This window comes from Saccopteryx leptura, chromosome 2, assembly GCF_036850995.1.
Source record: "Saccopteryx leptura isolate mSacLep1 chromosome 2, mSacLep1_pri_phased_curated, whole genome shotgun sequence".
Lineage (NCBI taxonomy): Eukaryota > Metazoa > Chordata > Mammalia > Chiroptera > Emballonuridae > Saccopteryx > Saccopteryx leptura.
In genome coordinates this window covers 36,679,608-36,823,786 of record NC_089504.1, presented here as the reverse complement: position 1 = coordinate 36,823,786, position 144,179 = coordinate 36,679,608, and the positions used below count along the sequence as shown (strand labels likewise).

General features: G+C 41.7%; 1 protein-coding gene, 2 long non-coding RNA genes and 1 other non-coding gene across 5 annotated transcripts; 1 reads left to right on the top strand and 3 right to left on the bottom strand.

Moving 5' to 3' along the window:
• Window positions 1-30,813: 30,813 nt before the first annotated feature.
• LOC136394474 (uncharacterized) lies at window positions 30,814-35,011 on the bottom strand. The gene is made up of 2 exons (XR_010749196.1): window positions 32,792-35,011; window positions 30,814-32,425 (listed from the first exon to the last, which is right to left on the bottom strand). It is a non-coding gene; the product is annotated as an uncharacterized lncRNA (long non-coding RNA).
• Window positions 35,012-37,640: 2,629 nt separating this feature from the next.
• On the bottom strand, window positions 37,641-42,194 carry LOC136394473 (uncharacterized). Its single transcript, XR_010749195.1, has 3 exons — window positions 42,118-42,194; window positions 38,680-39,086; window positions 37,641-37,862 (listed from the first exon to the last, which is right to left on the bottom strand). It is a non-coding gene; the product is annotated as an uncharacterized lncRNA (long non-coding RNA).
• Window positions 42,195-42,332: 138 nt separating this feature from the next.
• Window positions 42,333-128,877, top strand: MELK (maternal embryonic leucine zipper kinase). Of its 2 annotated transcripts, XM_066365649.1 has the most exons (19): window positions 42,346-42,439; window positions 46,651-46,764; window positions 50,107-50,202; window positions 52,489-52,574; window positions 54,618-54,734; window positions 59,829-59,972; window positions 61,083-61,151; window positions 62,892-62,984; window positions 66,434-66,532; window positions 87,863-87,931; window positions 89,401-89,499; window positions 94,944-95,030; window positions 104,863-104,994; window positions 110,202-110,324; window positions 114,266-114,497; window positions 118,157-118,253; window positions 119,633-119,801; window positions 125,385-125,488; window positions 128,409-128,877. In XM_066365649.1, exons 3-19 carry the CDS (start codon window positions 50,145-50,147, stop codon window positions 128,584-128,586), a joined length of 1,956 nt encoding a protein of 651 aa, XP_066221746.1. In that variant the 5' UTR covers window positions 42,346-42,439; window positions 46,651-46,764; window positions 50,107-50,144; the 3' UTR covers window positions 128,587-128,877. The 2 variants fall into 2 exon arrangements, with proteins under 2 accessions (XP_066221745.1, XP_066221746.1); XM_066365648.1 differs by lacking the exon at window positions 46,651-46,764 and having other exon boundaries at window positions 42,333-42,439.
• Window positions 107,766-107,841, bottom strand: TRNAI-GAU (transfer RNA isoleucine (anticodon GAU)). Its single transcript has one exon. It is a non-coding gene; the product is annotated as a tRNA-Ile (tRNA).
• Window positions 128,878-144,179: the final 15,302 nt, after the last annotated feature.

The window sequence follows — 144,179 nt, the reverse complement described above, 5'->3', positions numbered from 1 at the left end:
TATCTTTTATTTTATTTATTTATTTATATTTTTTACAGAGACAGAGAGTCAGAGAGAGGGATAGATAGGGACAGACAGGAACGGAGAGAGATGAGAAGCATCAATCATCAGTTTTTTGTTGCAACATCTTAGTTGTTCATTGATTGCTTTCTCATATGTGCCTTGACCAGGGGCTATAGCAGACCAAGTAACCCCTTGCTCGAGCCAGTGACCTTGGGGCCAAGCTGGTGAGCTTTGCTCAAACCAGATGAGCCTGTGCTCAAGCTGGTGACCTCGGGGTCTCGAACCTGGGTCCTCCGCATCCCAGTCCAATGCTCTATCCACTGTGTCACTGCCCGGTCAGGCAATATTGTATATTTTGATCTATGTTGTGGTTACATGGGTAGGTGTATATGTTTATAAAATACATAAAGGCAGAGTTAATCAGAGAATCCAGAAGTATAGGCTGGATCCAAGGGTGTGTGGGGTGCTTAATAGGCGATCAGGCACATTAGAAGCCTTGGACTGGAGTTTGCATCCTCTAGAAAAGCTCTCACTGGCTCTGTAGGGTAAAAGCGAGAGCCCTGTGGTATGCTATGTGGATAGTGTTTCAATCAGAGAGACCCAAAGCTTTGAGGAAAAAACAAACAGAGATACAGGACCTGAATGTTCAACTCCCAAGGGAGCAGAGATGCAAAGCCTGGGTCTGCCACCCAAAGGCCAAGCTTACTATGCCAGAGGCTATTAACACAAACCACAGGGAGGTAGCATTTTGTAAATATCAGATGAAAGCATTTGAGATGGCATTTATTTTTCATGTATCTCTCTTCTCCCCCTCTTTTCTGCAAGAGTTTTAACATCGGGGAGATATAATAAACTAATTTATAAGGCCTTTTTTAGTCATTTTGGAGCTAAGACAGCACCTGAAATTAGATCTTGACTATGGTTGAAATGGACTCATTCATTCCTGACTTCTGGCTGGGACAAAACTTCTGTCACAAAATCAAATTGAAAAGAAGAATCCAGGAGTTATGTCTTATGAGAAATGGCTGAGAGGATGAAGGTCATGGTCCTGAAGAAGCAATGATCTAGGGGAAGAGGATACCACATGAGAAATGTCTCCCAAGAGCTTCAGCTTTGTCATGTAAGAAAGAGGCAGATGATTAAAATCATAGCCAAGAAAAAAGAAAGAAAGAAAGAGGCAGAACTTTCCCAGGGACTTCAGAAAAGAAAAAGGGCCAGTGAGTGGAAATTCTGGGAAATAGAGTACAATAAGGAGAATCCTTCATGAGGAATCAGAGACATTATAATTTTCCTAAAATTCAATTTATTTGTGCATGCTTTCATTTGCTGCATTAGGCTCTGGGATGCAGAGAACATGAGACATACAGAAAACCAGAAGGTCCCTCACAGAGTTTATTAACTGTGGAAGAGACTATAGGTTGTTTATTCAATATTTATTCTCTGCTTTTATACTGATTTTCTTTTTTTATTTTTATTTTTATTTTGTATTTTTCTGAAGCTGGAAACGGGGAGAGACAGTCAGACAGACTCCCGCATGCGCCCGACCGGGATCCACCTGGCACGCCCACCAGGGGGTGACGCTCTGCCCACCAGGGGGCGATGCTCTGTCCCTCCGGGGCGTCGCTCTGTTGCGACCAGAGCCACTCTAGTGCCTGGGGCAGAGGCCAAGGAGCCATCCCCAGCACCCAGGCCATCTTTGCTCCAATGGAGCCTCGCTGCGGGAGGAGAAGAGAGAGACAGAGAGGAAGGAGAGGGGGAGGGGTGGAGAAGCAGATGGGCGCTTCTCCTGTGTGCCCTGGCCAGGAATCGAACCCGGGACTTCTGCACGCCAGGCCGACGCTCTACCACTGAGCCAACCGGCCAGGGCCGTCCAGTTAAAATATTACATTGCCCAGCCTGACTACTGGTGACACAGTGGATAGAGTGTCAACCTGGGACACTGAGGTCCCAGGTTAGAAACCCTGAGGTCGCCAGCTTGGGCACAGGCTTGCCAGCTTGAGAGTGGGATTATAGGCATGATCCCATGGTTGCTGACTTGAGTCCCAACCCAACTCATAAAGGCACATATGAGAAACAATCAATGAACAACTAAAGTGATGCAACTATGAGTTGATGCTTTTCATCTCTTTCTCAAAAAAAAAAAAAAAAAAATCACATTGCCTAATATTTCTTATAGCTAGGTAGCTAGGGGTGACAAGTGAGGTTTTTTTTGTTTGTTTTGTTTTGTCTTTTTGAGGGAGAGAGGCAGGAAGGAAGAGAGATGAGAAGCATCAATTCATAGTTGCAGCACTTTAGTTGTTCATTGGTTGCTTCTCATATGTGCCTTGATTAGGAGGCTCAAGCTGAGCCAGTGACCCTTTGCTCAAGCCAGCGACCATGGGATCATGTCTATGATCTCATGTCAAACTGGCAATCTCGGAGTTTCAAACCTGAGACCTCAGTGTCCCAGGTCAATGCTCTATCCACTCTGTCATCACTGGTCAGACATGATGTTAATGAAAGTTGTAAGGTGGGCCGTCCAAGACATCTCCTTAAAAGAGGCTGACTTAGGCCCTGGCCGGTTGGCTCAGCGGTAGAGCGTCGGCCTGGCGTGCGGGGGACCCGGGTTCGATTCCCGGCCAGGGCACATAGGAGAAGCGCCCATTTGCTTCTCCACCCCCCACTCCTTCCTCTCTGTCTCTCTCTTCCCCTCCCGCAGCCAAGGCTCCATTGGAGCAAGGATGGCCTGGGTGCTGGGGATGGCTCCTTGGCCTCTGCTCCAGGTGCTAGAGTGGCTCTGGTCGCGGCAGAGCGACGCCCCGGAGGGGCAGAGCATCGCCCCCTGGTGGGCAGAGCGTCGCCCCTGGTGGGCGTGCCGGGTGGATCCCGGTCGGGCGCATGCGGGAGTCTGTCTGACTGTCTCTCCCCGTTTCCAGCTTCAGAAAAAAAAAAAAAAAAAAGAGGCTGACTTAGCCTGACCAGGTGGTGGCGCAGTGGATAGAGCATCAGACTGGGATGCAGAGGACCCAGATTCGAGACCCCGAGGTCGCCAGCTTGAACCCAAGGTCGCTGGCTCCAGCAAGGGGTTACTCGGTCTGCTGAAGGCCCGCGGTCAAGGCACATATGAGAAAGCAATCAATGAACGACTAAGGTGTTGCAATGAAAAACTGATGATTGATGCTTCTCATCTCTCTCTGTTCCTGTCTGACTCTCTCTCTCTGTCTCTGAAAAAAAAAAAAAAAAAAAGAGGCTGACTTAGATAATAGAATTACCATTATTGCTGTCTCCTTATTTCTGCTTAGAATATAGATGTATGCTAAAGTTTGAGCTGCCAGTTTAGACAATGAACTATCTTTCAGAATTGAATTCACTAAGGATAGTGGAAGAGAAAGATATAAGAATCTTGGGTCTCCGGTGACTATAAAGTCTCCATATCAGCTCTATATTGACTGTCTTTGGACTTCTTTTATTTATTCATTTTTGAGAGAGAGAGAGAAAGTAGGGGAGGAGCAGGAAGCATCAACTCCCATATGTGCTTTGACCAGGCAAGCCCAAGGTTTTGAACCGGTGACCTCAGTGTTCCAGGTCAATGCTTTATCCACTGGCCGCCATAGGTCAGGCCTCTTTGGACTTCTTTTATGTGAGAGAAACAAACCTTTATCTTGTTTTTAAAGTTATTTATTTAGGTTTTTCATTATATGCAGCCAATTCTAATCCTGACACACTAAGCATAACCTTTTTCAAACTAAAATTGTATAAAATGACAACTGAGACCCCTTTTAACTTAAAAAGCTGAATACTATGACTATTATTCTTTGAGGGCCAGTATAGTGTCACCTTCTATATGAAACTTTTCCAGATTCTTTGGAAAGATTTAATCTTTCCCTCCTCGGTTTTCTTATAGCACTTTGTTTATTCTGCTAGAATAACACTTAACAATTTAAGTATTTTTTAAATTCATTTTAGAGAGGAGAGAGAAAGGGAGAGAGAGAGACAGAGAGGGAGAGAGAGGAGAGAGAGACAGAGAGAAAAGGTGGGGAGGAGTTGGAAGCATCAACTCTCATATGTGCCTTGACCAGGCAAGCCCAGGGTTTTGAACCAGCAACCTCAGCATTTCCAGGTCGACGCTTTATCCATTGTGCCACCACAGGTTAGGCCTTAAGTATTTTTTTTTTTTAAGTGAGAGGAGGAGAGAGAGTGAGACAGAATCCTACATGTGTCTTGACCAGTATCCTCCTGGCAACCCCCTGTCTGGGGCCAATGCTCGAATCAACTGAGTTACTTTTAGTACCTGAGGCCATCACTTGGACCAACTGAACCATCCTTAGCTCCTGCAACTGACACTTGAACTAAGCCACTGGCTGCGGGAGGGGCAGAGAGAGAGAGAGAAGGGGGAGAGGGAGAAGAGAAGCAGGTGGCTTCTCCTATGTGCCCTGACCAGGAATTGAATCTGGGACATCCATATGCCAAGCCCATGCTCTATCCACTGAGCAAACTGGCCAGGGCCAATTTGAGTCTTATCGCAGATCCCCAACACACACCTTTATGATTACTGTTCATTATTGGTTGCATATGCATAGCACAATTAGAGTGTTTAAAGGGGGAGGGCACTCGTGTTGCTGTCCAAGGTTCTGAACCTTCAAACGCACTAAGATACAGTTGTTTTCTCCAGTCTCTGAGACACTAAATCCACCTGAGTATTTTCACCAACCAATTTTGCTAAGGCAGAGAGAGCCAAAAGAGAGACAAATAAACAAAAAAAGGAGAACATCGCCACTAAAAGGAGGCCAGGGAGTAAAAATGTAAAAAGGGAAAAAGTTTTCTTTTGACAATTTCAAATAATGTCATCAGACTTAATGAGGATTGACAGCTAAAAACGAGTCATAAATTTGTGTTGTATGTGATGCAAAGCTGCACAAGTATTGATATGAACAACCAGATTTGTGCAGGCAGGAAAGCAGAACGTCCTCCAGGTGGAGATGGCAGGAGGAGTGATTGTCACTGGATTTACAGCAGTGTGCTCATGCTTCCTCTTTTTTGTGAGTTTTAAAAAATAGTGCCACATGAACTTGGGCTGTGACATAGATTTTATAATTCATGCAGTGAATTTCATGTATTTTTTTCATGGTCTACTGTATTTGTATTGGTTACAGGAAATGTTTTCCTTCCCCCAAAATTGGAAAATGGGAGACACTGCTCATATTTCCCTCCTTCTTGCAACCCATCCCAGTTGCTCAGTATGTGTTTGGCTTGGCTAGCCAAGTGAGTCTTCCTGTGTTCTTGATCCAAATTCATGTTCGGTGTTTAAAAATGCATTATCTCAGTTAATCCTCTCAACAGCTCACAATATCAGTATAATTATTCTCATTGCAATTAAATTCATGTCATGGATCTTTGAGGCTGTTTGTGAATTGAGAAGCTGAAACATGAATAAGTAATTCACAAATGTCAAGGGTCTATTCTAATTTACTTGTCAGTCTCCCAAAGTAGCCTATAAACACTTTGAAGTCATGAACCATATCCACATATCGTTATATTTTCAATAATATCTAACTAGAATCTATGTAAACACAATAAATTAAAATAAATTTTATGTTTAAAAAAACCCCCAAAACCCCAAACAATATCTAGCATGGTTGCTGACACATAGTAGGGGCTCAAAAGTATTCTTAGAATAAATAAATGAATTAATGGAAATATATAACAATTAGCATTGCATTTAAATCATTTAAATAGGATGAATTTATGAATAATAAATCAAAGATACATGAGGAAAGTCTCAACATAGTTTAAACTGTGATGAAAGGATTAGAAAAACATCTTATATGCCATTTCTACTACATAAAATAATGCACTCTTGAAAATTCAGACAGGGAACAAAAATAGTGAAATAATACCCCTTCATATCCAAGTGTCACTCCTGTGATGAACCAAAATGATTTAGATTATCTAAGGAATAGAAGGATAAGCCCTCCATTCCAGTCTCTTTCTCTTCCCTTGTTTTTCTCCTCTTTCTCCCTTTTCCTTTTCTTTTCCCTTCTGTTCCCATTTTCAAACATGAACTGAGACTCTACTACATTAATACACGATGACATTTTCAGCCCCTACCTTCAAAGAGTTTACTCTCTGAGCAAAAGGGGTGAAGAGTTCACAAATACTAATATCTATAATCATAGTGATAACATCTGACTTTGTACAATGACATCAAACCCACAATTTTGCCTAGAGCTGCCCTCTTGCCCAACATGAACCCCATCTTGGAAAACTTTGCCTGATCTTACCTCCTAAGCACAGGAACAAAGAAAATTCTTTTTCTCAGTTTATAAGTCTCCATTGTATCTGACTGAATTATAATAACAATAAGGTTTTTGATCCCATAGGATTAAAAGCTGAAAGAAGGCCCTGGCCAGTTAGCTTGGTCAGTCATTTAGAGCATTGTCTGGAAATACTAAGGTTGTGGGTTTGATCCTTGGTCAGGGCACATACAGGAAGCGATCAATAAACAAGTGAATGCTTCTCTCTCTCTCTCTCTCTCTCTAAAAGCAATCAATAAAACATAAAATAAATCACCTGACCTGTGGTGGTGCAATGGATAGAGCTTTGGCCTGGAATGCTGAGGTCATGGTTCAAAATCCGGAACTTGCCCAGTGAAGGCACATAGGAGAAGCAACTACTATGAGTTGATGCTTCCTGCTTCTCCCCCTTTCTCTCTCCTTCCCCTCTTTCTTAAATCAATAAATAAAATATTTTTTAAAAAATTAAATAAATAAAAGCTAGGGTAACACACTGGCCGGTTGGCTCAGTGGTAGAGTGTCGGCCTGGCGTGCAGAAGTCCCGAGTTCGATTCCTGGCCAGGGCACACAGGAGAAGCGCCCATCTGCTTCTCCACCCCTCCCCCTCTCCTTCCTTTCTGTATCTCTCTTCCCCTCCCGCAGCCGAGGCTCCATTGCAGCAAAGATGGCCCGGGCGCTGGGGATGGCTTCTTGGCCTCTGCCCCAGGCGCTGGAGTGGCTCTGGTCACAACAGAGTGACGCCCCGGAGGGGCAGAGCATCGCCCACTGGTGGGCAGAGCATCGCCCCCTGGTGGGCGTGCCGGGTGGATCCCGGTAGGGCGCATGCGGGAGTCTGTCTGACTGTCTCTCCCCGTTTCCAGCTTCAGAAAAATACAAAAATAAATAAATAAATAAATAAATAAGCTAGGGTAAGCCTCAAAATTATATCTCAAGTGACTAGAGCTCTTCAAAAGGAGGATTATAACAACTGAAAAGATCTCTATAGCTCTTCCAATCCAACCTCCTCATTTTTCAGATCTGGAAGCTGGGGACTAGATAGAAGGAAGGATTTGCCTGTGGTCACCCAGCAAATCAGTGACAGTGCCAGGGCTAGAGCACAGGTTTACAGACTCCCACTAAGTACTCTTTCTAGTTTCCACTGTTTCTTAAAGTTTCAGTGTTTACTCAGGGCTAATGTGTACAACCCTAGGCTGTGCCCTGAACAGCTCTGACATGAGCACAATGCAAATGGCACCCTTAGAGGTTTTTTGTTTTGTTTTGTTTTTTGTATTTTTCTGAAGCTGGAAACGGGGAGAGACAGTCAGGCAGACTCCCGCATGCGCCCGACCGGGATCAACCCGGCACGCCCACCAGGGGGCGACGCTCTGTCGCGACCAGAGCCACTCCAGCGCCTGGGGCAGAGGCCAAGGAGCCATCCCCAGCGCCCGGGCCATCTTTGCTCCAATGGAGCCTCGGCTGCGGGAGGGGAAGAGAGAGACAGAGAGGAAGGAGAGGGGGAGGGGTGGAGAAGCAGATGGGCGCTTCTCCTGTGTGCCCTGGCCGGGAATCGAACTCGGGACTTCTGCGCGCCAGGCCAACGCTCTACCACTGAGCCAACCGGCCAGGGCCTGGCACCCTTAGAGTTTTGCATGGAGCATCCCTGGTTTCACGGATGCTCTCCTGCAATTATTTTCAGTAGTTCAAGACAAACATTTAAAGATACTAGTAATTATGCATTTTTTTAATGTTTAGGAAACATAAAAATCACATCACCCTTTAATTTTATGGGTAAAGATATTATATAGCGATCTAAAGTTCCTTTTAAAATTTAACTTAAAAAGGTGAATGAATTAAATTTAAAATATTTGGCCTGATCTGTGGTGGCACAGTGGATAAAATGTCAACCTGGAAACACTGAGGTTGCCAGTTCGAAACCCTGGAGCTGCCTGGTTAAGGCACATGTGGGAGTTGATGCTTCCTGCTCCTCCCCCCTTCTCTCTCTCTCTCTCCCTCTCTAAAATAAATAAATAAATAAAAAGTAAAATTTTTTTTGTCCTAGCCTGGTAGCTCAGTTAGAATATCCTCCTGATAAGCCAAGGTTTGATCCCCAGTCAGGGCACATACAAAAATCAACCAAAAAATGAATGCATAAGTAAGTGGGACAATAAATAGATCTCACTCTCTTTCTTTCTCTCCCCCTTTTCTCTTGCTCTGTAAAACCAATAAATAAAAAATATTTAAAAAATTAAAAACATTTTAAAGTAGTGTGACTGGTATAAGAATGTAGTAAATATCATAAAAGTAATACGCAAATTACTGAAGTTTAAGAAACATTGTGTTTATTATATCTTGCTGCATCCCTCCAAGATAAGATAAAGGACTGACAAATTTATCTGCTCAGTACAGTATGACAAGACAATTGTTCAGTGTGAAAGTGTTGATGAATAGCTGGATGTCGTACATTTAGCAGGAACAGGTTAAAAGCCATTAGGAGAGCTCATTTTATTTAGGAAGGATAGAGACAACTAAATGGGAGAGTTAGGCCTGATGTGTCATAGAAATGATTGTTTTCAAATATACACTTTGAAATTCGCAAAGGGTCAGGTAGAAACTCTCTTACCTCTTTTCCTGTAATTGTGTGTGAATACTGGAACAGCTAGGTTCAAATCCTGTTCGGGCCACTTTCCAGCTATGCCTTCTGCCAAGTTCATGAACCCCTTGGAAGTTATTTTTAAAAGCTGTGCTGTGAGGAATAACTATGAAAATGTAAACATGCCTTGAGTGGAGGAGTGAGAGAAAGACTAAAAGAGAGAAGAAGAAAAAGAGAAGAATGATAAAAGAGAGGAAGCCAGTTTGGAGGGACTGTAAGAAGAATGGGATCTGGTGAAATTATCTCAGACTTCATGTGCTGAAATAGTAATTCTTGTCACAAGCTGCTAGATTTTCTTCTTATAAAAACATTTCTAAGGTGGCAGATGAATATATTTTAAAAAGTTTTTCTGAAACATAACACTCCAACAGGATGTGTTAGAGAAATGCCAAGGAAAGAAGGAGGTAAAGTCCTTGGATGAAGAGAAAGATAAAGTGATTTATGGAAAATGTCTCACCACCTCCAAGAAGCCTTCCTGACTGAACTCCTGAGTGAAACTGACTGTCTTTGGACTCTCCCTTTACAGGGGGTCCTCAGGTTACAATAGCCTCGACATAGGACGTTTCAAGTTTACAACTCTCACTCCTATAAAAACTTTAAAAAATTGAGATGTGATTGTTTCAGTTTATGCCGATAGCACTGTACTTATGGAATACACAAATGAACTACGTAGTTTGGTTGCGTGTGTCAGAAGAATACACAGAAATGCAGCATATGAGTGAGGGAGTTGGTGTCCTCCAGTATGCTCACCTACACCATTTTGGACTGTTAAAAGTGTTAGGCTAGTGTGTGTTTCGATTTACACCAAAATTCGGGTTATCTCACTTTTGTAGGAATAGAACTGTGTCATAACCCAAGGACCCCCTGTACTTACACATCTTCTACTAGGGTTGGTGCAATGGTTTAGGAGCTTCTGTTTGTCTGCCATTCCTATTCAGTAACAAACCCTTTGAGTGTTGGAACTCTGTCTTTTTTTTTTTTTTTTTACAGAGACAGAGAGAGAGTCAGAGAGAGGGATAGACAGGGACAGACAGACAGGAACGGAGAGATGAGAAGCATCAATCATTAGTTTTTCGTTGCGTGTTGCGACTTCTTAGTTGTTCATTGATTGCTTTCTCATATGTGCCTTGACCGTGGGCCTTCAGCAGACTGAGTAACCCCTTGCTGGAGCCAGTGACCCTGGGTCCAAGCTGGTGAGCTTTTGCTCAAGCCAGATGAGTCTGCGCTCAAGCTGAGCTGGCGACCTCGGGGTCTCGAACCTGGATCCTTCCACATCCCAGTCCAATGCTCTATCCACTGCGCCACCGCCTGGTCAGGCGGAACTCTGTCTTATTCACCTCTGTATTCCCAGTTACTCCCACAGAACCTGGCGCATATGATATGGTTGATTACTCTTTGTTGAATGAATAAGCCTGAGTCAAGGAACTTGAAGCCATGTCCTTTGAAAGATGAATGGCAGTCCAGAGTATTTTTAGTTTGGAAACAGATAACTCTGGAGACATACACTCACTATTTCCTAATACTTGAAGAACTATCTTGGGGAAGTGTATTTGAAATGGGCTCTATGGTTCCCATGGTACAGCTAGAACCAAGAAAACAAGCCTTGACTCACTACAAGGAATTCTAACCATCAGAACTGGCCAACAACATCATGGCCTATTTCATCAGGGTAAGGGCTCATTTCAGCTGAGACTAGATACTACTTTTCAGTGTTTTATATACTTGATTAAATTATCTCTAGCCTGCCTGTCTTCTGTTCTTCATTTGATTCTCTTTTCTTTTGCTTGTTAGGTTTCTGGCTGAATTTATTTATTGTATTTTTCTGAAGTAAGAAGCAGGGAGGCAGACAGACCTCCGCATATGCCCTACTGGGATCCACCCAGCATACTCACCAGAGGGTGATGCCCTGCCCAACTGGGGCATTGCTTGGTTGCAATGGGAGCCATTCTAGCACCTGAGGCAGAGGCCATGGAGCCATCCTCAGTGCCTTGGCCAACTTTGCTCCAATGGAGCCATGGCTGTGGGAGGGGAAGAGAAAGTTAGAGAGAATGGTGAGGGGGAAGGGTGGAGAAGCAGATGGACGCTTCTCCTACCTCTTTTTTTTTTTTTTTTAACATTATTCAGTTTTTTTAGAGAGAAAGACAGAGAAGGGAGAGGAGCAGAAAGCATCAACTCTCATATGTGCCTTGGCCAGGCAAGCCCAGGGTTTTGAATTGGCGACCTCAGCGTTCCCAGGTCGACACTTTATCCACTGCGCCACCACAGGTCAGGCCATGGACGCTTCTCCTGTGTGCCCTTGCTGGGAATCAAACCCGAGACTTCCACAGGCTGGGCCGATGCTCTACTGCTGAGCCACTGGCTTAAACGCTGAGAAGTGACCATCAGCTTCTTTCCCCCTCCCCCTCTCCCTTCTCTCTCTCTTCTCCTCCCACAGCCAGTGATTTAGTTGGTTCCAGGGCCAAGGTTTCTGGCTGATCTTAAAATGTGTCCTTACTGGGCACTTCTATCCATTCTTGGAACCATAGACTTTAGAGCTGAAAAGAATCTCAGATTCACTTGGTCCAATCTCTTCTTCGTGCCACTTTACAAATAAGAAAAGCAAAATCAAGTCAAATAGATAGATTACAGTGGAAGATATTCATAGAACCAAATTTTCAGGGTTTTCTTTTTTCTTTCTTTCTCTCCCTTTCTTTCTTTCTTTCTTTCTTTCTTTCTTTCTTTCTTTCTTTCTTTCTTTCTTTCTTTCTTTCTTTCTTTCTTTCTTTCTTTCTTTCTTTCTTTCTTTCTTTCTTTCTTTCTTTCTTTCTTTCTTTCTTTCTTTATTTCTTTCTTTCTTTCTTTCTTTCTTTCTTTCTTTCTTTCTTTCTTTCTTTCTTTCTTTCTTTCTTTCTTTCTTTCTTTCTTTCTTTCTTTCTTTCTTTCTTTCTTTCTTTCTTTCTTTCTTTCTTTCTTTCTTTCTTTCTTTCTTTCTTTCTTTGTATTTTTCTGAAGTTGGAAACGGGGAGGCAGTCAGACAGTCCCGCATGCACTTGACCGGGATCCACCCGGCATGCCCACCAGGGGGCGATGCTCTGCCCATCTGGGCGCTGCTCTGTTGTGACCAGAGCCATTCTAGCGCCTGAGGCAGAGGCCACAGAGCCATCCTCAGCACCCGGGCCAACTTTGCTCCAATGGAGTCTTGGCTGCGGGAGGGGAAGAGAGAGACAGAGAGGAAGGAGAGGGAGAGGGGTGGAGAAGCAGATGGGTGCTTCTCCTGTGTGCCCTGGCTGGGAATCGAACCCGGGACTCCTACACACCAGGCCGATGCTCTACCACTGAGCCAACCGGCCAGGGCCTTCCAGGGTTTTCTTTATTGCTGACCAAGACAGAGTGTCATTGTGTTTAAGGAGTATAACTCTTCCCTTTCTTGTTTTTGAGTCTTACAGTATCTCAGCAGATACTGAATCTCTATTCCCCATTCTCTCACTTCAGAATAAAAATTGAAAAAGAGGCCCTGGCTGGTTTGCTCAGTGGATAGAGTGTTGGCTCAGCATGTGGAAGTCTCAGATTTGATTCCCGGTTAGGACACACATGAGAAGCTACCATCAGCTTCTTTCCCCTTCCCTCTCTCCCTTCTCTCTCTCTTCTCCTCCCACAGCCAGTGATTTAGTTGGTTCTAGTGTTGGCCCTGGATGCTGAGGATAGCTCGGTTGATTCAAGCACCTGCCCCAGATGGGGGTTGCTGGGTGGATCTTGGTCGGGGTCTGTCTCTCTATCTCCCCTCCTTTACTTAAAAAAAAAAATTCGCAGAATTACTATACATTCATCATAATAAAAATAACATCATATTTTCTTCTTTTTTAAAATTTATTTTTAATGATTCAAGAGAGAGAGGAAGGAAGAAAAAGAGAGAGAAACATTGAATTGTTGTTCCACTTATTTATGCATTCATTGGGTGACTCTTGTATGTGCCCTGACCAGGGTTCAAACTCATACACTCTAACCAACTGAGTTACCCAGCCAGGGCTAATAATTTTTTGATAAACCATATTGTATACTGATTAAGGGCCATGAGCTTGATGCAGAATGCAGAGCCAATGCACAGCAGAGTGTACCCTATATCCATGAGCCCTGGTGCAGGGCTTCATGTGCTCAGAAGCTGAGGCACCTGTTTTTAATTTACACAGGTGACATATGGGATTAGAATTTGAGGATCAGAGAAACCTGGTTTCTAGGCACTCTAGTTTTCTAGCAGATGGCATTGGGCAAATTAATTAGCCCTCTGACCCCCAGTTTCCTCATTTCTAACATTAGAATAAACATACCTTTTTCCCAGGGTTAAATTTAAAAAAGCATATAAAACTCTGAGCACAGTATCATAATAAACCCTCAATATATATTTTAAAGACAGCTCTAGTCTTTTTGTTCTTCTTCCTAGTCTCAGACATTAAAATAGATAATTGAATAAACTTTCTCATCAACATTCCAGCTTCTTTTCTTTCTGTGGGAAACAATCCTATCCAATCCCAGTGTCTGTCTCCATGAAAACTTCCCCTGCATTCTAACTAGATGACATTGCCTAGTGCTAGTCACTTCCCTCCATGAGCATGTTTCTCCATCTGTAAGTGAAGGCAGGAGAGGAAGGAATGTCTCTTTCTATTTATAGCAATCCATTACCACAAGTATATCTTAATTTTGTAACGTAAAGAAATAGGATTTTTTAAAAATGGGGAGAATGTTATCTAAGGTCCCTCCCTGCTCTGATATTATTTGACCCTGAGGATATAGAGCCCTCCTCTCTTACCCCCACTCCCATTATCTTCTTTTATCCTTACTTTCTCCCTAACCTTAAAAGTCAGAACTCAGCAAAAGTGTATCAGCCCTGGCTGGTTGGCTCAGCAGTAGGCCCAGCATACGGATATCCTGGGTTTGATTCCCAGTTAGGGCACACAGGAGAAGTGACCATCTGTTTTTTTATCCCTCTCACTTTTACTTCCCTCTCTCTCTCTCTCTCTCTTTCTCTCTCTCTCCTCCTCCTCCTCCTCTCCTACAGCCATGGCTCGATTGGAGCAACTTGGCCCTGGGTCCTGAGGATGATTCCATGGCCTCTACCTTAGGTGCTAAGAAGAGCTCGTTTGCTGACAAGCCCCAGATGGGTAGAGCATCGCCCCCTAGTGGGCTTGCCGAGTATATCCTGATCAGGGTTCATGCAGGAGTCTGTCTCTCTGCCTCCCCTCCTCTCACTGAATTAAAAAAAAAAAAAAAAAGAGTGTATCGGGCAGGATTGTAAGAAAAGGACTTGTCCTCTTGACCGAGAGTAGGGAGCAGCCCCAGAAATTGCTATAGCTGAAAATGTAGAGAAGCCCAGAACAGATCTGGTTGCCTCATTTGCCTAGAACACAGCCTATATTTTAAATCGGAGCACTTTTCTCTGTGTTATTTCATTCCTATCTAGTATCCACTTTTCTTTAGGAAAACCCAGCAGCTGAGTTAGAGAAACACAGACCTCAAAGTGTGCAACTAATAAAGAAACCAAGTTTCTACAAAAATCCTTCAACAAATCCTGTCCTCATTCTAGTCTCTCTGTCTCCCTTTTCTTCTCAAGAACCAAGTGACTTAAGCTCTTCTGACCAAATTATATTAATTTTATCTCTTTTTTCTTTGGCCTATTTTAATAGAGAGAAGCTGCAAGCTAGTCACCCTAAAGATCTATATTTAACAATTTTTCAAGGAGGGTGCAAAACTTAAAAATTAGAAATATATAGAAAGGCATTTCTGACTTTTCTGGGAAAAATTACAGAAGGTCCAGTAACAATGAGGCAACATCTCCTCAGGGCAAAGATTGGCTGGGGCTAAGTAGCAGCTGCCTCCTTGGGGCATGGACTCTCCAGCTGACCAGCTTCTATTCCTCCCTTATATCACCTGACCCCATGATCACTATCAATTTTACACTGTTAATTACATCCCACTTCACTAGAGCCTGATTCCTGCAGTCAAATGAGTTTGTGATTTCGCAATAGATTTTAAATGCAATTGTCTATGAATCAACAATCATATGAAATTATTTATAGTCCAAAAATTTTTCAATGCAATGAATGAAATTACAAAAATAGTCTGGACCTGGCATATTATAGGCACGCAATAAAGAGTATTTGCTATTAGTAGCAGTAGTATTAAAATTATTACTTAATTGGAATGTATCTCGTCACTTTAAGGGCAAAATTAGGTTAATGTTGTATCCAAGAGAAACACAAATTAGACTCTAAAAAGCATTGAAAAGCAGTATAAATCTTTACTGAATGCCCTTGAAAACAGAGGGGAATTATATCATAAAACATACACTTATTTCATGAAAATCCTCATTACCAAGCTCTGTCCCCAGAGTTCCCCTCTTCAGTTGACAGCACATTTGATTGCCTGCTTCTCTTCCCGTCTCCAACCTCCAGCAACCTCCCTCCTCCCCCTTTCCTGCTCCCATTCTTTCTCCTGAAGAGCAGTCTGGTTTACTCTCAGTCTCTGTTACTCTCTTGGTGAGAGCAGACAGAAGTATTTTTAAATACTTACATTTATGTTCTCTTCCTTTATCCTTCCCTCAATTAATATTTACAGGATGATTCCTGAGAAACTACAGAAACTATTCATTGATTGTCAAATATCCCATAAAGTAGTTCATATAATTTAGACAGAGTGAGTTAAGACCCATCATTGAGGACTGTATAAAGCACATTAGGAATATAAGAGTTTGGGGCACAAATGGATGTAAATTGGTAAAATCAAGACAATGCCTTTCTCCCTTCTACCACTCTGCTTCCACAATACATCACTCCACATTCATAATGAGCTCAGCAAAAATGAGTGGCAATTCAGGCTCGGAGCAGTCATCCCTAGCCTGGCTTCTGAGAGGAGGAAGGGGCCCAAATGACCTTCAGCAGATTCTGCAGTCCAGAGGCTTACCTGGTGTGCAGCCACTGGCGTTTAAACTAATAAAGATGAGGAGGAAAGAGGGTCCCATATGTATACTAGATAGAAGTCAAGTATGCATTTAAGTCAAGTGGGTGCAACATATGAATGAGCAGAAACATTAAATACAACCTTTAGGAAAAGACAACAGGCAAGAGCAAACAAAAAGAAAGCAGGATATGCATTATTCATATTACAAAATAAACTCAAGGAAAGTAAAATCTATTTAGATATTTACCAAAGGGAGAGTACTGCCTAACAAAGTTTATGGGAAGGGACTAAATCTCTACTTATAAGAAGATTAACAAACTTAAATTTCTTTATTATAGAAATAAGAATAAAAATGCCTTAGTTGAGCAGTCAAATTAAGAAATGCGACAAAGAGAAGGGAGCAGACAGAATAAGGTGATTGACTGCAGTCAGGCTGATGGGGGTGGGACAGGGTGAGGGAGAAGGGCCTCTCAAATGCACAAATCGTATGTCCAGAGAGGTTCAAAGACAACCAAAGGAAACAAAATTTTAATGAAGAAGTAACGAGTTGTAGAAAGAAGGGAATAATCAACAGCGTCAAATGCGAAAGAGAGATCTAACACAAAAATTATTTAAATTTCTACAGCCCTGGCTGGGTACTCAGTTGGTTAGAGTGTCATCCCAATACACCAAGGCTGTGAGTTTAGTCCCCCACCAGGTCACATTCAGGAATCAACCAATGAATGCATGAATAGGTGGAACAAGAAATCAATGCCTCTCTCTCTCTCCAAAAAAATCAATAAATAAAAAATTTAAAAAATTTTCTACAGAATTTGGCAATTACCAGTAAGAGGGCACTAGAGTTTCTTCAAAGGTTTCCACAGAAAGAAAAGACTTTAGCAGAATGAGAAGGACATTGAGGTGGTGGTTATTTCTTATGTATGCCATCTTGCATCTCCTTAGCTATCTTATGAGAAGTGCATTCTAATTTTGGTACGAAGGAGGCACCCCTTCTTACTCTCAGCCATGTGGTTCAGCTGAAACAGGCACATTTGCATGCCCAGAGGTTGATGTGGCAGATTGTGGGTTGAATAACCTAATGCCATTGCCAGCCCTTTTGTCCTTTGCCTACTTCACTTGTACCCACTTTCCCAATCACTTTACAGAAAGAAGTGGCAATGTGATGTAGGGTACAAAGGAGACATAATGTCTAGACAGACACGATGACAAGAATGGGAGCATCCATTTTGTAAGAAAAAGTAAAAAGATCAAGAGAATAACAGCTCCACCCACCCCAAATCATTGAACCACTGGATGGACACAAGTAGCTATGTGACTTTAGACTTTTTTTGTGATGTAAGAAATAAAAACCTCACTCTTTCGTGGGAGGAGTATCAGTCATGTTGCAAAAGAGCAGGTGCAATGGAATAAATACATTGATCCAAAGGCATCTTTGGAAAATACCATCTTCCACAGACTCTTTTGGGTTCATGTTACAGAAAGCCTAAGACTAACAGGCTTAACCAAAGAGGAAATTTATTGACTCACATATGTGAAAGCTACAGGGGTAGGGCTGAATTGATCTGTTGCAGAAGACTTAAGACTTACGGGATACTGACTTTGCCCCAGCTTCAAAGTTGGATATGTGACTCAGCCCTGAGCCAATGCACTCAGAACATTTCCTTGATGACAGTGAATTGCTCAGGAACGGGCACAAGAGCCAAGTCAGGACACTTAGAGCCAAAGAAACTCAGTCTCCAGGATGTTTGTGTGAATCAAAAAAACAGAGCTCTCTTTTTTTGAAGTAATTGAACAAGAGCAGATATGGGGTTGAAGCTATGGTAGCATCTAGACACTACAAGGGGAAAATCTGAGATGCAAGCCATCACAGAAGAAGCTGAGCTCAGAGACGAAGACAGAGAAACTGGGATCTGCTGACACAGCTTAAGATTTATTCAAGCAGCCCTACCCCTGGGGTTTTCACATATGTGAGTCAATAAATTTCTTTTTTGTTTAAGCCAGTTAGTCTTGTGATTTTTGTAACATGAAACCAAAAGAGTCTGTAACAGATTGAATTTTCCAAAGATGACTTTGGATCAATATATTTATCCCATTGCACCTGCTCTTTTGCAGTGTGACTGTTGCTCCTCTAACTGAGGGGTGAGGTCTGTGTTCCTACCCCTTGAGTTTGGATGGGGCTCATGACTGCCCTACTCAGTGGAGTGTGCTATAGTGATTCTATGTGAAATCCGAGGCTAAGGTACAAAAAGTGATTCTCTCTCTCTCCTTGCCTTTGTAATTTGCCACTACGTTGTGAGGAAACATAAGCCACTTGGAAAGGCCACATGTAGGTATTCAAGCCAGCAATCCCTGCTAAGTCTCCGCTGACAGCCAGAATCAATCACTAGGGGTGAGTGCATGAGCCTTCACATGATTCCAGCCTCTAGTCTTCAAGTCTTCCAGCTGACATCTGAGACATCAAGGGAGCAGAAACAAGCATTCTGGTGGTGCCCAATCTGGTACCCTGATACACAAAAAGTTGTGAAAGACAATAAATGATTATCATTGGTTTAATGCAACTAGGTTTTGGGGTAACTTGTTTCACAGTGATAGATAAACTAATGTAGAGCCCTAATGAATAGAGTTGGAGTGCTATGTGAGAGTAGTTTAAGAAGAATAGTGGTATGGGAAATAAGATTATAGAGTGTGAGGAGAGAATTGGAGATGACATAAATGAAGGCAGCAAGTAAGCTTCTCTGGAAATTTTCCAAGAAGCATCTTTCTGGTATTAGGAAAAGGAAAAATAAGTATGACCCCGAAGCAAACATTAGCCTCCATGCTTCTGCTCATTATCAGAAGACTAAGATTATGAGTTTGATAGAATCCAGGAGGAGGAACATCAGCTAGTAGCTTTCATGAATTCCTCTGAATTCCAAAGGGCATTGAGAAGAAACCAAAGGTGAATGAGTGAAACCCTTAAGAAGAAGGCAGTTACAGTATCTGAGAAGCAGTTTCTGCTCACAGCCTCCTGTCTAGTGGACATTTGTTGCCTTTGGTAAGAATCAAGCTCTTTGGCCTGGCACTTAAGGGTCTCCTTGGCATTTGTTTCTCAACCTACCCTATACATACCTCACACTTCAGCAGAACTGCAGTGCTGAAGAACAGCACCAGCTATGTTTTCTAAACTCTTCTGTACTTTGACACCTTTGGGGAGGAAGCTCTGGGAGCCTGTGCCCATCCTCATCTCAGCCAAGGTCAAGAAGCCTCTCGGGCCTGACCAGGCGGTGGCGCAGTGGATAGAGCGTTGGACTGGGATGCAGAAGGATCCAGGTTTGAGACCCAAGGTCGCCAGCTTGAGTGCGGGCTCATCTGGTTTGAGCAAAAAAAAGCTCACCGGCTTGGACCAAGGTCGCTGGCTCCAGCAAGGGGTTTCTCAGTCTGCTGAAGGCCCACGGTCAAGGCACATATGAGAAAGCAATCAATGAACAACTAAGAAGTCGCAACGCGCAACAATAAACAATGATTGATGCTTCTCATCTCTCTCCGTTCCTGTCTGTCCCTTTCTATCTCTGCCTCTGTAAAAATAAATAAATAAATAAATAAAAATAAAAAAGTTCCCTTTAAAAAAAAAAAAAAAAGAAGCCTCCCGGAGAAAGGGAGCAATGATGTGTGGTCTTATGTGGTGGTGCAGTGGATAAAGCATCGACCTAGAACACTGAAGTTGCTGGTTTGAAACCCTGGGCTTGCTCGGTCAAGAAAGATACAGGAAGCAACTACTATGAGTTGATGCTTCCCACTTCTCTCTCCCTTTCTCTCTCTCTCTCCCTTCTCTCAAAAATCAATAAAGTAAAATCTTAAAAAAAATGATGTGTGGTCCTAGATCCTCCAGCCTTCTTCTTATATGATTTTTAAATTAAAGTATAACTCATATACAATAAAATGTATAGATCTTTTCTCATATTTTTAGCATGTGCATGTGTGTGTGTGTGTGTGTGTGTGTGTGTGAGAGAGAGAGAGAGAGAGAGAGAGAGAGAGAGAGACAAGAGATAGAGAAGAAAGAGAGATGAGAAGTATCAATTTATAGTTGTAGCACTTTAGCTGTTTATTGCTTCTCATACGTGCCTTGACAGTAATAGGGAGGCTCCAGCCAAGCCAGTGACCCTTTGCTCAAGCCAGCGACCTTGGGTTTCAATCCAGTGTCCTTTGGGCTCAAGCCACTGACTACGAGATCATTTTGATGACCCACACTGAAGTCCTATGTTCGAACTTGGGGTTTCGAACATAGGACTTCAGTGTCCCAGGTCGATCGATGCTCTATCCACTGTGCCACCACTAGTCAGGCTAAAATGCATAGATCTTAAGTGTATAGTTCTATAAATTTTGACAATTGTATTCACCTGGGTCACTATCAGTTGAATTATGCTTTAGAATATTTATTCACCCCCAAAAGTTCTGTCATTCCCTTGCCCCTTTTCAGTCAATCTCTGTGTACCCCTCCTCCCCAATTCTCAGAAACCTACTTTAATTGCTACACTCTAGTTTTGTTTCTCTCTGAACCTCATATAAGTGGAATCACATAGCATGCATTCTGTGTCATGCTTCTTTCACTCAATGTGTTTCTGAGATTCCTCTGTGTTTTTTGTGTGCATTAATTGTTCATTCCTTCTTATTGCTAATATTCCATTGTATGGCTATAATACATTGTTTAGCCATTTCCCTATTGATGGACACTGGAGTTGTTTGGAGTTTTAAACCATTATGAATAAAGCAATGAACATTCTTGAACATTACTAGTGGACATTTGTTTTTATTTCCTAGGAGTGGAATTGCTGGTCTTTGGATAACTGAGTGTTTAACTCAATAAAAAAATAGCTTGTTTATCTAAGTAGTTGTGCTATTTTATGCTCTCATCAGCACTGTATGAGTTCCAGTTGCTCTCTCTTTGCCACTATTTGGTATTGTTAATATTTAGGTATTGTCAGTGCATGTGAAATTGTATCTCGTTATGTCTTTAAAAAAATTTTTTTTTTACAGGGACAGAGAGAGAGAGTCAGATAGAGGGATAGATAGGGACAGACAGACAGGAACAGAAAGAGATGAGAAGCACCAATCATCAGTTTTTCGTTGCAACACCGTTGTTCATTGACTGCTCTCCCATATGGGCCATGACCGCGGGCCTTCAGCAGACTGAGTAACCCTCCATTCGAGCCAGTGACCTTGGGTCCATGCTAATGAGCTTTTTTGCTCAAGCCAGATGAGCCCGCACTCAAGCTGGCAACCCCAGGGTCTCGAACCTGGGTCCTTCCGCATCCCAGATCCAACGCTCTATCCACTGCATCACCGCCTGGTCAGGCTCGTTATGTCTTTAATATGCATTCCCTTGATTACTAAAGATATTGAGAACCTTTTCATGTGCTTATTCACATATCTTCTATGAAATGTATGTTCAGGTCTTTTGCTATTTTTAAACTGATTTGTACCTGTAGCACTTTTTGCCAAGGTTACAGACATGAAATTCAAGAGCCCACCTAGAATTCACTTGGCCCTGGCACACAGGTTCAAGGCACAAAGAAAGACCAGGTGTCTATAATCAAAGGGTCTGAATCTACTTAGGAGTTAAGCTATGCAGAATCATGCAAGTGTTGTAAGTTGTGTCTTTTTTTTTTTTTTTTTTTTTTACAGAGACAGAGTCAGAGAGGAATAGACAGGGACAGACAGACAGGAATGGAGAGAGATGAGAAGCATCAATCAGTTTTTCGTTGTGACACCTTAGTTGTTCATTGATTGCTTTCTCATATGTGCCTTGACCATGGGCCTTCAGCAGACTGAGTAACCCCTTGCTCGAGCCAGCGACCTTGGGTCCAAGCTGGTGAGCTTTTGCTCAAACCAGATGAGCCCGCGCTCAAGCTGGCGACCTCAGGGTCTCAAACCTGGGTCCTCTGCATCCCAGTCTGACGCTCTATCCACTGCGCCACTGCCTGGTCAGGCATAAGTTGTGTCTTTTGACATTGGGCATAACACACTGCACCTGCACAAGGAGCAGAACTTCTGAACATTATAGTATAGTAGTGGTTCTCAGCCTTGGATACAAATTAGAATCACCTGGGGAGTTCTCTTCCCCAGAGATTTGGCTAACTGTTGGAGGAATGGCAGAGGCATTTGGAGTTGTAAAAGTTTCCAGGTGATTTCAATATATAGTCACGATTGAGAGTCACTTTTCAAAAAGGAAAGACCTTCACTCATTGCTGAGCATCTGCTATGCTATTTTGCTAAACTGTCAAGCTAATTTAAACAATATTAGGTGTCTTTTATTTTGTGACAGAGACAGAGAGAGTCTGAGAGGGACAGATAGGGACAGACAGGAGAGAGAGAGATAAGCATCAATTCTTTGTTGCGGCACCTTAGTTGTTCATTGCTTTCTCATATGTGCCTTGACTGGGGGGCTACAACAGACTGAGTGACCCCTTGCTCAAGCCAGCAACCTTGGGCTCAAGCTGGTGAGCTTTTGCTCAAACCAGATGAGCCTGCGCCCAAGCTGGCGACCTCGGGGTCTCGAACCTGAGTCCTCAGCATCCCAGTCCGACGCTCTATCCACTGTGCTACCTCCTGGTCAGGCAGGTGTCTTTTTCACATAAGTTGTTTGGAGAAGCTGGAAATTTTCATTTATCAATACCAAGTATCAAACTGCAGAGTTCATGAACCATGATCAATTACTTTTCTTTCCTGGTTTCAAAATTTTCTCAAGACCTCATTTCATCTATAAAAATCATGTTTGAAATAAAGTGAGACTTTAGACCTCATAATTCTAGGCACTGTCACCCAGGCAGTTAAAATGAGATGTAACAGTCATCTTTATTTCTTGTCTTATGCTGGTGTGGGGATATTACATGCATTTATAACTTACTTCCATCCCCCAACAAACCAGATTTCAAATTCGGAAATAGTTGTGCAGAAGTTTTTCTTTTCTTTTTTAAAAAAAAATTTTAAAAGGCATTTTATTCTTTTTTTGTGTGACAGAAACAGAGAAAGGGACAGAGAGAGGGACAGATAGGGACAGACAGGTAGGAAAGGGGAGAGATGAGAAGCATCAATTCTTTTTTTTTTTTCTTCTTTCTTTTTTTTTCCTGAAGTTGGAAACGGGGAGGCAGTCAGACAGACTCTCACATGCGCCCGACTGGGATCCACCCGGCATGCCCACCAGGGGGCGATGCTCTGCCCATCTGGGCATCGTTCTGTTGCATCCAGAGCCATTCTAGCACCTGAGGCAGAGGCCACAGAGCCATCCTCAGCGCCCGGGCAAACTTTGCTCCAATGGAGCCTTGGCTGCGGGAGGGGAAGAGAGAGACAGAGAAGAAGGAGAGGGGGAGGGGTGGAGAAGCAGATGGGTGCTTCTCCTGTGTGCCCTGGCCGGGAATCGAACCCGGGACTCCTGCACGCCAGGCCAACGCTCTACCACTGAGCTAACCGGCCAGGGCGAGAAGCATCAATTCTTCGTTGCGGCTCCTTAGTCTTTTTAAGTTGTTCTATTGCTTTCTCATATGTGCCCTGACCAGGGGTGGAGGGGCTGAAGCAAAGCGAGTGACCCCTTGCTCAAGCCAGCGACCTTGGGCTCAAGTCAGCGACCTCGCACTCAAGCTGGTGAGCCCATGCTCAGGCTGGATGAGCCCATGCTCAAGCCAGTAACCTCGGGGTTTCAAACCTGGACCCTCTGCATCCCAGTTTGATGCTCTATCCACTGCACCACTGGCTGGTCAGTTCTGTGCAGAACTTTTGATTTAGAGCAAGGGTCAGCAAACTTTGGCCAATAGGCTAAATAAATCCTTCCCATGGGCTAAATCCAGTCTACCGCCTAATTTTGTAAAGCCTGTGAGCTAACAATGGTATTTACATTTTTAAATGGTTGGGAAAATGTCAAATGAGAATAATAAGACTTATATGAAAATCAAATTTCAAGGTCAATAAAGTTTTATTGAAACATGATAATTAATTTACATATTGTTTATGGCTGCTTCTGCACTTCAGTGGCAGAAGTGAGTGGTGTCAACAGAAACTGTATAACCTGCAAAGCCTAAAATCCTACAGATTAAAAGAGACTTAAGGAACATAGCAACCAATTGCAAAATATAGATTTTATTTGATTCCTGATTTGAACAAACTGGAAAAGAATGAGATAATTGAGAAAATGTGCACTTTGGGTATTTGATTATATTAAAGAAGTTTTATTAAGTTTTTACATGTGAGGATGGCATTGTGGTTATTATTATTATTATTTTTTACAGGGACAGAGAGAGAGTCAGATAGAGGGATAGATAGGGACAGACAGACAGGAATGGAGAGAGATGAGTAGCATCAATCATTAGTTTATCGTTGCGACACCATAGTTGTTCATTGATTGCTTTCTCATATGTGCCATGACCGCGGGCCTTCAGCAGACTGAGTAACCCCCCGCTCAAGCCAGTGACCTTGGGTCCAAGCTGGTGAGCTTTTTGCTCAAGTCAGATGAGCCCGTGCTCAAGCTGGCAACCCCGGGGTCCTTCCACATCCTTGTCCGACGCTCTATCCACTGTGTCACTGCCTGGTCAGGCTGTGGTTATGTTTTTATAATAGTTCTTATTTTTTAGTCATGCATTGTAAAATATTCATATGAAAAGATAAAATATCAAGGGCTTTCTTCCAAATAATATGGGCAGGAGGGTAGTAGGCAGGGGTATAGATGAAACCAGACTGTCCATTAGTTAAATGTTGTGATGATTTACAGTTCATTACACTATTTTGTTCACTGTTGTATGTTTCAGGTCTTCCAATATAAAAAGGTCCTGTTCTGTTTTTTTAAAATGCTTTTTAGCTCTGGCTGGTTGGCTCAGCGGTAGAGCATCAGCATGGCCTGTGGAAGTCCTGAGTTCGATTCCCAGCCAGGGCACACAAGAGAAGCGTCTATCTGCTTCTCCACCCTTCCCCCTCTCCTTTCTCTTGGTCTCCCTCTTCCCCTTTGCAGCCAAGGCTCCAGTGGAGCAAAGTTGGACTGGGTGCTAAGGATGGTTCCATAGCCTCTGCGTCAGGTGCTAGAATGGCTCTGGTTGTAAAGGAGCAACGCCCCAGATGGGCAGAGCATTGCCCCCTGGTGGGCATGCTGGGTGGATCCCAGTTGGGCACATGCGGGAGTCTGTCTCTCTGCCTCCCGGCTTCTCACTTCAGAAAAGTACAAAAAAAAAGTCTTTATAAAAGAGTAACAATAATGTGTATTTGAAAGAAGTCACAGTTATTTGTCCAATAATATATTTAGGATCCTTATAAAAAGCATGACAAAATTTGTGCAGGTGAGTAAAACATTGAAAGTATTTTTTATGACTGAGATTTTGCCTGCATGACATTTTCCAGTGTTTTATTATGTAGTAGTGCTTTCCTTGTTATAGTCTCCCATCTTGGAATAGACTACTCCACATATTCATACTTACATGTTCATTGGGTTGTGAATATGCCTTTCTAGAGATAATTGTTATCATCACTACATGACAGAGAAAGTGAGTGGGGGGAAGGAAGGAAGATATTCCTGGTAGGCAGTAGCAAGCCATGATTGCAAGCAAGATAAAAACTGCAAGAAATGCTACAGGCAGGATTCACTCTGAGGTTTCCTGGTTCAGAGAGTTAGTCCTGGGGTTATTCATCCTGTATATCTCTGTAATTTTTTTTTTTTTTTTTTTTTACAGAGACAGAGAGAGAGTCAGAGAGAGGGATAGACAGGGACAGACAGACAGGAATAAAGAGAGATGAGAAGCATCAATCATTAGTTTTTCATTGTGCATTGCAACACCTTAGTTGTTCATTGATTGCTTTCTCATATGTGCCTTGACCGCGGGCCTTCAGCAGACCAGGTAGCCCCTTGTTGGAGCCAGCGATCTTGGGTTCAAGTTGGTGGGCTTTTGCTCAAACCAGATGAGCCTGTGCTCAAGCTGGTGACCTCGGGGTCTCGAACCTGGGTCCTCTGAATCCCAGTCCGACGTTCTTTCCACTGCGCCACCGCCTGGTCAGGCTCTCTGTAATTTTTTTTAAGAACTGAGGGCATCTCTTTGTTATAGATGCCACTTCTCTCTGCAGGAGAAAGCCACTATAGAGCAGGAAAATCTTAAGGGTTCCCTTTCAGGCTATCATGATCCTAAATGGTACTGGTAATTTGCAAAGGACTCAGAGATATTTAGTTTTCAATGCTTTTGATGTGGCTGTGGCTTGTCTCCAGTCTCCGGATAGGCTTGTAATGAGATGTGTGTATCCACATGGGTGGTCTGGTACAAAGTACATCCATGGGAGTGAGTGGCCAAAAGAATTTCATAAGGTTGAACAAATAGGCTTGGTTGGACTTTATCCTGAATTCCATTTTTTGTACTCAGTTCTCCCAACTGGAATGGGTGTGTTGACATGGAGTCCAATCTTGGCCTGGGAACCGGCTGAGGCTCATGGTCTTTTAAATTACAGTTTGCATGTACATTGTGATAACTGAAAATGGCTCATCTATTTAAAGCTGTCTTTTTCCAAAATGTACTCAGTTCTTGCTTTGTAGTCTATTTGTCAGAGTTTTGAGGGTGATACACACATAGTTACATGGTTAAAATTTGATGTTTAAGTTTTTATATACATGTTGAAAATCTTGTGCTATAAAATGAAAACCTTGCTCTGAATCTAAATTAAGAAAACTTTCCCAGGGAGGAATTATAATCTTTGCAATCAAAGCTAATAGTATTTGCTTTTCTGCATGGGAATGCCTTGAGCCATTCAGGTGATACTTATTTCTTTTTATTTATTTATTTATTTATTATTTTTATTTATTTATTCATTTTTAGAGAGGAGAGGGAGAGACAGGAGAGATAGAGAGAGAGAGAAGGGGGGGAGGAGCTGGAAGCATCAACTCCCATATGTGCCTTGACCAGGCAAGCCCAGGGTTTCGAACCGGCGACCTCAGCATTTCCTTGTAGACGCTTTATCCACTGCGCCACCACAGGTCAGGCTGATAATTATTTTTTGCTGCCTAAAAATATGACCCCAAAACTCAGTGGCTTAACACAACAATATCTTTTTTTTTTAAGAGACATAGAGCAGAGACAGAGAGAGTCAGAGAGAGGGATAGATAGACAGGAATGGAGAGAGATGAAAAGCATCATCCATTTTCATTGTGACACCTTAATTGTTCATTGATTTCCCATATGTGCCTTGACCAGGGGGCTACAGCAGACCAAGTGACCCCTTGCTCGAGCCAGCGACCTTGGGTCCAAGCTGGTGAGCTTTGCTCAAACCAGATAAGCCCGTGCTCAAGCTGGCGACCTCGGGGTCTTGAACCTGGGTCCTTCTGCATCCCAGTCCGACGCTCTATTCGCTGCGCCACCGCCTGGTCAGGCCACAACAATATCTTATTCTCATGAATCTGTGGGTTAGGAAGCCCAGGCTGGACTGGGTGGAGCTTTTGTTCCACATGACAGTGGCTGGGTCAGTCGGTGCACTCAGCTGCAGCTGGGCAGCTGAAGGTGCCTTGGTGCTCTCCCATATTGTCTTTTTCTCCACAGGGTACCTTAGGCTTCCTCACAACATGGTGATCTCAGGTTAGTCTCATTGTTACACGGTGACTGGCTTGTAAGAGGGCATCAAGCCAGTTCTGTTCAAGGCTAGGCCTCATACTGACCCAGGGACACTTTTGCCATATTCTTCCTGCCAAAATGAGTCCCAAGTCTAGCCCAAATTCAAAGGGTGGAGAAGTAGATTTTATGTCTTGGTAGAGGAACGGCATGTGTGTACAGGGATGAAAGGAATCGACAAAAACCATGTTTGGTGACCCTCTACTACAGTCAGTCCTCTCGCCATCACAATTCACAGCTCTCCACATACAAAATATGCTCGTTCAAAAGTCTCATTCTATTAAGGCTCTGGTTTGAGGTCTAGGAGCTTATCATCTAAATCAGGTCTAGCTCTGAAGGAGGCACCTCAGGTACAGATCTTCAGATGCAGAGGGCCGTGAATAACAAGTTATCTTTCCTCCACACATTTAATGTGCAAGGTTGAGGCAGGAGTAAGAGAACTACATTAGACACTATCCTTTACAGAGCCAGGGAACAGCACATAGCAGTTACTGGTTCATGACGATCCTAAAATCCAGCTGGGCACATGTCTCTAGTTTCCCTTTGAATATATATAATACACACATATCTATACTTTGAATATATATAATACACACACATCTATACTTATATTTAGAGACATGTAGATGTATGTATGTATATATATAGAGACAGGCAGACAGATAGAGACAGAAAGAGATTATGAAGAATTGGCTCATGCAATTATGCTGGCCAAGAAGTCCCACTATCTGCCATCTGCAAACTGGAGACCCAGGAAAGCCAGTGGTGTAATTCAGAGTCCCCACACCTGAGAATCACGGGAGCAGGGGAGCGGATGGTGTAAATCCTAGCCCAGGGGCAGAAGATGAGAGGAGGTATCCCAGCTGCTCAAGCAGTATGGCAGGAAAAAGGATAAATCCTCCCACCCTTAGTCTTTTGTTCTGTTCAGGCCTCAATGGATTGCAATATGCCCACCTACATTGGGGGGGGGGGGACAATCTACTCTGAGTCCTCCAATTCAAATGCTAATCTCATTCAGATATACCCAGAAATAAAATTTAATTTTTGCATTCTGTGGCTAGTCAAGTTGACACAAAATTAACCATTACACATGGTATAGAAGTTCCATATGTATACCTAAATCTAATATAATATTGTATGTCAACTGTAATTGAAAAATTTTTTTAAATAAAATAAATTCAAGGAACTAAAAAGGAAAATGACGTGGTTGTTTCTGGCTTTTGACTATTATGAATAAAGATACTGTGACTTTATGAACATATTACTGTGTGAAAAATATATTGTCACTTCTCTGGAATCAATGCCCAAGGGTGACTGCTAGTCACGTTAAGTCCATTTTGGGTTTTAAAGAAACTGCCCAACTATTTCTCAGAGCAGCTGTACCATTTTACATTCTCACCAGCAATGTATGAGTGATCCAGTTTCTCTGCATCTTCACCAGCACTAGGTGTTATCACTTTATTTTTCAGGCATTCTTAATATTTTTGGCAATTAAAATTACCCCATAAATTTCCAAAATGTTCCCTAAGTGGTAGCACTGTTTCCTCTGAGAATAGCTAGATCACTGGTTCTCAAACTAGACTGCATATTGGAATTCCTGGGGAACCCATGCCTGGTTCTTCCCTCACAGGGTCTAGGGCCTTGGTTGGCAAACTGCAGCTTGCGAGCCACATGCGGCTCTTAGACCCCTTGAGTGTGGCTCTTCCACAAAATACCACGTGTGGGCGCTACCTCGATAAGGAATGTACCTACCTATACAGTTTAAGTTTTAAAAATTTGGCTCTCAAAAGAAATTTCAATAGTTGCACTGTTGATATTTGGCTCTGTTGACTAATGAGTTTGCCGACCACTGGCTAGGATATGAGATGACCATCAGGAATTTTTAGGGTTGCCAAAGTGATTTCAGCCTACAAACAAATTCATGAAACACTGATGCCATTCTCATGACTCAATCATTTAGTCCTAAAGTTTCAAGATCCTGTGAATGAGATAAATTTAAGGGTTGAGATAATTATCTCTTGAGTAATATAAAATTTAAAAGCCAAAGTTGCATTATTTTCCCAGCAGAATGTCAGTGGAGCTTAAAGGAGGAAGTAAAAGTAACTATGGAACAACAAGCCATGTTTTGAGAAACTTTTAAAATAGACATATAAAGGACTAAAACCCAATCCAAATTATGTAAATACAAACCACAGATGCCTGGGACACATTTCAATTCCTAGAATTATGGCATAGTGGTAGAACAGAGAACAGATTCTAGAGTTTGAAGTCCTGGTTTAGAGTTCTGGTTTTTCCACTTAAAAGTTATGGGATCTTCTTGGATGAGTCATTTGGCTTCTAAAAACTTTAGTTTTCTCATTCCTGATATCTGTGACAGGGGTTATGTTAGTAGCTTTTTGCAAAGATTAAATATGTTGATATGGGTTGTATTTTAATCCTAACACACTGTAATTATGATTTAATAATTAGAAATAATAGAAATATTTTCTATCTGGGCAGCATCCAACTCACTCCAACCAATATATATTTTTTTTTTCCATTTTTTTCTGAAGCTGGAAACAGGGAGAGACAGTCAGACAGACTCCCGCATGCGCCCGACTGGGATCCACCCGGCACGCCCACCATGGGGCGAAGCTCTGCCCACCAGGGGGCGATGCTCTGCCCATCCTGGGCGTCGCCATGTTGCGACCAGAGCCACTCTAGCGCCTGGGGCAGAGGCCACAGAGCCAACCCCAGCGCCCGGGCCATGTTTGCTCCAATGGAGCCTTGGCTGCGGGAGGGGAAGAGAGAGACAGAGAGGAAAGCGCGGTGGAGGGGTGGAGAAGCAAATGGGCGCTTCTCCTGTGTGCCTTGGCCGGGAATCGAACCTGGGTCCTCCGCACGCTAGGCCGACGCTCTACCGCTGAGCCAACCGGCCAGGGCCACTCCAACCAATATTTAATGAGCTTCTCTTATGTAATATTTGTTATATGTTATCAATTTTATTTTTATAATTTCTCAGTTTTTTTATATGTTTACAGTGGAAGTTTCAAACACACAAGTAGAAAGAACAGTGTAATCTGATACTTCTCAAGCTTTAGTGTTCCTGTGATTCACCTGGGGACCTTGTTAAACTGCAGATTCTGACTCAGTAGGTCTGGGGTGGGGTCTGAGACTCTGAATTTCTAAAAAAGTTTCACTGTGAAACTCATGATGCTGGTTTCCTGACAAAAACTACCATATACAAGAGATGGTGAAAGTAGGCTTACAGTTGTGAGTACATGAAACACAGAGCTTATTCTTGTATTATTATTTATTATATTATTTTCCATATGAACTCTAAACCTAGTTCTGCCCACCCCTGTACTTGTGTGGCTATAACAAGATACCACAGTCTGAGTGGCTTAAGCAACACATTTATTTCATTTATTTCTCATAGTTCTGGAGGCTTGGAAGCCTGAGATCAGGGTGCCAAACATGGCCAAGTTTTGTTGAAAGCCTTCTTCCTGGTTTGCAGATGGCCATCTTATTCTCACATGGCAGAGAGAAGAAGCTCTGGTGTCTCTTCCTGTTCTAATACAGTCACTAATCCCATCATGGGGCGCCCTGCTATGATCATCTAAACTTAACCATCTCCCTGAGGTCCCACCCCCTAATACCATCACACTGGGCTTCAGGGTTTTAACATACGAGTGTTGGGGCGACACAAACATACATTCCATAACACAATTGCATAATGACTTTCCAAGTATTATTACTCAACTGCAACCATTATTAATTCATGGCCAATTTTGTTTCCACCTTTACTTATCTATCTTCCCTTTCCTTTATCCTCTCTCTTCCAGGATTATTCTGAAGTAAATCTCAAACATTTTATCATTATACCTATATTTCAATATGTATCTCTTTTAATTTTTTTTTTTTTTTTTTTACAGGGACAGAGAGAGGGACAGACAGACAAGAACGAAGAGAGATGAGAAGCATTAATCATCAGTTTTTCCTTGTGACACCTTAGTTGTTCATTGACTGCCTTCTCATATGTGTCTTGACTGCGGGCCTTTAGCAGACTGAGTAACCCCTTGCTCAAGCCAGTGACCTTGGATCCACGCTGGTGAGCTTTGCTCAAACCAGATGAGCCTGCGCTCAAACTGGTGACCTTGGGGTCTCGAACCTGGGTCCTTCCACATCCCAGTCCGATGCTCTATCCACTGTGCAACCGCCTGGTCAGGCAATATGTATCTCTTTTAAAAGAAAATTAAAGTACTTTCTTTGAAAAACTGTAACCATAGTCCTGGCTGGATAGCTTGGTTGGTTAGAGAGTTGTTCTATGTGCAAAAGTTGTTGGTTCAATCCCTGGTCAGGGCACATAAAGGGACAGATCGATGTTTCCGTCTGTCTCTCTCTTTCTCCCTCCCTCTCTCTAAAATCAATAAAATTTGAAAAATAAAAAGTATAACTGCAAGACCAATGTTACACCCCAAATGTAACAATGCTTCCTTAATATCATTCAATACTTACCGTGTTTCCCCATGTATAAGACGCACCTTAATTTTGGGGCCCAATATTTGAAAAAAAATGTATTACATAAAGTTATTGAACTCACGTGTACTCATCATAAAATTCATACAACTCATCACTGTCAAAACTCCCATCCATTAGCTTGTCCTCATCTGTGTCTGATGACAAATCATTGTCTTTAACAATGAGTGCAAAAACAAGCATGAAAAAGCGGGAAATGCAAGTAAAAAAACCTACAACCACTGTATAAGAAGCACCCAGTTTTTAGACCCCAAATTTTTCCCAAAAAGTGTGTCTTATATATGGGGAAATACGGTAGTCTACATTTACTTTTTTTTTTTACATTTACTTTTCCATCAATGCTTTTTTAATGTGATATGTTAATCTTTCAGCTTTTTTCTTCTCTCTCTCTCTCTCTCTCTCTCTCTCTCGTTATCTCTCTCCCTCCCCTCCTTTCTTTCTCTTTGGAAAAAGAAGAAACTAAGGTGTTTGTCCTGTTGAGATTTCTTTTTTTTTTTTTAACTTTAATTTTTTTTTTTTTTTACAGAGACAGAGAGAGAGTCAGAGAGAGGGATAGACAGGAACAGAGAGATGAGAAGCATCAATCACTAGTTTCTCATTGCTCATTGCGACACCTTAGTTGTTCATTGATTGCTTTCTCATATGTGCCTTGACCATGGGCCTTCACCAGACTGAGTAACTCCTTGCTGGAGCCAGCGACCTTGGGTCCAAGCTGGAGAGCTTTTGCTCAAACCAGATGAGCCCGCACTCAAGCTGGCAAGCTCGGGGTCTCGAACCTGGGTTCTTCCGCATCCCAGTCCGACGCTCTATCCACTGCGCCACCGCCTGGTCAGGCTGGCCTGTTGAGATTTCTATACTCTGGTTTTGCTCCTCACATCCTCCTGAGGTAGTTTAACATGTCTCTTTCTTTCCTGTGTTTCCTATAAACTGGTAGTTGGATCCAGAGCCTTAATTGGATTCAGGTTTGATTTTTTGGCAAGGCTACTTCGAAGGTGCTGCTGGGCGCTTCAGCAGGAGGTCTGGTTGTCTTCCTGGTCCATAAACTTGTTGAAGAAGTCCCCTCCAATAATGGAACCCATGCTTGGGATATGCTGCCATCAGGTGGTGACAGTACATATAGCCACACGTTCCAAGAGAAACACTTTTCATTTGAGATCCCACAAAGTTGGACTAGTTTTCCTCATTGAGCCTAGATTAAATCACCATGATTCCTAGACACCAAAGCTTTTAAAATAAACCAATAGCACATAATAATAGCTATAATTCCTGGAGCCCAAGAACCTTATATCCATCATCTCATTTAATTCTCAAAACACTCAGGAATATATAATCATGGTGTTCATGGTAAAAGAGTGGTGAGGCTGGGGTGTGATGTCTGCACTCATTCTCTAAACATTTCTGTGCCTCGCGATCTTCCCTTTTCATCTACGTGAGAGTCACCTGTACTTGTCCTCTCCCTCCCCTAGCTTACAGCTGAGGTGATGTTTTTCCTGCTCCCCTCCATTCTCCTGTCCATTCTCCTCACATCCCTCCTCTGGGAAACTGGCTTCTGTGGATTTTATTTCCAGGCTGCCTTATGTACTGGCTCCCAACAGAATTTAGCCAATTTATTCTTCATGCTTCTTCCCTACTTTGCTGCATTTCTGAGTGCTACTTCCCTTAACTACAACTTCTCTTCCAGATGACCCTTTCAGTGGCCCTTCACCCAACTTCAGTTAATACAATTTTCTCCTCTTGCTCCTCATGCCTAAGGGTTTTAACACTTCTCACTATTCTATTCCCTGGCAGTCTCAACTTCCTCTTTAGTTTCCGACTCCATCTACCTCAGTGAAGAGTATCTTCATTAAGATGTCTCTTACAAAATGCCGGCTGAGGGGTTCCTGTGGGGTTCTCTCAGATTCTTCACTCATTTCCTCAGCTTGCACTTTCTCCTCAGTCCACTGCAGTGGGGCAAGTTCCCTAGCACTTCGCTGGGAGTTTATCACAGTCTCCACCTTTTTTAGACAATAGTTAATTCTCAAGTCTCATCTTACTTTTAATTTACCAGTAGCTTATGATGCAGTCCTTGAAGCACTTCCTCTCCAGGCTTCTCAGTTACTTTGTGGCTGTCCTTGTACCTCCTTAGCCACTCCTTCTCTTCCTGACCACATCATTGTGGCATGTCCTGGTGCACAACTCACAAACCTCTTCTACATCTCTACTCTGTTCCCAATTGTCTCATCTAATCCTGGAGATTAAATGCCACTTCTACACAGGTGTCTCCGCTGTCTGTCTCTAGTCTCAACCTATCTCCAGGATTCCAGAGTCACATATCTAGTCGCCTACTTGTCATTGCAAAATGAGTAAGTCTCAAATAGAATTCTTGAATCCAGACTTCTGCCCACCTCCACTTCTATATACAACCATCTCAGTTGATGGCATCACCATTCACCCAGTGGCTTAGCTCAAAAACCTTGCTGTTGGCCCTGGCTGGTTAGTTCAGTTGGCTGGAGTGTTATTCTAATATGCCAAGGTTATGGGTTTGATCCTTGGTCAGGGCACATATAAGAATCAACCAATGAATATATAAATAAGTGGAAAAACAAACCAATGCTTCTCTCTCCCTCTCAAGTCAATAAAAAATGTTAAAAAAAAACAACTGTGGCATTATCCTCTTCTCTTTTCTTCAATTCCCCCCTCCTCAAGAGCCAATCCATCAGCAAATCTTATAGGTTCTTCCTTCAAAATACATCCAGCATCCCAACAATTCTTCATCATCCACTATCGTCAACTAAATCCAAGCCACCATCAGCCACTTGAACAGCAATAGCTTTCTCGACTGGTCTGGTTAAACCTTTCCCTTTTCTAGTCAGTTCTCCACATAGCTGCCTTATAGTCTTTAATAAATGTAAATCAGGCCCTGGCTGTGTGAGTCAGTTGGATGGAGCATCATCTTGACATGCCAGGGCTGCAGGTTTGATTCCTGGTCAGGGCATATACAAGAATCAACCAATGAATACATGAGTGGGTGGAGCAACAAATCAACATCTCTCTTTCCCTTCCTCTCATTCTAAAATCAATTTAAATTCTAAGGCTCTCCACTAAGCAAACTTATACCAAATGTTTACTGTGTGTAGAGACCAAGATGGAAGTGGTACTACTCACTCATCAACCCACCCAACAAATACTTACTGCATAGCAGCAAGTCCCTGCTCCCATAAAGCTTCTAGTGGGCAAGACAACCAACATGTAAACAAATAAGTGATTTCATTGCAGACCATGACACTTAATAAAAAAAAACTAAGCACAGACAGGGGATAGAAAGTGAGGTGGGGAGAGAGTTGCTACTTAAAGTAAGGTACTCTGGAAAGGCATCTCTGAGGAGGTAACAAGAAAGCAGGGGTGTGAAGGGTGAAAAATAGAGAGCCCCCTAGAGGGCTTGCTGGGTAGATCCCAGTCCCAGCACATGTGGGAGTCTGTCTCTGCCTCCCTCCTCTCACTAAATTAAAAAAAAACCATCAAAAAATGTAAATCAGCCTGACCTGTGGTGGCACCATGGATAAAGTGTTGACCTGGAGTGCTGAGGCCACAGGTTTGAAACCTTGGGCTTGCCTGGTCAAGGTACATATGGGAGTTGACACTTCCTGTTCTTCCCACCTTCTCTCTCTCTTTCTCTCTCTTGCTTCTCTCTCTAATATGAATAAAATCCTTTAAAAAAAATCTTTAAAAAAATGTAAATCAGGTCACGTCATTCCCCAAGTGTGACTTTACATCACACTTGGAGTGAAATTCGCAATGAGTCTTCCCTGAGCTGCGGGGCCTATACAATCCCGTGGCTCCCACCTCTCCGCCTAACTGCCAGCTCCTCTGGCTCCCTCACTCCAGCCACACAGGCCTTTGAACATGCCGAGCTTGGGCCTGCTCAGAATGTCTCTGAGGTTCCCTCTGTGGGAACAGAAAAGAGGGATGCTCTGGCTGGTTGGCGCAGCAGTAGAGTGTCAGCCCGGTGTGTGGATGTCACAGGTTCAATTCCTGGTCAGGGAACACAAGAGAAGCACCCATCTGCTCCCTCATCCTTCCCTTGCTTGCTTCTCTCTCTGTTTCTTTTCCTCCCCTCCTACAGCCATGGCTCAACTGGAGTGAGTTGGCCCCAGGCACTGAAGATGGCTCCATGGCCTCCACCTCAGGTGCTAAAAAATGGCTCCAGTTGCAACAGAGCAAGGGCCCCAGATGGGCATTGCCCCCTAGAGGGCTTGCTGGGTAGATCCCAGTCCCAGCACATGTGGGAGTCTGTCTCTGCCTCCCTCCTCTCACTAAATTAAAAAAAAAACCATCAAAAAATGTAAATCAGCCTGACCTGTGGTGGCACCATGGATAAAGTGTTGACCTGGAGTGCTGAGGCCACAGGTTTGAAACCTTGGGCTTGCCTGGTCAAGGTACATATGGGAGTTGACACTTCCTGTTCTTCCCACCTTCTCTCTCTCTTTCTCTCTCTTGCTTCTCTCTCTAATATGAATAAAATCCTTTAAAAAAAATCTTTAAAAAAATGTAAATCAGGTCACGTCATTCCCCAAGTGTGACTTTACATCACACTTGGAGTGAAATTCGCAATGAGTCTTCCCTGAGCTGCGGGGCCTATACAATCCCGTGGCTCCCACCTCTCCGCCTAACTGCCAGCTCCTCTGGCTCCCTCACTCCAGCCACACAGGCCTTTGAACATGCCGAGCTTGGGCCTGCTCAGAATGTCTCTGAGGTTCCCTCTGTGGAGGGATGCTCTTTTCTCAGGCTCTCTATTTTTCACCCTTCACACCCCTGCTTTCTTGTTACCTCCTCAGAGATGCCTTTCCAGAGTACCTTACTTTAAGTAGCAACTCTCTCCCCACCTCACTTTCTATCCCCTGTCTGTGCTTAGTTTTTTTTTATTAAGTGTCATGGTCTGCAATGAAATCACTTATTTGTTTACATGTTGGTTGTCTTGCCCACTAGAAGCTTTATGGGAGCAGGGACTTGCTGCTATGCAGTAAGTATTTGTTGGGTGGGTTGATGAGTGAGTAGTACCACTTCCATCTTGGTCTCTACACACAGTAAACATTTGGTATAAGTTTGCTTAGTGGAGAGCCTTAGAATCCAGGCCCTGACTCTGAAAATTTCAGATCTGGTACAGGGACCTCTGGTCTTGGGGGTGTAAGGTGTGTGAACTCACTGGGATTTCCTGAGGGCATAGCATAGTGATAACACAGCTATGGGGTTGCCAGTTTTAGAGGACTGTCAGTAAGTCTTACTGGTGCCAGGTCCGTTTCTTCGGCTGAACCCTCCTGTTTGTTCTCCAGTTCAGTTCTACACACATTCCAGAATCCTCTGCCAGCCCTGCTATGGGGGAGGCGGAGTCAAGGAAGTTTTGCTGGGATGAAATCAAGGCAAGAAGGGGGTCCATAACAGCTGTCACAGGAGGGAAGAGGACTGAGTGCAAAACAGAGGCCAGGCAGCCAGGCCTACAGCTGCCTGATCAGCAGCGCATCTGGTCCCAAAGTATGGCCTGAGTTTTTCTGACCTTGGACCTGCTGTCTTGCCTTAATCTAGAAGTACTTCTCAGATTATTTCAAAAAGTAAAATTTTAAGCTCCTATTGTGTACCAGGCTGGGCTCAGCTACACAGATACCACGGTCTCTGGCCAGGCCTGGGACCTCCTGTGCTGAACAGAGTGGCTTCTCTGGGCTTTCTCTGAAATGCATCTGTTCATCTCCTCTTCCCAGTGAGCACCTCTCTCTATTTCAGCCTGGCACACAGGCCCTTCACAATGGGCCCCCTGCTTACTTGCTCTTTTTTTCTTGCCACACTGAGTCTTCGTTGCTCTACCCAAAGTGCCTTTCTCCCAGGAAACTTGTGTTTTCTTGCCTCTGTGCTTCTTCCCCTGTCTGGGGAATTTTCATCCTATGTCAAAAAAAAATTTTTTTTTTAAAGGCCTAACATCAGTACAAAATGCTTCAATCCCCTGGTCAGAAATAATTGCTCCTCTCTTGGAACTCGAACCAGCATGGCTGCATGCACTTTTATTTAGTACTTCTGTTTGGTCCTTTTATTAGATAGTTGTTTATGGATCTGCCTCTTCTGTCTTTGAGTTAACCTTGGGCAGAAGCCGTATCTCTTTTCTTCCTTTCTCTGGCATTACCCCGAGGGTCTGGCATAGGGTAGACTGCGGATAATGAAAGGATGAATAGCATGAATTACCCTGTGTGAGAGGGGCGGACTTTTGGTTATAGAGATGATGCGTGTTAGTGCACATTAATCGTTCAAAAAATTGTAGTGGGTTTTATTACTGCTGCTAATGGTGTTATTGGTAGAGATGTTACATCCAAAGTGGCCCGATCCACCCAGTTAGTGACTCATAAAACAGGGAGCAACAGGGTTATATTCCAACCTTCTTATTGTTCATCTGAGGAAACAGGCACATAGAGCTGTCTTCTTGCTCTAGACTGTTTTCTCTTGCAGCATAATTACTTTCCTTAATTCAGTAATATTTAAACTCTTTTGAATGTATACACTCAAAATTATTTTGAAAACTTTAAATAGATATCTAAATTTTCTTATCATAATTTTGAATGGTCACAGGGATGCAATTTATGGATTCTTTTAAATACAGGGGTGGGCAAAAGTAGGTTTATAGTTGTAATGCAAATAAATAATATAATGATTAAAAATAATAATACAAGAATAAACTCATTTCATATACTCACAACTGTAAACTTACTTTTGCTAGATTGTTGTAAACATCTCAAAGTAAAGCTGTGACATCATGCCTTTAAAAATATCCAGCCCTGGCCGGTTGGCTCAGTGGTAGAGTGTCGGCCTGGTGTGCAGGAGTCCCGGGTTCGATTCCCGGCCAGGGCACACAGGAGAAGCGCCCATCTACTTCTCCACCCCTCCCCCTCTCCTTCCTCTCTGTCTCTCTCTTCCCCTCCCTCAGCGGAGGCTCCATTGGAGCAAAGTTTGCCTGGGCACTGAGAATGGCTCTGTGGCCTCTGCCTCAGGTGCTAGAATGGCTCTGATTGCGGCGGAGGGATGCCCCAGATGGGCAGAGCATCGCCCCCTGGTGGGCATGCCCGGTGGATCATGGTCGGGCGCATGCGGGAGTCTGACTGCCTCCCCGTTTCCAACCTAAGAAAAATACAAAAAATAAAATAAAATAAAATAAAAAATATCCAGTGGATGTGAAATACTGAAGTGATTGATACCTGTTATCACCCATTAAAAAATACATAAACAGTGCTTGAACTGTGGTGGTGCAGTGGATGAGGTGTGAACCTGGAATGCTGAGGTTGCTGATTTGAAGCCCTGGGCTTGCCTGTGCTGCTGTGAGTTGATGCTTCCCTCCCTTCACCCTCTTCTTTCTTCCCCTCTTCTCTCTAAAATCAGTAAATAAAATCTTTTTTTTTTTTTTCCTGAAGCTGGAAATGGGGAGAGACAGTCAGACAGACTCCCGCATGCGCCCAACCGGGATCCACCTGGCACGCCCACCAGGGGCGATGCTCTGCCCCTCCGGGGCGTCGCTCTGCCGCGACCAAAGCCACTCTAGCGCCTGGGGCAGAGGCCAAGGAGCCATCCCCAGCGCCCGGGCCATCTTTGCTCCAATGGAGCCTTGGCTGCGGGAGGGGAAGAGAGAGACAGAGAGGAAGGAGGGGGGGGTGGGGGTGGAGAAGCAAATGGGCGCTTCTCCTGTGTGCCCTGGCCGGGAATCGAACCCGGGTCCCCCGCACGCCAGGCCGAAGCTCTACTGCTGAGCCAACCGGCCAGGGCCAGTAAATAAAATCTTTTAAAAAATACATTAACAAAAATACACAACCTATTTTTTTATTTAGATTTTATTTATTCATTTTAGACAAAGAAGAGAGAGAGAGAGAAAGGGGATGAGCAGGAAGCATCAACTCCCATACGTGCCTTGACCGGGCAAGCCCAGGGTTTCAAACCAGTGACCTCAGTGTTCCAGGTCGACACTTTATTCACTGTGCCACCACAGGTCAGGCTACACAACCTATTTTTAAACACTTGCTATTTTCCCTCTTTTTTTTCCTAACTCATATTTCTATTCCACAGATTATCATAATGTATCTTCCTCTCAAATTTGCTATGAATCTAAAAATGTTTTCCTGTGGTGGCGCAGTGGATAAAGCGTCAGCCTGGAAACGCTGAGGTTGCTGGTTCGAAACCCTGGGCTTGCCTGGTCAAGGCACATATGGGAGTTGATGTTTCCTGCTCCTCCCCCCTTCTCTCTCTCCCCTCTCTATAATGAATAAAAAAAAAAAAGTTTTATAAAAAAGTCTGTTTATGGCCTGACCTGTGGTGGCGCAGTGGATAAAGCGTCAACCTGGAATGCTGAGGTTGCTGGTTCAAAACCCTGGGCTTGCCTGGTCAAGGCACATATGGTAGTTGATGCTTCCTGCTCCTCCCTCCCCCTTCTCTCTCTCTCTCTTTCTCTCTCATTCTCTCTCCTCTCTAAAAATTAATAAAAGTAAAAAAAAAAATTAAAAAAAAAAGTAAATAAATAAATAATTTTTAAAAAAGTCTGTTTAAAAAAATACATAGCCCGCCCTGGCTGGCTCGCTCAGTGGTAAAGCATTGGCCCAGCGTGTGGAAATCCCAGGTTCGATTCCCAGCCAGGGCACACAGGAGAAGGGCCCATCTGCTTCTCCACCCTTTCCCCCTCTCCTTCCTCTCTATCTCTCTCTTCCCTTCCCCAAGCCAAGGCTCCAATCGAGCAAAGTTGGCCCGGGCGCTGAGGATGGCTCCCTGGCCTTTGCCTCAGGCATTAGAATGGCTCTGGTTGCAACTGGAGCAATGCCCCAGATGGGCAGAGCATCGCCCTCTGGTGGGCTTTCCGAGTGGATCCCGGTTGGACAAATGCAGGAGTCTATCTCTCTGCCTCCCTGGTTCTCACTTCAGGAAAACAAAAGAAAACAAACCAAAAAACACCACATAGCCTGACCAGGTGGTGGCACAGTGGATAGAGTGTCAGCCTGGGACATTGAGGACCCAGGTTTGAAACTCCAAGGTTGCTGACTTGAGCATGGGCTGGCCAGCTTGAGGGAAGGGTGAATGGCTTGAGCATGGGATCATAGACAAGACCCCATGGTTGCTGGCTTGAGCCCAAAGGTTGCTGGCTTGAAGCCCAAGGTCACTGTCTTGATCCCAAGGTCACCAGCTTGAGCAAGGGGTCACTGGCTAGGCTGGAGCTCCCAGGTCAAGGCACATATGAAAAAGTAATCAGTGAACAACTAAGGTGCTGCAACTATGAGTTGATGCTTCTCATCTCTCTCCCTTCCTGTCTGTCACTGCCTGTCTGTTCCTCCCTCACTAAAACAAACAAACAAAACCCCATATATAAACTTATACTTAATGTTTTACTCTACTGTGTTTATAATTTTTTTTCCTCCTGGATCAAGTTATCATTATAATTGTAGTTCATATAGCTATGAAAGTCACAAAATGACCCAAAAGTAAAACATTAGAAAGATTTCTTTTTTTTTTTTCCTTTTTTTTTTAATTTCATTTTTCTGAAGCTGGAAACAGGGAGAGACAGTCAGACAGACTCCCGCATGCGCCCGGGATCCATCCGGCATGCCCACCATGGGGCGACGCTCTGCCCACCAGGGGGCGATGCTCTGCCCATCCTGGGCGTCGCCATGTTGCGACCAGAGCCACTCTAGCGCCTGAGGCAGAGGCCACAGAGCCATCCCCAGCGCCCAGGCCATCTTTGCTCCAATGGAGCCTTGGCTGCGGGAGGAGAAGAGAGAGACAGAGAGGAAAGCGCGGCGGAGGGGTGGAGAAGCAAATGGGCGCTTCTCCTATGTGCCCTGGCTGGGAATCGAACCCGGGTCCTCCGCACGCTAGGCCGACGCTCTACCGCTGAGCCAACCGGCCAGGGCTAGAAAGATTTCAATTGTGATGCTGGATTGGTGATTATAGTACCTTGAGTTATCCATTGGACAAATCGGTCTTTGCGGAGGTTTATTCTTTGGAACATATTTTAGTAAGATTTGGAGGGGAGAACTAAAGAGAACCATGACTACTAGCAACTTCTCTGCAGATCAACTTTAGGAAACAACGTAAGAAAGTTGAATTAATGTGGAAACTTTGTCCACGCCATCTAGACTCTAGATTCTAGAGAGTCTTAACACGCGCTCTGGGAGACTTACCCGGTTTGGACACCAAAAAACCATACCTCAACTGCCCCAGGGTACACTTGATCACCCTATTCAGAACTTCCCGCTTCCGGTCCGGGGACGAGAGCGCGCTCCCGCCTCACTGAGACCCAGTGCCGCGCGCGCGCGCCTCGGCCCGCCCCCGCCCCGCCCCTTCCTGCCCGGGAGGTTTGATTCCCTTGGCGGGCGGAAGCGGCTTGAACCTCAGGATCTAAAAGGTTCTGTCCGCACTCGCAGCTTCGCCTGAGACACTCAGCGGGTTTCCTCTGTCCCTGTGCCCGGCCGCACCTGGCCCGGCCCTCTGCCCCTCAGGTCAGTGTCTCCCGCCCGTGTCCCGGCGGTGCGCGGCGCGGGGGAACGGCGGGGCGAGCCCACTGTGCTCCCAGTTGAGAATTTCACCGGAGCCACACCTTACTGGTCCAGTTCCCTGGATGAAGTATATTTAATCTTTCCGACCCCCCGGTTTTCTCCTCTGTAAGTGGGGATCATGATCGTACGTACGGCAGGGTTATCAATAAGGTAGGTGGGCAGGCAACGTGTTTGCCACCCAGGAGGCTGCGACAGCTGTGAATTCCCATTCCGGTTTCCTTGACCCTGTCTCCGCGAAAGAAATTCAAAGAGGAGTTTCGAGTTCTGTTTCTGCAACTCAGTTTACTGAGGGCAGTCCATTAAAAAAGAAAGTGCATTTTGTGTTATCACCCTCTTTTCAGAGTCCAATTCCTGTCTTTCCCTTTACTTTCCCAAAGTAGTGGCTTAAGTAGTGAGAGTACTTTGAGAAAGTAGTGGCTCACGCTGAAAAGGAAATATGTAACAAATGCTGTAGCAGTACCCCCCCCCCCCACTGTGGGGAAAAGGGACACTCCCAAAGATGGGCCTCCCAAGAGCGTGATCAACCTGTTCACCTAGGATCAGTAGTTGTTCTTGAGCTTCACCTTTGGTATTTCTCTTCGGTAGTGGAACGGGGCAGGGTGGATGGAAGGAGGCGGTGTGTCAGAGGTGCGTGGAGTTTTGCTCAGAGGCCAGTGTTCCTAAATTTTTAGTTCATATTTTGGTTTCTGTTAACCATGTTGTGTGGGAGAAATCCAAAATGCCCCTACTGCACCTTCATGGGCTTCTTTCACCAGTGAATCTGTCCTTCCTGTGAATCTACTGTGGATAGAGGAGATGAGCAAATCAGTCTCTTAACACCTTTAGGAATGGATGCTTCTTCATTGATGCTCCCAGAAGCCTTTGTAAGGGAGCAGGACAGAATGTTAAATAAATGTATTACAAGGTACATAAGCCATTCTGTCTTTTACTGCTCATTTGAAATATCCTCAGCATCAGTGTCTTATCAAGCTCACTAGCTAAAGTAAATGTACTATGCACCAATGGACAGCATAGCCTAAAATTTAATAATGCCATGTTAATAAGAAAATGCCCCCAATTTGTTGCTATTCTATAATATTAAAAAATTATTTATGATATATGAATTTAGATATGTACAGTGGTGGCAAGTAGTATCGTTATATATTTTAATATTTAAATTTTATTTATGATTCTAATTTATTGTGTTTACATAGATTCAAGTGTCCCACTGAATATATATCCCCCCACCTCTGTGTTCCCCTTGGCCCCCCCTTTGCCCCCTCCCCCAATGCCTTCCCCCCCTTCCGTCCAGGATTTGCTGTCCTGTTCTCTATAATGCTGTGTTATGTATATATAATTTCACTAATCTCTTCCCCTTCTCTCATTATCTAGGAATTCCTTGTTTCCACAGAAATTTAGGCCCCAATTATATATGCCCCCAATTCTTCTATTTTGTCACACTCAGAAGGACATTTAGGTGTCTGATTGGGGTCTAGGTTCCTTTATTATCTACAGTTAAGGTACTGTCTTCCTTATTGACTGATTATCTACGTCCTTTAGCACCTACAAAGTGTATTATGCCAATTCCAAGTCTTTCCTGTGTTTAATATTTCCAAACTCTAGAGGATAAGCAGGGCAGTTAAAAATATTTAGAACCAGCTTCATATCCACAAAATTTAAAAACCAAATAAAATCTATTATTATAGCAGTTTGCAATGTAAACACCAGTTTTCTTATACAGTTGCAAAAAATGGTATTTTCTGAATTCAACAGATATAATTCAGACCCACATAAGTATTGTGGAAAGACAGTGTACTTTGAGGGAAGGAGGTACATAAAGAAAATGGAAGAAAGAAAAAGAAGGTGCATTTTCAGTCTTTCATTGGTGCAAGTTGGTCTATGCTAGTTGAAATAAGCTAGTCCCAGTATGGAATTTAGACATGTACAGTGGTGGCAAGTAGTATCGTTTTATTTTTAAGGCCTACTTCGTTCCCTGTGTCCATTGCCAGCTCGTGTTTTTTCTTTATTTTTATAAAGCAAAGTAAATTATTTTATTTTATTTTATTCATTTTTAGAGAGAAGAGAGAGAGAGAGAGGAGAGAGCGACAGAGAGAGAGAGAGAGAAGGGGGGAGGAGCTGGGAGCATCAACTCCCATATGTGCCTTGACCAGGCAAGCCCAGGGTTTCGAACTGGCGACCTCAGCATTTCCAGGTCGACGCTTTATCCACTGCACCACCACAGGTCAGGCCTTTTTAAAAAAATTTTTTTTAATTTTATATATTTTTTAAATTTTATTTATTTTTTACAGAGGCAGAGTGAGTGAGAGAGAGGGATAGACAGGGACAGACAGACAGGATCGGAGAGAGATGAGAAGCATCAATCATCAGTTCTTCATTGCGCGTTGCGTCACCTTAGTTGTTCATTGATTGCTATATGTGCCTTGACCGTGTGCCTTCAGCAGACTGAGTAACCCCTTGCTGGAGCCAGCGACCTTGGGTTCAAGCTGGTGGGCTTTTGCTCAAACCAGATGAGCCCGCGCTCAAGCTAGCGACCTTGGGGTCTTGAACCTGGGTCCTCTGCATCCCAGTCTGACGCTCTATCCACTGCGCCACCACCTGGTCAGGCCAGCTCGTGTTTTTTAAACTTTGAAATGTCTGTCTGTGTTTCCTCTTTAGCCCATGTTCTTAATACCTTAATACTGCATTATTTGGGACTTTGCTCTCTAATGAACCTGATAGCCCACTTTTATAGCAGGTAACTTTAAAATATTTATAGCCTGACATTCCTCCATTTCTAACCTCCTGCTCTTTCTCAGTCATCAGGATTCCAAACATTTCTTAGCCTTGCATTGACCTCTGTACCTTTACTGCTGCTTTTCCTGTTTTGAAATTTCTTGAAAATGATTCCTGTTTTGTTTTTTGTTTTTTTGGGGGTGTGTGTGTGTGGTTTATTCTACTTCATTCCTACATTTGCCCCACTGACAAATACCCTTTAAAAGATTTCTGAATTAATACTGCTGTTAAGGATATTTCTGATTCTGTGCCTTAGGTGCCCAGTGAGAATAGATATGTCCTCTGTGGTGTCTCTGCCTAAAGTAACTTTTGCCACTGGAGTGGAAGCAGAAATATATCATTTTATATTACCAACTTTCCATCAGCATTGGGAGGTACTTGTGTTTCTTTCTTTTTCCTATCCCATTCATGCAGGTTCAGCTAGACTAAAGTTCACCCTGCTTACTAAGTTGGTCCAATGCCATCTCTTTGTAGGAAATGGCTAATACTGTTTATTGGATCATAATGCCTTTTGCTTATGATATTTATCTTTCTTGATATTTCAGTTTTGCTGTTGAGACTAAAACTGGTTTTTTAAAAAAGTTGATTTTTTTCCTTTCACAACTTCTGCCCTAATGTTCTGTTCACTGACCAAATTTTTGAAGAGTTCCATAGAGAAACCATTTCTGTGTAGGTTTACCTTTCACCCACATCCACCTATAAAGAAAGCTCCACTTTGTAGCACCTACTCAAGTCCTAAGACTTGACCTATATATGGGTACTTTTAGAAAATTTATTTACCCCTGCCGGGTTGGCTCAGCAGTAGAGCGTTGACCCAGCATGTGGATGTCCAGGTTCAATTCCTGGTGAAGGCACACAGGAGAAGTGACCATCTGCTTCTTTACCCGTCTCCCTCCTTCTCTTTCTCTGTGTGTGTCTCAGTCTTTCTCTTTCTCTGTCTTCCTCTCCTGCAGCCATAGCTCAAATGGTTCGAGTAAGTTAGCCCCAGGAGCTGAGGATCCCCTCAGGCGCTAAAATAGCTTGGTTACCCATCAACATAACAGCCCCAGATGGGCAGAGCATTGCTTGGTAGGGGGCTTGCCTGTTGGAGCCTGGTTAGGACACAAGTGGGAGTCTATCTCTCTGCTTCCCCGCCTCTCACCCTTTTACTTAATGAAAAAAAAATTATTTCGAAATCTAGTTCCCAGAAACTTTCTTTTACTTTTTCCTTTCTTCTTGGCTTTCATGAAATTATATTCTTCTAATTCTTACTTTTCTAACTGTTCTTTCTCTGCCTTTTTCTCTTACCACTACTAGCTGGTGTGGGTAAGGCCTTAGATGGCTACATTTTATTTTTATTTTTTTTTTAGATTTTATTTATTCATTTTTTTTTTTGAGAACAGGAGGAAGAGCTGGAAGCTTCAACTCCCATATGTGCCTTGACCAGGCAAGCCCAGGGTTTTGAACCAGCGACCTCAGCATTCCAGGTCGACGCTTTATCTACTGCGCCACCACAGGTCAGGCAGATGACTACATTTTAAAGATTTGTTTTTAAAAGTCTTTACACTAACTGTAATTGATTTTGTGTATAGTATGAGATGGAGGAGAGCCAGTGTCCCCCTTCCCCCCATATGGCTAATCAATTGCCCAGCTCTAAATCTACATTTCCATTTGCTGGTACCTCTAAAAGCAGTTTTATTTCAGTATATGTCAACTTTTTCTTCCTCTGGGACCTTTGCACCTATATTCCTTTCTGGCATGCGCTTTCTCTTACTCTTTTTAGGCCAGCAACTCCTGTTAAGATTTACCAACCAAAGATCACTAAGAACATATCTGTAGTAAAAAACATTGGTGGGGCCCTGGCTGGTTGGCTCAGTGGTAGAGCCTCATCCTGGCCTGTGGAAGTCCCGAGTTCGATTCCTGGTCAGGACACCCAGGAGAAGCAACCATCTGCTTCTCCACCCCTCACCCTTTTCTCTCTTCTCCTCCTGCAGCCATGGCTCAAATGGTTTAAGCAAGTTGGCCCTGGGCACTGAGGATGGCACCATAGCCTTACCTTAGGCACTGAAATAGCTCAGTTGCTGAACAACAGAGCAGCGGCCTCAGATGGGCAGAGTGTCACCCTGTAGGGAGCTTGCCGGGTGGATCCTGGTTGGGGCACAAGTAGGAGCCTGTCTCTCTGCCTCCCTTCCTCTCAATTAAAAAAATAGATGCTTTTAGTTTGCCGCTGCAAGAGAAACCATACTCCTTAGAACCTTGGGGTGTCTCAGTAAGAGGGAATTGAAAGGGGCTTATAGGATTTGGGTTTTTGCTGGGTGGTTTTAAGAAGGTATTAGGAAGCAGGGACCAAGTTTGGAATGGCTACTATCAAAGAGCAGGGATTTCAGCATTTGCATATTTAATAATGATGTAGGGCTGAAGATGTCATTGTTGAGAAAGTAGCAGTAAGTCAAATAAAGAATTATTATCATTTTAACAGGTTTATATATCAATAGAAACATTGATGGTCATATCTAGGTCCTGTTGGAAACCTTGTTTAAGTGTTGGTAGGAATATCCAGCTTGATTACCTGTCAGGCTGATGTTTTTTCTCACTTTTCTCATCCTTTGAATTCAATCTTGGCTTAAATATTACCTTTTTAGTGACTCATTCTAACCACTATTGCTTCTTTCTTTCCCAGTGCTATTACAACTTGTGATTATTTAATTTTATTGTTACTTGATTTGCCTTTCGTCTTCTCTACTAGAATGCAAGATACCTGAGGGCAGGAACCACATTCCATTCTTCCTCATTAGAGCTTTAGTGCCAAGCATAGGTTTGGCACATCATAGGTGCTCAGTAAACACATCTGTATAAATAAATGAATGAATAAAAGAAATTTCAGGTTAATAGTCTGACTAGTTCTGCCAGATACACTGCTAATCTATAGTTAAAGTCAACTAAGAGCATATCATCTGCAAGTAAAACAGCTGGTATGAGTGTGACCTTATGTATTAATGCATATAACAGGGCCCTACTCAATCCTATGGTTTTTTTTTTGTAATTCTACTTAATTTTAAAACTTAGGAAGGCAATAAAATAAGATCCACTTAAGATTTTTACAACAAATTTTTTTTTTCTTTTTCTTTTTCTTTTTCAGAGAGAGAGAGGGATAGATGGGGACAGACAGGAACAGAGAGAGATGAGAAGCATCAATCATTAGTTTTTCATTGCGCATTGCAACACCTTAGTTGTTGATTGCTTTCTCATATATGCCTTGACCACGGGCCTTCAGCAGCCCGAGTAACCCCTTGCTGGAGCCAGCAACCTTGGGTTCAAGCTGGTGGGCTTTTGGCTCAAACCAGATGAGCCCTCGCTCAATCTGGCAACCTCGGGGTCTTGAACCTGGGTCCTTCCGCATCCCAGTCCAATGCTCTATCCACTGCGCCACCGCCTGGTCAGGCTACAACAAATTTTTATATATTATTAATATTTAATACATACTTAAGAGTCTATGATATGTACTTCAGAGTGTATATAGCATATGTGAAGCATAATAAAAGATATATTGTATATATCTTAAAATTATATATTATTGGAGTCTTAATTTGCATTTCCCTGATGACTAAGCTTTTTTTTTTCATGTTTTTATTAGTCATTTTGTGAGATGCTTTTGTATTTCATTTGTTTATTTTCTGTTGGGTTGTCTTTTTCTGTATTGTTGGCTTGGAGTTTATGTATTCTGGATTAAAATTCATTGTTATAAGTGTTGCAGACATTCTAGCATTTTATGTTTATTTTTTATGATATTTTTGGATGTGCAGAAGTTCTTAATTTTATCATTGTTTAATGTATTTATTTTATTTTATTTTAGTGAGAGGAGAGGATGCAGAGACAAACTCCCGCTTTCACCCCGCCCATGATCTACCTGGCAAGCCCACCAGGGTGGATGCTCTGCCCATCTGGGGTGTTGCTCCATTGCTCAGCAACCAAGCTCTTTTTAGTGCCTGAGGTGGAGGACATGGAGCCATCTTGAGCCCCCCAGTCCAACTTGCTCCAATTGAGCCATGGCTGAAGGAGAGGAGGAAAAGAGAGAGAGAGAGAGAAAGAAGCAAGAGGGGGAGGGGTGGAGAAGCAGATGGTGCTTCTTCTGTGTGCTCTTACTGGGAATTGAACCCGGGACATCCACATACTAGGCTGATACACTACCACTGAGCCAGCTGGCCAGGGCCGGTATTTTTTTTTAGCACTTTAAGAGATCCTCTTCTGTCTTAATTATAAAAGTATTCTATTAAAAAGTTTTCGCCTGACCAGGCGGTGGTGCAGTGGATAGAGCATCAGACTGGGATGCGGAAGGACCCAGGTTCGAGACCCCAAGGTCGCCAGCTTGAGTGCAGGCTCATCTGGTTTGAGCAAGGCTCACCAGCTTGGATCCAAGGTCGCTGGCTCCAGCAAGGGGTTGCTCGGTCTGCTGAAGGCCCGCGGTCAAGGCACATGTGAGAAAGCAATCAATGAACAACTAAGGTGTTGCAACGCGCAATGAAAAACTAATGATTGATGCTTTTCATCTCTCTCTGTTCCTGTCTGTGTGTCCCTGTCTATCCCTCTCTCTGACTCACTCTCTGTCTCTGTGAAAAATAAATGAATAAATAAAAATTAAAAAAAAAAAAGTTTTCAAGGTTTATCTTTCATATTTAAGTCTCTCCTTGATCTGGAATTGATTTTTATGTGAGATAGGAATCCCATATTTTTTTCATATGGCTAATAAGCTTTTCCAGTATCATTTATATGCCCAACACTTGTTTGTATTTGCAGTACAAGAGTGGAGGATGTAATCTCATAATAGTTCCTTTCTTAATCTTGTACTATTTGTCTTACAGGTTCCTTTTGTAATTTTGAGTAAACTTCCAGAAGAACTATGAAAGATTATGATGAACTTCTCAAACACTATGAATTATATGAAACTATTGGGACAGGTAATTGTTATTTTTTTCTTGGGGAGAGAGCCTAGATCAATTATTTGAGATTATAGTGTATTTTGGCAGTCACGAGCTTTCTAGTTTAAACTATGTAGTTTTAAAATTCTTCAAAAGCAAGTGAGAGGAGAGTAGTAGGAGAGAGGACTTGTAAGTAATTTTATTTAGAATAAAAGTCACTGGAGAGTTTTGAGCTAAGGAGTGATCAGACTGTTTTTTAAATTTTATTTTTAAACTGATTTTAGAGAGAGGAGAGAGAAAGAGACTTTGATTTGTCCCATTTATTTATGCATTCATTGGTTGATTCTTTTATGTGCCCTGACTGGGGATAGAACTTGCAACCTTGGTGTATCGGGACTATGTTCTAACCAGCTGAGCCAACTGGCCAGGGGCTGACCTTTGCTTTTTATATTTATTTATGACAGAGAGAGGGACATATAGAGACAGGAAGGGAGAGAGATGAGAAGCATTGATTCGTTATTGTGGCACCTTAGTTGTTCATTGACTGCTTTCTCATATGTGCCTTGACCCAGGAACTCCAGCCTAGCCAGTGATCCCTTGCTCAAGCCAGTGACCTTTGGGCTCAAACTAGTGACCTTGGACTTCAACTCAGTGACCTTTGGGCTCAATCCAGCAACCATGGGTCATATCTATGATCCCACGCTCAAGCCAGCAACCCCGTGCTCAAGCTGGTGAGCCTTGGTCAAACCAGATGAGCCTGCGCTCAAGCTGGCAACCTCACGGTTTTGAACCTGAGTCCCCCGTGTCCTAGTCTGATGCTCTATCCACTGCGCCACTGCCTGGTCAGGCTGACCTTTGTTTTTAAGGGTCACTCTCTCTGCTTGGTTGTGAAAAGATTTGTTTGGGGAGGGCAAGGGCAGAAGCAGAGAGACATTAGGAGGTTATTGCAGTAATAACCCAGTGAACGATGATGGAGATGATGGTGACTTTGATAAGGGAGATAGTAGTGAAGGTGGTGAAGGAGTGGAATTCTGTATACAAACATCTACAAACGTGTGTGTTGATTTACTGAGGGGTAACACAGTCAAAGATGCAGTGTACTAATCTTGATGGAGTTTTGTGGGGTTTTTTTTGTAAGGATAGAAAGAGTCAGAGAGAGGGATAGATAGGGACAGACAGGAACAGAGAGAGATGAGAAGCATCAACCATCAGTTTTTCATTGCGACGCCTTAGTTGTTCATTGATTGCTTTCTCATATGTGCCTTGACCACGAGCCTTCAGCAGACCAAGTAACCCCTTGCTCGAGCCAGCGACCTTGGGTCCAAGCTGATGAGCTTTTTGCTCAAGCCAGATGAGCCCGTGCTCAAGCTGGCGACCTTGGGGTCTCGAACCTGGGTCCTCCGCATCGCAGTCTAATGCTCTATCCACTGTGCCACCACCTGGTCAGGCTTGATCCAGTTTTGAAACATAATTGCTTATCTTAACCGTTTTAAAACTGAATGGAAGTTTTGTTATTTGACTTTTATCTCAGCCACTTTATATTGGGTTCTAGCAATGGTAATTATAAAGCAGTTTTTTTAATTAAACTTAATTGGAGTGACACTGGTTACCATAATTTTACAGGTTTCAGATGTCCAATTCTTCAACATATTTCTGTACACCATATTGTGTGCTCACCCTCCCCACATATAAAGCAAATATATAAAGAGTGAATTCTGTTTTCCTACTTATTCATTAAAAAATTAAAGATATACTTTTCTTTTTTTTTACAGAGACAGAGAGAGAATCAGAGAGAGGGATAGATAGAGACAGATAGACAGGAACAGAGAGAGATGAGAAGCATCAATCATTAGTTTTTCATTGCGATACCTTAGTTGTTCATTGACTGCTTTCTCATATGTGCCCTGACCGTGGGCCTTCAGCAGACCGAGTAACCCCTTGCTTGAGCCAACGACCTTGGCTCCAACCTGGTGAGCTTTTTGCTCAAACCAGATGATGCCGCGCTCAAGCTGGTGGCCTCGAGGTCTCGAAGCTGGGTCCTCTGTATCCCAGTCTGACGTTCTATCCACTGTGCCACTGCCTGGTCAGGCAAGATATACTTTGATGGTATAAAAATTTCAGCTAGACTTTGGATAAGGTGAAGTTAGGGTCATGGCTAACACTTTGGAAGCAATAGGAACAAAGAGCCATAAACTTACAGGAATTGTGGATTGGTAGAGCCTTCAAAATCATATGGAACAGTATTTGTGCCCAAGTTCTTAGTTTGCTCTGATGTTGATATTTGGGTTAGTCTTGCTTATCTCTTCATAATTTTCCTATACTTAGGTGGCTTTGCAAAGGTCAAGCTTGCCTGCCATATCCTCACTGGAGAAATGGTAGCTATAAAAATCATGGATAAAAATGCATTAGGGGTAAGTTTTAAATTTTTTAAAAGATATTTATAGATTAGTTTTGTGAATTAAAACCTAAATTTTCTCTAATTACTACTACTAATCTAGATATTACTTTTATTTTTTTAGATCTTTTAAAAATTATTGATTGGGCCCTGGCCGGTTGGCTCAGTGGTAGAGCGTCGGTCTGGCGTGCAAGGGGTCCCGGGTTCGATTCCCAGCCAGGGCACACAGGAGAAGCGCCCATCTGCTTCTCCACCCCTCCCTCTCTCCTTCCTCTCTGTCTCTCTCTTCCCCTCCCGCAGCGAGGCTCCATTGGAGCAAAGATGGCCCGGGCGCTGGAGATGGCTCCTTGGCCTCTGCCTCAGGCGCTAGAGTGGCTCTGGTCGCGACAGAGTGATGCCCCGGAGGGGCAGAGCATTGCCCCCTGGTGGGCAGAGCCGGGTGGATCCCGGTCGGGCGCATGCGGGAGTCTGTCTGACTGTCTCTCCCCGTTTCCAGCTTCGGAAAAATACAAAGAAAAAAAAAATTAAAAAAAAAAATTATTGATTGGTTTGAGAGAGAGAAAGACATGTTTTGTTGTTCCACTTACTTATGCATTCATTGGTTGATTCTTGTATATGTGTCCTGATCAGGGATTGAACCTGAAACCTTGGTGTATCAGGACAACACTAATCAGCTGAGCTACCTGGCCAGGGCAGTACTCTTATTAGAATAATATTTCTATAGCTTTCTAAATTGTCAATTATGTATAATTGCCAGGTTTTTTTACAAAGCGGTTACTTTGTCCTTAATTTTAATGCAAGGCAATGGCACATATTTGAAGCCTATAGGGTCCAGTTTTCTGCAGTTGTTTCATAGTCTTATAGTATTTCTAGATATTAGTATTTCCCTTCTTTATCTTCTCATGATACTCTTACCCAGGGTTATTTTATAGTATAGGTAGATCTTATGCATCAGAATTTTATTCAAAGTGACCTTAGAAGTTATCTAATGAAATCCTCCTTTTCTTTCTTTACTTCTTTCTAAGAAAAAATATGGGCTCAGTTTCTGAGTTATGGAGCAACAGCCCCAGTTGGGCAGAGCATCCCCCTCTAGTGGGCTTGCTGGGTAGATCCCAGTCAGGGCGCCTGTGAGAGTCTGTCTGACTGCCTCCCCTCCTCTCACTAAGGGAAAAACATAAGAAATTCTTTCAGCTTGGCTTATTCTTTTCCTTCCCAACTAGCATTTTATTTTGAAAAATTTTAAGCCCCTAGAAATATTGGAGACTGAGACAGTGAATAAATACCCTCATACCTTTCTTTTTTTTTTTTCTTTTCATTTTTCCGAAGCTGGAAATGGGGAGGCAGTCAGACAGACTCCCGGATGCGCCTGGCCGGGATCCACCCAGTATGCCCACCAGGGGGCGATGCTTTGCCCCTCTGGGGCGTCGCTCTGTTGCGTCCAGAGCCATTCTAGTGCCTGAGGCAGAGGCCACAGAGCCATCCTCAGCGCCTGGGCCATCTTTGCTCCAGTGGAGCCTCGCTGCGGGAGGGGAAGAGAGAGACAGAGAGGAAGGAGAGGGGGAGGGGTGGAGAAGCAAATGGGTGCCTCTCCTGTGTGCCCTGGCCGGGAATCGAACCCGGGACTCCTGCACGCCAGGCCGACGCTCTATCGCTGAGCCAACCGGCCAGGGCCTTACCTTTCTTTCATCTGCATTCATCGATCTTTAGTTCAGCATGCCTCTATGGAACATTGCTAAGAATAAAACTGGTTGCTCAGGTGTGGACACTAAGTAGTGTTTCTGTCATTTTCCTTGTTTGGAAGGCTAACCTGTGGGAGTTTGAGATTGAAGAAATTTTTCTGCACTTTGTATTATTAACACTCATTGAACTTGTCTTTCATAAAAACAGTCAAGGCCTTATGTACATACAAACAAGTTTTGTTTTATTTTTCTGTATTGTTAAATAATTGTTTTGAGGCTGTTGATTGCTTTAGCTACTTAGTGTTGAAGCTGTTGACACGGATGCTTGGAACACTTCCCAGATTGGTTTATGGCACATTTAATACAATGTTTTGTCACAGAATGATTTACCACGGATCAAAACAGAGATTGATGCCTTGAAGAACCTGAGACATCAACATATATGCCAACTCTACCATGTGTTAGAGACCGCCAACAAAATATTCCTGGTTCTTGAGGTTCGTAGTATGTTACAGAGAACTAAAAGTATTTTATTGTCTTAGTCTGTGTGAGCTGCTATGACAAATATCATAGACTGGGTAGCTGTGAACAACAGAAACTTATTCCTCACTGTTCTGGAGGCTGGGAATTCCAAGATCAAGGCACCAGTATGGTTGAGTGAAGGCTGTCTTCTTGGTTCAGAGGTGACGCCTTCTCTCTGCCCTTACATGTTGGAAGGGGCAAGGGATCTCTTCAGAGCCTTTTTAAATAGTTTAATTGAATATATTGGGGTGGCATTGGTTACTAAAATTATACAGGTTTTAGGTGTACAGTTCTATAAAACATTATCTGTATATAGTATTGTGTGTTCACCACCCAGAGTCAGTTTCCTTCCATCATCACTTATTCCCCCCATTACCCTCTTTGACCTCCCTAGAGCCTCTTATTTATTTGTTATTTTATTTTATTTATTCATTTTAGAGAGGAGAGAGAGAGAGAGAAGGGGGGGAGGAGCAGGAAGCATCAACCCTCATATGTGCCTGGACCAGTCAAGCCCAGGGTTTTGACCTGGTGACCTCAGCATTCCAGGTTGATGCTTATCTACTGTGCTACCACAGGTCAGGGCTCTAGAGCCGTGGTAGTGAACCTTTTCATTTTTATTTTTATTTATTTATTTGCATTTTTCTGAAGTTGGAAACGGGGAGGCAGTCAGACAGATTCCCGCATGCACCTGACCGGTATCCATCTGGCATGCCCACCAGGGGGTGATGTTCTGCCCATCTGGGGCATCACTCTGCTGCAACCAGAGCCATTCTAGCACCTGAGGCAGAGGCCACAGAGCCATCCTCGGTGCCTGTGCCAACTTTGCTCCAATGGAGCCTTGGCTGCAGGAGGGGAAGAGAGAGACAGAGAAGAAGGAGAGGGGGAGGGGTGGAGAAGCAGATGGGCGCTTCTCCTGTGTGCCCTGACCAGAAATCGAACCCGGAACTCCCGCACGCCAGGCCGACGCTCTACCACTGAGCCAACCGGCCAGGGCTGGTGAACCTTTTTTTAAAAACCGCCCACTTTTGCAGTGCAGGTCAACCTGGTCCCTTCCGCCCACTAGTGGGCGTTCCAGCTTTCATGGTGGGCCAATTGCAGCACCATTTGGTTGCTCTGCTACCACCCACCATGAAAGCTGGAATGCCCACTAGTGGACGGGAGGAACCAGGTTGACCAGCACTGCAAAAGTGGGCGGTTTTTATGAAAAGGTTCGTCATCATGGCTTTAGAGCCTCTTATAAGAACACTGCTTTCATTCATGATGGCTTCACTCTTGTGCTCATCACCTCCCAAAGCCACCTCCTAATACCATCTTTGTGGGTTAGGACTTCAACATGAATTTTGGGTGGGAACAAACATTCATACCATTTCCATTCACTTTATCTGTAGTGAAGAGAATCATGTGTCACCTGAAAGATTAGAATATATATTAAGTGGCTTACTTGTTTGAGTTTTGTCTATAACAATATAGATCAAGTAGACATGTATAATAAATTGGGGATTCATGTAAACATACTGTTTCTAACATACTCCTCATGGAAGGTGTGGTTTAGTGGACAGAATACATTAGAATTTGTTCCTATGGGGAGGGATTCATTTCAATTTATTGTCTTACAGTTATGGAGGCTGGAAGTCTGAAATCCAGGTGTGGGCAAGGTTTATTCTGGAGAATATGTTCTTTGCCTCTTTCCTAGTTTTTGCTGGTTGCTGGTAATATTTGGCATTCCTTGGCTTATAGATGCATCACTCCCATTCTCTCCTCTATCTTCAAATGGTCCACCCTAATCCAATATGACCTCATTTGATTTGATTACATCTACAAAGATTTTATTTACAAATAAGGTCATGTTTACTGGTACCGGGTGTTAGGATTTGAACATATCTTTTTGGGGAACATAGTTGCACCCACAGCCTGTAGGTAGCTTTCATTGTATGTGTTACACGAACCAAACTCTTTTAAGTTTTAACCTGCCCTTTTTGGCTTGAAGCATCAAGTCTTTAGAACTTGCATCATTCATCTCTGTTCATTTTTCTTATTCTCAGCCAAATAATTTGTAACTGCTCATCATTCTCACAGATTAGCTCTGTTTTTTGTTTTTTTTTTTATTTTTTATTTTTCTGAAGTGAGAAATGGGGGGAGGCAGACAGACAGACTCCTGCATGCGCCTTGCCAGGATCCACCCGGCATGCCCACCAGGTGCAGATGCTCGGCCCCTCTGGGGTGTTGCTCTGCTGCAATCGGAGCCATTCTAACGCCTGAGGCAGAGGCCATGAAACCATCCTCAGAGCCTGGGCCAACTTTGCTCCAATGGAGCCTTGGCTGCAGGAGAGAGATAGAGAGAAAGGAGAGGGGGAAGGGTGGAGAAGCAAATGGGCACTTCTCCTATGTGCCCTGGCCGGGAATTGAACCTGGGACTTCCACACGCCAGGCCAATGCTCTACTGCTGAGCTAACTGGCCAGGGCAGATTAGCTCTGTTTTTAAAGCACATTAAAATTTTATAATGCTGGAAGTTTTGGACCCAGAACTATTTTCTTTTTTACACTGTAGATCCACTCACATGGTCAACAGTGGTGATTTACAAAAGCTGATCCCTTTGTCCAAATTAAACACTTAAAAAACACACACACAATAAAACTGAAACCAAGAAAACAATCTCCACGAACCTAGGACAAAATTTAAAATGCATGAGAGAGTATATATTAAAAAAGTAAAATTCTCTCTTGCCTGTATCCCAGTTATCCTGATTCTTTTCACTTTTCTTGTTTTCCTGTAGGTTTTCTGTGTACTTACAAAACCTATGTATACTTTATACATATGTATGTGTGTGTAGCTTATTGGTTTCTGTCATAAACGGTCACATACTATATTATTCTGTACCTTGTATTTTTTTCCCCATTTTACATTTTGGCCCGGAGACTGTCTATTTACATTTATAAACACTTTTTTTTTTCACTTTTGATTTTGTGTGTGTGTGTGTGTGTGTGTGTGTGTGTGTGTGTGTGTGACAGAGACAGAAGGACAGATAGGGACAGACAGACAGGAGGGAGAGAGATGAGAAGCATCAATCCTTCATTGACACCTTAGTTGTTCATTAATTGCTTCTCATATGTGCCTTGACCAGGAGGCTACGGTAGAGTGAGTGACTCCTTGCTCAAGCCAGCGAGCAACCTTGGGCTTCAAGCCAGTGACCTTTGGGCTCAAAGTCAGCGACCATGGGGTTGTGTCTATGATCCCATGCTCAAGCCAGATGAGCCTGCACTCAAATTGGCGACCTTGAGGTTTCTAACCTGGATCCTCTGTGTCCCAGTCCGATACTCTATCCACTGTGCCACCACCTGGTTAGGCACTTTTTTGTGTGTTTGTGTGACAGAGACAGAGAGAGGGACAGATAGGGACAGACAGGAAGGGAGAGATGAGAAGCATCAATTCTTCATTGTGGCACCTTAGTTTTTCATTGATTGCTTTCTCATATGTGACTTGACCGGGGTGCTACAGCAGAAGGAGTGACCCCTTGCTCAAGCCAGAGACCTTGGGCTCAGGCTGGTGAGACTTGCTCAAACCAGATGAGCCCATACTCAAGCTGGCGACCTCGGGGTTTCGAACCTGGGTCCTTCAAGTTACCGTCCAACATTCTATCCACTGTGCCACTGCCTGGTCAGGCTAGTTAGGCACTTTTGATGTTTTTGTTTCACTTTATTTTGTATTTCTTTATTTGAAAATATAAAGTAGGCTTTTTAATGTAAATCTTTTTGGATAGCATTGAAAAAAGTAGACTATTGAGGTATAATTTATATATAATAAAATGCACACATTAGGTATACAATTTGAAAAAGGTTCACACCTGTTATTTCCCACCCCAGTCCAAGTATAAAACATTTTCATCACACCAGCAAGTTTTCTTCTGACCCTTTGATATTAATACCTGTAACCCTGCCCGCCCACAGCACTTCTCAGCAATGACTGATCTGTTTCCTGTCACATTGTGTCAGTTTTACATATTTTAGGACTTGGTGTAAGTAGAATCATACAGTCTGTACCCTTGTACAATTTGGCTTCTTTTGTTCAGCAGAATGCTGTTTGCAAGTCACCATATCAATAATGATTTCTAAACTTGCAACTATGAAGTCAAAGGCTATATACTATAATTTTAATGGATCTTGCTAAAATGAAGTGAAGTCTTAAATGGAAACCCTAGTTTACAGAAAAAAATGGAGCTGCTCTGGAGAAGAAGGGTGGAAAGCCTAAAGCTCTGTGCTCTGGGATCTCTTCTCCACAACCTCCTAGGAGTCCCTATAGAACTGGGCTCCTGGTACAGATGTAAAATGACAGTCTTCGGGGTAGAGAAGCAGTCATTGCCACTGGAGTTTTGTTTTTTTTTAATTTTTCTGAAGTTGGAAACAGGGAGGCAGTCAGACAGACTCCCGCATGCGCCCGACCGGGATCCACCCGGCATGCCCACCAGGGGGCGATGCTCTGCCCATCCAGGGCATTACTCTGTTGCAACCAGAGCCATTCTAGTGCCTGAGGCAGAGGCCATAGAGCCATCCTCAGCACTTGGGCCATCTTTGCTCCAATGGAGCCTTGGCTGTGGGAGGGGAAGAGAGAGACAGAGAGGAAGGAGAGGGGCAGGGGTGGAGAAGCAGATGGGCGCTTCTCCTGTGTGCCCTGGCCGGGAATCGAACCCTGGACTCCTGCATGCCAGGCTGACGCTCTACCACTGAGCAAACCGGCCAGGGCGCCACTGGAGTTTTTGTTTCAGGTAACTACGCTAAATGTGAGTGCCTTAAGATGAGCAGGGGTTTTAGTACTTTGCCATAAAAATATAAAACCCTGAATGAACTTAAAAATCATAGTGGTAGTTGGTTTTACTTCATGTACCTATAATAAAACTGCTTGAAACCAAGAGCTGCTGTTCTTTCCTGGAATAATTGTTGACTTGTTTGATCCTGAGAGTGTATTTTTGAATATGCCTCACTCAGTTCTCTGACATATAAGTTTTTTATTGTAAATTTCTCTGATGTGAGTTTTGTAAGTAGTGACAATATCTGTGTGACTCTTGCTGTTGAAGCATTGCCCTGGAGGAGAGCTGTTTGACTACATCATTTCCCAGGATCGCCTGTCGGAGGAGGAGACTCGAGTCGTCTTCCGTCAGATCGTGTCCGCAGTTGCTTATGTGCACAGCCAGGGCTATGCCCACAGGGACCTCAAACCAGTAAGTGACTGAGTCACAGATGGTCACCTGAGAGTTCAGCATCATTTACTTATTACTACTAGGCTCTTCCTGTTTAGAATATATCTTTGCTACCCCCCCCCCCCCCCCACTGTAATGTATCACTGGTTTCTCCCTCCTTTTGACTTCTGGTAGGCTTTTTTCAATGGACTTATTATTGACATTCTATTTATCTTCCAATTGCATGTAACATTTTAAATGTCATTGTAGTCAGCTGTGGAATGTAAACCTCAGGATTTTATCTCTAGGAAAGAAGAGTTTTAAGTATTTTCTTTGAGTATATTTTCATCGAGTATTTTCCATTCCTTATTCTTCCTAACCCCAACTTCCTTTCATTTTAATTCCATTATGCCTCAGAAAGGAAAAATTTAGTGCATGGACAGATTGTGCTTTTTAAGGACTTAATAAAAATGTGAATACTCTTCAGTCTGCAGCTCTGACTAATATAGATGACGGTGAACTTGGATTTTAATGTTGCTTGGAACTAGGGTCAGGACCTAGAAATGGTGCAACAAGATATGGCAGAGGTGCTATCCTTTTCCTTCTGTTTGCACCCAACCCTTTGATTTGAGCTCACTCCTTTGGTTTAAATTTGCCTTTAGCACACATTCTTTGCTTGTAGTCAACCTCAGAGTACCAAGGAAAAAATGGTTATACTAGTATGTCTTGAGGGGAAGAGGACTGTAGTTATCAACATTTCTCCTCTCTTGTTTTCTGTACTTGTCATTTCATTCTTTTTATTTTTTATTTTAAAAGATTTTTATTTATTCATTTTAGAGAGGAGAGAGAGAGAGAGAGAGAGAGAGAGAGAGAGAGAGAAGGGGGAGGAGCAGGAAGCATCAACTCCCATTTGTGCCTTAACCAGGCAAGCCCAGGGTTTTGAACTGGCAACCTCAGCATTTCCAGGCCAATGCTTTATCCACTGCGCCACCAATAGTCAGGCTCATTTCATTCTTTATAAAAATGATTTTCACTCTATTGTACCTAGGTTTTTAAGTATAAAAACCTTAAATCATTTTTAGAAATGGCTAGAGGTGGGATATATTAAAAGGAAGTCATTATGTAGTTATGAAAATATCTTTGTTTTTCCAGGAAAATTTGTTGTTTGATGGATATCGTAAATTAAAGCTGATTGACTTTGGTCTCTGTGCGAAACCCAAGGTATGTGTAGAAATAAAAATGTATCTGTTTCCTTTGTAAATGTATACACTAAGGTGTGTTATCTTGCCCTGACTTTTATTAAGATTTGATTAAGCTTGTTTGCATCCACTGAGAAGAATGTTAAATTTTATGCTTTTTCTAAGTTTTCTGAATGCCTTTAATATGTAGCTGAGATAGAGAACTACTGCTCTAGGTCCGAGGTTGGTCCTGCTGAAGACCCAGAGGGCAAGCTGTGAAAATTTGCAGTGCTGGAGTGACACGAGGACATCACAGCACTAATGCTGAGTTGGTCATGTGCTGGCAGTTTGAGTGTGTTGCCACTAGATGATGCTTTTGCTCATACAAGTTTTGGGAATTTAGTGCAAATCTATTCTTTGTTACCCAGAAGGTTATATAATACTTACATTTTGAGAGAAAGTCCCCTTTCTCTACAAAGGGAGGAAAAGTCCCTGTGTGTTTTAAAATTTATTTTATGTATTTTCTTGGTTTGCACTCTATACTTAAGACTGGCATTTTCCAGCGCACTCGTTCTTAGGGGTGTCTGAACTTCCCCCCTCTGCTGTCTGCAGCAGAGCTCCTGTGTGGCTGCCTGTTGGACGCTTCCCCCTGAGCTCTCTGACGATGGTACTCACAGTCTCTAAAGTGGGCTATACTCATGAAGAGTGTTGAAATTGTAGACCTATCTTAGCCTTTTGTGGTCCCGTGATTATTGTCTACCCCAGTCAGAATTAGCTAGGTGCACAGGAAGTCAGATTTTGCCCCTTTGGCTGAATGTCTGATTCTTTCTGATTTTTCTCTCCTTCCCTTTGTTCCACAGAGATTGTCAGTGAAGCCTTGTGTCTGGGCACCAAATGGTAGAGGCAAATTTTTTAATTGGCAGGTATATAGAGATTAAAACATACTTGGAGCAGATAAACTGCTTTAAGTCATGTTCTCCACAGGAGGCAGTGGAAAATGTTTGTGACAGACTCCGGTAACCTTTGACACACATCAGCACCATCTGAAAAGCAGGGGTTGGCTGGGAGAGGGCTGCCTCAGCTCTCTGCTGAGGAGCTCGCTGTGGGCATGTTCTTGCAGTTATCAGTGAAGTCTCACAATTGCGCAAGTCACTTGCCCGTTGTAGAACTCTGTACCACAAGTGTTGGGCAGTAGTATCATTTTCAGTCTGTCTTGATATTTCTGTGGGAAAGCAGAGGAGGTTGAGCTGATTCCTCATTTTGCTGAATCTGGAAGCTCAGGTTGTGATAGTTGTTACAACTGAGACTGGGAACCAGACTCCCAAGGCACTGTTCTATGTAACATATTGCTCTCTTTTTCTCTAAGGACAAAGAAAGCTCTTCTGTATTTACAGTAAAGGTTTGATAGTAGAGATAGGACCCAGTAAAGAAGTAATCCGTTTTCCTTGAGTACTTGTGGGTGAGGAGACATGAGTGCTTGAATGTATGCTAAGCCAATTATTATGCAAATAGGTGTCTAGGGAAGTATGAACCTGACTTGGCTGAGCTGAGGAGGGAAGGATTTTGTTCGTGCCAGGTTGTAGTGGGATTGGCAATTCAGAGAAGGTAGAAACCACATATGCACGCATGCGTGCAGGTAGAGAGTTGGCCCCAGAAATATTTTATTTGGGGTCATTCTTCATCATCTAGTTTTTCTTTGCTTGTGCTGCAAGAATGTTTATCAAGGTTTTAATTTCCTTAAGAGCTGTAATTAATAAGTGTTTCATTTGTAATTTATTGGCAGGGTAACAAGGATTACCATCTACAGACATGCTGTGGGAGTCTGGCTTATGCAGCACCCGAATTAATACAAGGCAAATCATATCTAGGACCAGAGGTAATTATTTATTGGTTAATTCAGTATATAATCAATATAAATTTATTGGTGACCTGTAGTAAGTCAGGCACTGTGTACTGGGGATATAATGATGAGGTAAGAAGTAATCTTGTCAGTTAATGAGTTCAGTCTGTTCAGTGGGTGAGATATATAAAATAACAAATGAACAACTTGCAAAAAATATTATAATACATTGTATACTTACGAAGCAAAGATATATTTCTGGAGTCCTTGTTGTGGTTGCTTTTGTGTTAAACAGTGCCATAGGTGACTGTCTAGTCCAGCCAGGTAGAGCGCAAGGCCAGGGTTGCAGGCTCGGTTTTCAGAGATGCTGGTTAGCACAGAGACAAATCTATACTTTGTCCATAGCCAACTACCATTCAAGGCCAGCTGTCCTGTATAGGAGGAGGCCCAGGCTCAGGCCTCGTCATTTCCTGCTTTACCCCTAGCTGTAGCAAGCTCATCAGCCCCTTCCATTCTCTGGAGTACTAATTTTGCTGAGATTAATATCGTAAGAAAAGTTTAGTCATCAGAAACTCAGGAATAACTTGCTGGGATGAACAGTTTTTTTTAGTTCAGAATATCTCCAAAATTTTAATGTGTTCTTGTTCTTGTACAGTGTGATCCTTTGGGAGGGGACCAGTACAGATAGCAGCTGGTCTCAATTTTACTTGCCTACAGAATCCACTTTTTATGTGATGTATCTTTTGGAACTAGTATTTATGGGAGAAACTTTGAGATATGCTGTTCACTTAATTTGTAACACTTAGATGGGAATTAACTTGTTTTTCGTGACATTTTAGTTGGATATAATCTCACACTTAGGTAACAGTTGCAAATATGGAATGAGACACTTGTATGTATAATTAGTCAAATTCACAACTGTTTACATCTTTTCCTATTTGCCTTATCATCTTTCTCTGTGTTTATGTATATGGATACTGTTTTCTGAACCAATTGAATGAGTTGGAGACATATCTCTATCATTAAATACTATATATAGGTTTCCTAAAAGCAAGGACCTCTTTTATAACTGTACTTTAGTTGTCAAAGTCATGGAATTTAACATCGATACAATTTATTTAATCCACAATTCATATTCAAATAGTGTCAATTGTACCAGTAGTGCCCATTACAGCTATATTATCTCTTCAGTTCAGGGTCATGCATTGCATTTAGTTGTCGTGTTTCTTTGGTCCTCTTTAATCCAGAAGAGTTCCTTGGGCTTTCTGTCTGTTCCCTGATATGGGCATATTTGAGGAAGTCAGTTATTTTGTAGGAATGGGCCTCAATTTGAATTTGTCTAATGCTCTGTTATGATTGGATTCAGGTTATTTTTGGCAGAAATAGCACAGAAAGTGTTGTGGTCTTCTCAGAGCGTCATAAGAAAGGGAAAAAGTTTTACTGAGTAGGTATCATACATAGTCTTGGAATTATGCTAGATCCTTTTTTATTCTTTCAGTTGTGGTAAAATACACATGACATAAAATCTGAACATTTCTTTGAACCATGAGAACCATTTTTAAGTGTACAGTTCATTAGTGTTAGGTATATTCACATTGTTGTACAATCAGTCTCTAGAGCTTTCATCTTGTAAGTTTTTATCTTGCAAAACTGAATCTATTATGCATTAAACAGCTACTCTTTATTCCTCCCTTTCCTTGTAACTACCCTTTCACTTTCTGTCTCCATGAATTTGAGTAGCCTAGGTACCTTAGTGGAGTCATACACTGTTTGTCTTTTCGTGACTGGCTTATTTCACTTAGCATAATGTCCTCAAGATTCATTTATGTTGTAGCATGTGACAGGGTTTCCTTCCTTTTTCAAGTTAAATAATATGCCATTGTATGTGTATACCACATTTTGTTTATCCATTCATCCATGAATGGATGCTGAGATTGCTTCTACTGTTTGGTTATTGTGAATAATACTGATAGGAATAAGTATCTTTTTGAGACCTTACTTTCAATTATCTTGGATATATACCCCAAAATGGAATGACTGGATCATATAATGCTATAATTTAATTTTTTGAGAAGCTGCCATACTGCTTTTCATTGTGACAGCAACATTTTGCATTCTCACAACAGTGCACAAGGATTCCACATGCTAGATACTTTTTATAATTTTTATTTAAGCCCCACAAAAATCCTTTGAATGAATACTGTTATTTCATTTCATCAGATAAAGAAGATGAAGAATTTGAGACACAGAAATTAAATACCTTCAGAGGGTCACACAGCTGGTAGCTGTTAGGTCAGGATTTGAACTGAGAAAGACTTTACTGCAGTGGTTTTCAACCACTGGTCCACCAGAAATTTTGTGCCAGTCTGCAAAAGCGTTAACCATCTTGATGTTATGTGAAGATTCTAGAGGCTATAACCATTGGGTCTATAATCTTCATACAATATCTTCATACAATATCTTCATACAAGGGTGGTTAACTCTTCTGTAGACCTGTGTGGAATGTCTGGCGGACCGGCATCAATCTGCAGACCAGCAGTTAAAAACCACTGCTTTCCTGCATACCTGTACTCTGCACTGTTCCAGCCAGTGTTTTGGAAGGACTGATAATCATATGCTTCATGCTCATAAGATTCCTAGAGGACTGTGATGAGGTCCTCCTGGTTTGAATGCATCTGAAATTTTCTTACAGTAGCTTTAAATTGTTTTATCCATTTCAGTTTGACTTTCTATCCTTTTATTATTTAAAAATAAGATGTTGCTTACCTGTTAAAATTTTCCTAAGGCTCAAATGAGGATGGAATCTGTGACTTCTCAGCCAACAGTTCTTCATTATTGACAAAGGCCAAACACTGTTTGTGTAAGTAGTTAGGGCTTAGGACTCATGGGACACATGGATACCTTATGTAAAGGTCAGACTTCTTTCTGGGATTTTGAAACTTGTAGTGCTGTTTGTGCTGGCAGGCTCATTTCTAGCCTCTGTATTTGAAAAGTCAATCATTGAACTTTATTAAGGTTTCTCTACATAGAGAGGACTTTACAGTGCAGCTTATCACATTTGCAGGTTATCAGTAGGAAATTTTAAGACTTGTTTTGATATCCTCATGTGTGTTTACATAACCCTCATAAGTCATAAACCCTCAGTAGCACTATACAGTTGTCTTTCAGAATCAGATACCTGGCCTCATCTCCTTTCTTATTGTGCCCAATTCAGCCCAACCAACTGGAATTTATTTTCTATAAAGCGTTAGGTTCCTGCTAAAGGAGAGTGCACTGATTTGGATGTCAGGTGGCCTGACTTTGGAAAAGCCTTTCTTTCTGGGATTTAGCCCCCCTGTCTGTAGAATGAACAGTTTTAATTGGATGATCTTAGAGCTTTTTACAAGCTCTGTGAAGATTCAGTTATTCTATTAAGTGTACTGCTGTTCTCAGATATGTTCTAAGTTTTTTATTTTTGAGAATTGTTATTTTTCTCTCCCTCTCAGGCAGATGTTTGGAGCATGGGCATACTCTTATATGTGCTTATGTGTGGCTTTCTACCATTTGATGATGATAATGTCATGGTTTTGTATAAGAAGATTATGGTGAGTATGCCAAGGCATAAATTTCAATGCGTACAAAGTGCTTCTATTTATAAAAATGCAAAAACAGACAAGGGTAATGTATGCTGTTAGAAGTCAAGGTAGTGGTTACTTTTGGGAGGTGAGAAGTGACTGGAAGAGGGGCATGGGGACTTCTCTTTTGTTTCTTGATCTGGGTGCTGGTTCTACTTGTGTTTTCAGTGTTTGAAAACTATCAAGGTGTACCCTTATGAGATGTGTACTTTTCTTTTTTTTTTTTTTTTCATTTTTCTGAAGCTGGAAACGGGGAGAGACAGTCAGACAGACTCCCGCATGCGCCCGACCGGGATCCACCCGGCACGCCCACCAGGGGGCGACGCTCTGCCCATCCTGGGCGTCGCCATGTTGCGACCAGAGCCACTCTAGCGCCTGAGGCAGAGGCCACAGAGCCATCCCCAGCGCCCGGGCCATCTTTGCTCCAATGGAGCCTTGGCTGCGGGAGGGGAAGAAAGAGACAGAGAGGAAAGTGCGGCGGAGGGGTGGAGAAGCAAATGGGCGCTTCTCCTATGTGCCCTGGCCGGGAATCGAACCCGGGTCCTCTGCACGCTAGGCCGACGCTCTACCGCTGAGCCAACCGGCCAGGGCCTGAGATGTGTACTTTTCTATATGTATATTATATTTCTTCACTAAGATGCTTAACAGAACAAAAACAAATGGGAAAGTAAACATGTAAGAGGATTTTCCTGGTAAGAGTTTTTGCTTTGAATCCTGAAATGATACTTAAGATCATGGGTCCCCAAACTTTTTACACAGGGGGCCAGTTCACTGTCCCTCAGACCGTTGGAGGGCCAGACTATAAAAAAAACTATGAACAAATCCCTATGCACACTGCACATATCTTATTTTAAAGTAAAAAAACAAAACGGGAACAAATACAATATTTAAAATAAAGAACAAGTAAATTTAAATCAACAAACTGACTAGTATTTCAGTGGGAACTATGGGCCTGCTTTTGGCTAATGAGATGGCCAGTGTGCTCCTCTCACTGACCACCAATGAAAGAGGTGCCCCTTCTAGAAGTGCGGCGCGGGCCAGATAAATGGCCTCAAGGGGCCGCATGCGGCCCGCAGGCTGTAGTTTGGGGACCCCTGCTTTAGATAGTTGTGTTAAATCACATTTTTCTATGGTGAAATAGTGAAAGTGTTTCTTTTTTGAAGGTAAAATTTGGCTTTCAGGTATAATAAAACCACCATAAATTTTGTTAAAATCATATACATCAGAGATAGAAAATAGATTTGTGGTTGCAGGGTGGGGGGAGGGGCAGAGTGCCAGTGAGTAGTGACTGCTGATGGGTACAGGTTTTCTATTTGGGGTGATAAAACATTCTGGAATTAGGTAGTGGTGATGGTTGCACAACTTTGTGAATGTACTAAAACCATTGACTTGTACATTTTAAAAGGGTGGATTTTATGTTGTGTGAATTATACCATTCAATAAAAAATATACCCCAAATTATATATAGCAAGGAAAGTAGTAAAATTCTTTTTAAAGAGTTAATATTCAAAGCAAGGTAGCAAAGGCAGATATGCAAAGAGGACAAAAGAAGACTGTATTGTGTCTGTAGCAAACCAGGGTCAGACCAGCAGAGCAGCTTCTTTGAGTATGGCTTGAATTCAGTTCTGCTTAACAAATATTTCCTGAAAGCCTTCCTTGTATGAGATACCAAAAGGCAAGAACAAAGATCTATGAGACTTGATCGTTGTCCACCAGTTCCTGCTTTCTTGTTGGAGACTGATCCAAGGCTGTCCATCTCAAAAGAGCAAGGGGACAGGGATGCCACCTTATAGCAGAGGTATAAATGAAGTTAATACAGGAGTGGGCATGGGGTTCAGGAGGAGGGGAGATTTGAACAGGGTTTTGAAAGGAAGGTGAAAGTGCTTCAGAAAGGGGTATGAGAGAGAGCGTGCCTGGCATAGTATACAGGGTGAGCAGAGGCATAAGATGGGAAAAGCAGGGGAAATTGTAAGAAGTTTTAAGTGGCTGGACCATTGGGTCTGTAACATACTATTTTTTTTTTAACTTTAGACAATTATGTAACACTCTTTAGGTAGGGAGACTACTTAAATCAACTCTCATATCTGGGTAGTTGCACAGAGTTGAAAGTGGTAGCCTCCAGTGGCCCTTTGCCTACCTGATAGAAGTCTAAGGGCACAAGTTCATTCTTCAGGTTTTAAAATTTGACCTAAAAAGTTTTTCCTATATCTAACCAGGAATTACAGTAATATTTTTGAGTCTGGTAGTCATCAGTGCAGTAGTTTGTGCCATTGCAGCTGAAGCTGTTTTTTAGCATCTGAGGCAGAGGCCATGGAGTCATCCTCAGCGCCCGGGGCCAACTCGCTCCAATCAAGCCATGGCTACAGGAGGGAAAGAGGAGAAAGAGAGAGAAGTGAGAGGGGAAAGGGTGGAGAAGCAGATGGGCACTTTTCCTGTGTGCCCTGACAAGAAATCGAACCCAGGACATCCACACACTCGCTGATGCTCTACTGCTAAGCCTACTGGACAGGTCTCTCTTCATTCTTTTTAATAACTGCATAGAATTGCAGTGTATTCATGTACCTTAATTTATTTAACTGGTCCTAGGTTAATGGACATTTAAGTAATTATCAGGTTGGCATTTTATACATTATGACTATATCTTTTTTTTTATATTCAGTGAGTGGAGGGGAGGTAGAGAGACAGACTCCCGCAAGCCCCCTACTGGTGATACTCTGCCCATCTAGGGCAGGGGTCCCCAAACTACGGCCCACAGGCCGCATGTGGCTCCCTGAGGCCATTTATCCAGCCCCCACCGCACTTCTGGAAGGGGCACCTCTTTCATTGGTGGTCAGTGAGAGGAGTACTCCTGGAGTACTGTATGTGGCGGCGCCACAAAGTGCGGTGTTGCTCACGTACAGTACTACTTCTGGTGACGCGGGATGCACGCTTCACGGCTCCGGAAGTGCGTCATATCACTTGTTACGGCTAGCAGTGACAAATATGGAACCGGACATTGACCATCTCATTAGCCAAAAGCAGGCCCATAGTTCCCATTGAAATACTGGTCAGTTTGTTGATTTAAATTTACTTGTTCTTGCCCTGGCCAGTTGGCTCAGTGGTAGAGCGTTGGCCTGGTGTGCAGAAGTCCCGGGTTTGATTCCCGGCCAGGGCACACAGGAGAAGTGCCCATCTGCTTCTCCACCCCTCCCCCTCTCCTTCCTCTCTGTCTCTCTCTTCCCCTCCCGCAGCCGAGGCTCCATTGGAGCAAAGATGGCCCGGGCGCTGGGGATGGCTCCTTGGCCTCTGCCCCAGGTGCTAGTGTGGCTCTGGTCGCAACAGAGCTACGCCCCGGAGGGGCAGAGCATCGCCCCCTGGTGGGCAGAGCGTCGCCCCTGGTGGGCGTGCCGGGTGGATCCCGGTCCGGCGCATGCAGGAGTCTGACTGTCTCTCCCCGTTTTCCAGCTTCAGGAAAAAAAAACATTAAATTTACTTGTTCTTTATTTTAAATATTGTATTTGTTCCGTTTTTGTTTTTTTTTTTACTTTAAAATAAGATATGTGCAGTGTGCATAGGGATTTGTTCATAGTTTTTTTTATAGTCCGGCCCACCAACGGTCTGAGGTACAGTGAACTGGCCCCCTGTGTAAAATGTTTGGGGACCCCTGATCTAGGGCATTTCCTGTTGCTCAGCAACCGAGATCTTCTTTGTGCCTGAGGGAGAGGCCATGGAATCATCCTCAGCACCCAGGCGAACTTTGCTCCAGTTGATCCATGGCTGCAGGAGGGGATGAGAGAGAGAGAGAAGCAAGAGGGTGAAGGGTGGAGAAGTAGATGGGCGCTTCTCCTGTGTGCCCTGACCGGGAATTGAACTCGGGGCATCCACATGCCAGACCTACACTCTATCACTGAGCCAAACAGCCAGGGCCCATTTTGACTATATCTGTAAGAAAATTCCTAGAGAGGAATTACTGAGTCAAAGGATATATGAACCAGTAATTTTGATATTGCCAGAATGCTTCCCAGTGAAGTTCTATCAGCTTATACAACTACCAGCAATAATATGAAATGCCTATTTCTCTATATCCCCGTCAATACAGTGTATCCCATTTTTTGATCTTTATGTTTAAGATTTTTTTTTTTGCTATGCAGAAAATTTTATTTATTTTTGACAGAAACATAGTCAGAGAGAGGGACAGATAGGGACAGACAGACAGGAGAGAAATGAGAAGCATCAATTCTTCATTGAGGCATCTTAGTTGTTTATTGATTGCTTTCTCATATGTGCCCTGACTGATGGGCTACAGCAGAGGAGTGATCCCTTGCTCAAGCCAGCAACATTGGGCTCAAGCTAGCAACCATGGGGTCATGTCTATGATCCCATGCTCAAGCCAGCAACCCTGTGCTCAAGCTGGTGAGACCCTGCTCAAGCCATATGAGCCCATGCTTAAGCTGGCGACCTTAGGGTTCTGAACCTGGGTCCTCTGTGTCCCTGTCTGACTCTATCCACTGTGCCACCTCCTGGTCAGGCGAAATTTTAAATTTTTATTCAGTCAAATTTATAAATCTTTTATTGCCATATTTGGAAAGGCTTTCCTACTTATTTTTAAAAGTTCTCATGTTTTCTTCTAGTATTTTTATGATTTCTTTTTTTTTTTTTTTCCCAAAGCCAGAAACGGGGAGGCAGACAGACTCCTGCATGTGCCTGACTGGGATCCACCTGGCACGCCCACCAGGGGGCGATGCTCTGCCTATCGGGGCATCGCTCCATTGAGACCAGAGCCACTCTAGCGCCTGAGACCCAGGCCACAGAGCCATCCTCAGCGCCTGGGCCAACTTTGCTCCAGTGGAGCCTCGGCTGCGGGAGGGGAAGAGAGAGACAGAGAGGAAGGAGAGGGGGAGGGGTGGAGAAGCAGATGGGCGCTTCTCCTGTGTGCCCTGGCCGGGAATCGAACCCGAGACTCCTGCACGCCAGGCCAATGCTCTACCACTGAGCCAACCGGCCAGGGCCATGATTTCTTTTTTAAATGTTCAGTTTACCTGGAATTGGCTTTGGTGTCCTTCCCAGGAATTGGTGTGGGTATGGTTTCTTGACTTTAAACATTACTAAAAAAGTTGTAGAGATTTGTTTTCATATTCTGGGTTCTGGTTTTTAAAAAAATCTTGTAATTGTGATGGCAGTATAGCCATGTATACTTAGATTTTGTGGCTTATTGTTAACGATAATGTGCATAAATCTGTATTTCAAAGTTTTGATAATGTCAAGTTTTGAGATAAATTATTAGATTTATAAATTATTTAACCTGGTGTTTTGGCTGATGGGTTCACGCTAAAGCAGTGGTTCTCAACCTGTGGGTCGCGACCCCAGTGGGGTTGCCTAAAGCCATCGGAAAATACATAATGCATATCAGGTATTTACATTCCGAATCATAACTAGCAAAATTACAGTTATGAAGTAGCCACCAAAATTATTTTTTGGTATGGGGTCATGGCAACATGAGAAACTGTATTGCGGGGTCACGGCATTAGAAAGGTTGAGAACCACTGCACTAAAGGGAGGGATGTCAGCTCTTTTTTGTTGCTTGTGTTTGTGTTCACAGTCTTCTCTTTAAGCTGTGTTTCTCTGCAAGAATCTTCTTAAGCCACTTTGCTATTTTGTGGGGATTTAGTTGAGTTAAATCAGATGCTATAATCTGTTAATCCATTTAAATGGACTCAGGTGAAATAGTACTTCACAATATAGAGAGAGTGGTGCAGGATGGAGCCACTGTCATCTGTTATGCATCACTGTCCCAGTCAAGGAAGAATTATCTCATATAGGTTATATAGGGACTAGTGAGGGTGCCACTGCCAATCTGCATACTAAATATTAATAGAGCTTAATTTCTGTATGATTTTTTAGATAGAAAATGAATATAAATAGAAATCCTAATATATTCTTCCCACACCCTAGTATATATTCTTTTTTTTATATTTGCAAATATATTTAATTATAGAACATTGAAGTAACAAATTCTTAATTATATATACATATAAAGGACAATAAAAATACAAGCAATAGTAATTCAAAATAGTTTTGTTGAATCTAGTATATATTCTTGCATACCTGCTGGGGTGTACATACACCACATAGAAGACCACCAATCAGGAAGAATGACTGCTCAACTCAACATATTCTTTAGTAACCCCTCAATTAATATAATCTCTCTCAGCCAAGTTATTGAGCATCAGTAAATTAGGGATTATTTTTACTGAAAATTTCATGAAGTATGGCTATACTGAATAAGGACAAAAGTGACTGGCAGTATAGTAGGCTAGGAACATCCTTCTGTGAATATGGGGCCTTCTAAGAATGCTTGACTTCTTGGTTTTGAGTAGTTGGGGAATTACTCTACCAACCCTGACTCTTAAGTAAGGAGCTGAATGCACAATTCTATAGATGTGTAAATAGCTAGGCATCTGCATGGCAGTTTAACTTATTCCTTTCTGGAGTGCTAAAGGCAAGGAAAGGTTAGTTAAAACCTCAGTCAGTCTTCTTGGGTAGGAGATAGCAGAGATTGGCAAACTATGGCCTGGCCAAATGTGACCCAACACCTCTTTGTTTAAATAAAATCTCATCGGAACACAGCTATACTTGTATGTCTATGTATTGTCTGGGGCTGCTTTTGCACAACAGTGATGGAGCTGAGTAATTGTGACAGATTATATGGCCCACAGAACCAAGAATGTTTAATATTTGTCCCTTTACAGAAAATGTTTGCTGACTCCCTGGAAAAGAGTTAATGATCTCTAGTGAAACGGTTGTCCCCAGGGCCTGCCTGCTTCTTTCCTAGAACATTGGCCTGATATGCCTAGGCTTGCAGTTTGTCAAGAAACTGACATCCAGTTAATTGTGTTTATGATGAAAGACAAAGTATGTATGGTAAAAACTTAAAACAGTACTAAGGAGTTTAAAATAAAAAAAAGCTTCCTGCCCATCTAGCCCTTTGGTTTTTTCCACAGATGCAACTATTTAGAAATTTAGCATATATATTTGCAGGAATTATCTATACTTATATAAACCTTTGGACTTAAATAATCCACACAGTTAATGGACCTTGATTCCTCTTCCTTCTAAAATTTAACACTTTCCTTTGAAGATTGTTTCATATTAATACATAGCAGCATGTATAGGTTGTTTAATGGCTGCATGGTATTTATTGTGAAATTTTCTTTATTCTACATTTGTGTATATCACTTAAAATTAATTTTAATTATACAAGTAATGCATAAAAACATTTTCTGTGTAAGAATTAAAACATTACAGATAACTAAACTTATCTTGACCTCTCTCCTTCAATATCTGTTTTTCACCCTGCAGCTTTTTTTTTTTTTGGTTTTTTTTTTTACAGAGACTGAGAGTCAGAGAGAGGGATAGACAGGAACAGACAGACAGGAACAGAGAGATGAGAAGCATCAATCATTAGTTTTTCATTGCTCATTGCGATACCTTAGTTGTTCATTGATTGCTTTCTCATATGTGCCTTGACCACGGGCCTTCAGCAGACCGAGTAACCCCTTGCTCGAGGCAGCGACCTTGGGTCCAAGCTGGTGAGCTTTTGCTCAAACCAGATGAGCCTGCGTTCAAGCTAGCAACCTTGGAGTCTCGAACCTGGGTCATCTGCATCCCAGTTCGACGCTCTATCCACTGCGCCACCGCCGGGTCCCTGCAGCCTTAACATTGGTAACTACTATTATCAGTTTGATTCTTCCAGATCTTTTATTTTTATTTGAAATATTTTCTTTTCTTTTTTTTTATTTTTTATTTTTTTTGCATTTTTCTGAAGCTGGAAACGGGGAGAGACAGTCAGACAGACTCCCGCATGCGCCCGACCGGGATCCACCCGGCACGCCCACCAGGGGTGACGCTCTGCCCACCAGGGGGCGATGCTCTGCCCATCCTGGGTGTCGCCATGTTGCGACCAGAGCCACTCTAGCGCCTGAGGCAGAGGCCACAGAGCCAACCCCAGCGCCCGGGCCATCTTTGCTCCAATGGAGCCTTGGCTGCGGGAGGGGAAGAGAGAGACAGAGAGGAAGGCGCGGCGGAGGGGTGGAGAAGCAAATGGGCGCTTCTCCTGTGTGCCCTGGCCGGGAATCGAACCTGGGTCCTCCGCACGCTAGGCCGACGCTCTACCGCTGAGCCAACCGGCCAGGGCTCTCTTCTTTTTTTTTTTTTTTTTTAACATAATTAGTATACAGTATTATTCAGAATCTTTTTTTCTTTACTCAACATGTGTCATAATACATATATCACTAATTCTCTTGTTGAACATTTTGGGATAGAAGAGTGACTTTTTAAAATTGAATTTATTTGGGTGTCATTGGTTAATAAAATTATATAGGTTTCAGAGGTAGGGTGACTTTTCATTCTTTTTTCTTTTATACCTCTTAAATTTTAAATCATGTAAAGTTTTTACTACTTGCCTAATGCTCTTGCTAAGACTTCTGTTACTATGTTGAATAGAAGTGGGATCCTTGTCTTGTTCCTTTTTTGTTGTTGTTGAGAGGAGGGGAGATAGTGAGAGACAGACTACCACATGTGTCCTGACCAGGATCCACCCGGCAAACCCACCTGGGGCTGATGCTCGAGTACCAAACTATTTTTAGCACCTAAGGCTTACTGCTTGGACTAATCGAGTCATACTCAGCACATGGGGCCATGCTGGAACCAATTGAGCCACTGGCTATGGGAGGGGGACAGGGAAGGGAGGAGAAGCAGATGGTCATTTCTCCTGTGTGCCCTGACCAGGAATCAAACCCAAGACATCCATATGCTGGGCCAATGCTCTATCCACTTAGCCACCGGCCAGGGCCCCTTGTGTTATTCTTGTCTTAGAGGAAAAGCTTTCAATATTTCACCATTGAGTAGTATAATGTTAGCTATAGGTTTTCCATATATGGCTTTTATTATGTTAAGGTAGTTTCCTCCTATTCCTAGTGTGTTGAGTGTTTTTTATCATGAAAGGGTATTGAATTTTGTCAAATATTTTTTCTGCATCAATTGACATTATAGTTTTTTTCTCCTTCATTCTGTTAATTGGTATATCACATGTTATCACATATACCAGGTGTCCCCAAACTAGGGCCCGCGGGCCACATGTGGCCCCCTGAGGCCATTTATCCGGCCCCCGCCACACTTCTGGAAAGGGCACGTCTTCAATTGGTGGTCAGTGAGAGGAGCATAGTTCCCATTGAAATACTGGTCAGTTTGTTGATTTAAATTTACTTGTTCTTTATTTTAAATATTGTATTTGTTCCCATTTTGTTTTTTTACTTTAAAATAAGATATGTGCAGTGTGCATAGTGATTTATTCATAGTTTTTTTTTAGTCCGGCCCTCCAATGGTCTGAGGGACAGTGAACTGGCCCCCTGTGTAAAAAGTTTGGGGACCCCTGACATATACTGATTTGTGTATGTTACCATCCCTGAATTCCAGAAATAAATCCCGCTTGGTCATAATACATAATTCTTTTAATAGGTTTACTATGTTGTTGAATATAGTTTGCTAGTAGTGATTTTTTAAAAAGTAGACTGATAAAGTTCTGTGTGAGTTTTGAACCCCAGAACAGATGTAGAAAGTGGGTAAGGTACCTTCTGAAAGCCAAGTCTGAGTTTCCATCTGTAGGTGTGTAGTAGAGTTCTGTGTTTGAGTTGTGCTACAGTTTCTTCTGCCTAGAGAATCTATATCAGTCTTTCTGTTGTTGATTATTTATTTATTTACTTTTGCTTTATTTTCCCCCCCACTCCCCCCTTTTTTTCCCTCCAGGGAGATAGGACATTCAGAGGTATATATGTTTCATATTGTCATAAACCGTTTCACATGTTTGCTCAAAAAAAAAAATCTGCTGACATGCTTTTCCATTCTATTGTAATAGAAGTAATACATTCATGAGCTTTTCTTATTTGCCAGACTCTGCTCTAAGTGAGGTAGTTGCTATTGTCCCCCTCTTGTAGCTGAGGAAACTAACAAGAGACCTTAAACAACTAACTCAGGATCTCATAACTAGTAAGTGGTAGAGCTTGGGTTTGACCCTAGCTAGTCAAACTCAGAGCCCATTCTTATAACCATTGTGAAACATTGTTTCTTAACTCTGTAGCAAGTCTCAAGAGAATCATAGACTCCTAGAGTAGAGAGTGATCCCCATCCTGAGCTTTTTTGTGTGTGCTTTCTCTTGGGGATATTCCCGGACATCCCAACTTTCAGATTTATTAAGACTACCAGTTTGTTCTTGTAATTCATAAAAGGTATTGTGCATCAGCTTTTCTATTCACTTTAGGCGTCCCCCTGGTAGAACAACTTACTGGTTCTCATTTTCTTCATCAGTAGTGTTAGAGCATTGCAGTAATCTATTTCCAAGGTCCATTCCAGCTCTGAGTAGCAATAAATTCTTTGACTTCTACTTACTCACATTCAATTTTCTGTTTGTTTCAGCCTAGAATTCTCCTCTCTTGAAATTTTGAATCGTGATTCTAATTTCATGTAATATCAGCTGTCCTTGTCAGAGTTGTGCTATTTTGCACATTTCTTAAATATCTCTAATCCAAGTTAATTAAAAAACTGAATAGAACAGGACCCCCCCCCCCATTGTTCTGGGTATTCCCTGTTAGACTGAGTCAGATACACTTAACTTAGATTTTGTGGTTTTATCTACAAAGATACAATAAGAAAATAAGTGACCATTGAATTACCTGGTACCCATGGTCTTCTTCATTTATCGACTTAATTCAAACTTCTCTGTTTTTTTTTTTTTTAATCTATCCAGACCTAACTTCTGTGCCATTTATTAACCTTCAGTTGCTGTTACTGCAAGTTCATATTCATATTGCAGCCGTGGAATTATGCTCTTAATTATTAATATATTGCTTCACCAATACAGGGTAAACTTCAGTATTTTCTCCTTTTATTATTTATTTGAGTGTACTAGTGGATCTAGTATTAGTCTTTTGGGGGAGGAGAATTAACTTAAGATAATATAAAAGAATTATATACTAATAGTAGATATTTGATATTTTTGGTAAATCAAATATTTCTGCAGTGGAATGAATATGGTACAAAACATCTAATTCTTGTTCAGTAGAGGTTTAGCCTTCCTAATTAATATTATTTACTAATACTGTATATTCTTTGTTTCTCCTCTGAATTTCATTTTTTAGTTTTTTGTGTGTTTGCAAGTTGAAAATTGATTCAAATTAGGATTTTTATGCATTATTGTGGAATTTAATTTCACACATTATAGATTTTGAAATTTATTGTAATCTTGGCTCAGAACTATTGTTCCGAGTCGCAATGTAATAGTCTGCTGGTTGAATCTAATTAAGGTGTCGTATCACTTGCATGCAGTATGTATTTTTGCCTAGAATGTTCTAAAATTTCTCACTTGGGAATAATACTTCCCTTAGTTCTTGGTTTGATTGAAAAACCCAGCAATATTTGACACACTGTATGTAACTCTTGTTTAGGAGGCAGACTTTGTTTATTCTTTGCATTTGTTAACTATTTTCACCAAAATGCTCAACTGCAATTTCTAGCATAATTACTAATAGATTGAATATCAATCTTATTAATGTCACCTATATTCATTCGCCATCCCTGCATTCAAAGACAAGCATGACGGTACTCCAGTTCTGGGTACACAAATATTAGGGAAGTATAAATAATTTAGTAAATGAAAGTTGAATAGCTTAAAAGTAAAATAGCTTTCTAACAAGTATAATTTATAATTTTAAAGAAAATGAGCAAATTATCTCTTAATGAGATTATATTTTACAATTATAGAGCTGACTACAGTACGGTGATTATGTGTTGAAGCAATTGTCTGCCGTTCTTAGCACCATGTGAAAAATGAACAATTTCAAGCCCATTAGAATTCCTAGGATTATTTTATTAGCTCACAGATCTTTTTTCTTCTCCCATTTGGTTTCTCCATCCGTTACCTGTTTCTTGCTCTCTTTTGCAAGGTAATCATCCCTTACATAAACAAGAATTCTCCAAAGACTGAGCTTACACCAAGGTGAAGGGGCACAGCCCTGGTTGTCACAGGCCTTTTAAAGAGCAGCTCTTCCTGAGAAGAATTGTTTCTCTCAAGGTCTTTTCTGTCTGATCCTTAGACAAATACTTTCAATATTGAAATAAGGAGCCTTTTCCCGTGTCTGCTTCTAGGCTTCCTTAGATCTTCTAGCACAGTACAATAGAAAAAGTATTGTTATCACTCTTTTATTCCTATCTCTACCCCTTTTTTTTGTCTATAACAGTGCTTCTCAATTTAAGTGCTATTGACATTTGGAGTAGATAATTCTTTGTTGTTGTCCTGTGCATTGTAGGATGTTGAACAGCTTCCCTGTCCTCTACCCACTTTGCCCATAGTAGCCCCCAAGTCATAACAATCAAAAATGTCTCTAGACACTGCCTGATATACCCCGGAGGACAAAACCACCCCTAGTTGAGAACCATTGCCTTATAATATTGAACAAGCATTTGATTTCTTTGACTGAGATGTAGTTTTCTCATCTGTGTAATATGGTTAATAATTCCTGCCTATAGCACAGGACAAAATTATTATTATTATTATTATTTTTTTAATTTTTTTTATTTTTTATTTATTCATTTTAGACAGGAGAGGGAGAGACAGAGAGAGAGGAGAGACAGAGAGAGAGAAGGGGGGAGGAGCTGGAAGCATCAACTCCCATATGTGCCTTGACCAGGCAAGCCCAGGGTTTCGAACCAGCAACCTCAGCATTTCCAGGTCGACGCTTTATCCACTGTGCCACCACAGGTCAGGCGACAAAACTATTTTTACAAATGGCCTGTGGTTGGTTTGTTTGTTTGTTTCTTGTGATAGAAAGAGAGAGTCAGAGGGAGAGACAGGGAAGACAGACAGGAAGGGAGAGAGAGGAGAAACATCAGTTCTTCATTGCAGCACCTTACTTAGTTGTTCATTGATTGCTTTCCAATATGTGCCTTGACCAGGGGGCTACAGCAGACTGAGTGACCCCTTGCTCGAGCCAGTGACCTTGTGCTCAAGCTGGTGAGCCTTGCTCAAATCAGATGAGCCCACACTCAAGCTGGTGACCTCAGGGTTTTGAACCTGGGTCCTCCGCATCCCAGTTCGACGCTCTATCCACTGTGCCACCACCTGGTCAGGCCCTGTGTGTTTTAAAGTACTGTGTACAAATAAGATGTTGCATTAAGCCTGGCAGCAGAATTCAGCTCTGGACTTTATTTCTGCCAGTATTTCAGTGCAGAGAATGAAGCTGAGAATGTCAAGTGATGGTGATGGGTCACTGGCTTTATGACTTGTGGAAGGTACTCTACAGAGTTGTTCTGTCTAAATTGGAAGTGGATGGGTACATTTCTGGAGCTGATATGAGCAGGACGTAAATAGTTGATGTGTTTCTTGCCAGGCAATTCTGCGATCCTGAGGCAGCTGCATTGGGGCAAAGCTCCATTAGGAGGGCATGTGGCATTCCTTAAAATGGCTAACCATTTTTTCTTCCTTCCCCTCCCTTCCCTGTCCTTCCCTTCCTCTCTTTCTCTCTCTTTTTTTTTTGTATGTGGCAGAGACAGAGAGAGGGACAGATAGGGACAGACAGACAGGAAGGGAAAGAGATGAGAAACATCAGTTCTTCGTTGCGGTTCCCTAGTTGTTCATTGATGGATTTCTCGTATGTGCGGTGATGGGAAGGGGGGGCTACAGCAGACTGAGTGACCCCTTGCTTGAGCCAGCGACCTTGGGCTCAAGCTGGTGAGCCTTGCTCAAACCAGATGAGCCGGTGCTCAAGCTGGCGACCTCGGGGTCTCGAACCTGGGTTCTCCACATCCCAATCCGACGCTGTATCCACTGTGCCATTGCCTGGTCAGGCTCTTTCTTTCTTTTTACTCTACTGACTGTTTAGTGCTCTGGCACATGTGACTTTTGGTCAACATGCCCATCTTTTTGGTCTGCCACTCTTGAATATCCCGATCTTCCTCTCCTATTTATTTCAGACTGAACAAACATTTACTGTCTCTTCAATGCAAGGCATTGTGCTGAGTGCTTTCACATACCTTCTCTTTTATTTCTTTTGTGAATCTATAAGTGACATTACTTGTTTTATAGATAGTACAGTAGCAGTGGTAGTAATGGATACAGCAGCAGTAGTAGTAGAAAGTAGCATATACCGAGTTCTTACTGTTAGCCCAAAGTGCTTTATATATATTGAATCATTGAATCCTAGCAAGAATTTTGGAGTAGATACTATTATTATACTTCCTTTTACAGATGAAGAAAGTGATAAGGTACATCAAAGTTAAGTAGCTCTTCCACACACCTAGTAAGTGGTAGATCCTGGATTTGAATCTAATAAAACAGAGTCTGAGAGATTAAATAATTTTTATAAGTTCAAAGAGCTAGTAAGAGGCAGACTGGGATTCAGACGTAATGCGTTCCTCCAATCCATTGCTGTTCCCAGGGTGCGGAGCACTGCACTTCTCACTTGTTCTCTCTGCCTCCTTCTGGGTGAAACTGCTCCTGTGGTGTGAGCTTGTTACAGCACAGCACAGGAGGTTTATTAAAAGTTGCTTCAGGAATTCAGGGATGATAAGGGCTGATAAAAAGAGACAAAGAGGAACTTGGAATCAGTTTGGTGGAGCACTTATTCAGTATGTTGGTCTGAATATTTATTTTTAAATCTGCTTTCTGTAGAATTCTGCTTTGAGATAGTACTTTTGTTTTGGATGGTAGTTTCTGGATTTTTTTTTTTGTGGCAGAGACAGAGAAAGAGTCAGAGAGAGGGACAGATAGGGACAGACAGACAGGAACGAAGAGATGAGAAACATCAATTCTTTGTTGTGGTTCCTTAGTTGTTCATTGATTGATTTCTCATATGTGCCTTGACTGGGGGGCTACAGCAAACTGAATAACCCCTTGTTCGAGCCAGCGACCTTGGGCTCAAGCTGGTGAGCTTTGCTCAAACCCGATGAGCCCGTGCTCAAGCTGGCAACCTCGGGGTCTTGAACCTGGGTCCTCCATGTCCCAGTCCGACGCTCTATCCACTGTACCGCCACCTGGTCAGACGGTAGTTTCTGGATTTAAAGGCATAATTTTTTTTTAATTATCATAGGATTGGTTATGGACTGTTAGCTGTATGTTAGGGCCAACCAGAAAGGGCTAGAACCTGGCAACAGACTTATCCTTGGGGTGGGCAGGTGCTGGCAGGAGAGGTGATGCAAGGAAGTTAAACCCTTATAAATGGTATAAATCACCAAGTACTACAAGGTGGTGGCTTAAAACAATAGGTATTTATTCCCTCATAGTTCTGGAGACTAGAAGTCAAAATTCAAGGTATCAGAGGGTCATGCCCGCTCTGAAGGGTCTAGGGGAGAGTGCTTCTTTACATTTTCCTGGCTTCTGATGTGTGCCGGCAACCCATGGCTTTCCTTGTATTGTAGATGCCTTGCTCCAGATTAGAGGCCTGTCTTCACCTGGCCTTCTCCCCCGGTGTTTGTGTCTCTGTGTCTAAATTTTCCTCTTATAAGAATACGAGTCATTAAATTCAGGGTTCACCTTAACTCAATGTTAGCTTATATTAACTTGATTACATTTAAAAAGACCCTATTTCCAAATAAGGGTATATTCATGGGTTCTGGGTGAACATGAATTTGGGGGTGGGGGTGCTATGCAACCCAGTGCAGATGGTATCCAGAGAGTAAGCAGCAAAGGCTCTGCACACGGCCCCATGAGGGAAGACCTCTTGGAGTACCTGGGTTTCTGCCCAGTGAGTGAAGCATGGTGGAGGACATGGCGGAGGACGCTAGGGGCAGGTTGTGATTGGAGATGCAGGTGGGTCTCATCATCAGCAAGCAGGCAGGAGAGCCCTGACCCCAGGCTGGTCTCTATTTTCTGTGGGACGCTGGCAAGAAAAAGGTAAAACCTTTGAAGTACCAGGTAAATGGTCAGTTTGCCAAGAAAGAGAGCAAGTCAGGTACTCAGGATCTGAATCAGACAGGAGAGTGGGGCCAGTTAGGTTAGGACCAGGGTAACTGTGACTTATTGCTGAGTCTCAGGGAGTTGGTTGAAGCATCTAGAAATCCCCTTCCTGGGGATGGCCTGAAACCCAGGCAGCACTGAACCCTTAACTTGAGGTTCAGTTGGCCATGGAGGGGGGACAGTAAAGAGAAATGGGCTAGAGGCTTCATTATTATATAAAATTATAATTCAAAAACAAACTTAGTTTCTGACACTGGCAAGAGTTAAGGTGCCCTGGCAAGGTGTAAATAAGAGTGGGCTTTCTGGGTAACAGTGGGCGCTGTAGATAAAGGAGAATGAAAATCTTAATAATAAATGTCATTTGTAAAGTGAAGACTCTTCGGAAACACTTTGTGGGTCAGCCTGTCTGCTCTCATCAGAGAGGCTGAGTCAGGGGTTGAGTTATTTTGAGGTTAACGCTTTCTATTTTTAAATTCATTGCTTCATAAGGCTTCTTGGAAATTTTGATTATTTCTTTAACATAAACAAAATCTATACCTGTCTGCTTCTTCCCTCTCACTTTTAAGCTGAACTGATTTCTGGTAAGAATTATGGCTTAGACACTTCATTAGAGCAGAGAACCCCAATGCTGGTGATAGTCTATGGCTCCTCCACCTACCTGCCTCCACCACTATTCTAGCCACATTCAATTACTGTTGATCTGTGTGTGTGTATGTGTGCATTTTGCATGCACCTTGGCCATGTCCCCCTGGGCCTATGTTAAATTGCTTTTTTTAAAAATAATTTTTCCCCCTTCTTTTCCAAGTGAGAGGAGGGGAGATAGACTCCTGCATATGTCCCAACCAAGATCCACCCAGCAATCCCGATGGGGCTGATGCTCTGCCCATCTAGGGCCATGTTCGTAACCTAGCTATTTTTAGCGCCTGAGGCTGAGGCTCCATGGAACCATCCTCAGCTCCTGGGGCCAATGTGCTTGAACCAATCGAGCCATGACTGCAGGAGACGAAGAAAAAGAGAAAGAGAGAGAGAGAGAGAGAGAGAGAGAGAGAGAGGGAGGAGTGGGAGTGGCGAAGCCTATGGTTGCTTCTGCTGTGTGCCTTGAACGGGAATCAAACTGGGACATTCACATACAGGGCTGATGCTCTACCACTGAGCCAACTGACCAGGGCCCTATGTTATATTTCTAACCCAGAGTCTTTATTCAGTTAATTTTGTCTTACATTAGTTTTGGGGACCATCTGAAGTTTGTTCTATCAGACTCTGCTCCTTCGTTCCCAGAGTTACCATAGACAATTCTGTGCTAATGTTACTATTCATACATTTGAGCATACCACATTATTTGCTGAGGATAAATTGCTAGAAGTGAAATTGTTGGATCAAGGATGTACAATTTTGACTGCTTTTTATACATACGTATTTCCAAATTACTCTTGTTCCTGAACTTTTAGTAATACTGAGTGATTTTTTTTTAAGTTTGATAGACAACAAATATTCTATTTTTGTTTACTTTTTTGTGTGTGACAGAGACAGAGAGGGACAGATAGGGACAGACAGGTAGGAAGGGAGAGAGAAGAGAAGCATCAATTCTTCATTGTGGCACCTTAGTTGTTTATTGATTGCTTTCTCATATGTGCCTTGATGGGGGGGGGGGGGTTTGCTACAGCAGAACAGAGTGACCCTTGCTCAAGCCAGCAACCTTGTGCTCAAGCCAGAGACCTTTGGGCTCAAGCTAGCAATCATGGGGTCATGTCTATGATCCCACGTACCAGCGACCCTGTGCTCAAGGTGACGAGCTGTGCTCAAGCTGGCGACCTCGGGGTTTTGAACCTGGGTCTTCTGCATCCCAGTCCAATGCTCTATCCACTGTGCTACCACCTGGTCAGGCTGATTACTTTTTTACTGCTACATTAGTTTAACATTTTCATGTTTATTGGCCATCTAAAAGTTCTTGATTTGGACATTACCTGTGACTATTCTCTGCTCATTTTTTTTCCCTGGAATATATGCTTTTTTATCCCATTTCTTTATTTATTAAACAAATATTAACTGAGCACCTTTTATATGTTAGGGCCAGACACAGTCTAGGTAAATAGCACAGACAAAATCTGTGATTAAGAAGCTTATATTCTAGTATAGTGAGGCAGAAAATAAAACAAATAACTATGTCATTTGACAAGTGGGAATAGGATTATGAAGAAAAGTAGGCATGAAAGGGAGGTAGAGAATGATGGGATGGAGGTGGGGGATGCTATTTATAGAGGTGGTCAGGGGAGGTCTTCCTGACACCACTGGTATTGAAATGTAGATCCAAAGAAGATTAAGGCACAAGCATTGTTGATATTTGAGGAAAGCATTATAGGTGGAGGGGACAGTGCAAAGGCCCTCAGGCAGCACTGTTTGACTTGTGTTTGATATGTTTGATGAATGAGGGGAAGAGTTAGGTGAATTGGAGAGGTAACAAGGAGTGGGCTAGAGGTGGGGATACAGCTTGGGCAGGACCTTAGAGCAAAAGTAAGGATTTTGGATTTCATTCAGAGAGAGGTGGGGAGCCATTGGAGAGTTTCGAGGAGTGAGGTGACATGATTAGATCCCCCCTTCCCTTTCTTTAAAAAGATCTTTATTAGTTTCTTGCTTATCTAGCAACTCATAAATCGACAGCATCCCATCTAGCAATTATAGAAGGGTGCTCCCAGGCCAAATGTTTTGAAAGAACATTGGTGGTGGTAAGTGGAGCTGGACTGTGGGGGACAGTGGTGGAACTTGGGGAGACCAGTTAGGAGCCCTTGGCAGTGATGTGGAGGCAGTGACAGGTGATTCAGGATATATTTTGAACCAATAGATTTTGCTGCTAGATTGAATGAGAAGTGTGAGAGAAAGAGGAGCTAAAGATGACTCCAAGGTATTTGGCCAGAATAACCGGTCATGCATTTGTCATTTGCTGAGATGGAGGAAATATGGTGTTGGGCAAATGAGTTTGTAAAATATGATTTTTGAGTTTGCTCACTTTTACTGTTAAAAATGGTGCTGATCTGTGAAGTTGTTCATTACCTTCCTGCTTGGGAAGGGCCATTGTTATGCTAATGTTTGCTGGAGGGGGGCGTTTCGAGCCAAAAAGTTTTGAAAAGAGCAGAGAAGGAAAGAAAGAAAAAGCCAAGATGGCAGGTTGCTGAAGGAGAAGCCAGTTTGTGCAGAAAGGAGAAGGGAGAAGATGTGCAGATGGGGAAACAGGTGATTGAGACTGGTGGGGACCTTTGATTCTAGGAAAACCCAGAGAAAATTCTTCTGGTTGTGGAATGGGAGAATGTGTAAGTGGCTTTGGGAGCCCTGTGTTTGTTTACTCGCCCACCAGTGAGAGACTAGAATAAAGGAATGGCACACTAGTTTTTGGCTCCACTGTTTTTTTACCATCTGCCCGAATCTAATGGGGACCGGCGTGTGAATGGCCAAGATGGCAGCGGCCCTTGGCCTTACGTGTGGGAAGGATGGATTTGGTGGTGGTGAAATACTAATTATTTTTAGAGCCTTTTATGTGATGAAATATATTAATCCTTTGTCACTTAGGTAGAAATGGGTCCCCCCCCCTCAATTTGCCATTAATTAGCCTTTTTAGTGGTGTTTTGCTGTACAGAAATGCCAAATTTTAATTCTGTCATCTGTTCGGCTTTATAGTTTCTGGTTTTGTAGTCACGTCTAGAAAGATTCTAGAAATAATCACCCATGCTTTCTTTAAGTACTCTTACGGTTTTGTATTTGCATTTAACTCCTTAATCTGGGTGGCATTAATTTTGGTATAGACTGAATTACAGTTCAATTTTAGTTTTTCTCAAATAATTAATCTGTTATCCTGGCATCATTAAACAATTTGTTCTCTGCCAAGAGAAATGATTGTATGATTTCGTCTGAATTGGGTAACGGGTGTGTGACAGGTTGTATAGAGGTATTTTGTCACATATTAGTGTTTAGCTAGCCCCTGTTCTTAATTTTAGTTGATGACTTGGTGATTATAATTTCTGAGTATAACAGGTTATAAATATTTGTCTTCTGAGTCTCTTCCATTCCCAAAGAGGTACTTGCCTTAGAAGATGGCTTTCATTGGTTTACCTCAAAGACTATGAATTCTGCCTTGTGGATGATATGGGACCTGTTTCAAGCCACAACCTATATCTTGCCACCAAATATGCTTTCTTGCTACCTCACTTTGTCAACTGATAATTATTCCAAGATTATAAACTAAAATTTGCTTCAGCAATATAGATTTTTTTTAATTTTTTATTTTTTATAATTAAATTTTTATTTTAATGGGGTGACATCAATAAATCAGGGTACATATATTCAAAGAAAACATTTCCAGGTTATCTTGTCATTTAGTTCTATTGCATACCCATCACCCAAAGAGAGATCGTCCTCCGTCACCCTCTATCCAGTTTTCTTTGTACCACCCCCCCCCCCACCCCCCCGTAACCACTCCACTCCTGTCCATGTCTCTTAGTCTCGTTTTTATGTCCCACCAATGTATGGAATCCTGCAGTTGTTGTTTTTTTCTGATTCACTTATTTCAGTCCGCATAATGTTATCAAGATTCCACCATTCTGCTGTAAATGATCCGATAGCAATATAAAATTGATTATAATGCATACTGCACATTCCAAAGCCTTATAACCTTTATATTATCTACTTTTACAGTCTTTGTATTCTAGCCTTTCTCTGATATGCAGATAATTTAAAGATGATAATGGTATTTAATTTACTGAATTTTTTTTCTTTAAAGCAAGAAATGGATTTCTTGTGTTATTAATAATGTTTACCAAGTTTTATAGTTGGGTGAAGTCTTCAGGTGCAAGTAAACCTCCAGCATGTTACCTTATTTATTTATTTATATTAAGTGAGAGGTGGGGAGGCAGAGAGACAGGCTCCTGCATGAACCTCAACTGGGATCCACCTGGCAAGCCCCCTATAGGGCAATGCTTTGCCCATCTGGGCCACTACACCATTGCTTGGCAACCGAGCTATTTTAGCCTGAGGTGAGGCCAGGGAACCATCCTCAGTGCCTAGGGCCAACTTGCTTGTACTATTTGAGCCATAGTGTTGAGAGAGAGAGAGAGAGAGAGAGAGAGAGAGCAGGGGAGGGCTGGGGAGGGGTGGAGAAGTAGGTGGTTGCTTCTCCTGTGTAGCCTGACTGGGAATCAAACCCGAGACTTCCACACGCTGGGCCGATGCCTTACCACGAAGCCAACTGACCAGGTCGGATGATACCTTAGAAATTAGTGTCAAGGATGATTGAACCTAAATCTTAAATGTTTTCTTTGTTGTTTTTGTAGAAAGGGAAATATGAGGTTCCTAAGTGGCTCTCTTCCAGTAGCGTTCTGCTTCTTCAACAAATGCTACAGGTAAACTTTTTGCTTAGTATTTTTAAATAATAGAAGTTGTTTGACCCAATTTTAAGATGATTTCCTCTGAATTGGGTAACGGGTGTGTGACAGACTGTGGTGCTAGTATATTTAGAGGACAGCACCATTTACTTATTAACTTAAAAAATTGCATTCATCGTGCCTACTGTGTACGTGTCCTTTACTAGATGCTTTCTTAATTCTGTGGCAGATGGGTTTTCTTTTAGACCTGTAATGCATGTCTATGCTGATGTGGGTTTTCCTCCTTTTTTCTGAGCATTGTCTGTTTCTCTAACCTGCTCTTAGTCCACTCTCTTCTGTTTTCTTGCTTCCACTCTTGTACATGAGATATATAGTAGATTCGTAATAAATGCTTGAATGAACTGATGTACAATTGAGTGGACCCCATGACCTAGTGTAGTGGTTCTCAAACTTTAGCATGTACCGCAATTGCCAGATGGGTTTGTTAAAACACAGATCACTAGACACCACCCTGAGTGTGTTTCAATAGATCTGGGACAAGACTAAGAATTTATACTTCTAACAAACTTCCAGATGACACTGATGCTGCTGGGACACTTTGAGAATCACTGAGTTAGTGGGATGGCCTCTGAGTGTGAAAGACAGGAATGCTGAGGTCTAGGTATCTACCCTGCCAGTCAATCTGCGTGCCACCTACCCTAGTTCTGATCTCTAAAATGGCGAGTCTGGGCCTGGCCTCACTGCTATATATTTCCATGAGAATAAAGTGAGATTGATAGGAAACACTTTGAAAATTTGAGCACCTTATTAAGTGCAATTTTTTTCATTATTATGTATTCAGAATATCTCCCAGTTTTTCCATCTATTAAACTAGTTCCACTTTTTATTCAGAAGTTACCTCAGGCTCACCCACCTTGATTAAGTAGGGCCAGACCACCAAATCTCTATAATGAGATCGAAAATACCTCATCCTTTCTTTTAAATGCCAAAAAACTTAATCTTTGTTGATTAATTTTCCTCTCCTCACATTTGAAAATTATAAATAGAAGAGAAAGGTGTGCTTTTCAACTTGTTCTATGTGATTGTTAGCTCTTCGGGAGGTAGAGATTGCATATTCAGTATGAATGCTCTGCATTGTGGCTGCCTGAATATTAAATTGGTGAATATTTCCTGTGAATAGGTTTTCCAGCAAAAGACTATTACATCATACAATAGATTGACTGAACTTCATGAATAATGTCCATACCAATGAACTTCATGTTTGTTAAACATTTATCTTCTAAGCCTGTGTTGGTTGCTATAGTTTTCTTGTCTCTATTGCCTTTCTAAAGGAATTTATTCCAAGGCCATTTTAAGGTCTTTGACAGCATTTTTGTGATGATAAAGTTTACATCTGTTATGATGAATTTTGAGTTTTCAGGAGGAAAGGAGTTGTTCTGTTATTCATTTGGAATGCTAATCTCTAGCTACTTCTCCATGGCCACTAGGTGGACCCAAAGAAACGGATTTCTGTGAAAAATCTGTTGAGCCATCCCTGGATCATGCAAGATTACAACTGTCCTGTTGAGTGGCAGAGCAAGAATCCTGTAAGTAAAATGAAATCCAGTAAAAAAAATGTTTTTACTTTGTGGTATCTTTGTGTGGACGCAGAACCTACAGTGAAAGTACTTCACAGGCTTTAGTCAGATTGGTGTTTGGGAGACTCGTAACCTAGTTATACATTTGCCTGTTTTATCTCTAGGAGGGTGGTTATTAACCTGGACTGTGCATGAGAATCAGTGGGACCTTTGAAAAGATGTCTGTGCCTCATCCCAGGGCAATTAATGGGTATTTTAGAAACTCCCAGGTGTTCGTCATATGTAGTCAGGATTGTGAACACTTTTATGGCCATGCAGCCTGAGCTGAAATCCCTCCTGATTCTCCTTTGACGGTCAACTCCTAACATTTCTCCATTTTCCCTTCAGCCCTCCATGAAATCGCTAGTATCTATTGAGCAAATACAGTTTGAGCTGCAACCTAATTCTAACAACGGCTATCAACACTGAGAGCCTAAGAACAGCAGGGTGCAGGTGCCTGAGCAGTGCAGTGGGGAAGTGCCCCTTGTGAGGTGGAGCGACCAGGTGGTGCAAATGCCTGTGTTCAGCCATTGGGGGTCATCGTTTCTCCACGCATGGGAGGGCTTTGCCTGCCTTCTCAGCTGTGATTCTGATAGGATAGGGTAGGGTATAATACCACTGTTTGTAGGTGCCAACATGAAGAAAGTCTCAGAGTTCAACAACAAAAATAATTTTAATTCGAAGCACAATATAAAGTAAAATACAAAGCTTTGAGTTATCCAAAAGAGTATATGAAAACAAAAGTATATAATTTTTTTACATCTTACTATAATAATTGCTAATATTTATTAAATACTATAATAGAATAGTATGCTATTATAATAAGAATTTTCTGTATATTATACTATAGTATAATATAGTATAATTGGTATGAGGATCAAATGGGGGTTGCTGGGTGGATCCCAGTCAAGGGGGCATGTGGGAGTCTGTCTCTCTATATCCCCTCCTTTCACTTAAATAAAAATTTTAAAAAATAAATAAAAACATAACAAAACAAAAATACCTTCCCTCTTCCCCAAAGCCTTCTGCTCTGTACCTTTACTACAAGGTATGTGTGAAAAAGGAGGGAAGGGTAGGAAGCAGGTATTATCTTCTTTCCTGGGCCCCTAAATTTAAAATTATAAAAAGAGTGAGGTGGAGAAGACACCAAAGTCTGAAAAATATGGCTCAGTACTTTAAGTACCTGAATTCTCAGCCATATATACTCAAGTTAAATTAAATACAAAAAGGCTTAATTGATCATTGATCCTCATACCAATCCTCTGAAGTAGATACTGTTATTGTCCCCATTTAGCCAGTGAAGCAGCTGAGACACAGAATCATAAAGTGACTTGTCCAAAGTCAACAACTATTAAGTGTAGAAGAACCAAGATTTGAACCCAGTAGAAGGGCTCTAGAATGTAATGGATCTGATAGGTCAGCTGGTTCACCCTCAGGGTCTGTATGTACCCTGTGTAGCTGTAGCCTTTGTGGTAAGCATTGCTTGTCTGGTCTCTGTTGGAATAGCTACTAGAACAGTGTCATGGAATGGTGATGTGGTGGGGCTAGGAATGAAAAATGCCAGTGTTGGGCAGATTGCATGACTTTTTCTGAGTCATCATTCTTTCATCTCTAATATGGGTAATTCTAGTATTTCTTACATGTTTGGGTCATGTTTTGGCATTTACAGAGTGCCTTTGCATGTTATGTTACTCATCTGTCTCTCCTGCCTTACAGAGCTGTTGCAGGGATCAAATGACTTATGTATAGAAGAGGTATAAGGGATTGTTCTTGCTTTTCAAAGTCTTTGCTCTTCTCTCTAAATGCTGAGTTTCTTCAGAGTGAACGATAAAAATAATTCAGATTTACTTGGATATTTAGGGTATAGAGTCTATTCTGTAACTCTATGCATGATCTCCTATCATTTTCACATATAGCTCTAGTACCTAAGTATTATATCAAATAGAAGTTATATTCAGTTCTATTTTCTGCCCTACTGAACAGGAATTGTAGTAGGCACAGATAATCCAAAATAATTGGCTAGCTTTTGGTATGCCTTTTTGTACTTAATTTAACTTGAGTATATATGGCTGAGAATTCAGGTACTTAAAGTACTGAGCCATATTTTTCAGACTTTGGTGTCTTCTCCACCTCACTCTTTTTATAATTTTAAATTTAGGGGCCCAGGAAAGAAGATAATACCTGCTTCCTACCCTTCCCTCCTTTTTCACACATACCTTGTAGTAAAGGTACAGAGCAGAAGGCTTTGGGGAAGAGGGAAGGTATTTTTGTTTTGTTATGTTTTTATTTATTTTTTAAAATTTTTATTTAAGTGAAAGGAGGGGATATAGAGAGACAGACTCCCACATGCCCCCTTGACTGGGACCCACCCGGCAACCCCCATCTGGGGCTGATGTTCTGGCCATCTGGGGCCCAAGATTGCAACAGAGCTATTTTTAGCATCTTAGGCAGAGGTTAGGATTAGTGTACTTGAATCAATCAAGCCATGGCTGTGGGAGGGGAAGAGAGAGAGTGAGAGAGAGGAAAAGAGGGGAGTGGGAAGGGAGAAGAAGCAAATAGTTGCTTCTCCTGTGTGCCCTGACCAGGAATGGAACCCAGGATTTCCACACGCCAGGTTGGCACTCTATCACTGGGCCAACTGGCCAGGGCTCATTTTGTTTTATTTTTAAAGGAGGGCAACTTAAGATCATGGAGGGAACCCCAGAAATCTTTCCCTTCTTGTTTGAGCAGTGATGATATTAACAAGAAGATGCCTAACTGGGCAGTAAATTTCAGGGCTTCTGAGAATGAGCCCTTCCTGAAGGGTGAATTTATAGTTTTTGGAGCTGCCAAATTTAAAGCAACACAGTGAAAACTTATCCTTAGCACTTTAGACTTTCGTAGTACCATGAGTATGCACCTTTCTGGTCTCCACGTTCTCTGTAGTCTGTGAGGTTGTGCTCCTAGCAGCCGGTCATGCAGGTCATCGTCTCTATTGTTCTTCTATTTTCATGACGGCAGCATGACTTTCTCCTGAGCCCTTTGTTACAAGTGTGATGTCCAGAACAAGGGAAGGTAACAATATTGTTCTGCCTTGTGTTGGGCACACCTCTCTTGGCATATTATGTTTGGTTCTGAACACCTCACCTTGAAGGTCACTGATGACCTGGACTGTATGATAGGAAGAAAGGCCCTGAATAGTAAGGGGAGTTAATCATTAACATGGAGGTAAAGGAACTGGAAAAGAGAAAACTTGAGTAGGAAAGGTTATCTATAATAGGAATATTCAAATTTCCAAAAGATACTTAGGGTATAGTCTATTCTGTAACTCTATGCATGATCTCCTGTCATTTTCACACATAGCTCTAGTACCTAAGTATTACATCAAATAGAAGTTATATTCACCAAAGAAGTAGAATTATGACTGATAATAATAACCATTTTATTTTTTTGCTACTGTCTCTCTTTTTAAAATTTAATTTAATTTTATTAATTTTAATGGAATGGCATTGATTAAATCAATTAGGGTACATAGATTCAGAGAAAACATCTCCAGGAATAACCATTTTTTTAAAAGTGAGAGGCGAGGAGGCAGAGAGACAGATTCCCACATGCGCGTCAATGGGGATCCACCCAGCAGGCCCCCTACTGGGCGATGCTCAGCCCATCTAGGGCTGTTGCTTGGCAACTGAGCTATTTTAGTGCCTGAGGAAAGGCCATGGAGCTGTCCTCAGCACCTGGGCCATCTTGCTTGAACTAGTTGAGCCATGGCTGTGGGAGGGGAAGAGAAAGGGAGAGAGAGAGAAAGGGGGAAGGAAAAGGGTGGAGAAGCAGATGGTTGCTTCTCCTGTGTGCCCCGACTGGGATTGAACCCAGCACTTCCACATGCCGGGCCAATGCTCTACCACTAAGCCAACTGGCCAAGGCAGCCATTTTTTTTTTAGGGCGTGTTCTATTCAGATATTGGACTAGGCACTCCACATATGTTACATATATCACAAGGCAGATGTGATCTCTTTTTTACAGATGATGAAACTGAGGCTCAGAGAGGCATAGTAACATGCTCAAGGTCACGCAGTTATTTAATGATGTAACACTTAAAACCGAGGTCTGTCTAATTCCAAAGCCTGCTATCTGTCAGATTATATTGACTCGCAGTGGATAGGGATCACCGGGAGATAGATCTCAGCGTACAGGAGGGAGAAGCTCATTATCCCAACTGTTCTGGAGAAGGAGGACTTTAAGCAGAAAGTGAAACATCACTTATTGGGGCTGTTGTGAAGAGACTTCTTACATTGGAAAGACTTTAAAATTACATTTCTTGATTCTCTTCTTGTGATTTTATGAACTTCTGTGGGCCAGGGCCAGGCCAGGCCCTTCCAACTATTCATTTTTGGCGATCCTTGTTTGGGTCTGAGAATCCATTTCTGGCCCTGTCTTTGGTGAGGTCCCATCATGCAGGGATCAGAATATTTGGATGATTTCTATCTTTAAGCAAAATAAAGTTTGTCTTGAGGCTGTCTTACTTTTTTAAAATTGTGCTTTGCCAGTACCTTCAGCATAATGATGATTGTGCAGCCCCCGAGGCACTGTTATAAGGGCTCCTTGAATTGTGCTAAACCCAAACATAACCTGGGGGCAATATGCTACAGGTCTGAGCCACTCTTACCCGTCTCTTGTACAGTCACTGGTTTTAGATGCCCAAGCGACTGTTCTTTGACGAAAACGCCAGTGCAGGTCTTCTGGTAGTTCCGGAAGGAGTATTTAGTCCCTTGGCTGCATAATAGAATTTGTTTTGTTTTGTTTTGTTTTGACAGAGAAAGAGAGTCAGAGAGAGGAACAGATAGGGATAGACAGACAGGAAGGGAGAGAGAAGAGAAGCATCAGTTCTTCGTTGCAGCATCTTAGTTGTTCATTGATTGCTTTCTCATATGTGCCTTGACGGGGCGGGGAGGGGGGTCCAGCAGAGCCAGCTACCTTAGGCTCAAGCCAGCGACCTTGGGCTTCAAGCCAGCGACCTTTGGGCTCAAGCCAGCTACCATGGGGTCATGTCTGTGATCCCACGCTCAAGCCAGCGTCCCCAGACTCAAGCTGGTAACCTCAGGGTTTCGAACCTGGGTCCTTGCATCCAGATCCAACACCCTATCCACTGTACCACTGCCTGGTCAGGCTGCATAATAGAATTTTAACAATTGATCAGATGATGGTGGGGCTGTGAAGGGCTGGGAGCAAGCTCATCCTAAATTATTGTTATCTGTTTATATCTTCAAAAATTATGGAGAATGTTTATTCTTACCCAAGAGTTTGACAGACTCATGTTGCTTTTACATTTTGGTGTTTGGTTTTACAAGGTAATTATGGTAATTAAAAAATTTTAAATCAAATATTTTATAATTTTTTTTGTTTATAAGTGTATAAAAACTTTTTTTTTGTAGCTTATTCACCTTGATGAAGATTGTGTAACGGAACTTTCTGTGCATCACCGAAACAATAGGCAAACAATGGAGGATTTGATTTCATTGGTAAGAAATATAGCATGAAATTGAGAGTAATATCTTTTAATGTATTTTATTTACTTGTTCTTGATTTTATCAGTACATTAAAAATTAGGGCAGCCTGACCTGTGGTGGCTAGAGCATTGACCTGGAACTCTGAGGTTGCTGGTTTGAACCATGGGCTTGCGTGGTCTGTCTTAAAAACAAAATAGTGTAGCACTGTCAGACCTATGATTTTATCATAGCTGTAACTATTGCATTTATTTTATATTCATGTATGATATCCATTTAACTCTTTAAATGTCTGCTGGATAGCCTTTTCAAAAATGACATTGATTAAAGAGAATTATAGTGGAAAATAATGAAGAAACAGAACAAACTTTTTGCATGTTATTGATGTAGAGATAGTCCAGGGAATTGACAGAGTTCTGCTTTGGATTACTTTAAATTGTCTAACGTGGAATTATGATTCTGCTGTAGAAATAAGGTAAACACAAAACACTTTCTTACTTAAAAGCAACCCTTTAGCATCGCATGGCCCCTACGCTTATGAACCAAATACCATGAAATCATTTTCATGATTTCTGGTGTTAGATTATTTTATATTTTAGGTATTTCAGTTGCTTAATTTCTAGATTACACATTTTCTACAGACAGAGGTGTATTGGTTTTCTTTTTTCTGTTTTCTAACTTGCAAGATAAAAGCCTTTGAATTTTTTTTTTTTTTTTTACTAAACAAAATTTTGCTAAGCCTCAATTCTTTTAATTGAGGAGATAGAAAGGAATTCTTTTGAATGGCATAATAAGCAAAGGCTCTGGAGTATGTCTGGAAAACAGAATCAAAGGTATTTTTGTAGAATGAAAAGGAATGACACGAATTGGGAATTGCTAAAGGATATGTAGGTCCTCAGTCTTTCACAATGAAAATGTGAAGTTTTTATGTAAGTAACTTTAAAAAAATCACATAACTTTTTCTTTGGGATGATCTTTAATGGAAGTCTGTATTTCAGATACATAAAATTTCTTTTTAAATTTTAATATAGAAATTTTCAAACACCTACAAAAGTGGAGAGAATAGTGCAATAACAATGATCTTCCATGAGCTCATCAGTTATTAACATTTCAACAGTTTCAACAGTTATTAACATTTTCCCAATTTAATTTTTATCCCAACACCCTTCCTCCCTGCACTTTTCAGCTGGAGATTTCAAAGCACATCTCATACCTTGTGTCATTTTAGCCAGAAAAAATTTGGTATGAGATTCACAAATTGAAAAAATCTGAATCTTAAATGTAACACTCAGAATTTCAAGAATCCTTGAAAAAAGTCTTTAAAATAGTATCCTTTATGTTGTCTCTAAAGACATTTTTTTAAAAGTGAGACAGAGACAGGAAGGGAGAGAGATGAGAAGCATAAACTCGTAGTTGTAGCACTTTAGTTGTTCATTGATTGCTTTTCTTAGGAGCCTTGACTGAGGGGCTCCAGCAGAGCCAGTGACCCCTCGCTCAAGCCAGTGACCTTGGGATCATTTTGATGATCCCATGCTCAAACTGGTGACCCTGCACTCTAAGCTGGTGAGCCCGTGCTCAAGTTGGTGACCTCAGTGTCCCAGATTGATGCTCTATCTACTGTGCCATCACCTGGTCAGGCATCTGTAAATACAATTTTGAAACTTAGAAGTGAAGTGGAACTAGGAATTGTCTTCTTTACTTCTGGTGCAGAAAACAAAATAGATAATGAGGCATCACAGAGATTGTTTTCCTGTATTACATCTCTCTAAATTCCTCAGTTATTCTGAGAGCTAGGCATGACCAAGATCAAGAATGCTGTGATGAAAGTTATAGTTTCTCTTCTTCTGTACTCTTCCCTCATTGTTAAATGTTTGTCTATATCTGTGCTCATTTTCCAGTCCTGGGGATGAATAGAATATATCTCCTTAACCTTGGCTGGATGCTGGCATTACCTGGGAACTTGAAACTAATCCTGATCCTCAGTCCACCCTCAGAGGTTATGATCTCATTGGTTTGGGGTATGGCCTAGGCATCAGACTTTTTAAAAGCTTCCTAGATGATTGCATTGTGCAACCGGGAGTTGAGAAGTACGTACTGCTCTCGAGTCTTGCTATTCAAAGTGTGCTCTGGGACCAGCAGCATCAGCATCATGTGCTGTTTATTAGAAATGCGGAGTCTCAGGCGCCACCTCAGATCTGCTGAATTAGAATCTGCATCTTAATGAAATCCCCCAGTGACTCATGTATATTAAAGGTGGAGAAGCCTTGGTGTATGCCAGTGATTCTCAAGTGGGAGTGAGTTTGCCCCTCAGGAGACATTTTTGGTTGTCATAATTGGGGTTTGTATATGTTAATGGCATTCCTGGTAGAGGCCAGGGATGCTGCTTAATATCCTAAAAATGCACAGAATAGCCACTCACAGTAAAGAATTATCCAGGTCAAAGGTCAGTAGGGTTGAGGTTGAGAAATCCTGGTCTAGCTAATGTCAGAGAATCACATTGGTCTTAAGTATACTTTCTAGTTTACAGAGCCTCAGGAAAACCAGGTTTGAGATCAGTTGTCTTATTTTTCTGGTATCTAAGGAGCTCTGCTTTTATTTCTGGGCCAGTTTAGTGTGACTCATACTGATATGGTGCTGCTGATTTTTGTGCAATGAGAGAGAAACAATATTGTTCCCAAACATTCAACTGATTATTGTACATAAACAAAAGCGCTCTCAAACTGCTTTTTTTTTTTTTTTTTTTGCGGAAGTCCGAGTTTCATATGTCTCATGATTTTGAGCCATCTCATTGTAGCCCTCTTGAGATCCCCAAAAGTGGTGGTAGAGCTTCCACTTCATTGGTTTTCTTACTTTTCCCTTATTCTTCCAGCTCTGAATAGCTCTGGATTGTGGGAGCTGCCAGTCATCTGGTGGGGGAACTTTACTAAGGGTCCCATGTGCATATGAAAACCTGTTCAGACCAAGTCATCCTTTAACTCGACTCCGGCAATGCAAATGCCCGTGTATTCTGGTGATGGGAGTTTAAGATCGAAGCCCTCTGGAGCAAGGTCAGGGGAAGGATAGTGGGCTACCCCTCAGTTTCTCAAACCTCTGTACCAATAGCTGCCTTTCCTCAGCCCCGGTGTCTGGGCAGTTCTTTAATATTCAGCCCGCCTGAACAAAGATGGGATTTAAAAATGTTTTTAGTTTTATAGAAATGGTACTTTCTTTATAACAGGTAAACTTGCTTTCAGACATTTGACTTTCAAAAGAGGGAACTGTCTAAAAGATAAGGAAGGCATTGGTTGTGTTAGAATTGTGGGTTGACATCACCTGAAAGCGTAACTAATGTGTTGATTTATCTGTTATTCAACACAGAACTCCCCTGTGCACCTTATCATAATGAGTAGTATGCAGTAGCTATAGCAGAAAAGTTATAAAAAGAATGCTTTTTTTTTCGCCGTGGGGGGAAGAGGGTTTGGAGGATGGTTATAAAACTCCTAGGCATGCTTAGAAAACTCCATCTAGAACTCTTAGCACTGTCCAGGGATTGTGTGCAATGCCTGGGTTATGCCATTGTTGATAAGCAAGTGGCGGCTTGTTTCTTAGCCATTCATGGTCTCTAATTAGTTTATAGCATCTTTTTTTTTAAAAAGTGGCTATCATAGATGAGACCATAAATGTGGGAGGTGGAAAAAAATCTTTAATGTAGTTTTTGGAAAGTGAAGAGTGATTCTGACTACATAGTTTTCACCCAGTTCCCAGGTACTTTCTCCATGAAACCTTTTCTGTCCTTCCCCCTGCCCTGTCTGGATTAAAGGTAATATTCTGTGATGATTTATCACAGTAGTTTATACTTTTCCCATTAGCTGAATAGATCCAGTATATAAATTTCAAAGCGTTACTATACTTTTGGCCATCTAAATATTGACTGATAAAATTTATAAATAAAAAAAGAATCGAAGTAGACCTCTTTGGATCATGTGCTTTGTGAGGCGATACACAGCATTTAAATATAGTTCAATATTATTAAAATTTAACACTTGCAAGGCAGAGAGTCTCATAGACTTATGAGTACATTATTTAGAAAATTTCAGGTAAACAGTGGATTGAAGAAACATGTTTGCATCCACCACTTTCTAAAACCTCACTAAAATAACAGGGATAAAAGGACAAAAACTTCACAGTGAAGAGACTAAAAGAGTAGACAAAAGTAATGTCATTAAAATTTTGAAAGATATATATATATATAAAATAGATAAGCGGCAGCTGGAATAGCATTTTGGAGAAAGCTGGGAGCCAAAGTGCCTGCAGTGTGAAGGGGCAGTAAGCACATTGATTAGAGCGCAGAGCTTCGCAAAGGCTTAGGGACCAGCGGTGCTAGGAACCTGTGAAGTCAGGGAAGTGAGCAAGGTGGGAACCCAGGACATTGGCTGCAAGTGTATATTAGAAGCAGTTAGACCCCTAGGTCCTTTTTCTACTCGGTACAGCATGGCATCCACCTCTTCCCCACCCCAACAGGAGATAGGAGACATTGAACAAGAGGCACTTTTATACCAGACAGGTCGGGGTGATAAGCTGTTTTGAAAAGGATGCATGGACACACATGTCCTTGTATGGGACAGTGAACTGCTGCCTCTGACCCCATGTAGTGTTCAACTCTAAGAATGCTGGAACTAGGATTTTATCCTATTTGCAGTGGGGGGTGGTGGTGTGTGTGAGAGAAATATTGGAAGATTCATGTCTAGAGAAAAGTAAAAAACAAACAAACACCACAGTCTGATGTGGTGTTTCTGTAATGAAATGTATTACAGAGTAACTATATTTATTTTTATATCTGGACACATGCCACAAACCAGCGCAGCTAGTAATTCCTACTGTAAAAATCAGTGGGAGTTCAGGTTTCCTGTCTGTTTACCTCAGAGCAGTGATTTTCAGCCTTTTCATCTCATGGTACACAGCAACTAATTACTAAAATCCAGCACACCAAAAATATGTTTATTTGCTGACCTGACAAAAAAAGTTAAGTATAATTTTGATTTATTCATACCAGACAGCTATTGTGTTGGCTGTTGTCATTTTTTTATTTGACAATCTAAGGCAGTGGTAGTCAACCTGGTTCCTACCGCCCACTAGTGGGCGTTCCAGCTTTCATGGTGGGCGGTAGCGGAGCAACCAAAGTATAAATAAAAAGATAGATTTAACTATAGTAAGTTGTTTTATAAAGATTTATTCTGCCGACCTGTGGTGGCGCAGTGGATAAAGCGTCGACCTGGAAATGCTGAGGTTGCCGGTTCGAAACCCTGGGCTTGCCTGGTCAAGGCACATATGGGAGTTGATGCTTCCAGCTCCTCCCCCCCTTCTCTCTCTCTGTCTCTCCTTTCTGTCTCTCCCTCTCCTCTCTAAAAATGAATAAATTTTAAAAATTAAAAAAAAAAGATTTATTCTGCCAAACTTAGCGAAAATCTGACATAAAGTACTTGGTAAGTAATTATTATTATTATATGCTTTACCTTGCTATAACTCTGCTTTATAAATATACTTCTCTACTTTATAAATCACCATTATTGTGGAACCAATGGGTGGTTAGAAAATTTTACTACTGCCTGACCTGTGGTGGCGCAGTGGATAAAGCTTCGACCTGGAAATGCTGAGGTTGCCGGTTCGAAACCCTGGGCTTGCCTGGTCAAGGCACATATGGGAGTTGATGCTTCCAGCTCCTCCCCCCTTCTCTCTCTCTGTCTCTCCTCTCTCTCTCTGTCTCTCTCTCTCTCTCTCTCTGTCTCTCCCTCTCCTCTCTAAATGAATAAATAAAAAAAATAAAAAAAATAAAAAAAAAAGAAAAGAAAATTTTACTACTAACAGAGATACAAAAGTGGGCGGTAGATATAAAAAGGTTGACTACCCCTGATCTAAGGGAAAAGAGGTCGGTGCCCCTGACTAAATAGTCAGGTATTGCATGTTTTAAAATTCTTGTGGCATACCAGTGTGCCTCTTGCGGCCCACCTTTGAAAAGTCCCCAATGTGATAAGCAGCCCCAGATTACACATAGAGTCTTTAATTAGCTGTGTTATTATAATTCTTCACTTTTAAAATAGAGACAGACAGTCAAAGATCAACAGATATTTGAGGAAAGCCTCTAACATAAAAGCTGGAGGTCAAAACAAATGGTGTGGGGTTGGTGGGGGGAAGGAAGAAAAAGTAAATATACTCAGAAAAAACAGATAGCAAGAAGTGGAAAAAATGGCTAAGAAATGATCATTAATATTCTCAGAGATGAGAGAAGCTATTTCTTGCTTGCAATAGGAATAAGATGACTAAAAAGGAACATTTCAAGAAATCGCTTTTGAAAATTTAAAAGATGACCACAGAAATGAAAAGCTCAGTAGAAATGTTTGAAAATGAGTTACTGTGAAATCTTTCAAAAGTAGAACCTAAAGACAGAGATGCACAAATAGAAGAGAAGGGGTAAGAAAGGTCCTACATACAAATAATATAAGTTGCAGGAAGTTTTTTTTTTCCATTTTTACGAAGCTGGAAACGGGGAGGCAGTCAGACTCCCGCATGCGCCCGACCAGGATCCACCCGGCATGCCCACCAGGGGGTGATGCTCTGCCCCTCTGGGGCGTCGCTCTGTTGCATCCAGAGCCATCCTAGTGCCTGAGGCAGAGGCCAAGGAGCCATCCCCAGCGCCCAGGCCATCTTTGCTCCAATGGAGCCTCGGCTGCGGGAGGGGAAGAGAGAGACAGAGAGGAAGGAGAGGGGGAGGGGTAGAGAAGCAGATGGGCACTTCTCCTGTGTGCCCTGGCTGGGAATCGAACCCGGAACTCCTACACGCCAGGCCAACGCTCTACCGCTGAGCCAACTGGCCAGGGCCTAAGTTGCAGGAAGTTTTAAAACAGAAGAAAGAGGAGAAGAAATTGTTGAAGAAATAATCCAGAACTGAGTTTCTAAGAACAAAGGTGCTTAATCAGTGCTTAGCAGAATGGATGAAAATAGATCTATACAGGGGCCTATTATAGTGAAATTTCAGAAAACTGGGGAAAAGGAGAAGATCCAGAAAGTTTCAGGGACAAAAACTAAAAGATAATACACAAAGTCTTGGGAATCAGAAAGACTTTAGATTTTTTTATAGCTATACTAGAAGTGAGAAGACCATGGAACCATGCCTTCAAATCGAAAATTATTATCAACTTAGAATTCTGTACTCAGCCAAACTAGAATCAAGTGTGTGGATAAAATGCAGTCATTTATCAGACATGCAAGCTCTCAAAAAATTTACCTCTCATTTATCCACCCTTAGAAAGTTACTGGAGGATGTGTTCTAGGAGAACAAGAAGGTAAGCCAAGAAAGAGGATCTAAAAAACTGAGGATACATTGTAAGGTAGAGGTGAAGGGAATCCCTAGACCAGTGGTTCTCAAACTTTTTGAAGTTGGGGTGCATTTAAAATCCTACAAATAATTATAGGCGCACTATATACAAATTTCTGCGAAATATGTCATAACAATTAAGTCAAATATTAAAGAAAAAATATAAAGTCCAAGCGTGCTTTTATGGTAATTAAACAAAATAAATATGACAAAATTAAATTTATTCTGACATTAAAAAACATTTTTATGTTACATTTTTTGAGTTACGCTTTTTATTTTTATTATCATTATTTTTTTAATTTTTATTTATTTTTATTTTTTTTTACAGAGACATAGAGTGAGTCAGAGAGAGAGATAGACAGGGACAGACAGACAGGAACGGAGAGAGATGAGAAGGATCAATCATTAGTTTTTCATTGCGCGTTGCAACACCTTAGTTGTTCATTGATTGCTTTCTCATATGTGCCTTGACCGTGGGCCTTCAGCAGACCGAATAACCCCTTGCTGAAGCCAGCGACCTTAGGTTCAAGCTGGTGGGCTTTTCCTCAAACCAGATGAGCCTGCACTCAAGCTGGCGACCTTGGGGTCTCGAACCCGGGTCCTCTGCATCCCAGTCCGATGCTCTATCCACTGTGCCACCGCCTGGTCAGGCGAGTTACGCTTTTTAGAATTCATAAAAAAGAGGGGTTAAAAAATTAAAAAATGACAAAAAAGTTATCTTTTTATATATATAGGTACATTCTTAGTAAGATTTAGTAAATTCGGCAGGCCCTGGCACAAATGTGTTGTTTTTTCATTCTTGTGTTTATGAGAATCAGAAATAATATAATGATGTGTTAACAAAAAGAGCGGTATTTCTGTAATGAAATGGTATAACAGAGTAACTATATTTATTTTTAATATAGTTACTGGACACATGCTACAAACCAGCGCAGCTAGTAATTCCAGGTCCCAAGTGGGAATGGTGCATAAATAAGAAAATACATGGAATTAAGAAAATACACTTAAAGAAATAAAAGATGGGGTTGGGAGGGCCCTATAATTGCTTCTGGCAAGAACAAAGCACGCCCAAAAACCGTATCTTGCTTAATTTATAGGCCAAAGTGAAGCCATTAGCAAATCAATGGTCTCTGATCATGTTTCCAAGGCAACCCAAGAATTTTACCAAGTACAGAAAACTCCCACCATACATATCATCTTAATTTTACACCAAACAAAGGGTAGAAGAAACTTGCCTCCAGTCTTTCCAGGGAACATGGGGGTCAGTGTAAACAATCCAGCACCACAGCTTAACAGCCTTTTGCAACCTAATCAGGCAAGTGAGGTTGGGGATTGGGCAGACTGTCAGCTTACAGCCAATTCCCCACACCTCTGTCCCCCAAAAATCTAAATTCCAAATACCCTTTTGGTTTTTTGGTCCCCAACAGGCACATATTTCTCTGGATTACCATAGGGCGCACCTGGAAATCTTCTAGGGTGCACCAGTGCGCCCTGGCGCACACTTTGAGAACCACTGCCCTAGTTTAGACTAACAATTGAGTTGCAATCTGAGAAAGAAGCCAGCCTAGAGTGCAGTATGGAATGCAGACAGCAGGTGGAATGTCTCCAAAGGGGAAACAGAGTAGTTGATATGTGTGAACATGTTGAGAGGAGGTGAAGAGTGTTGGAGACTGTGGAGTTGAGTGGTAAGATGAATAACTGCCTTTAAAAGTTTTAACTTCTGGAAAATCCAAGTTATAAAAGAAGGAAATGCAAGGATAGCACCATGTGTGGTTTAGCTGCAGGGCTGATACTCAGTGTGGCCATACTAGTTGTTAAGCTACTAATAGTTATTTTATATACTGATTGATAAATAACTACTACCTGGAGTGCCCTCCCTGTTGCTCTGTTACCTCCCCTAGGCCCTAATCATCTCCCTCTAGTCCCATCTTAAATCCATCACTAAAAGTTTAATAATTGGCATGACAGGGATCCTCAGGACCCTACTCCCCTCTTGACCTTTCCTGATTGGTCAGTGTACTAATTAAGTGTTTGAACATTACTTTTATTTAGTTGTGACTACTGTATGTTTACATAATATGAGTGTTGATTTATTAAAATTATGATAAAATTATAACAGGAGGATGCAGGGAGATGTGTGTGGGGGAGGGAAGTAAGGAATTATGGTAGAGCTAAGTTCTACACAGTAGGAAATCTACAGATAATACCTGCAACTGAAGAAAAAATTCAAGCTGTATAAATAATTAATTTAGAAATATAGAAAAAATACCTAAAAGTGTTTAAAAGTGGTTCTTTCTGGGGAGTAGGAATGGTGTGTGTGTGTGTGTGTGGGGGGGGTGTCGGGGATTGCTGTTTTTATTGTATGTCTTGTAAAGCTAAAAACAATTTGGAATTCTGAATGTCTGTTACATCAAGGAAAAACATTAATTTAAAACAGAACATTATTTCAAAAGACAACTTTCATCCTCTAAACAACTTGATTTTCTTTTCCTCCAGTGGCAATATGATCATCTCACAGCTACCTATCTTCTGCTTCTAGCCAAGAAGGCTCGGGGAAGACCAGCTCGTTTAAGGCTTCCTCCTTTTTCCTGTGAACAAGCCAGTGGGACCCCACTCACAAACATCAAGGTAAATGTGAGAACTTTTGTGTGAGCACCTACTGCTTATGCCCTGTGCCCGTGCTGCTCTCGAGTGGACACACTACTGGGAAAGGTGGCTTTGCTGGTGTCAAGGAGCAAGAGGCAACAGATTTTATGATTTAAATATTTTTGATGGGGAAAGTGGGAAGTTCTGAATTTGAACTCTAAAATTTTGAATGTTAACATGACATTTAAAAAAAAAATCCTCCCTTCCCCTTATTTTTACAAAAATAATTCCTGATTGTTGAGAAAAATTTTAAGCCACAGGTAAGAAAGGAAAATAGAGTAAACCTACATATCTACTACCTATAGATAATAGTTTATATTTTTCTGTGTATATGTATGTGCTTTTAAAGGATACAGTATTACTGAATTGTGGATAATTTTAAAAATTGTTGGGAGTAAGACCTATGAATACAGGACATATATTTATTTATAGGACATGAAATATTTCAATGACTATTTTGATATTCATTTATATTAAGAGTTTAAGTTTTTGTTTGTTGAGCAGTAGCAAGAGATCATGTAATTCAAATTCTTTGTGTGAGTTAGTTGTAACTAAGTTATTTTTGTCTATTTTGTCATTTTTGTCTCATTTTCCTTTGTCTTGAACATTTGAAATGGCAGAGAAGCTTTATATATTTGGAAGCACTGTGTCATTCCTAAATGCTCACATTAATCTCTGTATTAGTCTTTGTATCTCTCATGGCTTAGAGTTCTACCTTCTAAATCAGTGGTACTCAACCTGGTCCCTACCGCCCACTAGTGGGCGTTCCAGCTTTCATGGTGGGTGCTAGCGGAGCAACCAAAGTATAAATAAAAAGATAGATTTAGCTCTAGTAAGTTGTTTTGTAAAGATTTATTCTGCCAAACTTAGCGAAAATCTGACATAAGTAATTATAATTATATGCTTTACCTTGCTGTAACTCTGCTTTATAAATTTTATAAAGTAAAGTTACTTCCCTACTTTATAAACCACCATTACTGTGGAACCAGTGGGCGGTTAGAAAATTTTACCACTAACAGAGATACAAAAGTGGGCGGTAGGTATAAAAAGGTTGACTACCCCTGTTCTAAATAATACTTTGCCTGATGGGTGTGGAAGTTTGTAATATACCGCATCCCCCATCTATAAGACACACCCTTTTCCAAAAATTTGGGGTCTAAAAACTGGGTGCGTCTTATACAGTGGTTTTAGATTATTTTTTACTTGCATTTTCCTCTTTTTTGCACAGATGAGGAGTTGTATGAATTTTATGATGCATAAAACTTGAGTTCAATAACTTTATGTAATACATTTTTTTTTTCAAATTTTGGGCCCCAAAATCAAGGTGCGTCTTATACATGGAAGTGTCTTATACATGGGGAAATACGGTAATCTTTTCTCAGATTAATTCAGAGTTAGTTTAAACACTTTAGCACTAGGAAACTGAACTTTTATTACTCTCAGAGAGATGGTTAGCCCTTTTTAAGGAATCCAGTATAGCCTAAATGATTATGCAGGTAAAGTGATTTTTTTTTCCCCTTTTAGGTCTTAAAACTAAAAAAAGTTAAAATGCAGGCCCCCTCATTTTTTTGGAACCCCCCTTTTTAAAATTCCCTTTTAATACTTCATTTAGAGCTCTCTTTTTATCACTTGTCAGTCATGTGCTCAGATATAGTGGGTCTTATGACCATGCCAGACCTAACTTGTCTCCCTTCTTCCCTCCCCAGTTGATCTTTGACCAAGCTAAGAACTAAAAAATGTTCGTGCAAGTTGTCTATTGTGTAAAAATATCTCTGAAGTGAGATAATTGTATTCCTTGGATGGTTTTCTGGTCCGGTCTTAGAGAGTTTTGTTGAATACCCCACACCCAGGCAGATCTTTTCTCTGGGTTTTATGGTCAGCCCATCAGCCATCTTGCCCATGTCACCAAACCCTTTAAACTCTCAGACTCAAGTTAACACCGTTGGATACAGGACACAAAAACATGAGCTTTGCTTCTGATCAAGGTCATCTTAGAAAGGCATTAGATAGCTGTATACTTAGAATAAATACTTCATCTAAAGTTTTAAATTTATGATACCTCAGTTAAGAGGTCTGAGGCATTTTCCTAAGCCATTGGATTTTCTAATATCTGGATGGGCCTGGTCTCAATTCATGTGTTTGTAAGACTCATAAAGTACCTGAGTGGAAAAGACCTGGGAAGGAATTTACTTTTAACTACTATCTAATGAGCATTTACCTAATAATTTCATTATTTGGGCATTCATATTGTTGAACCAGTTTTTGTAGCAGATAGATATTTTAATGACAAGAAATGAAGTAGAAATCAAATTTTGGGTTCTTTTCTGATCTTTATGCAAGTGATTGGGACTTGCATCAAGCCACATAGTCTCTTTGTAATATTTTTCCCCTTTGGTTAAATCACCCCTTTTCTATTTCTTTTAAAATATAAATATATATATATATATTTAAATTAATTTATTTTTTTAGTATTTTTCTGAAGTGAGAACCAGGGAGGCAGAGAGACAGATTCCTGCATGAGCCTGACCGGGATCCACCTGGCATGCCCACCTGGGGGTGATGCTCTGCCCATCTAGGGCATTGCTCTGCTGCAACTGGAGCCATTCTAATGCTTGAGGTTGAGGCCATGGAGCCATCCTCAGTGTCCGGGCCAACTTTGCTCCAATGGAGTCTTGGCTGCGGGGAAGGGAAGAGAGAGACAGAGAGGAAGGAGAGGGGGAAGGGTAGAGAAGCAGATGGACGCTTCTCCTGTGTGCCCTGGCTGGGAATCGAACCCAGGACTTTCACACATCAGGCCAGTGCTCTACCACTGAGCCAGCCGACCAGGGCCCAAACCACCCTTTTTCTTTAGGGAGTTGTTTATAAGGAAGTAAGTAACCCTGAACTGTTAATCAATAAATGAAACTTACAGTTAAACAATAATATAGTCTGATTCAAGAATCACAGAAGAGTACATCATCATCAACATCATTAGCATTTTCAGACCCCATGCTAGGCTCTAGGGAAAACAATATCTAAAATGTGCTTGGTTTCTAACAGTTATGTTACATCATAATCAGAGTAGATCAGTGATTTTCAAACTTTTTTATCTCATGGCATGTATAAACTAATCACCTAAATTCTGCGGCACACCAAAAAATACATTTTTTGTTGATCTGACCAAAAAAATAGCTATTGGCTGTTGTAATTTTTTTATTTGACAATCTAAGGGAAAAGTGGTAGCTGATTAACAATTTCTAAGGGAAATTGCTGTAGATGATTAGTGCCAGCTAAGGGGCTAGAGGTATGCACTAGGGTAGTGGTCGGCAAACTCATTAGTGAACAGAGCCAAATATCAACAGTACAACGATTGAAATTTCTTTTGAGAGCCAAATTTTTTAAACTTAAACTATATAGGTAGGTACATTCCTTATCGAGGTAGTACCCACATGTGGTATTTTGTGGAAGAGCCACACTCAAGGGGCCAAAGAGCCACATGTGGCTCGCGAGCCGTGGTTTGCCGACCAGGGTGCTAGGTGCTTTAGGGATGGCAGTGATCACCATGGGCGATCCAAACTGGACCCACAGTCAAGTTTAGAAAAATGGAAAAGGGAGAGCACAGTATTCAGGGCAAGGTAAGTGTAATTAATAAAAGCCTAGGCACCTAAATGTGCTTGATATATTTTGTTGACAATGGCTAGACTTGTTTAGCTAAAATGAAGAGTTCAAGTGTGAGGTAAGTGAAAGAGGTAGAGAGAGAGCGCATGAGCTGGAAGGGTAGGCAGGAGATTATAGGGAACCCCAAAATTCCACGTCAGAGGGGTTAGACTTTATGCTCTTGATAATGGGAACCATGGATTTTTGAGCAAGATATGACATTGATATAACTATAATTTTAAATAATTCATTCAGTGGCATATAGAATTGTTTAGTTCAGGAATGTGTGTGTGCTGTAGTACCCATAGCAGCCGTCATTCATACAACACTGTACTTCTCCCCATGAGCCTAGACTTAGCTTTAGTATTTTTCTCAGCCTAGCACTCCATGTAGCGAGGTCTAGTTGGTAATTGGCAGTCCTGGAGAACTCTGTCGTTCCTGCTTGAGAGAGTGGGAAGATTGGTGGCAGAGCCTGTATTGTCTGTTTGAATAGTTCAGATCCAAGAAGATTTGTCCTTGAATTAAAACAGTAGCAATGGGACTGGAAAAGAAAGGATGAAGTGTAAGAAATTGAATTAAAATTGCTTGGCCAGGTTAACTAGATGTTGAGGGAAAGGGAAGGAGGGAGAAATAAAAAAAACCAGTTATGCTCTATTGTCTCAGAATTTAGGGTGTATTTGGTATAACCTTAGTTTATAGAGAGGAAGAATGTGGGAAAATAAATGACTCTTGTGGTATTATTACCAAGGACCTTAAATATCCTGTCCTCAGGACATTTTTCATAAGGCTGTTTTATTCCAAGTATGAATGGCTAACTACTCTGTATGTTCTTGTATCTAAGAAACCTGTATTTCAAAGTTGTTTCCCTTTCATCTTGTTAGAACTTTTATTTGTAGATTTGCAAAAGATTTATTTGTCTGGCATTAGTGATTATTTGATACTGTTAAGCTAAGTAGTATTGCCATTAAGAATGTTCCAGGCCCTAGCCAGTTGGCTCAGGGGTAGAGTGTTGGCCTGGCGTGTGGAAGTCCTGGATTCACAGTCAGGGCACACAGGAGAAGAGACCATCTACTTTTACACCCCCCCACCCCCGGTCTGTCTGTCTGTCTCTCTCTCTCTCGCACGTGCACGCTCTTTCTCTCTTCTCCTCCCACAGCCATGGCTTGAATGGTTTGAGCAAGTTGGCCTCGGGTGCTAAGGATGGCTCCATGGTCTCACCTCAGGTGCTAAAATAGCTCAGTTGCGAAGCAACAGAGCAGCAGCCCAAGATGGGCAGAGCATTGATTGCCTGGTAGGGGGCTTGCCGGGTGGATCCTGGTCAGGGTGCATGTGAGAGTCTGTCTCTTTGCCTCCCCACCTCATGTTCTATGATATTGTTTGAGATTCTCCCATCTAATAATCTGAAATAAAATTTTTTGACTTTCTGTTTTCTGTACTGAATGGTTAGCTCCTTCAATATACTCGCTCTCATTGTCTCTGCTTCTAGGGCCTTACTCTGTGGTGAGAATGTACTATTTTAAAAATTGAATCATGATTCTTTTATTTTTTAATAGTCAAAGAACCTGAGTCTGGAAGATGTGACCACAAGTGATGAAAATTATGTGGCCAGTTTAATAGACTATGAATGGTGTGAAGACAGTTTATCAACAGGCATGGCTACTCCCCAAACACCACAGGTTGGTTAATTTTAATACTATTTAAAGCAGGATATATTGTCTCAATTATAAAAACATCTAGGCACTAACATGCAATCTAGTATGTGCTTGCAAACTAAATGAATTCCTAAACCGATGAAAACGTTAATGAAAGATTGTTGGAATGTGAATGAAAGGGACGCCAGTTGTTTCCAAGGTGAAGAAGGCCGAGATCCCATTTTGTAACACTTTCCTACTTCTCTCTCTCTTTTTTTAATGAGGTATAATTTACATGTAGTTAATAGTTCGATACACTATTTTAATGTACAGTTCTGTTTTGACAAATGCATGCAGTTGTGCAACCCCCACCAAAATAAAAACAGTTCTATAGCCTCCAAGTTCCCTGTGCCCCTTTGTAGTCTACTCCCTCTCCCCCCCAACTCAGAGCAGCAACTGATCTGGTTTCCTCTCCTTTTGAAAATGTTTTTATCCTACTTGGAGTTTGTTGAGCTTCTTGGATGCATAGTTAATATTTCTCCTTCTCCCTCTGCGGGGCTCACGCATTGCACGCTCCGTCCTTGGGCGGGGAACCCAGCAGCAGGTGTGCATGTCTGCTCAGGGAAGCTCACCAGAGACTCCACATCCAGTCTTTCCCGGGCGCTGCTTACTCAGGCACTTTGCCTCTGTGCTCAAGCACAGTCACAGGAATTCTAGACTTCCGAAAGGAAACAGGTGTTCACCATACATCACACTTTTTGTAGTCTCTACACCAGGGGTCTCAAACTCGCGGCCCGTGGGCCGCATGCGGGCTGCCGAACAATTTTGTGCGGCCCGCAGACTAATCCACGAAGTTCAATAAATATTTTGGAATAGTATTTGGAATAATATAATTTTTGGAATAATATAATTTTAAATAGTATTTGGAATAATATAATTTTAAATAGTATTAAAATTAACCAACCTGTGGTGTTTGGGGAGTAGCCATGCCTGTTGATAAATTGTCTTCACACCATTCATAGTCGATTAAACCGGCCACATAATTTTCATCACTTGTGGTCACATCTTCCAGACTCAAAATATTCAATAAATATTTTGAACTTCGTGGATTAGTCTGCGGGCCGCACAAAATTGTTCGGCGGCCTGCGGGCTGCGAGTTTGAGACCCCTGCTCTACACCCTGGTACAGCAGGGTTCAGTGCCCCAGCCATACAAATTGACTTGGTGCTGGGAACTTTTTAAAAGCCGAGTTCCCAACTCCAGCCAGAACCTGCTATGTTAACTCTTGTGTACAGCAAGGCCCCTATTGTATATGTGGGGGTTCTACAGGGTATTAGAAGTGGAATATCTTCAACTTTACCGGATATTGTCAGTTTTTCCACCAAAGTGGTTGGATTAATTATCCTTCAACCACCAGTAGAAGAGTGTTCCCGCCGATCTACATTCTTATCAATACTTGGTATTTTAGCTATTTAATGTTTTCTAATCTGGGGAGTGTAAAGTGTTATCTCACTGGGGTTTTAATTTGTACTTTTCTGATTATTTAGGCATCTTTTCATATATTAATAATAGTTCCTCTATCTGGTTGGCTGAATTCCTCTTGTTCTTCCTAAGGCCAGTTTCCTCTTTCTCTTGCTTCTTTGCTTTCACTTATATATTTTAGAATCATATTGACAAATTCTACTTAAAAATTGAAATTAAATGTTAATTTAAGATTCAAATTGGGAAAGAATGTAATATAGATTCTTAAATCCCCTATCCATAAACACAGTACACCTCTCCATTTATTAAGTTTCAGTTAATTGCTTTTAATAAAGTTTTCTAAATTTCTGCAGAAAGGTCTTCATATTTTTTTATTAGATTTAGTTCTAGATACTTTTTTTTTATTACTACAGTATTGGGAGTGGTAGGTTTTTAAAAACCATATTTTTATAACCTTCTGGTACTGGTGTATATATGAAATGAAATTGATTTTTGTGTATTGATCTTACATTCAACAACTTTCCTAAACTCTAATTCTTATTTGTCTACATATGGTTTTGAGTGCTGTACTTAGAGAATTATATCATCTATGGATAACAGTTTTGTTTCTTCCAATTCTTATGCCTTCAATACCTTTTTCTTTTATTACCACTTTTAGTTGTCCTAGCAGGATAGCAGGCATTCTGTGTTTTCTCAATTATAAAAAAAAGGCTCTGTGGGAATACTTTGAGACTTGGACTGAGGAAGGGTTGAGAACTTGGGTTGTGTTGGATTGAAGGCTGCTTTTTAGATAGGAGTTATGTTTGCTTCTAGCATGCTCCTGGAACACAACCAATTTAGAACTACTTAAAATTAAGTTCTAGGCTTGCATTTCTGGACTATGCACACAGTATGAATTTGGGCCCCTAGCTTAGGTGAAGACTATCCTGTGGTTACTTAACAGATTAATAAAGGAGACTTTTTATTTTCCCTCCTCCAGAGCTAAGGCCAAGATAGATACATTTTCTTGCTGACTCCTTTGAAGGGCAGATTTATATTTAATTTACTTTCTTATTTTAATTACAGCCCTTCCTGGCTATTCATGGGAACTTTATTTATTTTTAATTTTTATTTTTTTGTATTTTTCTGAAGTTGGAAACGGGGAGGCAGTCAGACAGACTCCCGCATGTGCCCGACCGGGATCCACCCGGCATGCCCACCAGGGGGCGCTGCTCTGTTGCAACCAGAGCCACTCTAGTGCCTGAGGCAGAGGCCATAGAGCCATCCTCAGCGCCCAGGCCAACTTTGCTCCAATGGAGCCTTGGCTGCCGGAGGGGAAAAGAGAGACAGAGAGGAAGGAGAGGGGGAGGGGTGGAGAAGCAAATGGGCGCTTCTCCTGTGTGCCCTGGCTGGGAATCGAACCCGGGACTCCTGCAGGCCAGGCTGACGCTCTACCACAGAGCCAACCGGCCAGGGCCCATGGGAACTTTAGATCTAACTTACCACCTAGCACTGGTCTGAGGCTTCTGTGGTGTTAAAGCCTGTGCCATGGGGTAGCTGAAATAGTAGATAGATGACCGTAGGGCAGTAAGCAGTCTCATCCTGGGTTACGTTTCTGGATTCATGGTCCTGTTTTTAGTTTGACGTCTAAGGACTTTCCTTACTTCTTTGCAAGCTCAACCATAAATGCAAAAGGATTAAAAAATATTTTCTGGCCCTGGCTGGTTGGCTCAGTGGTAGAATGTTGGCCCGGCATGTGGATGTCCCAGGTTCAATTCCCAGGCAGGGTACACAGAAGTGACCATCTGCTTCTTCAGCTCTCCCCCTTCTCTCATTCTCTCTCTCTCTCTCTCTCACTCACTCTCTCTCTCTCTCTCTCTCTTCCCCTCCTATAGCCATGGCTTGGTTGGTTTCAGCTCATCGGCTTTGGGAGCTAAGGATGGCTCTGGGGAGCCTCCACCTCAGGTGCTAAAAATAGCTCAGTTATGAGCATGGCCCCAGATGAGCAGAGCATTGGCCCCAGATGGGGGTTGCCAGGTGGATCCCGGTCAGGAGTCTGTCTCTCTATCTACTCTCCTCTCACTTGGAAAAGAAGAAAAAAACATTTTTTTCAATTCAACATTTCTGTTATTTTAACATGGTTTTTCTGCCCTAATTATTGACTAAACTTTTATTTTTGGCACATTTTAAGAGACAAACCTTGGAAATCTAGGATGGGAAGCAATTTGGGGGGATTTGTTTGTGGCCATTTTCAATACTGCCACAGGACCTGGTATGTTTGAATAAAAACTTTGCCTGAAACATATTGAAAATTACCTGTCAATAGAACAGACTAAAGTGATCTACATGTACTAAAGAGAACAGAATGTACATTTTCAAATTTCCTGGTATTACCAATAATATCCTTTTGATATTATTTCATTTTATTAAAAATGGTACAAGGTAATTTGCAAATGATTAAGGCATGTTGTAAAGAAATTGACTTTTCTTCTTCAGTGTGCTTTATCCAGTGAATTTTTTTTTCAGTTTGCCAAGCATTGGACAGAATCAAATGGTCTGGAATCTAAATCATTAACTCCAGTTTTATGCAGAGCATCTGCCAATAAATTAAAGAACAAAGAGAACATATATACTCCTAAGTCCACAGTAAAGAATGAAGAGGGCTTTATACTCCCAGAGCCAAAGACTCCAGTTAATAAGAACCAGCATAAAAGAGAAATACTCACTACACCTAATCATTGCACTACACCCTCGAAAGGTATTTGCTGAAACACCTTCAAAGTCTATTCTTCTTAGCATGCTAACTAAATGTACAGCAGGTCAGAAATGACTAGCATTGCTCTCGGGAATGTCTTAGGAGAAGCCAACTTGCTTTTTTATTATGTTATTTGCATTAGCTGAAATGAAAGCGTATTAGTCAACTTTTAATTTTTCTCAAATGATATTTTTTTCTTTTATATATGTATAAAGGTGAATTATAGCATCATAGAATATCAAAGCTGAAATCAAGTTAGAGCTCGTTTCATCCACCTGCCTGAGATTCAGATGAGAGAAGTGCTTTGCCCAAAGTCATCCAGGGTCAGATTTTGCAAGCCCCTTTGCTTCCACTAATAATGATGAAACTGAAGCCTCTGCTGAACCCTTCTTACTCATCTTGGACCTTCAGTTCTGGTATCTGATCCTGCTGTGCCTTGTCCTACCTCCCACACTCCAGCAGGCAGGGTAAACCTGTGATGCCCTTCCAGTTATCTGTGTCCAGATACTGCAACTCCCATTTCCCTGGTTTCCTCTCCAGCTTAATCATCCCCAAGTATTGAATCTATTTCCTTTATGACATCTCAGTGTTTTGATTGCTCACCTCATCTAAACAATTCTGTTTTGTCAGTATGCCTCTTAAAATAGTGTCTGGAACTGAACCCAATCTTCTAGTGTTGTGTCTCACCAGGATAAGAACATAAGTGTCATGAGAGTAGGGATTCTGCTGTGTTTATTGCAGCCTGGCCTATTACATGATTACATGGGGTGGGAGTGGCTATATGTCTGGTGCATAGTAGGCGCCCAGTGCCTCATATAAAATGGGGCCATATCTGTTGAACAAAGGAATGAATAAATTAGAGTCTGAAGGGATTTAATTTACCATGATCTAGTCTATGTCACTTTTTAAAATGGCACCTAAACTTTATTTAAAAGCTTTTTCCAGCAGTTGTGACCCAGTCTTGTTGTGTTAAGATCCTAGGCCCTGGCTGGTTGGCTCTGTGGTAGAGCATTGGCCTGGTGTGTAGATGTCCCAGGTTCGATTCCCGGCCAGGGCACACAGGAGAAGCGCCCATCTGCTTCTCTACCCCTCCCCATCACTTCTCTCTCTCTCTCTCTCTCTCTCTCTCTCTCTCTCTCCCTCCCCCCTCCCTTCCCTCCGGCAGTGATGGCTTCATTAGAGCGAGTTGGCCCTAGGCACTGAGGATGGCTCTGTGGCCTCCACCTCAGGAGCTAAGAAAAGCTTGGTTGCTGAGCAGCGGAGCAACACCCTAGATGGGCAATGCAACGCCTCATAGGGGGTTTGCCAGATCCGAGCCGGGGTGCGAGTGGGAGTCTGTTTCTACCTCCTCGCCTCTCACTTAAGAAAAAACACAACATCCTAATAACGTAAACTCTGAAACATTGCCACGTGAACTGCTGTTAAAGTACGTGCTGTCATTATGTGGGGCCGATAGCCAGTCCCAAAGTCTACTTAAAGTAAAACTGTGAAAAACTTTGTCAGAATATCTGCTGGAAGTTCTGTTAATCTTATTTTTTATTTTATCAACCCAAAGAACACTTTTCCTGAAATTTCAAGGCTAGTTTGGTGTGATGATGAGAATGATTGTGTGTGCGTGCGCGTGTGTGTCTGTGATTGTCATGAGGTTTCAGTGAGATAACATTTGCACATAGCAGGACTCAGTAGTATTTTGCTATTGCATCTTTTCTCAGGGTTAGGGGGTGTCTCTCCCTTCCGTCATTTCTCTCAATACAGTGCAACATCCTTTGTGAGTCAGGTTGGATAGGGGGATAAGATTGACTCTGAGCTCATTCAGGGCTTTTAAAAAAGACTTTGTTGCTTATAGTCTCTTCTGTTATTGATATTTTCTGCTTTTTATGTATTTCTGAAGGTTTTAAAATATGGCTAGTTGAGAATTTATAATCTTAACATGTCATTGGTTTACATGTCTTGTCTGCGTGAGAGAGATTATGTTGGTGAAAGGTATTACTGGCTGTTCTTTAAACATAAGAGCTGTCTGTGGGGGCACATGTCTGAGCCCTGATTGATAGCTTTCGTTAGTGCTTTACACTTTACTTCCGCTGAGTCATTTTTTCTTTTAAATTTATTTATTTATTACAGAGACAGAGAGTGAGTCAGAGAGAGGGATAGACAGGGACGAAGAGAGATGAGAAGCATCAATCATTAGTTTTTCATTGCGTGTTGCAACACCTTAGTTGTTCATTGATTGCTTTCTCATATGTGCCTTGACCACTGGCCTTCAGCAGACCGAGTAACCCTTGCTGGAGCCAGCGACCTTGGGTTCAAGCTGGTGGGCTTTTTTTGCTCAAACCAGATGAGCCCGCGCTCAAGCTGGCGACCTCGGGGTCTCAAACCTGGGTCCTTTGCATCCCAGTCTGACGCTCTATCCACTGCGCCACCGCCTGGTCAGGCTCCACTGAGTAATTTTTGACATAAACATTAATTTCATTTTTCTGAACCCTACATAATCCAGTCAGTGACAATTTGTTGAAGAATAACTGTATAGTAGTAGGTACTCTCAGTATACAAAAATTAACATCGTTTTCATAGATGTTGATTGATCTTATTTTCTTATTCTTGTAGAACCAGTGAGAATAGTGCTGAGTAGTCAGAAACAAACCAAAACCTCTGATCTCTTTTTAAAAACTCAGTATTTGTATTATAAAGTGAATATTATTATCTCTAAAGGGTTATAACTTTTAGATCATGAACAAAATTTACCTAATCACTGGTAACCAGATTTGTTAATGCAAATTTGTCACAAACTATCTGGAATACAAATACCCCACTGGAATAAAACACCAAATTCTGGACTAGAGAATATAAAAATAACCAAAGCTCGCTACTTGTTGTTAACTTCTGTCAAGCTTTCACAGGGACCATTGGCTTTGCCTAACTCAGGGGTCGGGAACCTTTTTGGCTGAGAGAGCCATGAATGCTACATATTTTAAAATGTAATTCCATGAGAACCATACAGTGACCTGTGTACTTTATGCATTATCCAATAAAAATTTGGTGTTGTCCCGGAGGACAGCTGTGATTGGCTCCGGCCACCCGCAACCATGAACATGAGCGGTAGGAAATGAATGGATTGTAATACATGAGAATGTTTTATATTTTTAATGTTATATTATTTTTTTTATTAAAGATTTGTATGTGAGCCAGATGCAGCCATCAAAAGAGCCACATCTGGCTCGCGAGCCATAGGTTCCCGACCCCTGGCCTAACTGGCTAAAAGAGCTGTGAATTGAATTAACACCTCCCAGTACTGTATCACACTAAGGTATAAATTGGGTCCTTGTATAAATACAGGTTGACTTTTATTTATAGAAAGAGAATCAATCACAAAATCTGTATTTATGCTATCTATTTAGATCTGTCATATATTTATAATAAAATCATAAGCATGGCCTCAGTTTTGCAGTGAAGAAAAAGAAGAGCCATATGTGCAAAGCAAAAGGATTTTGTGTTTGTTATAAATCATATGCAAACATTTATATAAAGAATTATAGTCTTAGCATCACTGGCAGAGTGATTACAATATTTCTGAGTCGATGAATGAGGTGATGTATTTTTGATAGAAATTTGGAAACCATAGTATGTCAACTATGTATGGCTTGTGTTTGTTGTTTTTTTAATAGTTAGAAACCAGTGCCTGAAGGAAACTCCAAATAAAATGCCAGTAAATTTGGCAGGAACAGAGAAGTTAATGGCAGGTGCCATTAGCCCTGAGAGGCGGTAAGTGTTCTGTTTTTTGGACTCTTTGATCTTTATATGTATAGTTAGATTTTCTTTTTTCATATATGATAAGCCTGATTAAGGCAAGCCATCATGTAGTTTCTGTCAGAGGCTGTAGGAATGTCTGCATGAGTGTGGTCTTTGGCCGTTACGGGAGCTGTCACCACTGCCTTCCTCGTGGGGTAGAATTGTGAAACTCGTCGGCAGAAGGACTGGCACCTTAACCTAAAATACAGCGACTGGCAAGGCAGTAGCCTTGGCCCCAGCCTCATAGTCTTCTTTTTTACTCTGAAGCTAACCTTTCCCTTTCTCTATACTTTTGCTAGTAGAGCATAGTCATCCACTAACAGAGAGCAGTTGCTCAAAATGATAAAGATATGAAAGAGTTTTTCAAAGAAAACCCATTCTGGCCTGACTGGGCGGTGGCGCAGTGGATAGAGTGTCAGACTGGGATGCCGAGGACCCGGGTTCGAGACCCCGAGGTTGCCAGCTTGAGCGCGGGCTCATCTGGTTTGAGCAAAGCTCACCAGCTTGGACCCAAGGTCGCTGGCTTGAGCAAGGGGTTACTCGGTCTGCTGAAGGCCCGCGGTCAGGGCACATATGAGAAAGCAATCAATGAAAAACTAAAATGCCACAACAAAAAACTGATGATTGATGCTTCTCATCTCTCTCCATTCCTGTCTGTCTGTCCCTATCTATCCCTCTCTTTGACTCTTGCTCTGTCTCTGTAAAAAAAAAAAAAAAAAAGGAAGAAAAGAAAACCCATTCTTACATGAATGATTCTGTAGCATCAGTGACCTTTTATTGTTTTTATAGTTATTTTTTTGAGCAGGATCCATTTTGAGGACAATTGAGGAAATTAGAATGTGAACTAGATATTAGATGATACTATGACATTTATTTTCTTGGTGCCATAATGGTACTGTGGTTATGTAGGAAAATGTCCTTATTTATTGGTAATATTTGGTGAAGTGTTTCAGAGTGAAGTGTCATGGTATCTTCAGATGGGTTATTTTTAGATGGCTCAGCAAAGATGTACATATATTTAATGTATTTATTGTCTATATACATAGAGAAAGCAAATATGGCAAAATATTTACAGCTTTTTATTGTACTGCTTAACTTTTCAGTATATTTGACATTTAAAGAAATGGTAGGGGAAAGATAGTTTTGCCAGGTGGCATTTGTCTGGGGGGAAGAGTGGTGGCTACATTTCAGTGGGAGGTGACTTCTGTGCCCCCTAAGGGATGAGACGGGCTGGCCTCAGGACACCTGAATGCGGCACATCTAACAAACGGGACACAAGTACAGCCCCCAGTGGGCAGGAGGACCCCAGTGAGCAGGAGGCCCAGTTCCACTGTGGGCTGTTTTTTTTTAAGGTGTCGCTCAGTGGAACTGGATCTCAACCACGCACATGTAGAGGATACTCCGAAAAGAAGAGGTACCAGAGTGTTTGGCAGCCTTGAAAGGGGGTTGGATAAAGTGATCACTGTGCTCACCAGGAGCAAGAAGAAAGGCTCTGCCAAGGATGGGCCACGGAGACTAAAGGTAAGTGGGTTAAAAATCTGTAATGCGGATTTCAGAAGGTGCCTGCTAACTAGACCTTGTCTTTCTTTCTTTTTAAAGAAAAAGTACTGAATGAATGAATTGATTAGTATTTTTATTTATTTATTCATTCATTTAGCATTTAGTTAATATTTTTGAGCACCTAAAATACGCATGTTACTATGCATTGGGCTTCGAGAATGTAGAGGTAAATTAGATACAGCCAGCCCTTTTGAGGAGCAGATAGTTATAATTCAAGTATTCAAGTTTGGGTAGATGTATGCATCACAGAGGCAATGTGGAGGTGCAGAAGCATGGGGCATATATGAGGAACTGCCTTCAGGATGGGGACTTGAGTTCAGTTGTCATGTCTCTGACACACGGAAGAGTCCCTTACACATAGATACCCTTGTAGGCTCTCATAAAATATTCAGTGCATGGGAAGTTAATTTGAACTCAAAGTGTGGTGTATGTGAAGAAAATAGTGAACAACAGGTTGGGAAAGTAAGCTGGCTAAGAGGTTTGGGCCTCATTTGATAGACTTATTATGCTCTAAAAACAGTGATTTTCAACCTTTTTACACTTGGGGACTGGTGACCTAGCTGGCCGGAAATGGAAACACGCAACAAATAAAGTTTGATCTTACTATGTATAATAGTCAACATGGTAGGAGCTGGTGCTTGACCTCCAAACTCCACATGTACGATGCAGTGAATACTATATACGTTTGTCTGAATGCTTTCTGTCGCACATGATTGTAAATGTTCTGCATGGTGCAAAAAGTTGTACGAAGGAAGAAGCCAACAAGTTCCAAAGCTATCTAAGACATCCTCAGTAGTATTATCATTGATGATACAGGCTGGTAAGTGGCAATCACTCTAAGCATAAGCAAATTCAACTAAGATCATTGGTCTATAATCTTTTTACAACATTAGGATGGTTAACTCTTTCACAGACTGGCATGAAAGTTCTGGCAGACCCACAGTGGTCCAGACCACTGCTTTACAAGGTTGAATGTGTCAGTGGTATGGACACTATATTTGGTGGGAAAGGAAAAGAAAAGGAAGTTATTAGCAGGTATAACATACTTCTTACTCTCTTGGATTCTCTTTGAGCTTTCCTTCAAACATCTACTAAATGGCATTTTTGTTTGGGGGAGCTAAGAGGTAAGAGATGAATAAGACAGCCCTTGTCCTTGAAGAGCTCACAGAGTGGCAGTGGAAATAGGCAGTGGACACAGCTCAGTGCTGTAAGAAAAACATGTTCAAGAAGTGTGGGCCCACAGGAGGGAGGAGAGGATGGTAGTGTGCCTTATGATTTGGGGACTGGGTCTGGGTTTTACACTGAGAGTCTCATTTTGAGCAAATCTGGGTAGGTTTGGGGGAAGGAAAATGCCGAGCTGTTGGGCAGAAGGGTGCTTCAGGGGAGAATGTTCTGAGATCCCATGTATATCCTGTCTTAAAGCGAGAGAGAGGACTTTACCCATAATTTTTTTTTAATTTTTATTTTTATTTTATTATTATTATTTTTTTGTATTTTTCTGAAGTTGGAAATGGGGAGGCAGTCAGACAGACTCCCGCATGTGCCCAACCGGGATCCACCTGGCATGCCCACCAAGGGGCAATGCTCTGCCCATCTGGGGCGTTGCTCTGTTGCAACCAGGGCCATTCTAGCACCTGAGGCAGAGGCCATGGAGCCATCCTCAGCGCCCGGGCCAACTTTGCTCCAATGGAGCCTTGGCTGCAGGAGGGGAAGAGAGAGACAGAGGAAGGAGAGAGGGAGGGGTGTGGAAGCAGATGGGCGCTTCTCCTGTGTGTCCTGGTTGGGAATCGAACCCAGGACTCCTGCATGCCAGACCGACGCTCTACCACTGAGCCAACCGGCCAGCACTAGTATTTTTTTTTAAGTGAGAGGAGGGGATATAGGGAGACTCCTGCATGGGTCCTGACCAGGATTCACCCAGCATCCACCATCTTGAGCTGATGCTCAAATCATCCAATTATCCGAGCTATCCTCAGCACCTGAGGCTGATGCTCGGACCAACCAAGCCATTGGCTGCTGCAAGAGGGGAAGAGAGAGTGAAGGGGTAGACGAGGGGGAGAGAAAAGCAGATGGTCACTTCTCCAGTGTGCCCTGACCAGGAATTGAACCCAGGATGCCCACACGCTAGGCTGATGCTCCATCCACTTAGTCAACAAGCCGGGGCCACCATTAGTATTTGTTGTCTTGTCGAACCACTGAGAAGTTTTATGTTACATATGGTTGTTTATTGTACATATATATTTTTTTATTCTGAGATTTCTCTAGTTGGAAACAGTTGTAAAAAAAATTCCAAACTCTTATATAAGGGTAAAGAAAACCATAGCGCCATTTTCCTGAAAAACATTAAAGAAAATTAAGGACATTTGTTTATGTTATGAGAAGCTAAGCAGTTATCAAATACTAATGGATAAAGTATTCAATAGGATAAATTATTTTACCAAAGGAATCACTTAGATTGTGATTTGAAAATGTTAATTTTGTTATTACCTTGACAAAGCCAGTTTAGTTTGGTGAAACAGCTCTGGATTGGGACCCAGGAGACAGAGGGCCCATCACAGCTGGGTTACTTGTTTCTTTTATATAACATAAAGCTGGGACTCCCAAGCCCCAGGCCTGTAGCACTTCCCGTCATGTCAGCATCTGGACATAGCATCTGCCCTGTTATTTATCTAGTGTTTTCTTTATACTGACTCTTCTTAAGAAAACAGATATATAGATGTATAATTGATATACAGTAAACTGCACATAATAAACCATGCATGAACAGTTAACATGCTTTTAGCTGTATAAATGCACCTGTGAAACCATCACTACCAAGATGACTTTTTAAAGACGTATTTATTTAAAGGAAACTATATATTAATTTTTTTCTTTTCTTTTTAATTTTATTTATTTATTTATTTTTTACAGAGACAGAGAGTGAGTCAGAGAGAGGGATAGACAGGGACACACAGACAGGAACGGAGAGAGATGAGAAGCATCAATCATTAGTTTTTCATTGTGCGTTGCAACACCTTAGTTGTTCATTGATTGCTCTCTCATATGTGCCTTGACTGCGGGCCTTCAGCAGACCGAGTAACCCCTTGCTGGAGCCAGAGACCTTGGGCTCAAGCTGGTGGGCTTTTGCTCAAACCAGATGAGTCCACGCTCAAGCTGGTGACCTTGGGGTCTCGAACCTGGGTCCTCTGCATCCCAGTCCGATGCTCTATCCACTGCGCCACCGCCTGGTCAGGCCTTTTCTTTTTTTTAAAATTAATTTTAATGGGGTGACATTGATAAATCAGGGTACATATGTTCAGAGAAAACATCTCTAGGTTATTTTGACATTTGCTTATGCTGCATTCCCATCACCCAAAGTCCAGTTGTCTTCTGTTACCTTCTAACTGGTTTTTTTTGTGCCCCTCCCCTCCCCCAACTCCCTCCCTCTCCTCCCCCCCTCCTTGTAACCCCCACACTCTTGTCCATGTCTCTGTGTCTCATTTTTTATTATTATTATTTTTTTTCATTTTTCCGAAGCTGGAAACAGGGAGGCAGTCAGACAGACTCCCGCATGCGCCCGACTGGGATCCACCCGGCACACCCACCAGGGGGCGATGCTCTGCCCCTCTGGGGCGTTGCTCTGTTGTGTCCAGAGCCACTCTAGCGCCTGAGGCAGAGGCCACAGAGCCATCCCCAGCGCCCGGGCCATCTTTGCTCCAATGGAACCTCTCTGCGGGAGGGGAAGAGAGAGACAGAGAGGAAGGAGAGGGGGAGGGGTGGAGAAGCAAATGGGCGCCTCTCCTGTGTGCCCTGGCCAGGAATCGAACCCGGGACTCATGCACGCCGGGCCGATGCTCTACCGCTGAGCCAACCAGCCAGGGCCTCTGTGTCTCATTTTTATGTCCCACTTATGTATGGAATCATATAGTTCTTAGTTTTTTCTGATTTACTTATTTCACTCAATATAATGTTATCAAGGTCCATCCATGTTGTTGTAAATGATCCGATGTCATCATTTCTTATGGCTGAGTAGTATTCCATAGTATATATGTACCAAAGCTTTTGAATCCACTCGTCCTCTAATGGACACTTGGGCTGTTTCCACATCTTCGCTATTGTGAACAATGCTGCCATAAACATGGGGGTGCATTTCTTCTTTTCAAACAGTGCTATGGTGTTCTTGGGGTATATCCCTAAAAGTGGTATAGCTGGGTCAAAAGGCAGTTCGATTTTTAATTTCTTGAGGAATCTCCATACTGTTTTCCACAGTGGCTGCACCAGTCTGCATTCCCACCAGCAGTGCAGGAAGGTTCCCTTTTCTACACATCCTCGCCAGTACTTATTCTGTGTTGTTTTGTTGATGAGCGCCATTCTGACTGGTGTGAGGTGATATCTCATTGTGGTTTTAATTTGCATTTCTCTAATGATTAATGATGTTGAGCATTTTTTCATATGCCTATTGGCCATCTTTGGAGAAGTGTCTATTCATTTCTTTCGTCCATTTTTTGATTGGCTTGTTTGTCTTCCTGGTATTGAGTTTTACAAGTTATTTATAAATTTTGGTTATTAACCCCTTATCAGACATATTAATTTTTGCTAATTATATTTTTTAAATCAAATTGGAAAAAATATATAAATATTAAAAATATTTATCTGTGTATCATGCAAAGTTACCTGTATATCTCCAGTGAGAGTTTCTATCCCGTTTTGGGAAACCCCACCTTAAGAAAGGTGTGTCTCTTCTTTGAGCCACAGGTTCTTCATCTGACAAGTGAGGTAGTTAGGTGTTTTGCAAGCTCAGCGTTTTATTATTTATAAAAACTTAAATCTGAAAACAAAACAAAACAAAAAGAACTCAAATCTGAAAGACATAGAAAGTATGATTTTGTTTGAGTGAAGGTACTACTAGGAAGGTAGGGATTTCTGTCTGTTTCCTGGACCTATTAAAGTAGTACCTGACACATGGTAAGCCATTGTTGAATGAATGGATAGATGGATAGATACCAATTTGGCATGAAATTATCTGAGAACTCTGTTCTAAGTGATTGAGGGGAAAAAATGACATAACTGTTTTAAAGGAATACTTGTTGCATTCTCACATTCTTACAATTGTTATAATTTTTTTAAATAATTGAGAAAGGTTCAGGAATATGTCTAGCTATATACAAATGAAATTTTCTAGGTCACTTGTTTCATCTTTCCACAGTTCACACTTCAGGACTGTTAATGTCTCTTTTATAGAGTAGGAAGGGAGGAACAGGTAAAGTTCAAACAAATAGACATTATTTAATATTTATTTCTTAAAAACGATTGGTAGGAGAGGCAGATGAAAGTATTAAAAGGATGATATGAATTTAGTTACTAATGAACATGATTTTTCCAAACTTCCCCAGTGCTGTCTTAATCCAGCTACCAAGGGTGGGTTGTAAATTCTCTCAGTATTGTTCTTGAAATATTTTTTTTAAATGGTCTAGATTGAGGGGTTTTGGATCTCTAACTCAGGTAGGATGGTCTTTGTGTTGATGTAAACACTGACTTCTCACCCCTTTCTTTTTCTTTTTTAAGCTTCATTATAATGTGACCACAACCAGACTAGTGAATCCAGATCAACTCTTGAATGAAATAATGTCTATACTTCCAAAGAAGCATGTTGACTTTGTACAAAAGGGGTAAGAAGCACACTGAAAGGCCGTTGAATTTATTATTTGATATCTTTTGAGCTTTGAGAAAACCCAGGTTTATTTATTTTTCCCCTTTAAAAAAACATATTTCTCCCACCTTATTCAGAAAAGCTTTTGTGGTGGTGTCAGTGTTCATAATGTATTCTCTTTTGTTTTACATGAGCTATAGAAAATTTTTAAGTGTGCATACTGTCACCACTTTGAAAGTTAGATTTCTTAAAACAGGAAAATCTTCATTTCTTCCAGTTTTCTTTTATATCCAATTTTTCTTTGATGTTCTATTTTACAGTAGTATTTATCAATTGTAACCTAAATTTATGAGACACCACAAACAAATCAAGGTTTTATATAGACACCTTCTCTTTATGACCTGCCATTTCCCAGGATTGGGTGTTCAGTACTTCAGGAAGTCACTTTAGCTCTTTCCCACTGCAGAGTGAACTGCCATCAGAGCCTCCGTGGTTTTGATCTCATGGTCTGAATAACCTGACCTCTTCTGGTTACAGGGATGTTCGTATTTCCAAGCATTTCCACTCTTTATGTTATGTCTCTTTAAAACTTTATTATTAACACAGCAAAGAACCACTAATAGATTTAACAAAAAAACATTTAAATAGCATGGTCACTCTAGAGTTAAGATTTTAAGAATCTTTTGTCCTGGCTGGGTAGTTCAGTTTGTTAGAGCATCACCCCCTTACACCTAGGTGTGGGGTCAATCCCCCATCAGGGCACAAACAAGAAGCAACCAATGAGTGGAACAACATATCATTGTCTTTCTCTTTCTCTCTTCCTTCCTTTCTCTCTAAAAAAGAAAAAAGGAAACAATGTTTTGCAAAAGTAGTTTTACTTTTCACTCTCCATATGTGTTGGCAAGCATTCCTTACATGGACTTTGACTTTCTTCTTTACATGTCATTAGAACACATCTAACTCACTCTGACCTGTTCTTCATGCTTGGGATTTGCTTTAGTTTCAGAACCTTTAGCCAAATCTACATCAGAAAACTTTCAATTATCTTTCCTTCATTATATGATCTCTTTTAGATCACTAACTGACTGTTAACCAATAATTTGTTCTTCTAATCTCCTGATCAACCAGGAGATCTTTGTCTCATCCTCTTCTTTTTACCTTCTTTGTCAGTGGTATTATTATACATTATTAAGTATCTAATTTTCATTAGATATTACCAGTCTCAGTTACAGTCGTTATTACCTTTTTCCAATCAGGAAGAATTACTTTTTATCTTTCATATGACTAAATTGCTGTATGCTTCATCTTCCCATCAGGAACCGTAACTACATGGCACTCCGTTAGGCATTGCTGACACACACTGCTTATTTTTAAAAGATAAAGCCCCAAAACACATACCTAAGTTAGTAAGAAAAATAATGATATTTTGTGAAACCTCATAATACATAACACATACAAGTAATATCTCCACACTTCTGCAAAACAGTGCCTATTCATGTGCCCTTAAATATTTAGGGAACTGAAATTTTAAATTGTTCCTGTTCAATATTGTTTGTTTATCAAAGATCAGTAAGACAATTAAATAAAACTAAAATATAATGTAAACTAATTAAAAAACTGATTTACATGAATTCAGTTAATGCAACTTTTTAGGTATATACCTAGTTTTTAAAATATTTTAAAAAATTTATTGATGTTGAGAGAAATGTTGATCTGTTGTTCCACTTATTTATGCATTCATTGGTTGATTCTTTTTTTTTTTTGTATTTTTCTGAAGCTGGAAATGGGGAGAGACAGTCAGACAGACTCCCGCATGCGCCCGACCGGGATCCACCCGGCACGCCCACCAGGGGCGATGCTCTGCCCACCAGGGGGCGATGCTCTGCCCCTCCGGGGCGTCGCTCTGCCGCGACCAGAGCCACTCTAGCGCCTGGGGCAGAGGCCAAGGAGCCATCCCCAGCGCCCGGGCCATCTTTGCTCCAATGGAGCCTTGGCTGCGGGAGGGGAAGAGAGAGACAGAGAGGAAGGAGGGGGGGGGAAAGCAAATGGGCACTTCTCCTATGTGCCCTGGCCGGGAATCAAACCCGGGTCCCCCGCACGCCAGGCCGACGCTCTACCGCTGAGCCAACCGGCCAGGGCTATTGGTTGATTCTTATATGTGGCCTATACAGGGATCGAACCCACAACCTTTGGTGTATTGGGATGACTCTAACCAACTGAGCTACCTGGCCAGGGTAGGAACATACCTATTTATTAAGATGTGTTTAAGGCTTCACTTAGTCTGGGCCTTTCCGTTAATCAGAATAGTCAACATGGCAGTTCTAATTATATATACTGAACATTTCAACCATGGGAATGTACCATCTCCTTGGGCTTTTATTTATAACTCTGCCGTAAAGTGTTGCAACAATCATAATTATTACCGTTAGAGAAACCTCAAAAACGTGTCCTTCTGACGGCTTGATGCCTTCAGCTTCATTTCTGTGAAAAACAGAAGTTTCTGAGGAGGTGCATGCAAAAAATATTCTTAATCTTCCCTGAGCTTTCCTTTGTTGTGAACATTGTGGAAGTGGCCTAATGTTCACAGATTACACTGTAGAAAGAGTTGCATAAAAGGATGCCAGGAGATTTCTTGAGCGTGAATGGCATGTATAGTTATGAAAAAAGAGCTTTTCTTTGGAGCAAGGGAGAATTCTGGTAAAGCCTTTTCATCTTTATTCTTTCTTAAGATCCCAATTCAGCTTCTGGGAAAACACCAGTCATACTCCATCACTAACGCATAGCCAGGCCATTTGGAAACTGTAAGCAGTAATATATTGCTTAATAGGAAATAATGGCTTATTTTCTTCACTGGTCTCCTAGAGGCTTAGAAATCTCTTGTATTATGCAGAATATTCATGGTTCTCCTACTAACTGGCTACTTATCTTGTTTTTCACAGTTATACACTGAAGTGTCAAACACAGTCAGATTTTGGCAAAGTGACAATGCAGTTTGAACTAGAAGTATGCCAGCTTCAGAAACCTGATGTGGTGGGTATCAGGAGGCAGCGGCTTAAGGGCGATGCCTGGGTTTACAAGAGATTAGTGGAAGACATCCTATCTAGCTGCAAGGTATAATTGATGGATGGTTTCCATGCTGCTGCCTGAGTGTGGCTGTGATACAGAGACTGGCATGATTGGTTTGTTTTCCAAAGAACTATCTTAAAGACCTATATATGTTTTGTTTTTAAACAAAAGATATTATTTTGTGGATGAATCTAAGGCCAGCCCATCTGTCATGATCTGTTCTGTCTTTTTTAATCATGTGGCTTTGTATATTAATAACTGTTGACTTTCCTAGATTCACTTCCATATGTGAGTGTAAGCTCTTAACTATGTCTCTTTTTAATGTATAATTTCTTTCTGAAATAAAACCATTTGTGACTATAGCAGGCTTTTCCTCTTCTTTGTATTTGATTTTGATTCAAATAAAACCTCAAATGGCTTCCTGACTATTAAGTAGAGACGATTTGGAGTATGTTTTATCTGTTATCAAATATGCCTTGGGCAGAAAAACAGATAAGAATTCATTTGCATAATTTTTCCTGTCTTTGATTTAAGTAGGATTTATTGAGATCGTTAACTAAGTCACAGCTGTGGTTACCAGAGTTAAACAACACATTTAATATGTTGAATAAAAGAGTATCGACTTTAGTAAGTACGTTCGGTCAACAATGATAAGTGTCTGAACTGTGAATCTCCATGAAATGTTACTTTATGGTAATTTTTCTTAAGTCTCAATGTTGGCCTCAAATTTATATTTTGATTTCATTTTATTGGCCTCTAAAGGCTAGCACTCAAGTTATATTTGTAGCGATTTTACCAATTAAACTAGTTGGAGAAAAAATAACACTGTTTCTAGTCAGTAGTCAGGGAGTGCTTTGTCATGCATTTGTTCAGTAAACATTTTTACTAAGTGCTTAGAAGCTTTAGGTCCTGGGCTGAAGATGATGACTGCCCAGTAAACTCAAGGAGGGTAGGGTGCATTAGCAAGGGCAGACGTACAAGCCCGTGTTTACAGCACAGAGGGGGTGATCCACTTGGCCTGGATGAGAAAGGGATGATTTCTTGGGGGAAGCAGTATTGAGTCCTGAACAATATATGAGTCCAACATTCAGTCTAGCATTACCATATGTGAATAAAAAGAACTTTTAAGTGTTGGGATATCCCAGGAAGGAGTGTATATGTGACAGGAGAATAACAAATGTATGAAACAACCTCCCTGAAGGGGGTGGGGGGTGGGGGGAGAGGTGCTGATCTACATAACTTTGGAAATTCAAGGCATAAGGGACCACACATAATTGCTGTTCTCCAGGTGATGATTGTTTCAGGAGGACAGGTTAACAATTCTCATACTTATATACTGGAATTGAGGTCGATAGTTGGGGGATGGCGGAAGCCACTGTTGGAGTGGAGATTTACAGATAAGAAAAGGGGGCTGGAATGATCTGTGTGGTGTTGGATTGTAGCTACATATAGAAATATTGATAGATATGTATATATACAAGTTAGTATTCACACATATATTTCTTTGCTCCATCAGCTGAGAAGCTTTAAAAAACACTCCAATAGCAATAAGCACATCTACTACTAGATCTTGGTTTCTAATACCATCCTCCAATAAAAAGAATCAGGGCTCCTGGGAGAAATGGCTAGTTCCAGGACCAAGGCAAGAAGTGTGCAACGTGAGTCTGGAACATCTATCTTATGGTGCCAGGAAATAAAGAAGGTTAACACCACCACCACATTAGTGGGAGTATGTCATTAAGTGGAAGAGAACTTAGGGTTAGCAGATTTTTTTAAAATTTAAGATGTTTGAAATGGCAGTTATTGAAAAAGCTCTGTTATGTCCTACCAGAGAGATTTTGAGCAGTTGCATATCTTCTAAAAGCTCTAGTTTCTCAGCTATAAAAGAAAACAATAGTGCCCTCCTCAGAGTGGTTGTAAGAATTATCAGAGTATGTGTGCAGCTCATAACACAGGGTCTGACCAGAGAAAGCCCCAGAAGACAAACTTCACAGTATTCTCCTAACTGGTCGCCATGCAGAGTTATCTTGTCAAAGCTGATATGCATGCTCACTCTCCGTACTTTCACTACCAAATTTAATGATCCCTAAACGATGATCCAGTTGACCCCATGCCATTTTTTGAATATTTATTCATTCTTGACTCATTTTTAACTTCATTGCGTTCAGTTATTCAGTCAACATTTATTGAATTTGAACTTCCTGATTGGCTCTAGGTGGGATGGGGGAAGAACACGTGTGTGATCCTGTCATCAGGTGCTTAGGGTCTAAATGAGAAACATGTTGGGCAGCACCAAGACTTATTAAGTTTGTCCCTGGGATTTTGGAGGGGAGGCTGTTTCCTTTCTACCCAATCCTCACTCAGCCCACTTTCCAAGAGTCACCTGTTCCTCTGAGGAGAAGGGTTTAGGATATTACCTTTTAATCCTACCTTGAAACATTGTAAAGACTTCTCTAAGAGCAGCTGTGGCATTTTGTATCACTGTTTATGATACAATGCATTTTAGCAGGAAGAGCAGTGGATTCTGGGACTCAGGCACTGGATTCCAGACCTGGTCCTGCTGTATGACCTTGGGGAAGTCATTGCCTGTCTCCAGGTTTGTTTCTATAAACATGACACACATGCAAACACATACAAACCTTTTTAGGGTCCCTCCTAGCTGATACCACAAGTGACATAAAGGTTTGATGTGTAACTTGGTTTGCTGGATTGTAGTTTCAACGAAGATAAGTAGTTCCAACATAATAGTTACAGACACCTTCCCATGTGACATAAGTATATACACTCAAAATACAATACTCCTTCCAAAGGACACTGGCCCAGACAACAGACCTCTATATTTAGGGTACCATTCTACTGACCTGCTTGGTGTTTTGAATTTCCACTGGTAATATACATTCTGAAAAGCCTCAGGCATTTGTTTGATGGAGAGAAACAACAGGCAGAGAAAAATATTTTGAATTATCAAGCAGTTGTAGGACAGAAAGATGTAATTCTACAGAAGACTTTCGAAGAAGTTTGGTGACTAATGGGGAATTTCTTACATTTGTCCTAAGACACAAAAACCATACAGAAGGCCAGGGTATCTGAGCGAGAGAGAGTGGTAGATTTGGATCATTTATTCTAGACAGAGGAAGAAAAAACAGATTTTTGGGGAATGGAGTATCTCTCAGCTTTTAATATTTGTGTTTTTACATTTTAATGTATTTGAAGGTTAAATTTAATTTTGTTTTGGGCTAGATATCAGAATTAGTTAACATTGATTTGTAGAATTTCAGAGCCAAAAGGGCCCCTTGAGATAAAAGTCTACTGCCCTCTCACCCCACCCCCAGCCCGTCCCCGCTGTGTCCTTAGCTAAGGGGAGGATCTTTTTTTAGTAGAGGGAGATGGAAAGAAATCATAGGGGACAAGTCCAGGTGACAAGATCCACCATCCATCATGGCTCCTGACTACGAACAGTTGGAGCCTTTCTCTTTACTCTGTAGGGTTTTTTTTAATTAACCTTTTTTCATTTTTCCTACTTTAGAATTTCACATTATAGTCCCTTGTTCATTCTCCTCTTTTCTCTTGATAATGAAAATGGATATAATATGAACTTAAACTCACTTGCCCTGGGTCATTGCCAGTGCTTAATAAAAGTGTATTAGTATTTGTAGTAATGATAATAACCCCGCAGATAATGATGTCGCTAAAGACCAAAGGGTCCCCTTGCATGAGGAGGCCCCCCCCTCCAGTTGCCTAGCTGTGCCGGATTTAACGGAGACCTTGACTGCTTAGATAGTCATTGTCTCTTTTAAATTATCAAGGTTTCATGGAGACAAGCATTCTTCACTTAAGGGTTTTGCAGACTGTCTGATGTGCTGGGCTCTGGATAACCTTGTTCCTGTGTCATCATATGTCATGCTGCCTCTTGGAAATTGTTTCCTGATGTTTGCAAAAATGAACTACTTAAAGGAAAACTAAAAGAGATTCCTTTGTTCACTTCACACACACACGCGCGCACACACACTTCACTATTGTATATGATTACACTCAAACAAGGTCGGGGTCATGAGGGGATTTGAAGCTGCAATGTAAGGAGTGGTGGAAGCAGTGCAGGTGACCAGGCTTTGCTGAGGTGAGACTGAGGAGGAGATGTGACAGGCATCTTCAATCTGAAGATACGTGGAAGAGGGACTTGACCTTGGCTGAAGGACCGTTGGGTATAAGGAAGACCAAATACATGGGCATAATAAGAAGCTGGATTTGGTTCAATATGAGGTAAGACTTTCTTCTTGGCTGTCTGGGAAGGAAGGACGCTTGCCCAGGAAGTGGCCTGTCCCCTGCCCCTGGAAGGCTGCAGCAAAAGCAGGAGGGTGCCTCAACAGGGGCAGCTGGGGAGTGGTTGTGAGGGTAGGTGATATCGGAATTGAATCACTTGAGGCTCTCTTCCAATCCTGAGAGGCAATAATTCTATGAAGTTCTTTTTATTTTCTATCTTTCTTTTTATGACAGAGACAGAGAGAGAGACAGAGAGAGGGTCAGATAGGGACAGACAGACAGGAAGGGAAATGAGAAGCATCAATTCTTTGTTATGGCTCCTTAGTTGTTCATTGATTGCTTTCTCATATGTGCCTTCACCGGGGGCTACAGCAGAGCAAGTGACCTCTTGCTCAAACCAGCAAACTTGGACTCAAACCAGCAACTTTTGGGCTCAAGCCAGTGACCCCACCACATTCAAGCTGGTGACCTGACCCCGCACTCAAGCTGGATGAACCCATGCTCAAACTGGCAACCTTGGGGTTCTGAACCTGGGTCCTCCGCATCCAAGTCTGATGCTCTATCCACTGCGTCACCGCCTGGTCAGGCTCTTTGAAGTTTTGACATGAGAATCTAGTATCTGAATTTTACCTTCTAGAGTGGTAGCCCCAGGAGTTTTCTTTTTTTTTTTTTTTTTTAAGATTTTATTTATTTATTTTAGAGAGAGAGGAGCAAAATTATAGTTGTTTCACTTTAGTCGTTCATTTATTGCTTTTTGTAAGTACCTTGACCGGGAGAGCCCGGAGTTTCGAGCCAGTGTTGTCAGCATTCCAGGTCGTCGCTTTATCCACTCTGCCACCACAGGTCAGGCTCTAGGGGTTTCTTGATAGAAAATTCAAGTGTAGGATCTGGCTTTAGAAAGGGGAAAATGGGCTCAATATCTCCTTTAGCCCTGGGGTTATATAACTAGATCTAAGCCCCACACAAGGTGCAGCTGGACCCAGTTGTCGACTATGGCTCTGAAGAATAGGTAAGGGAGCTGGAGAGAGGTGGGAGAGGGAACAATGCCATCAAAGCCAACAGAGGAACCTTTGCAAAAGGGATAGGCAAGTAGTTTTGGATTCCGCAGTGAGGACAGGAGGCTAAGGAAAGTGAGGGGAGCATTGGGTCTGCCCAGAAGGAACCAGGGGTAGTTTCAAGAGTTTGGTGGGGCAGAAGCTTGATCTCAGGAAGACAAGAGAATTGCTGAGAAGAGGAGGTAGGAAGTTCAGATCACATTCTCATGGATTTGGCTGCAAGAATGATTGGGTAGAGGCCGTGGCCAGTTGGCTCAGTGGTAGGGCATTGGCCTGGCGTGCGGGAGTCCGGGTTCGATTCCCGGCCAGGGCACACAGGAGAGGCGCCCATCTGCTTCTCCACCCCTCCTCCTCTCCTTCCTCTCTCTCTCTCTTCCCCTCCCACAGCCAAGGCTCCATTGGAGCAAAGTTGGCCTGGACGCTGATGATGGCTCTGTGGCCTCTGCCTCAGACACTAGAATGGCTCTGGTTGCAGCAGAGCGACGCCCCAGATGGACAGAGCATCACCCCCTGGTGGGCGTGCCGGGTGGATTCCGGTTGGGCGCATGTGGGAGTCTGTCTGACTGCCTCCCCGTTTCCAACTTCAGAAAAATACAAAAAAAAAAAAAAAAAAAAGAATGATTGGGTGGAGGCTAGACAGGTAAGACTGATGAAGGTGAAAATTGAAGGCAGAGGGAAGAAGAGTGACGATGAAGAGAAATTTCTGATGTTGGAGGCAGAAAGGATGTTGGGTAGGGGAGAGAGAGAGAACTTCAGTATAGTATTTATAGTTTGCAAAGTGCTTTTCATGTCCGTGTTGCTATTCTATTCTGTAATCTTTGGATAATGTCTTGATTTCTCAGATTCACAAATAGACTCCATGGAGATGGGACTAGGTTAAAGGGAAAGGTGAGAAATCTTTGGTCTAAAGGGGTTATGAGAGTGTGACTATGGAGGACACAGCACAGAGGTAAAGAGCACCCTTGACTTGCTTGATACTGCATTCAATGACTGTGTTATCTCTTCCCGGCCCCCTGACACTGCCGGCCACCTCCTCCGCTTGTAACTCTCTCTGCTTTTGATTTTATTGTCTTCTGGTTTTCTTACCACTTCTGCTCAGTCTCCTTTTCAGCCTTTTCCTGTCAGTCAGCCCCTTCAATGCTTTCTTCCTACTCTTCGCATTTCTCTAGATGTTCTCCTCTGTCTTGTGGCTCATGATGGCTCCCAAATCTGTATCTCTGGCCCAGATTTCTCTCCTCACCTCCAAACCCCTGTGTCTACTGTTCCACTATACAGCACCATCTAGGTGGTCCATAGGCACCTAAAAGGCAAAAGTTCTAAACCAAAACTTATTATTCCCCCAAATTTATTTTCTCCGATATTCCCCATCTTTAAGGTGACTTATACACCCCATGTTGCCTGGGATAGTCTCAGTTTAAGCCTATTGTCCCAGTATAATTATTTATAACCCCTTCTTTTACTTTTAAAAAAAATCCTTGTTTGAATGATACATTACATGGTCATATTATTCAATTTGGACAATGGCATGACCACTCATTTAAATGTCCATGGGACAAACTTCATATTTATTCTGAACCCTCTCTTGCTTCACCCCCATAGTCTGTATTATTCATCTCACTCCAGTAGACTACGAGCTGACAGAGGGCAGGGACATTGTCTTATCCACCTGATATTCCCAGTGCCAACCACAAAATCTGGCCTATACAAGATGTTCAATAAATGTCAAGTGAAGGACATGAAGATGGAGGTAAGGGATGGAATTAGAAGCCATAGAATATTAGGGCTGGACAGGTGGGCCCTTAGGCCTACTTTCTTATTTTACAGATAAGGAAATTGAGGCCCAGGGTGGTAAATGGACTTGACCAAAGTCACATGAACAGTTAATCAATGCCAGGGTCTGTATTGGACCCGAGATTTGCCAGAATCTGCCGAAGACTCTTCCAGGTGGTTTAAATCTTTGGTCCTTACTCCGTGCGTGTGTGTGTGTGTGTGTGTGTGTGTGTGTGTGTGTGCGTGCGCGCGCGCGCGCGCACGCATGTTGGGGATTTAGGGGTGTGGCATGATGGGGAAGAATAGATATTCTTGCTTCCAGCAATATTCACAGATGCTGAGCAGACCTTCCAAGACTCATGTGAGAGGCATTTCACCCATTTTCTATTGGAGACATTCTTGCCTTCTTAACATGGCAAGATCAGGTTGAAACAAAACCTGACCTGACAGTAGCTCTGTTGTTGTTTTTGTTTTTACCTTAAGAATCAGTTGCTGTGAGACACATCCTCAGCACTGCAGGAGGCAATGATACTGTTTATTGCTCGTTCTGACACCTGCATTGGTGGACATGGAGATTATGGAAAAGGGGCTGTCTGGCTGCCTTTCGTAGAATCCTTTTTCCTGTTCTTTAGCTTACTTCAATTCTTATCTTAGCCCAGTGGTCCCCAACCTTTTTTGGGCCACAGACCGGTTTAATGTCAGAAAATATTTTCACGGACCAGCCTTTAGGGTGGGACGGATAAATGTATCACGTGACCGAGACAAGTGTCAAGAGTGAGTCTTAGACGGATGTAACAGAGGGAATCTGGTCATTTTTAAAAAATAAAACATCGTTCAGACTTAAATATAAATAAAACGGAAATAATGTAAGTTATTTATTCTTTCTCTGTGGACCGGTACCAAATGGCCCATGGACCGGTACCGGTCCGCGGCCCGGGGGTTGGGGACCACTGTCTTAGCCCATTGTTGGGTAATAGGTCATTTGATTTTGAAAACAATCATTCCTTTTTCTTCACTTTGTGCTCCTCATTTGTAAATGAGTAGATTAGACTAGATCCTCTCAGAGTGGCATCCGGCCCTGAATTCCATCGTGTTAAAGGCTCCTCTGCCCATTGCTGGGAGCAGACAGACATTTATATCTCCCATATATATAAAAATCTATGTTTCTGCCTTGTTTGTGGCCAGACTGAATACCTCTCCTATTCTTACACTTGATACTTAAATTCATCATGCCTTAAATGTCGAATCCTTTTTCTTTTCTAAATGCTCTAATAAACTTATTATTTTAACCATTTATATTTAACATTAAAGTTTAATCATGAAGTTGTTAACCATAGAAAATTATTAAATAAGTGAGTTTGGAATGAGCATGGAACAGCTGAAAAACAATAAGTGACTATTTCAGAATGAGCACTTTGCAAGAGAAATTTATGCATAGAAAACAATGGAGAATTACAATTAAGAGCTCTGGGGATCTCAAACTGATTTGTCCAGCTATTACATACTCATTTCAATTTAAATTAAAATTGTAACTATTTTCTAGTCTACTAAAAATATGAGGTGTCACATTAAGAGTTTTAATGGTGCATTCTCTGGGGAATGCAAAAATGCGAGATTGTAGCATGTAAATAACTATACAGTGAAGAGTGAATAAATTCTCTGCCCAGCCCGAATATGATAAAAACAGAAATGACAGTGGATTATTTTATTCCCTCTAGTGAAGCGCAGCTCACACATTAGAGCAAAGAAACAGTTCACAGGGTGTCTAATTCCATATCACTTTGTCAGAGTTGATGGAAAGAACAGCACAAAAAAATTTAACTAGTTGATGAACTCAGGCATACATGAGGTCATATATTTTGTTCCCAAAGTAAAATAATTTTTAGCCACAGAAAGTTGGTTGATATTAATATTTGATAGCTTTGATTCATAGAAAATTGGATTAGTCAAGGTTTTAACCACTGTAGAACATGCTTAAGTCAATCAAACTTCTGGAGAGGAAAAAAGGATTAAGTTAAAAGCAGGAGGTGTGGCTTCCTGGAGCAGGCTAAACCCTGGTACAGTGTGTGTGTGTGTGTGTGTGTGTGTGTGTGTGTGTGTGTGTGTGTGTGTGTGTGTTCATGTATACTAGAATGGTTAGTCAGAGTGAGTAAAAAAGTCTGATGATAGCACACAAAGACTTGGAATTTTACTGTAATAAAGTAAAATAAGATGTTAAAAAAGCAGCATCTGGACATCTGAAGAAATAGAAGAATTAATTATAGTAAGTACCAGGCATAGGAAGTTATTATAAATCACTTTGCTTGAACTTCCTGGTAGCCAAGAAGAAAAGGAAACTAGTGGTGGGTTTCATAATTCTTGGACATATCAATGTTTTCCGACTCCTAAGATCTTGGAGGAATTTGTTGTTCAGAAAAGTGGTCTCTCAAACTTGAGTGCACTTAAGAGTTATCTGGGGAGTTTAGAAAATACTGATGCATGAACTCTGCTTCTAGAGAGTCTATTTAATTTGTCTGGGATAGGATATATCCATCTATATTTTTAAAAATTTCAGGTGGTTATGGGGCACAGCCAGGCCTGTGAGTCAGTGGTATAGAACCTTATGGGAAACAAATGAGCAGTCACTGTTCTCTAGAAGATGCAAAAACTCTTAATACAACCAATCATATTGGTTCGCAATACAAGAGGAGTATTGATTTGTAGTTCAGTGAAGGCATTTCTAAAACAATTCAAATTCAGTTTTCCTGCCATGTAAAATTATAGGCATCTTTACTTTCAGTAAGTCATTTCTGACATTTTGCACACAGATACTAATTGGGAACCAATTTTCTATTTATTTTATTTGATTATTTTTATTTTAAATTTACTGTGTTGACATGGTTACAAGTGTCCCACTCAATATATTACCCTCTACCCCCATCACATGCCCCCATACCCCATGCAAAGTCTCTTTCCATTCCCATTTCACCTCCTTTGTTCCCCTCTCACTACTTCCATCCTCCCCTTTCCTTCTGGGAATTGCTACCATGTTGTTTTTATCTTTGAGTTCTGTGTATATAATTTGGCTAATCCCTTCATCTTCTTTAATTCCATCGCTTCTTTTCCCTTCCCTCTGACAGCTGTCCATCTGTTCTTGTGACCCTGCCTGTTTGTTTTGTTTCTCAGTTTATTGTATTCATTAGATGCCACATATAAGTGAGATCATATGGTACTTTTCTTTCTCTGCCTGCTTATATCATTAGCATAATAATCTCCAGGTCTATCTATGCTGTCACAAAAGGTAAGATTTCCATCTTTTACATGGCTGTGTAGTATTCCATTGTGTAAATATATCATAGCTTTTTTAATCCACTCATCCACTGATGAACACTGAGACTATATCCAGATCTTGGCTATTATAAACAATGCTGCAATGAACATGGGGGTGCATATCTTCTCTTGAATTAGTGTTTTGAGATTCTTCTGTGGTGGGATTCAGCTGGTTCACACTGGTTCGGCAGAACCAATACCTAATTTTTTGTTGAGTTTGTCAAACCGGTTGTTAAAATGACACTTGTAATCAGGGTTCTCTCTAAGGTGGGAGCCTGGGCAGCTGCCTAATGTGGAAATCACAAATTTACATTCCTTACTCTTTTATAGGATTCATCTGCACAACAGTGTATTCTAAGTACACATAATAATGTTCATTCCATCCATAGGTGAAAAAAATTGCAAGTGAGGATGAAAATCAAGAAGCAATATGGAAATATCTTAAATAACAGTTTTATTGCTTTTTGTCAGATAGTATTTAATATTTTTTCATTAATACTTTAAAACTCTTTCTTATAACATAATCTAGTTTTGTGTACCTTTTTTATTATTCTTATTTAAGTATTAAATGCATGAAATAATAAACTACCTTTCAGTATATCTTTTTTTTTATACTTAGAACAGTCATTAGGTCAAAGAACTGTTAAATTATTTGAATCTCATCATTGGATATATTCCTAGAAGTGGGATAGCTAGCTCATAAGGCAGTTCCATTTTTAATTTTTTGAAGAAATGCCATACTGTTTTCCACAGTGGCTGCACCAGTCTGCATTCCCACCAGCAGTGCAGGAGGGTTCCCTTTTCTTTACACCCTTGCCAGCACTTGTATTTTTATTTTTATTTTTTTTTTGCATTTTTCTGAAGCTGGAAATGGGGAGGCAGTCAGACAGACTCCCGCATGCACCCCACCGGGATCCACCTGGCACGCCCACCAGGGGGCGGTGCTCTGCCCATCCAGGGCGTCCAGAGCCACTCTAGCACCTGGGGCAGAGGCCATGGAGCCATCCCCAGCGCCCCGGCCATCCTTTGCTGCAAAGGAGCCTCGGCTGCAGGAGGGGAAGAAAGAGACAAAGAGGAAGGAGAGGGGGAGGGGTGGAGAAGCAGATGGGCGCCTCTCCTGTGTGTCCTGGCCGGGAATCGAACCCAGGACTTCTGCACTCCAGGCCAACACTCTACCACTGAGCCAACCGGCCAGGGCCTTAAATATTTTTTAAGAAAGAATTTTTAAATGTTTTTTTTTAATTGATATTAGAGAGAAAGGAGGGGAGAGAGAAAGAGAGAGAGAAAGAAAGACAGGAACATAGATCTGTTTCTATATGTGCCCTGACTGGGGATCAAAAACTTCTACACCTCTGGATGATGCTCTAACCAACCGAGCTATCTGACCAGGGCCAGCACTTGTTGTGTATTGATTTGTTAATGAGTGCCATTCTGGCAGGTGTGAGGCAATATCTCATTGTGGTTTTAATATGCATTTCCCTAATGATTAGTGATGTTGAGCACTTTTCCATATGCCTATTGGCCATCTGTATGTCCTCTTTGGAGAAGTGTCTAGTCAGGTCCTTTGCCCATTTTTTAATTGAATTGTTTACCTTCCTGGTGTTGAGTTTTAGAAGTTCTTTATAAATTTTTGTTATTAACTTCTATCAGATGTATTGGTGAATATGTTCTCCCATTTAGTGGGATGTCTTTTTATTTTGTTAGTGGTGTCCTTTGCTGTGCAAAACCTTTTTAGTTTGATATAGTCCCATTTGTTCATCCTGTCCTTTATTTCACTTGCCCACAGAGATATATCAGCAAAAATGTTGCTATGAGAGATGTCTGAGAGTCTACTGCCTATGTTTTCTTCCAAGATTTTTATGGTTTCACGACTTACATTTAAATCTTTTATCCATTATGAATTTGTTTTTGTAAATGGTGTAAGTTGGTGGTCTAGTTTCATTTTTTGCATGTACCTGTCCTATTTTCCCAACACCATTTATTAAAGAGACTGTCTTTAATCCATTGTATACTATTTTCTCCTTTGTCAAATATCAATTGACCATAAAGGCATGTATTTATTTCTGGGTTCTCTGTTCTGTTCCATTGATCTATATGCTTGTTTTTATGCCAGTACCAGGCTGTTCTGATTATAATGTCCTTGTAATATAGCTTGATATCAGGAAGTGTGATACCTCCCATTTGGTTCTTCATTTTCAAGATTGCTGAGGCTATTCAGGTTCTTTTTTTAGTTCCATATAAATTTTTGGTATATTTTTTCTAGATCTCTAAAGTATGCCATTGGTATTTTAATAGGAATTGAATTGAATATATAGATTGTTTTGGGTAGTATGGACTTTTTTTTCTATTTATTGATTTTGGTGGTGGTGGGGGAGTAGTAGCAGAATGCAACTTATAGTAGCATTCTGTATGTACCTTGACCAGGGAAGGCCAGGGTTTTGAACCAGTGACCTCAGTGTTCCAGGTTGACATTTTATCCACTGTGCCACCACAGGTCAGGCTAGTATGGACATTTTAATGATGTTATTTCTTCCTATCCATAAACACGTATATGCTGCCACTTGTTTGTATTTTCCTTGATTTATTTTTTTTAAGGTTTTATGATTTTCTTTTTCTTTTTGACAGAGACAGAGAGAGAAAAAGAGAGAGGGACAGATAAGGACAGATAGACAGGAAGGGAGAGAAATGAGAAGCATCAATTCTTCGTTGTGGCTCCTTAGTTGTTCATTGATTGCTTTAAGTGGGGGGTTACAGTAGAGCGAGTGACCCCTTGCTCAAGCCAGCAACATTGGGCTCAAGCCAGTGACCATGGGGTCATGTCTGTGATCCCACGCTCAAGCCAGTGACCTCACGCTCAAGCTGGTGAGCCCACACTTAGGCCAGATGAGCCCATGCTCATGCTGGTGACCTTGAGGTTTCGAACCTGGGCCCTGTGTCCCAGTCTGACACTCTATCCACTGTGCCACCACCTGGTCAGGCAAGGTCTTATGATTTTTTGAGTACATGTATTTTACCTCCTTGGTTAAATTTATTCCTAGTTAGTTTATTTTTTTGTCATTGCAGTAGTGAATGGGATTGTTTTCTTAATTTCTCTTTCTGACTTTTTATTATTGGTGTATAAAAGTGCTGATTTCTGCATATTAATTTTATATCCTGCCACTTTGCTGAATTCATATATCAGATCTAGTAGTTTTTTGCCTGAGACTCTACAGTTTTCTATGTACAGTACCATGTTGTCAGTAAATAATGTTAGTTTTACTTCTTCTTTTCCAATTTGGATGCCTTTTATTTCTTCTTCTTATCTGATTTCTGTGGCTAGAACTTCCAGAACTATGCTGAATGAGAGTGGTGAAAGGCGGCACCCTTGTCTTGTTCCTGATCTTAAGAGGATTGCTTTTAATTTTTGCCCATTGAGTATGATGTTGGCTATTGTTTTGTCCTATATGGCCTTTATTATGTTGAGGTATGTTCCCTGTATTCCCACTTTGCTGGGTTTTGATTATAAATGGGTGCTGGATTTTATTGAATGCTTTTTATGCATCTATTGATATGATCATGTGATTTTTTATGTGTATGCACATATGTGTATATGTATTTATGCATGTGTACACACATTAAACATTTTTTTTTACAAATTTATTTACTTATTTATTTATTTTAGAGAGGAGAGAGAGTGAGAGAGAGAGAAAAGGGGGAGGAGCAGGAAGCATCAACTCCCATATGTGCCTTGACCAGAGAAGTGCAAGGTTTTGAACCAGCGACTTCAGCGTTCTAAGTCGATGCTTTATCCACTGTGCCACCACAGCTCAGGCCTGATCATGTAATTTTAATCTGATTTTTTTATGTGATGAATCACGTTTATCGATTTGTGAATATTGTACCAGTCTTGCTTCCTCGGAATAAATCCCACTTGATTATGATGTATGATCTTTTAAATGTATTGCTGGATCTGGTTTGCTAGTATTTTATTGAGAATTTTAGCATCTATATTCATCAGGGATATTGGTTTATATTTTTCTTTCTTTGTTTCTATTTTTCTGGTTTTGGAATTCAGATAATCCTTGCCTAGTGAAATGAGCTTGGAAATTTTCCCTCTTAAATTTTTTGGAATAGCTTGAGAAAGGTAGGTGTTAGTTCTTCTTTGAGTGTTAGGTAAAATTTGCCTGTGAAGCTGTCTGGTCCAGGACTTTTGTTTGTTGGGAGTTTTTTTTTTTTTTATAACTTTTTCAATTTCATTTGTTGTAATTGGTCTGCTCAGGTTTCTGATTCTTTCAGAGTGAGTTTTGGAAGATTGTAAGTTTCCAAAAATTTATCCATTTTGCCCAGGTTGTCCAATTTTTTGGCATAGAGTTCAGTTCTTCATAGTATTTTCTTACAATCCTTTGTATTTTTGTGATGTCAGTTGTGACTTCTCTTTCATTTATTTTTCTTTCCCTTTTTTATTAGGTGAAAGGAGGGGAGATATTGAGGCAGACTCCAGCATGTGCCCCAACCAGGATCCACCTGGCAACTCTGTCTGGGGCTGATGCTCAAACCAACCGAGCTATCCTCAGGCCCCAGGGCTGAAGCTGGAACCAGTTGAGCCACTGGCAGTGAGAGGGGAAGAGGGATGGAAGGGAGACAGGGAGGGGGACAAAAGCAGATAGTCGCTTCTCTTGCGTGCCCAGACTAGGAATCAAACCCGGGACATCCACACACCAGGCTGACGCTCTATCCACTAAGGATCAGTATTCTTTCTTTGTCTCTTAACTTTGACATTTTAATTATGATGTGTCTCTTGGTGTGGGCCTCTTTGGGTTTATCTTTAATGGGACTCTGTGTTTTTTTGTTTTTTTTTTATCAATTTAGGGAAGTTTTTTTGTGTGTGACAGAGAGAGGGACAGAAGGGAAGACAGACAGGAAGAGAGAGAGATGAGAAGCATCAATTCTTCGTTGTGGCACCTTACTTGCTCATTGATTGCTTTCTCATATGTGCCTTGACTGGTGGGCTACAGCAGACCGAGTGACCCCTTGCTCAATCCAGTGACCTTGGGCTCAAACTGGTGAGCACTCAAGCTGGCAATCTCAGGGTTTTGAACTTGGGTCCTTTGCATCCCAGTCTGATACTCTATCCACTGTGCCTCTGCCTGGTAGGCAATTTAGGGAAGTTTTTAGCTATGACTTATTTTATTTTTGTATTTTTCTGAAGTTGGAAACGGGGAGGCAGTCAGACAGACTCCCACATGCGCCCAACTGGGATCCACCTGGCAT

What these genes read in the sequence shown, in the direction of transcription:
- MELK (XM_066365648.1), top strand. Translation starts at nt 50,145, where the DNA reads ATGAAAGATTATGATGAACTTCTCAAACACTATGAATTATATGAAACT. An exon ending in CCCACAGGGACCTCAAACCA is followed by an intron (nt 59,973 to 61,082) that starts GTAAGTGACTGA and finishes TTGTTTTTCCAG; the next exon opens with GAAAATTTGTTGTTTGATGG. An exon ending in TTCTTCAACAAATGCTACAG is followed by an intron (nt 87,932 to 89,400) that starts GTAAACTTTTTG and finishes CATGGCCACTAG; the next exon opens with GTGGACCCAAAGAAACGGAT.